Raw genomic sequence first — 136282 nt, forward strand, 5'->3', positions numbered from 1 at the left:
ACATGCTTCAGAACCCCATCAGGACCCCAAACACCCACTACTCCCTCGTGGACAGGGGATGTTCCGAAGCAGATGCTGTGGGCTTGTTTTGTGCCCCAGAGGATGGTGTGACGCAAAGACTGGACAGACGAAACTGGCTGAACGCATGGGCCCACCAACGTGCAGATGCATCCATGCATTCTCTGATTCACTTTCTTCTCTCAGCAAATCTTCCTTTAGCAGAGGCTGAAGTGACACAAACTAACGGAAGTCTGTGCTCCTCTGTACTGCATTCTAGTAAAGGGGGACACAGTAAATGGGTGTGTGTGTGTGTGTGTGTGTGTGTGTGTGTGTGTGTGTGTGTGTGTATAATGTAATGAGATACACACACACACACAGTGGCAGATGGTGGTAATGATTTAGAAGAAAAACAAATCAGATTTAGGGATCAGGAGCATAAAGGATGGCATCTGACTGCTGACCTCACAAATGGACCACACACACCAGCACTGCTGCCCCAGGGAAGTGTGATCTCAGGCAGATTAGCGGGGAAAGTCACTCAAGGGAGAAGGGAGGATGCCAGTAAATCAGTCACAGCCAGGGAGAGCTTCACGACTATGTGATTTGTGTGGTCACATAGACCTACACATAGAAGGTCTTAATGGTCTACCAATATCCTGAATTTTTATTTATTTTTAGATTTTATTTATTTAATCTTAGGTGGGTTCTGGGGATCTGAACTTCTTATACTTGGGTGGCAGGCACTTAACCAACAGCTACCACCTTCACCTGGGCTTCTTCTTGGCCAGACTTCCTTTCTGTTGCTTTTCCTGTAGATTCCTTTACAGAATCACCATTGTAACTTCTATATAACGCTGTTTAATGTCGGAGGGCAGTATTTCCCCAAGTCCCTCGGAAACTCTTTCTGGCTTATGGTACAGCTTTCTAGCTTTGATTTTTAGATACACTTTAGGGTCACTCTGAGACCCCTCCCCACTCTTCCTATAGGGTTCTAATTAGGATGGAATTGCAGTTGTAGAGACACTTCTGCTTTGGAAAACTTGAGATTTACAAAATTAACAAAATAACTTTCACGAATCTCAATAAGGGTCCATGATTTTCATCAAATGGGTTAAGCAACTTCCCATTAACTTAATCCTCAAGTGTTTTCATTTTTTGTGAATAGACTTTGTTTTATTGAACATGGAGACAAGTAAGATTAAGTATTATCTAGATGTTACCATGCTATAGTGGAAACACTCTCAATGTTTATATTCTTAATAATCATCTATTTTACTAAATTCTCTTATTTGTGCTGATTATTTATTTTTAAGATTTATTTATTTATTATGTATACAATGTTCTGCCTGCATGTATGCTTGCAGGCCAGAAGAGGGCACCAGATCTTATTACGGATAGTTGTGAGCCACCATGTGGTTGCTGGGAATTGAACTCAGGACCTCTGGAAGAGCAGCCAGTGCTCTTAACCACTGAGCCATCTCTCCAGCTCCTATCTATCTATCTATCTATCTATCTATCTATCTATCTATCTATCTATCTATCTATCTATCTATCTATCTATCTAGAGGGTCTCACTGTGTAGGCTTACCTGTCCTGGTGTTCTTAACCACTGAGCCATCTCTCCAGCCACTATTTATTCATTCATTCATTCATTCATTCATTCATTCATTCATTCATAGACAGGGTCTCACTGTGTAGGCTTACCTGTCCTGGTGCTCTTAACCACTGAGCCATCTCTCCAGCCCCTATTTATTCACTCATTCATTCATTCATAGACAGGGTCTCACTGTGTAGGCTTACCTGTCCTGGAACTCTCTCTGTAGACCTAGCTGGCTTCAAATTCACTGAGATCCACCTGCCTCTGCCTCCTGAGTGCTGGGATCAAAGGTGTGCGCCAGCCACTAAGCCTGGCTCTGCTTTTGAAAACATTCTCTTGTCTCTTTGAGGGCTGTAATCAACTTACTTACAAATTGTGATTAAGTTTTCACTTTTTCTCCCCTAGGTACATCTGATTTCTGTGGCAAGAGTGAAACTTGCCATGTTGGATGATACAGTTTTCATTTCCACTGTTTTCTGGGACCTCATGACCCATTCTTTCAAGCTCGGGTGTTGTCTGCCTGCTGACTTTGGGGAAGAGGTGACACAGCAGAACGGAGGAAAAGGAAGTCACACTGCCGAGTCTCTGTCAGCTGTGGGACAGCAGATGAAGTAGTGACCATATGCCAGGTTCCTCAGTGTTGACCCAAGTTCCTGAGCTGGGTCTCACAGATATGGAGAACAAGCCCTCATGAGCTTTCCCAGATGGTGTCACAACCAATCAATCAAAAGGCACGATTTCCAGACTGACACTGACGTCACTGAAGTATGGATCAAACAAACACAACAGAAAGTCAGGGCCAAGGAGATGGCTCAGGGAGTAGACGCACTGCCGGCACAAGCCTGATGACCTGAGGGTGCAGGACACGGTGGACACATCTGTCATCTTACAGGTCCTGTGGTAAGATAAGAGGCAGGAACAGGAGAACCACCCAGAACTCGCTTCAGGTCAGCCAGCTTGGACTACACAGCACAGCACAGACACCCTGCCTCAGCAAGGTGGAAGACAAAGACCAACTCCCCACAGCCGTCCTTGGAACTCCCCCCACACACTGTCACATGTGCGTGCTCACACTGGTACACACACCCTCACTCACACACACACACGTGCACACACACAACAATTTTTTTTTTTTAAATTAAAACCTACAAACCAAAAACTAGTGTATACCCTCATAGGTCAGAGGCTTCCCCTCTCTGGAGCTCTTGACCCTAAGTGACGTCCTTGCTCCCAAGTGAGATGGCAAAGCTCCAGGAAGGGGAATACTCCCATAATGACCGAGAGGAAATTTCCATCACCTGAAAGAATGGTGACTCATGATAGAAAGTCAAAATTCAGTGGAATTTTTTACGATTTAATTATTCATATTTGATGAGGTTAGGCACCGCCATCTGTTTGAAGTTGGGTGGGGTTTATTTGTAAACACTAAGTCAGGATAGGTATTCAGTTTTACCTGCTGCAGTTTTGGGTACCTATCAAAATGGTCATATGATTTTTCTCCTCCACCTATGAAGGCAGGTAAATATACAACACAATATCCTTGGCTTTGTCTACTTGTTTTAATCAAAAGCTAGGCTTTATCCCTTCGTAATTTATTTATAATCTTAAAATCAATATTTGGATATTAATTTAGGCAAGATTTTATGAGGGTTATACTAGGTTTGTAAACAGTGCTACATCTAAACCTCCTTCATGGTCTAGACTCTAAAACCACCCACAGTCCTCAAGGCTTACTAGAAATTTTACAGCATCTTATCAACTAGGCCTGAAATTTTAGGGAAAACTTTAAAATGTATATGTGTGTGTGTGTGTGTGTGTTGTGTGTACTTTCTGTTTGTTTTTTGAGACGGGATTTCTCTGTGTCCCGACTGTCCTGGAACTAGCTGTAGACCAGACGGGCCTCTAACTCACCTGCCTGCCTCTGTCTCCTGAGTGCTGGGATTAAAAGCATGTACCACTACCACCCCACTTAATATTTATTTACTTGGGTGTGTGTGTAACGGCATGTGCATGCTGGTGCCCACAGAAGAGTCAGAAGGGGTTGATATTCCCTGGAGCTCAGCTGCCATGTGGGTCCTGAGAACTGAACAAGTGCTCTTAACTACTGAGACTTTTTTTTTCTTTCTTCAGTGCTAGGAATCGGGGCCTTATGCATGCAAGGTTAGCATTCTACCAGAGCCACAGCTGCAGTCTAGACTCTGTGTGTGTGTGTGTGTGTGTGTGTGTGTGTGTGTGTGTGTGTGTGTGTGTGTGTCTGTCCTTGCCTTCCACCTTGAGGAGACAGGTTTCTTGGTTGCTTGCTGTTGCACATGACAGGTCAGCAGGCTCATGAGCTTTCGATGGTCCGCTTCCCCTCTTGCTGTCGGGGCGCTGGAATTAAACTATATGTGCTACCTAGCCTGGCTTTACTGGGACTCCGGAGATTCAAACTCAGGTCCTCATTCTTGAACAGCAAGCTCTTTACATACTGAACCATCTCATCAGCCCTGGAGTAAGGCTTTTAGGTGTTTGTTTGTTTGTTTGTCTGTTTTTGAGACAGGGTTTCTCTATGTAGCCTTGGCTGACCAGTAACTCAATACTTAGACCAGGCTGGCCTTGAACTTAAGAGAATGATTGTTCTGCCTCCCAAGTGCTGGGATTGGGAGGGGTGCACCACCATGTCTGACTTATTTTTTTAAAATACTTTCTTGAACATTTTATTACTTTTATGTGTACGACTGCCTTGCTGGGTTGTATGTCTGTGCACCACGTGCAAGTAGAACTCATGGAGGCCAGAAAAGGCATTGGAATTCCTGACACTGGAGTTACAGATGATTGTGGAGCCACCATGAGGGTGATGGGAATTGAACCTGGATCCTCTGGCAGAGCAGCCAGTGTTCTTAACCGCTGAGCCATTTCTATAGGCCCTGAAATGAGACTTTTGATCATCTTTTCCAGTCCACTAGAATTCATTTCCTTCAATAGCTGGTCCACCCAGACTTCCATTTCTTTGAGTCGACTTTGAACTAATTATGTGTAGGAGTGCTTTGCTTGTGTGTATGTCTGGGTACCAGGTGTGTGCCTGGTGCCCACATTGGTCAGCAGAGGCCATCAGGCTGCAGACGATTCCTTTTTGGATGCCTGATTAAAATGCTGTGTCTATAGTAGGTGCTCAAATTACATACATGGGAAAAGATAGGATTCAAGGTGAATTCATATGTAATTTTAAGTCAAAGTCTCGAGATAAAAGTCAAGGTTAGATTAATGCTGTGACTGATTATAGTTAAAATGTATGTAAAGGATCTAACTGTATGATAGAGTAGACTTCAAAGTTCCTGCTCTGCTTTGTTGGTTAATGTTTAAGTTGAACTGTTTTAACATAGAGATATTTTGCTCCAAAAGTACTCTGTAGCACCTAGTTTCAGTGATCTGGGGCTTGGTAGGCAAACGCAGGTCCATTCTGCCAATACTGGAAATGCCTTTATAGACTCCATACGGGCCTCCTTTGGTTTTCTAGATTGCAAAATCAGTGAGAGGTTAACGTCTTTGATGCCAATCTGGTAAGACTGGGAGAGAGAAGGCTTTCTTGCCCCTCGCTGGAGGAACACCACAGAAGCACCAGAAAGGCGGCATTGTAGGAGGCCTCGTGATCAATGTTCAGAACACACAGGCTTGGCCTTAGACCAGCACCAATCCATGGCTCTTTGGGTAAAATCCCCATTAAATGGGGGAAAATCTTACCATTTTTTTTTTCTGATGAGCAATGAACATATATACTAATATTGGGTTGCTGTACAAAGGATGGAAGCAGATAAAATTTTAAATACCATTCTTTCTCCCTCTCTCTTTCCCAATACCCTGTCTTCCCACTTACTTCCTGGAATATAGGATACTGAATCATATTCATATTATTTAAATTGAAATCCTGGCTTCATTGCCCTTGGTGTGGCCTTAGAAAAGTGGCTTTTCCTTGCCAAGGCTTTGTTTCCATTAGGTGGTTATAACAAGAATGTGTTTCTTGGGTTTTTATATAGAATTTTTTATTTAAAAAAAAGATTTTCTTTCCTTTTACATACCAACCCGTCCCCCCTCCCTCCAGCCTTACCATTTTCTGATGTTCCCCATTCAACATAGGCAAACCAACAATATACCACATTAACAGAATAAGCAAAAGTACTTATCACCTTAAAAGATGTAGAAAAATTTAATAAAACTCAGCATCCTGCTGAGCAGTGGTGGCGCACGCCTTTAATCCCAGCACTCGGGAGGCAGAGGCAGGTGGATCTCTGTGAGTTCGAGGCCAGCCTGGTCTATAGAGTGAGTTCCAGGGCAGCCAAGGTGGTTACACAGAGAAACCTTATCTTAAAAACAAAGACAAAACCTCCCAAACCTCAGCATCCTTTTATGGTAAAAGCTCTCAATAAGGTAGGTACAGAAGGAATATGCCTTCGAATAATAAAGATCATACACACATCAATACCAAAACAACATTTATCTCAAATGGTGTATGAGATCATTTATCCCTTTTAAATGTTTTATTTATTTTTATGGTTGGGTGTTTTGCCTGCATGTCTGTGCATCATTTCTGTTCCTGGTGCCTCGAGTCCAGAAGAGGGTGTCATATTTCTTGAGACTGGAGTTAAACAGTTGTGAGTCACCATGTGGGTGCTAGGAATCAAACTCAGGTTCACAATATGAACAGCTAGTGCTCTTAATAGCTGAGCCATCTCTCCATTCCCAAAGAAATTTATTCTTGAGCCAAAAATGAGTGACCATGGCCCAGGAACACAGATTTAGGTAACCCCAGATTTCACGTTCCAACGTGAAGGCAGATTTAGGGAATTTTTTATAGTAACGCAACAAACATTGGTTAAGGCACTATTTGAGCACATGGGTGGGAACATTAGGAAGATGGGTTAGGGCAAGCCAGGAAACCTCACTATAGGCCTCAGATGCTCGCTGATGACATTCTTAGCTTTTTTGGTTGGTGGACTAGAGTTTTGTTAATGTATTCCAAAGGGTTTATCTGTTAGTCACAGGATGTTAGGTCAGACACAGAAGTGGGCAAGGAATGCCTATTTATATAAATTGTAATTAGGCTTGCAACATTCCAAACTCCCTACAATCCTTGAAGTTCTAATTAGTTAATCAGCCTTGCAGGAGGTTCAGTGGAAGGTCAGCTTCTTTCTGGGAGTCTTCATTCACCCATCACACACCGGTTAAAAGAAATGGAGAGGCATCACATTACAAGGAAGGCAATCAGTCTGTTTGCAGAGGTCGTGACCTTAATTTAGAAACAATACAAACTCCACTCCTCAAAACCACTAGAATCAAACTAAGCCAAGTTTCAGGATACAAAACCAACACTCAGAGCTGGACTAGAGGTAGAGCAACCGCCTAGCAGATGTGAGACCCTGGCTTCTGTCAGCACTGCAGACACCAGAGCAGGTGGCTTGGCTTGCCCTTGGGCTGCTCATGTGGCCACACCCAACACCTGCTTCAAGTGTAAGGAGTGCCAGCCTCAACTGTGCCAGGCCATAAACCCTCCCAGGCTGTCAGTGATTCCACTGCTGCCATTTCCAGCTTTAAGAGACATGGGCGGGCGGGGGTGGGGGGTGGGGGGGGGGTGTTATTCAGCAATCTGCAGATTTCTATGAATTCCAGAGGAAACCTTCTCAAAGGATCACCTCAGACTGGAGTGTTTTCTAGACGGCTTTCTCAAGTTACTGAAGGGACAGAAGAATGGGGCTGTCAGACTTACAGATGAGGAAAGCCACCACCTCCAATAATCAGGACTAACCCCTTACATCATGCTTGCAAATGCCTCTCTTGGGGGAAAAAAAACCACACAGGCTGCTGCTCTCTTCCCATCTTGGGACTGTTTTGGTTTCTCATGCCTCACAAAAGTTCTCTGAGTCTTTCTGCACTGTTTCCCTGACCTGACGTGAAGCAGTGGAACATCCTCGCCCCCTGCCCTTGTTAGTTTTACTTGGAGTGATGGTAGCTCAAGAGGGCTACCCTGAATTTTCTCCTCCCCCTAACCGCTAGTGCTGCTGGAAGAGGTCCAGCCCTAAGTTGAGGAAATGGACTTAGGAGGTGCCAAGTACTCAGGAATAATGAAAATCCCAGGGTCTTGTTAACGCTGCAAGCTGACCAAGCAGGCAGGTCCACACTGCTGCATTCTGACAAGCTCCCAAGGGGTCCTCATACTGCTGGCCCAGAGCAAGTTTCTGTGACGGCCTGATGAGAATGGCCACCATAGGCTCATGTATTTGCGACTGCTCCGCAGTTGGTGGGAACCGTTTGGGTAGGATTCGGAGGTCTATCACTAGGCCATTCCCAGTGAGCTCTTTTCTCTACCCTTACTGGGAGATCAGATGTAAGCACTCAGGTACTGCTTCAGTGCCTGCCTGCCTGCCTGCTGCCATGCTCCCCACCATGATGGTCATGGACTCGCCCTCTGAAACCAAGCAAGCCCCAATAAACTCTTCTGTAAGTGTCTCTTCAAAGCCACAGAAAAGGAAGACTGCTTCTAAGGAGCAAGGGGCAAGACCAAGTAAAGCAGAGGATGGAAACAGAAAGGACGGGCTTCAGCAGAGGTCACAGCTGTCCTACATCTCATCTCCAAGGTCTCCGCAAGGTCCTGTCTTAGGTCTTTAAGAACCCGGGCACACAAAGGCCCAGGCCCAGCCGCATCCAGGCAAAGGATTACTTCACACCCTCCTGTACATTCTATCTAGGAAGGCAGCTCTGCCTTTGGGGCAGCCGTTACAGAATGGGTTCCTCAGAAGGGAAGGATGGCAAACAAGCTCTCTGGCATCCTTGGCCTTACTCCAGGCCCTGCCCCAGTGGACTGACCTTCACTTTTTCCAGCAGCAGCTTCATTTACTGAATGCTGACGGACTTAGGTATGTGCAGAAACTGCTTCACTGAACTCTGCTAACTTCTCCCTAAGGAAAGTTACCCCACTTTATAAAGCAAGTAAGGTGATTTGTCCAACACCTCATAGCTAAGAGTGCCCTTTGCTCCCATGCATTAAACCATAAGCCACACAACTTTGGGACAAGAAGTCTCTGGATAAGATTAAGATGATAGGTCAAAAAGCCAAAGGGCAATGATTGGCAGGCGATACTTCAAAGGCCCGAGGTCACTGTGGCACTGTCCTAGTACCAGGTTCCTTTGTTGTACACCAAGACACTCTTCTGAGCTAGCTAGTCAGTGTAGATTCTGGACCCAGGGGATGAAGGAAAAGGTTCCAGGCAGAGGCCTGACTCATCAACTGTTCAAAGGGTAGCTGGCCTACATGGCAGCAGGTGGAGGACCACAGAGGAAGTCTGAATTAAGCAGAGCCAGATCACCTGTCCATACCGCAAAGGAAAATGTAATGCCTGCATTTCAGCGCTTCATTTGACAGTTGTTGGGAGGAAATTTGTAGTCTGGTAAAGAAATAGCCAAGTAGTGGGGACTACAGTGATTTGGGAAGTCCTGCTCAGTTAAAGCTACCTTTACAATTTTGCTCCAACATGCTCAACAACCTCCTTTTTAAAAGAAATCAAACATCAGCATCACATAACTCTTTTAAACAAAATGCAAGCCAACAAGTGACCATTAGTTTGCAACCTCTGTTCCTCAGTGATCATCCCATCTGTTTTTGCTGTACCTCCAGAAGAATGGAAACAGTCAATTCATGTATGATCTACTGGCCATATGTGGCACTTTCTACTACAATGGCAATGAATGGGTCTGGACTCTCCATCACATGCAAAACACCACAAGTAACTGAGGTAGATTCTGCTGTGGATTTCCTGGAAAGTGTAATAGTTCTCACAATTACTTGTGCCATCTAGTTTAGTCAACAGCCCAAGACAGTAGGCTGCTTTTAGGCAAACACTCGTTGGATAAATGGCCTTGGTCTCTACTGCTCCTACTGTACAAACCCCTGTTCCCATTCCTTTTTCTTGCTCAATCCCCAAAGGCATTAATTTAAGCTTGGGAATTTTTTCCTAACACAGGACTTTTGCAGAGATTAAAATCATACAGAATTAATGAGACTAGGTGCACAAGGTCTCAGCAAAGAGTTTAAGGAATGTTTACTGGCTGGAGAGATGGCTCAGTGGATAAGAGCATGTAGTACTCTTGCAGAGAACCTGAATTGCAGAGAACCATATTAGCACCCATATTAGCAGTTTAATAGCCTGTACTTCCAGCTCCAGGGGATCTGGTCTCTGTGAGTACCCATATATATGTGCCATATACAAATACATAATTTTTTTAATCTTAAAAAAAGTTTATCGTCAATATGGAGATTTAGACCTTTTCTATAAAGCACCAAAGAATACAATTATAGTCAATGCATACAAGTCTGATTTTGGTTTAATAAGAGATATCTGTGTATCTCTTATTAATGAGGCCATCAAGATGAGATTACTAGTGTGATTAGTGTCATTCCTCATGGGACAGTAGAGGGGGGTTATAGCCCCAGACAGAAGTCTAATTATGTACCTATATAGGATAGAAGTGTTGTCTATGACAGTGAGAGGGAAGAGTGCTAGCAACAGTGAGGCCTCCAGGCCGGGCACTGGGGAAAATGTGGCTGGCTTCCTTGGAGATATGTGTGTGTGTGTGTGTGTGTGTGTGTGTGTGTGTGTGTGTATGTGTGTGTGTGTAACAAAACAGAAAAAAGAGATCACAGAACCATACAACTGTGCCTGTTTTCCGTTTCTTTTCTTTTGAGACAGGATCTCACTATGCAGCTTTGGATGTACTAGAACTCACTATGTAGAACAGCTTGGCTTTGAACTCAAGAGATCCATCTGCCTCTGCCTCCAGAGTGCTGGGATTAAAGGTGTGTGCCCCACCACCATGCCCACCAGGGGCATATGTTTCTGTGCTCACAACTGTCTGGAAAGGAACACAGGAGCTTATGTGGGCAACCTGGAGATGACCCCGAACAGATGTTCCCCTTGAGTTCTATGCCCCTCTATCATTTCTTTCTCTTTGTAGCATCAACCCTATAAATACCAAGCTCTTTGGTTTGGCTGAGCCAATCTAGGCTTAGCTTTGTAAGCAGTGCCCAACAGGGAGCTTTAAATATCCTATGCCACTTCATACCTTTACCAGCAAGGTTCTAGAGGTGTTCAGCATCAAATCCTTCGGGCTCCCCTCCAATTTTTAAATACAGCCAAACATGGCAGCTGCTGGGGGTCACTGTCTTACTTCTATGTGTCTAACTCCACTGGTGAACTCCCTAGCCCCAGGGCTCTGAAGATACTATCCAAACACCGACTCTAACGTTTCTGTCTCCAGACGAGACCCAATCCAACTTCCTGACAGACAGCACTGTGACTGTCTCCTGCCTCCGTTGCTCTCCCTGGGTGCTGAGTTGACATCTAGTTTCAACACATCCAAGTTACCTTTCCCCCCAAACGCCCCTATTCACCGCCTTCCAAGTCTCAGCTGATGACACATCCAGACTTCTACTTGCCCAAGTCCATAACCTCAGAGGAAACACTGACTGGAAAGCAGAGTCTGACTCATAAAGCCAGTTACCTAAAAACAAAGGTAGTCCTTGGTACCGGGATTAAATACATCATATCATTAGAATGCTTTTCTAAAACATGCCTAAAGTTAATCGTTTTAAGCCTAGAATTTTAATTATGACACTTTAATATTTTATAAAAAAAAAAAAGTCACTTTTTGCAAGCTAAAAACCAGATTTGACCTAATACATTTGTAGGGATTCTGGCCAAGTCTTGTAATCTTTAGCAGAATGATGTCATAGCGGTAGGTGCCAGCAGTGGGTTACAAACTCCAAGTACACTTATCTACAGTTTTACTAAGAAACAGCCAAAGTCTAGTCCTTAAAGATGATTCACACAACCTCTTTATCTTTATCTATGAAAGACAGATTCATCTAAGTTTTTTGTGGGTAACCTATGGAGAAACCAGAGGAAGTATTTTGTTATTGTTTTTTTATTTGAGATAGGCTTTCTATTTGGTAGCCTTGGTTGTCCTAAAACTCCATATGAAGACCAGGCTGGCCTTGAACTCAGAGATCAACCTGCTTCTGCCTCTGAGGTGTTGGGATCAAGGCGTGTGCCATCATATCCAACAAAGTTTTCTTTTAAAGATTTGTTTATGTATATGAGTGGTCTATCGAAATTTTGCCTGAAGGGCATCAGATCCCACTATAGATGGTTGTGAGCCACCATGTGGGTGCTGGGAATTGAACTCAGGACCTCTGGAAGAGCAGCCAGTCCTCTTAACCACTGAGATATCTCTCTGGCCCCACAAAGTTTACATTTTGAAAACCTACTTTGGGGTTTAAAAATTCTAGGTTGCTGTCAATTTTTTTTAAAAAGCCTATTACAAATGGATCCCAGATACTTGGTTTTATCAGGATATGAAGGTAGAGGAAAGTATATGGGATAAGAGATATTTTAATTTTACCAGGATGTAAAGGTAGAGAAGAGTGTGAGAGATAAGATAGATATTTTAAAAATAAATTACTTAGTAATAAGAAACTAGACATAATACATTTTCCATATACTACAAAAACAAATTGACGATGGAGGCAAAATGCAGGCTCACCCCAAAAGAACACTTTCCACCTCAGAATACAGCCTGCCAGACAGTTAGCCTCACTGTTCTTACATGATGCATACGCATGTGGAAAAACTTGTCAAGCTTTGCCAGGGCCAGCAGATGAAAACATAACAGGTCCTAATTAGCTAATTATAAAGCATGAGCATTTTGGAAAAGGACTCATACAATCCGGCCATTGTTTTGCTAAACATCTGCAAATTGTAGACTTCCTCAGCCCTTAGCCAAAGTTCCCGCTTGATGTCTTAAAGTGGGTGCACTGTGTCTCTTCTCAAGGCTGAGGTGACTGCTAGTCATCAAAGTCTGGAATGTCATCATAGGAGTAACCTCGGTAGCCTTTGGATGCATAGTAGGCGATGCGTAAATGGTAAAATCCTGGCAGGAACACCAAAATGCCAATGATGAGGACAGGAACAGCTCGGTCTGCCCCCTGGTGGCAGAAGGAAAACATTAGTATCATATAAATTACACCTTTATATCTGTTCTTTCTGATCACAAATTGTCACCTCCTCTTTTTCTTCTCTGTGTTGGGGATCAAATTAAGACCTTGGGCATGTTAGGCAAGCACTACACTCCCAATTTCCTTCTGATTACAAATTAAGCCATAAATTCAAAATTATAAAAAAGAAAAACTATTTTAACCAGATATTAGGCTTATTTCCTTCTGCTCTTTCTTTCAAGCTCTCTGTGTGTGTGTGTGTGTGTGTGTGTGTGTGTGTGTGTGTGTGTGTGTGTGTGTGTTTGGTGGGCACATACTATCTGTGTCTACAAGCGTGCATGCAGATGTATACATGTGCACCAGAGGTTGACCTCAAGCAACTTCCTCAAGGCTTTCCACCTTATTTATTTTTTAAAAAGATTTACTTATGCCGGGCGTTGGTGGCGCACGCCTTTAATCCCAGCACTCGGGAGGCAGAGGCAGGCGGATCTCTGTGAGTTCGAGGCCAGCCTGGGCTACCAAGTGAGCTCCAGGAAAGGCGCAAAGCTACACAGAGAAACTCTGTCTCGAAAAACCAGAAAAAAAAAAAAAAAAGATTTACTTATTTTAAATATATATGTATGGGTATGTCTTGGTCACTTTTCTATTGTGAAGAGAAATCGTGACCAAGGCAATTTATAGAATAAAGAATTTACTGGAGGCTTGCTTACAGTTTCCGAGGGTTAGAGTCCATGACCATCACGGTGGGGAGTGTGGGAGGGCACTGGGGCAGTAGCTGAGACCCTTTCTCTAATCCACAAACACAGGGCAGAGAAAACAGAGCTAATCCTTCCTAAACAGTCCACCAGCTGTGGACCAATCTCTCAAATAAATGAGCCTATGAAGGCTGTTTTCACACAAACCACCACATTCCACACCTTGGTCCCCATTGACTTGTTGCCATATCATAATGCAAAATGTATTAGTCCAACTTCAAAGGTCCCCACAGTCTTTTACAGTTTCAACAGTTTAAAAGTCTAAAGACTATTCTGAGACCATAGTCATGGACTCTACCCGTCCCTGGACTGTGAGTCCTGAATTACATGCTTTCTTTATAAGTTACCTTGGCCATGGTGTCTTATCACAGCAATTAAAAAGAACTAAGGCGGGGGCAGGAGAGATAACTCAGAGGAAGAGAGCACTGGCTTCTCTTCCAGAGGTCATGAGTTCAATTCCCAGCAACCACATGGTGGCTCACAACCATCTGTAATGAGATCTGGTGCCCTCTTCGGGTATGCAGGCATACATGCAGTCAGAACACTGTATACATAATAAATAAATCTTAAAAAAAAAATTCAAGCACTAGGAAGGCAGAGAGGTGGATCTCTCTGAGGGCAGCCTGGTCTACAGAGCAAGTTCCATGACAGCTAGTGCTACATAGTGAGACCTTGTCTCAAAATTCCTAATTAAATAAACAAATAAATAAATAAAATTTCAAAAGACATTTTTCAAAATAAATAACACGTAAAATAAAATAACAAAAAATTGGCTGGCAAGATGGCTCAGAAGTTAAGAGTACTGGCTATTCTTCCAGAGGTCCTGAGTTCAATTCTGAGCAACCACATCACGGCTCACAACCAGCTGTAATAGGATCTGGTGCCCTCTTCTGGAGTTCAGGCAAACACTAGACATAATATTTAAAAAAAAAAAACCAAAGCCTAAGGCATGTATTTTGCATGTATGTATGTATGTATGTATGTATGTATGTATGTGCACTACAAGTGTACCTAATCCCCATAGAGGTCAGAGGATGCCCTAGAACTGGAGTTACAGACAGCAGTCATGTGGGTGTTGGGAATTGAACACAATCCCCTGGAAGAGCAGCCAATACTTTTAACCACTGAGCTAACCCTTCAGCCCCAAGAATTATTTTTAATTATGTTCTGCATTTATTTTAATTTACTTTTAATTATGTTCCTAAGGGTAGGTGCTAGAAGTGGTCAAAAGCTTTGGGTTCCCCTGGAGCTGGACTTACAGGCAGTTGTAAGCCACCCAACTTGAGTTTTAGAAATCCAGCTTGGGTCCTCTGCAAGAGCAGTGTAAGTTCTTAATGGTGAAGCCATCTTTCCAGCTCCTCTGCCTTATCTGTGAGACAGTCTCATCTCTTACTGAACCTGGAGCTCACAAATTTGGCTAGAATGGCTTGGCTAGCCAGCTCTGGGCATCTGCCTCCGCCCTGCAGCATACCGACACATCTGGCTTTTATGCCGGTGCTAGGAGTCAGAATTCAGGTCCTTAAGCACTTTCTTGAGGAGCAACCTCCCTATCACTTTTTTCAAGTTCTTTGTTGTAAACACACCACACACTTGTCCTCTAATATCACTAATACTGAGTAATATTTAGTTAATATTACTTAAGGTAGACACACCTTTAATTGCAGCACTCTGGAGGCAGAGGCAGGAGGATTTCTAAGTTCAAAGCCAGCCTGGTCTACACAGTTGAGTTCTAGGACAGCTAGGCCTGCATAGGGAAACCCTGTCTTTTTGGGGGGTTTTTCAAGACAGGGTTTTTCTGTGTAGTTTTGGTGCCTGGCCTGGATCTCGCTCTGTAGACCAAGCTGGCCTTGAACTCACAGAGATCTGCCTGGCTCTGCCTCCCGAGTGCTGAGATTAAAGGTGTGCGCCACCACTGTCTGACATGCATGTCCCTGAATGCCACCCTGTCTCTGAAATGCATGTCCCACAATTTTATTTAACTGTCATCTGAGCAACTAGATGCTTAATTTTTGCTTTTTTAAACTATAAAACACCAGTAGGAACTGCATTTTTTCTAGGGTGTGAAAGAATGGACCTGCATTATGATCAGAATATCTCTTTAGAAGTACTCACAGCACAGAATATATAAACATTACCCAAGGAGAACTACCAAGCACCACTTAGGCTTTGAATACTGAAACTCAACAGGACTCAGAGCAAACCAATGGAAAAAGGAAACCAATTACAAGGTGCAGCGGCCACATACACAAGACTCACTGCTTTTCCCCAGACACTGATCAGTGTGTACACACTGCTACAAAACTACAACGATGGTATGTTACTCTAGCTACAGCCTTGTGCTAGTCTGGAAGCCCGAAACCAGGCACAGCTGCATTATTCTAATCTGTATCAGAAGCCATACCTGGCGAGCACCCACCTTAGAGGAATTATGGAGGCATCTGCGCAAAGGGGAAAGCAGAACAAAAGGACACCATGCCATATTACTTTAGTGGAATCCACTGCACTTCTGGAACACAAAACAGCGCTCTGGCTCTGAAAGACCCATGGCGCATTCCCACACACCCATTAGCTTACCCCTTTGCTGATGTAGCCCGATAGCAGGAGAGAGCCTATGATTATGAGAAAGGTGCCAATCAAAAACAGCACGGTGGCAAGTGCAATGGCCTTATAAGGGATCTTAGGAGGGCTTTTCTTAAACTGGAAGAGAGAGAGAAAAACAACGACAAAGAACATTATGAAAACACCTAATGTACTTAATGTACATTAAGGCCTAATGTACTTAGCAAGGGAGGGTAATTAAAACCAAAGTGGATGCGTCAGGTGTCCACCAGTATGTCCACCAGTCAGTGCAGCAGAGCAGGGACAGGACTAGGTGCAGTCCTGCTATTCCAGACCCCTCACGACAACCAAGGAAAGTCCTTTAAAACTACTGTCACCTGGGTGCTGGACACGTGTTTACTAAGTGCATGTGCATGGAAGCTTGTCCTAACCTGCGGGGATTTCAGAGTGAGCGCCATGCTACGCAAAGTGAAAAGGTGACTTCTGGAAATGAAGGTAACTTAGCATGCAGTCAGTCAAAAGTTTAGAAACAGAATTTCAGCTTTCCTTTCTTTTTAAAGATTCATTTTGTTTTTAATTATGTGTCTGTGTGTGGATACGTACATGTGAGTACAGATGCCTGTGCAAGTCAAAGAACTGGATCCTCCAAGAGCTGGAGTTACAGGCAGTGTAAGTCACTGGACATAGTTGCCAGGAACCAACTTGGGTTCTCTGCCAGAACAGTACTTGTAGGCCGGAGAGATGGCTCCAGGGTCAAAACGTTTGCCTTCCAGATGATCTGAGTTCAATTCCCAACACTGACATGGTAACTCACAGTCTGTAACTCCAGTTCCAGAGGATCTTCTGGAACTCTCCTGGCCTCTTTGGGTACTGTATATTCATGGTACATGGACCCAGGTTTGGTTCCTAGTACCCACATGGTGGCTCATAACCATCTGTAACTCCACTTCCAGGAGATCCAATGCCTGTTTTTGGCTGCCTTGGGCATCAGGCACACACATGGGGCATATGAAAGCAGGACACTCATACACATAAAACATAAATATAAAATATTAAAGACACTAGAACAGTATGTACTCTTAACTGCTGAGCTACCTCTCCAGCCCAAATTTCAGCTTTCTCAAAGCCCTGCATTATGAGTAAATTCAGCTAAGATTCAGGCTAAAATATAGCATGAACACATATGAAAATGTCATAATGGGGTTGGAGAGATGGCTCAGAGGTTAAGAGCACTGACTGCTATTCCAGAGGTCCTGAGTTCAATTCCCAGCAACCACATGGTGGCTCACAACCATCTGTAATGAGATCTGGTACCCTCTTCTGGCCTGTAGGCATACAGAAACACTGTATACATAATAAATAATAAAACTTAAAAAAAAAAAAAGAAAGAAAATGTCATAATGAAGCCCATTATTATGTACAAACAATATATGCTACTAAAAACATTTTTAAAAAGGTTTGGAGGCAACCTTCTAAGGTTTGGCTCATTAATGAATCTGACGTTAAGTGTTTGGAAGCACCCCAGAGCTATTCTTACCTCTTCTTCAAATAAGTCCAAAGAACAATTGATTTATTTACCTTTAAAAGAATGGATCCCTGCTTGCTACTTCACTCTTGGCTCAAGCTCCACCCAGACTACTCTGTCCTAAGGGAGAGGAGGACAAAGGAGACGCTAGCCCACTTACTAGGCAGGGGTCAGGAGAGGGCACAAACTTTATTACTTTCTGTTTGCCATAAAGAGTATCTGTAACTAACTGCATCTCATGACACGAGGAAAGAAGATATTTTCTGGGTAAGTTAAATAAAGTTTGTAGCTACATGGCTTTGGTACTTCAACTGAAACCGCAAGCAGATAACTCTGGAACTATCTAAAACTGCTCCACCAAAATCCCTTCTCCAACTGGGGCTGCAAGGGTCTTGGAAATAAGCTTGCTTTTTGCTGGTCCCGATAACAGATACACAGCAGCTAAATGGCTTTGGCTTTTTTTTTTTTTTTCAATTGTGTTACCTGAAGGTCAATGTAGCCATCGTCTGTGCTGGAAAGCCTTGAATACTTTACTTTACTACTGGGGATTCCAGTGGCCAGGTTGGTACGAGATGGCATCATAACACGGTGACACAGCGAGTCTGAATGGGAAGGACGGTTATTGTCAGTAGGAATAACAGTACGTTACAGGCAAGGACATCAGATACCGTGTCCTGGAGTTCTGGCTGCCATGTTATGTATCACATACATGGCAACGTAGGCTTCACTGCTCTTACGATGACCTGATACTTCTTGGACACACTAAGCATACTTCCTTTTTGTAGCTGGCTTGTCTTCACAGAATGACACCAAAGGCATTCCACAAAGAATCAGACCCAGTGTACTTTGCCACCAATGTTTCCTGCCTAATTTTTCCAAAGTCACATGGAGTTGATGAAGACTTGAACCCGATGTTCACATTTCCAAGCTCCCTCCCCAACAGTACTGCTTGCCCCTTAACGTTCCTCAGGCGCTTCAAGTAATTCTTTTTTTTTTTTGCTACGAAGGGGAAGGATAAGGAATGGTGTACACTCATATCAGCATCTTATCTACTCAAATGTGATATCAGCATCTTGTCTACTCAAATGTGATACCATCCTAAGTGCAAGCGATTTGAAAAATCTTATCAATGTGGGTAACTTACTGGCTATCAATACCACACCAGACACTTCAGAGCCACCTGCCTCTCTGCTCCCATCCCAAGCATGAAACAAGTGATTCTACTTTCCACATCATGTAGCTCCTGAAAAAATGGATTTAAAAGTCTGTTTTACTCCAACTATTCAGACAGCAGTAATAAAGTCACATCTACTGTATTATTTGAGAGTAGTTAAGATTAAAAAACAATGACGATTAAATGTTAAAATTTTGAAATGTGAGCTCAGTATTGCAGTAGACGACTGTAATACCAGCTAACTGGGAGGACAGGCGTGAATATACGAAGTCGAGGGCCAGTCTGGGCTGTATATTGAGACCAGATGCTCTCCCCTACCAAAACTGAAATTTGTTGATTCTTTATAAAGTCATAAAATTATGTGAGCAAAACAGACTATTCCAATTGCAAAAGTATTTGAATTTTAAATGTAAAAGCCTATCTTTAAGAAGAAAACTAGGTATTTCAGTAGCCAGACCTTCACTGGTGTGGTATTTTGCACATCATCTCCATAATGGCATGTGGTATTTATTCCATGTTGGTGAGGTGCCAGACTCTGCTATTACAGTCGACCTAAGGTAACTAGCATGCAAAATCTAGTGCCAAGTGGTCCTGCCTTTTTGTTAACTACATCCAGAAGCTGAATATTAAAATGGAGCAACGCAAATCCACTTGCAGTTCTAAAAAAAAGTTAGATCAAGTAGCCGTAAGTACCAGGTTTTTGGTGTGGCCATCCCATAATATGCTTAATTGCTCAAACCTGGAAGTTCAAGCTAACAATAAACAGTTTTGAGGCAATAAACCACGCCTGGTTTGATTACATGCTACAAAGTTGCGTGTTTTGCCATTAAACTGGCATCAAAACAAAAATGTTGCGGGGCATGGGAGAGAAGATTTGTGCTTTTCTTAGCAAAGGATTCTAGAAGGGAGTTAGTTATCACATCCTAAATGACAAGTCGAAAAAAAATAGCAGCCAAAGTTTCTACTCTGCTTTTTACGGGTCCCACGGCAACCTTCGCCACCCCCCGCCCCCCAAGCACCTGCGCGTGGCGCTGTGGGCAGCCTCCCGCCGCCGGCCTCCGCCGTCTCCACCCGCGGTCAGGACCCACGCGAACTTGGCGCTAACAACACTGGCTCCGGGGAGCGCCTCGGTGGCCGGGCAAGGCCTCGCGGCTGGCTTCCGGGAGCGTGCGCCCGCCCCTACCCGCGCAGCGCGCCCCGTTCTCCGTTAGGCGCGCGGGCAGCGCTCGCCCAACAGCCAACCACGGTCAGAGCGCGGGCCCGCCGGAAGTGGTGTGCGAACGGAGGCGCACCGGAAGTGGCGCCACCAGGAAGCCACGTCATCGCACCCAGTGGCGCAAGGTTGGAGAGGTTCAACTTTTTTTTTTTAAGTTTGTCTATGTAGGGCTGGCCGTCCTGGGACTCACTACGCTGACCAGACTGGCTTCGAATTCAGCCATCCCCCTGCCTCTGCCTCCAGTGGGCCTGCCACCTCCATATGGCGGGCGGTTCCTCCCACCGGGGTCGAACCCTACCTAGCAAGCGTGTTAATGTGGTTCCAGCCCAGACCCTTCATGGACAATTTGGCACAGCCGAGTCCCCGGGCCCCGGAGGGTGGGCAAGGGACTGGCCAGGACTCTTTCCCTGTCCTAGAAGCCCTAAGCGGACACTGGTCTGTACCCACTGGCATTCCCTTAGCCCCGGATTTTTGTGCTAGTTTCCCTGTCTGGTTATCAGATCACACTCAGGTTAGAGTCCTAGCGACTAGACACAATTACATGCAACAGTGACCAGTCTTCATAAAGCCATGTCCATCACCCCAGAGTTCTAAGTGAGGTATACTGGCAGCCAATTTCCTCCTCTACGTGTTGGGACAAAGCTTTGAATGTAGTAGTAGCTACTGGCTGTGAGCTCTAATCAACATCCTAGAATTATCAAAGCTGTACCCTCCACAAACTGCCAAATACAAAATACAATGGGAAAACTAATTTGGGGACTGTGGAGATAGCTTAGTATTTAAAAACCCTCAAGTGTGGTCCACCCGTAAATTCAGCCTGGAAGCAAATAGGACTTGCTCTACTAGCCCTGGGTTTGAGACCCTGCTTCAACAAGGCAGAAACAAAAAATGACTCCCTACATCAACCCAGGCTTTCTACATGCATACCCACATACCTGCAAAATACACTCACACATAAAAACTGAAAAGGGATGGTGGGGTCATTTGGGACGAGCAATGCTTAGTGAGTGAAGGTGCTTGTCTGCAGGCCTTAAGAACTGCATTCAATCCCTGGGAAGCCACATCGTAGTGGGTGTACAAATTCCTATAAGTGTCCTCTGCACGCCACATGAGCGTACACACACACACACACAGTGGAGATAAAGCATTCAAGTATTCTTTAGTATGTAGCATGTCATGACTTTTCTTGAAACCCACAAGGCCTTTTTAACCCTTGCTTGGATCAAGTATCCATAAGGTTTAAATTAGGCCTTTGAGATGGAGGGGGTGGTGTCTATGTAGTCCTGGCTGGCTTAGGAAGAGATCCACCTGCCCCTTGCCTCTGTGCTGGAAGTATTTTAAAAACTATGTCCCAAACAAGACTACTCATGCTAGAAAAATTTTTGTATAACCTAATCACACAGACTAAAGCTAAACATTTTTTGTTATCTCCATGATGTATTAACTCTAGGCTGCTTTAAAATGGAAGAGAACAAAAAACCATTTACATAAAAGGGTAACTTTCACTTGGAGTCCAGTAGACATGGTTCAAAGATACTGCTTGACTTTTGAAATTCAGTTAACTTTATTTAAATTGAAAAACATTTCTTGAAACTGCATTTAGTGCCAAAATCCTTTATAAAAATCACCAGTCTTTCTAAAGCAGAAATATTTATGTTAAAAGAACGTTTTTACTTTGGAGTTTATTCTTTAGACAAATGGTGGAGAATAGAGAGGAGAAAGTAGGTTATTTACAGAAGATATCTACATATGTACTCAGGTACAAAGTCGGTGACAGAAGAGACTCGAAACACGCTGGCATCTCAGAAGATGTTCTCAAAGACTTCGTTTTCTCAGATTCTAGCAATGCCTAAGATCCTTCTTCATCTTCAATCTTGGGAGCCAAATAATACTTTAAGTGTCCCATGTCAGAAATTTTATACTCTACAACTGAAAGACAGGAAAAATTAGTTACCAAGGAGTACTATAAATACCACACTACAAAATAATATTCAAACTTGTTATCTTACCAAGGGGTACATCTGCAGACATACTGAGTGTTACTGTAGGAGACAGTGGAGTGGCTTTTGTGAAAAAGTTCAGGTACCTCAGTGCAAAAGTTAGCTGGACTGGCTCATTCATCTCTATGGTTACCTAGAGGAGAAAACAGGCTCATTATAGACAACATCAAGAAACTAATACTAAATTAGTTCATAATATACAGTACAAAACAAAAACCTTTAGTTATCACTTTGAAGGGTTTTATGAAAACTTTGAAGACTGACTAAGGAAAAGCAATGTATTTAGCTTGTCTCTCCCATAGAACCATACCGCAAACAACCAAGACAAAGGAGTTGGCTGTTATCCAGATTACAAACACTAACCTCTTCCAAAAAATGTATATAGCGAGGAAAAAGAAGGGGAATGGCAGCTAACCAGTAAAGCACTTGACTAGTATGAGTAAAGTCCTGGGTTCAATGTCAAACACTCAATTCCGACCCCCAAAAGTACCCAAGGTTGGAAAGCTGGCTCAGCAGTTAATACTCAATGCTTTCCCAGAAGACCCAAATTTGGTTCCCAGCATCCACAGCCAGCAGCTCATAACCAACTCTAGTAACTTCAGTCCCAAGGTATCTGACACCCTTTTCTGACCTCATGGGCTCACACTGACACACAACCATGTCTAAAAATGAATTAAAAAACCCAACAGGTTGAATGTAAGCTAAGGGACATGTTGACCACTTTTCACTGTATCACCATCAATTTTATTCAACTCCCAATTCAAACTAATGAAATAAGGAGCATGTGAATATGAAATATTCCTTCATTTTCCTTGTTGTAGTAAGGCTTATACTTCACACAAAAATACTTATGAATTAAGTGTCTTGAGATCTGAGGATGACAGGGAAGTAGAGATAATTCAGCAGACAGATTAAAGAACCAATCCTAGGGGTTGTATATGTATCTATGTTCTAATCCTTAGTTATACATTTATTTTAAATTCATGAAGAAGGCAAAGAAATTGTATTAAATACTTTGTGATAAGCACAAGTTTCACTATATTTAACACTAAAAAAATCCTATTTAGTTCAGACTTCTGTCTGCAATTTAGAGAGTTTGATGCTTAGGCTAGATGGCAAAATTTTTTTAAAAAACTTAGTATAATTATAAAAAAAGTTGCATGAAGTCTATTTCCTTTGTTCCTGTGGGTACTCTAGATTAAGCCCTGTTGCCTGTGACTCAGTCTAAGTTGCCATTCAACTTTGCTCAGTCTGCTTTTGTACCATTAAATGGGCTAGCAAGTGAACCTCCCAACACATTAAGTTATGAGAAGATCTACATGATCAACACTTTTACAACCCCCAACCACTTTCTTCTGTTCACTTGCTAATCCTCACTTATTTGTCAGTCATTTTTAGGTTGGATACCTAGCTTTCCAATCTCACCAGTGAAAGCATATGTGGCAGATGGAGGCATCTGAGTTCAAAGACAGCCTGATCTACTCCGACTCCATCTCAAAAGCTAGGGCTGGAGGGCTAGCTCAATAGTTAAGCTTTCAGACATTAGCTGGGCAACAGCTCATACTACTTACAGCTTCCTCCTCTTTATCAACATTACTTGTTTGTGACAACTTAATGTTTCCATTCCCAAGCTCTCCACTTGCAGAAAACTTCACCCCGTCCTTTGCACAGGATATTACAACAGCATCTCCAATATGGCTAAGGTCTCGGCATATGCGTGCAAATTCACCAGAAGGCATCTTTACTACACAGCTGTACTCCTGTTCCTGTAAATCCCAAAGTTAAAGGTCAGTAAAAAGAAGCATGAAGAGTGCTTTACTTTCTCGAGCATCTAACCAGAACTCAGAACACAAAACTTCTGGTTTCTTTACATCTCAATTTTAGACTCTCACAGCTTAGTGAAATCGTGTCATTCATTCAGTACCACAAACCCACTTTGGAACATGCACCAGCTGGTATCACAACTTGGTAAAATGCACCATCAAAAACTAAGATACCCTCTCAGCACTAGGGAGGCAGAGGCAGCCAGATCTCTGTTGAGTTCAAGGCCAGCTTGATCTACAGAGTGAGTTCCAGGACAGCCAGGGCTATACAGAGAAACCCTGGCTTGAAAAACCAAAGCAAGATACTCACAGGGATCCCAAGTTGTTCAACGTCTAAGTCCATTAACTTCATTTCATAGTCTGAAACTTTCTCTTGATCTAACAAAAGAAAGCAAATGTTACTGAAGCACACGTTCATATCTATGGTGTAAAATTCACAACCACAATTCTGTTAATATTCTTAGTTTTGAGAAACAGAACATCATACTTTGCTTTCTGTAACAACTGAGTTTTAAAGGTGTAACTTACTTGGTGCTTCAAATACTAGCGCTAAGGTATCAGCATTATCTTCAGCTCTTAATGTAATGATGTCTTCATTACCAGCACATTTTAGTATTTTGGACATGCTAGAAAACAAGACAGAGGGCTTATCAACACATGTGCTCAACAACTATATTTTTAAAGGCAATTACAAGATGTTACCATTTCACACCCACCCCGATGGAGGAACTGTTAGAGGCTAAGAGTACCCCAAATACTCTCAGGGGGTGAAGTAAATCAGGAATTCTAGCAATGCCTAAGATCCTTCTTCATCTTCAATCTTGGGAGCCAAATAATACTTTAAGTGTCCCATGTCAGAACCTTAAAAAAAAATGGCTCTGTAGCTGGGCGATGGTGGCCAACACCTTTAATCCCACCATGGAGGCAGAGGCAGGCGGATCTCTGAGTTCAAAGCCAGCCTGGCCTACAGAGTTCCAGGAAAGCCAGGACTGTTTTACAGAGAAACCTTCTCTCAAAAAACCCAAACCAAACAAAACCAAAAAACCGGCTTCGTAAAACCCACTAAAAGGCAATATGCAAGGAAACATTTTTGAGCAGGGTGTCCTTGGCTTCCAGTATACTTAAGTGTGTCCACCACCTCTGGTCTTTTCTTAAGTCTTTTAAAGCGTATACAGGTGACACTAATCCACGTAGCTGTAGCAAAGTTAAAAGCTAAGACTGGTAAATTTTCCCACAAGTGCTACGTAGTGAGATTCTAGAATCCAAGTCAGAAAAGGCCCATTGTCCAAGTGGACAGTACCACATTTTCACTAGAACACGTTTAATGGGCGGCTCAGGTTAGCCAGGACCAGGCTGTGACACTAAAAATAAAAAGGCTGCTGGCACTTAATGAGCAGAACTCAGCAGACATTTTCCCGCCGACACCCGTTTTGTGGCTTTGGCGCGGAAACAGCGGGTTCGCGCGGCCGCCAGCGCGGGCTTTTCAGAACCGCGCGCTTCGCGGGGTTCCGCCCCCGGCCTCGCAGACCAATCAGAAGGCGCGGATGACCACGTCAGCCAATGAGAACGCGGGGCCGGAGCCCCGCCAAGACCCGAAGCGGGAGGGCGAGGGCCCAGTTCCCGCCACCCGCTCACCTGGTGAGGTTCACGCCCATGGCCAGGTTGCGGTCGCAGCGGTACGTGTCGAAGCCTTCCGAACGCAGAGTGAGCTGCACCAAGGAGACGTGCGACGAGTCCATGCTCTGCAGGTTCACGCCGCCCGAGCTGATGTCCCAGCAGGCCTCATTGATGAGGTCTTTGAGAGCCTCCAACACCTTCTTCAGGATGGAGCCCTGGACCAGACGAGCCTCGAACATCGTGGCGGAGTCGCGACGACTAGAAGATGCTAGAGACGGTGACGGGAGCGAGGACTAGCCGCTAAGGTCTCTCGGTTCGCGATGCAGAAGTCGCAGCGAGGACCTAGAAGGAAGGACCGGCAGCTCGCTGCGCCCGCAACCGTTTAATGCGGCCGCGTCCTAGGCGCGCGCTCTTCCCGTGCGCGAGGGTCGTGACGTCACCGCGACGCTCCACCCACCTCCCCTTCAGGACCAATCGTATCCGTGTTCCGCGCAAGGCCCGCCCCGCTGCGTACCCAGGGGCGGGGCCGCGGCGTGCGAGCGTGGGAGGCGTAGGGCATCATGGGATCAGCGTAGGCTGTCGTCAAGGCCCCGCTTTGTAGCTGCAGGGTGGCTGCTGTCTCGTTCCTAAGACGTTTCCGCGCCACGGAAATGAGTCACATGCACTCCGTGTGCGGCGGCCCTCCTGAAGCCGAAGCGTCTACCTGCTTCAAGCACTACAGAACGCTTTCCTTTTACTACTGCGTAGGCGAAATTCGCTGCAAAATATCGAGTAATAAAGAGGCCACCATATCTCAACAACCTCAATTTCGCATCACTTCCCTGTGTGCGTCGCTCTGAACTTTCCTCCCTAAAGATTAAAGAATACTTCTTACTGTGAACACTTCTGCAAAGAACCCCAAAGTATTACTGTCTCTCAAGATACATAATCCATAGGTGCCACCTAATAGTTCCTGTTATGCCTGTTTCCCTTATATTCCTGCGTTATTAGTGTTCTCATCTTAATTTTAGGTTGGAGATGAACCCAGCCTGAACCCCATCTAGGCTGGGGGATGAGCCCAGGGCCTAGACAAATCTCTTTGAGCCAGACGCTAAGCACCATCTGTACCTGTACCCATTCGTGAAAGTCAGCTGTAACAGGTGGAGCGACTTTCAGGTGTTTCTGGGCTGCTGCATTTTGCTCTACTGAAATTTCTTTCTCCTGTTGATTACAAGGTTGAGGAAAACTGAATGCAGATAGTGAACAGCTACGAACGAATATAAAGCTAATTGGTTTCTACTTCTAATGTTTTTTCTTTTTGTTTTGTTTTTGGTGATGGATAAAATATATTTGATACTGAAAGTGTAAAATGTTAATGTGAAACTCCACAGCTTCTATTTCGAATGCTTCTTCTGAGTTCACTGAGTATATAGATTTTTGGTGTGTGTTGTTTTTATTTGCAAGGTTTTTTTTTAAAATAAGGCTTATAAAATTTCAAAAACTTAAAAGGAATGTTTTAGCTGATCAGAGTGGTTTACAACTGTAATTCCAGCACCTGGGAAGACTGAGGTGGGAGGGCCTGGAATTTAAAGTCGTCTTGGATCATCTACCAAGACTGACACAAAGGGGGAAAAAGAAATATTTTACATATGATAATGTTAGTTACATATCTTATATATTTATCTTTCCCTTGTTTACAGCATTTCTCTTTAGTTCATCTTCTTTGTTTTTGCTTTTCCTGTCTCAGAGATCTAGCCAGAAAATTTCGTAAGAACTCTTATCATTGAGCTACAACCCCAGTCTGCTAAGAGGCTAGCCTCAAACTCACTCTGTTGTCCATTCCGGCCTTGACCTCACAATCCAATGCCACAGCCTCTGGAGTAGCTGGGACTACGGGGCTGTGCCACCAAGCTTAACTCTTTTTTTTTTTTTCTTAACTCTTTAGTTGCTTTAAATATCTTATCTTCGTTTGTAGAATTTCTCAGCTTCCGTCCCCTCCCCCCCCATATGTCTAGGTATGATGTGATATGGACTTATTTATCCTACTCAAGGAATCAAGTCTGGACTATTCTGACTCCAATTGCCAATGTTCCCTACTCTATTTACTCTCTCTGGCATGTCTGTTAGAAGTATCTGTTTTATTGGATTTAAGGTATGTTCAGTGTGATTTTTACCTTGCCCCTCCCCCCCTTTTTTTTTCCAGAGCTGAGGACCAAACCCAGGGCTTTGCGCTTGCTAGGCAAGCGCTCTACCACTGAGCTAAGTCCCCAACCCCTTTACCCGCTTTTTTGAGATAGGGTCCTGCTATGTCCCCTTGCTGTACTAAGCTTGCTAGGTAGACCAGGCTGACAGTTTGAATTTTTTCTTTTCCGTTTGTTTGTTTGTTTGTTTGTTTGTTTGGAGACAGTGTTTCTTTGTGTAACTTTGGCTGTCCTGGAACTTGCCCTGTAGACCAGGCTGGCCTCAAACTCACAGAGATCCGCCTGGCTCTGCCTCCCGAGTGCTGGGACAAGTTGATTTTTTAAAAATTTATTTCATGTATGGATGTTTGCCTGCATGCATATTTGTGCACTGTGTGCTTGCCTAGTGCCCTTGGAGGCCAGAAGACAGCATTGGATCCCCTGGAACAGGAGTTACAGGAGTTGCCTTGTGGGTTCTGGGAGTCCAACCCGGGTCCGGTAGAAGAGCACACAGTGCTCTTAACCACTACTGAGCCATCAGTGTGGCCCACGATTTATGTCAGTTTATATGATGTACCATCATTTTACACGGAGCAAAAGAGGAAAACTAGCATACACTGCTCTATTACCTAAAATTTCAATTTTGTAATGATTAAAAAGCACTATTATACTTTCAGCCCTCCTTTTAAATCATATATTACTCTTGTGGGAACATCTAAAGAAAACCATGGGAGCTGGGGTTCTACAGTGGGTGGGTGCTTACCTGATGTATATAGGGGCCTAGCATGATCCACAGCATCCCAAGAGAGACAGAGAGGTGGTTGCACTATTTGCTTACATTCTTACATTCCGAGTTTCTCACTCAGTTGCTGCTACTGCTGTTTTTAATGGATTACACTCTGCATTGTTAAGACCATTGGTGCAGCAACTCAAGAGTACCAGGCTAGGGTTGGAGGGGTGGCTCAGTGGTTAAGAGCAGGGCTGGCTGCTCTTTCAAAGAATTTGAGTTCAGTTCCCGGCACCCACCTGGCCGTTTACAAACCTCTGTAACTGCACTTCTAGGGAATCTCACACCCTCCTCTGGACTTCAAGAGCACCAGGCATGCACGAGGTATACAGATATACTTGCAGACAAATACTCATATACGTAAAATAAGAATAGTTTTAATAAAGAATGCTATTCCGTTGTCTGGAATTTCTTTCAATCCCTGCCATCCATTTGTAAGTTTTGATGTGGCCACTTTCTTGCTTTATTAACATTTATTTCTATGTGGTGCATGCAAGCTGGTGTATGGAGGTCAGAGGAAACCTTTTTTTTTTTTTTTTTTTTTTTTTTTTTTTAAGATTTATTTATTACATATACAGTGTTCTACATGCATGTATCCCTGCAGGCCAGATGAGGGCACCAGATCTCATTACAGAAGGTTGTGAGCTACCATGTGGTTGCTGGGAATTGAACTCAGGACCTCTGGAAGAGCAGCCAGTGCTCTTAACCTCTGAGCCATCTCTCCAGCCCCAGAGGAAATCTTTCAAGAGGTGGTTCGTTCCTCCACTATGTGGATCCCACGATCGAACTCAGGTTGCCAGGGTTGGTGGTAAGTGCCTTTACCTGCTAAGCCATCTAGGCAGCCTGAATTATTCCCTCACATATCAAAATATAACGTGGGTGGGGCTTGTAGGTTAGTGTCACTGTGTGTATGGTTAGGACCTTGGGTTAGATCTCCCGCACCACAAACAAAAATAAAACCCCATGTTATAGTTACATACATTTGTGAGGATTTTCTTTTTTTTGGGCTTCTTATAATTTTATTTCTGCCGGGTGGTGGTGGCTTATGCCTTTAATCCTAGCATTCGGGAGGCAGAGCCAGGCAGATCTCTTGTGAGTTTGAGGCCAGCCTGGGATACAGATCGAGATCCAGGACAGGCACCAAAACAACACAGAGTAACCCTGTCTCGAGAAAACAAAATACAAAAAACAAAAAAAACTTTTTTTCTTTGCAAACGTAGAATGTGTTCTTTCCCACCCATGGTACTGCTTTGCAAACAACAAATGTGCGTTTTTTATTGCTCTGTCTCAGTGCGAGGGCGCTTACATAATATATATATATATATATATATATATATATATATATATATATATATATATATATATATATATATATTTTAATGCCTAGCCACAGAGTAATCTTGTTAAAGACTTTTTTTTTTTTTAGATGCTGGGAACTGATGTTAGGACCTCATGCAAGCTAAGCACGAGCTCTGCCACTGAGCCACACCCCAGGCCCCTGAAGATATTTTAAATGGCACATAAACTCCATTGGCAATGTACCTGCAGTGCCCATGAATTAGTTGCAAACAAGCACTTAAAAATAGCTATGCTCTATTTGGAGAAGGCCTGTTTTGGAGGTAGCATTTGCCAGAGACACTAGCTGTTTCACGAGTGGAAGAAAGAGCACAGGAGGTTGAGAATAGACTGGTTAAAATGGCAATAGGGCTGGGGGTGCAGCTCAGTGGGAGAGTGCTTGCCAAACACACACAAGTCTCTAGGTTCCATCCTCAGCAACACACACACACACACACACACACACACACACACACACACACACACACACACGGGGAGGGGTGGAGGAGAGGGAAGAGAGACAGAGGCATGCTGAGAGGTGCAGTTCAGTAGCTTGTGATGGAACCCAAAGGTTGACATGGCTGGAACGTGATAAACCACGGGGGAAGGATGCAGGTGAGACTGCAGAGAGAAGCAGGGTGGATCATGAGGACTGTGTCTGTCCTTTGTAAGTACAAGGAAACATTAAAACAGACCCCTCCGCTTTCAATACAAGCTCTCACTGTGTAGGTTAGGCTACCCTGGAGCTACATAGCATAGACTAGCCTCACACTTAGGACCCTTCTACAACATGTCTTTGAAATGATTCAATTTACATTTTCAAGGGATCTCTTTAACATGTAGAAAAGATATAAATGAATTATGTACATTTTTATCTGATGCCTGGCTAAACTTGTATAATATATCTATGGACTCTTCCCAGTAACCATTCTTCAAATTCCAGGTGAAGAATTCAAATTTAAGCTAGGTGTGGTGACAAAAGTTGGTAATGAAGTAGAAAAGAGCAATTATTGGATACTGGTTTATTGAGTATCTGTTGGTTTTATGAAAGCACTGCTTGGACTGGGTGTTGTCAAACATGACTTCATCTTGCTACCTAGAACAGAATGGCCTGGACAAGGGCCGAGACAATTGAAAACTCCCAGCTCCAGGGCAGTCGTTGCCCTTAGCAACCTGACTACAAAAGCATACACCTGTCAACTGTAATGTATGCATTTGAAAAGCATGCTAATTGCCAGGCATGCTTCTGGAAGAAGTCCTGCTTGCTTGCCTGCTCACCTCTTCCTATGGTTGTAGAGTATAAAAATGAGAATGCAAACTGGACTTGGGACTGAAGTCTTTTTTGTTTGTTCTGTGTAGCCCTGGCTGTCCTGGAATTTGCTCTGAAGACCAAGCTGACCTCAGAGATCTGCCGGCCTCTGCCTCCCGAATGCTGGGATTAAAAGAGTGCACCACTACTGTCCAAAGAGGATTAGGAGTTAGAGGTCATCCCTAGCTACATGAAAAGTTTGCAGCCAGCTTGAGCTACATGAGACCTTGCCTCCCCCATGCCTAAAATGAGAAGGGGGTGGGGGGCTGTCAAATTTTAGTTCAAATGAATGTAAATTCATTAAGAAAAATAATTTGATAAATTCATATGAGATCTTGTGTAATATTATTTTAAGATGTGTTACATTTGTTTATGCTGTGGAACATTTGTTTAATGGTGCAAAGATGTGTTGCATTCTTTTATGTTGCATTTGTTTAACTCTGTGAAGCTGTGTTACTTTACCTGTCTAAAACACTTGATTGGTCAAATAAAGAGCTGAACGGCCAATAGCAAGGCAGGAGAAAGGATAGGCAGGGCTGGCAGGCAGAGAGAATAAATAGGAGGAGAAATCCGGGAGGAGAAGAAGAAGCAAGAGAACAAGGAGAAGAGGATGCCAGGGGACAGCCACCCAGCCAGCCATGGAGTAACAATGAAAGTAAGATTTACAGAAGTAAGAGAAAGGTGAAAGCCCAGAGGCAAAAGGTAGACGGGATAAGCCTGCACCTGTGATTTATTTGGGAACTGGTTGGTGGGCCCCTCGAAAGAGCCAAAAAGAGTAAAAAAGTAAAAACAACCAACAATATTTTGGCATTCCAACATGGGGTCGTACAGAGCTGAACAACATTTTGGCATACCAACATGAGGCTTGAATATTCCTAGGGCCTGAGAAAGCTGAAAAGAAAGAGGATACAGCTCTTTTAAGAAACTCTGCTGGGGGCTGGAGAGATGGCTTAGAGGTTAAGAGCACTGCTTGTTCTTCCTAAAGGTCCTGAGTTCAATTCCCAGCAACCACACGGTGGCTCACAACCATCTGTAATGAGATCTGGTGCCCTCTTCTGGCTTGCAGACATACATGCAGGCAGAACATTGTATACATAATAAATAAATCTTAAAAAAAAAAAAAAGAAAGAAAAAAAAAACCTTCTAAATGGTTTACAGTATGTTTAACCATGTGCGTGGGCTTAAGAAAAGAAAAAGGGTATGTATAGTAACAAAAAAGAATAGTTTAAAAATAAAGTCTTTAAAGAGAAGTAAAATAATAAAAAAGAATAGCCACATAGAGCTGGGGTAAACACAGGGAGTCTGGATCCTGTATGTTATTGTTGACTTTGAATTTTTTGATTTTTGATAAGCAAACAACAGCTGCTGGGAGACATGGGATTGTGAGCAGGACTGCTAAATTGAACCAACCTAGATATTTTAGGGCTACTAATACTTTAAGAGAGTCATAAAATATATTTGTCAAATGAAAATAAAAAATGCTTTGGAGTTTTGTTCCCACAGATGAGAGGTTGTGGATTCCTTTAGGAATAGTATGGAGGGCTGGAGAGATGGCTCAGTGGTTAAGAGCACTGGTTGTTCTTGCAGAGGTCCTGAGTTATTTTCCTACAACCACATGATGGCTCACAACCATCCGTAATGATAGCTGGCGCCCTCTTCTGGTCTGCAGGCATACATGCAGGAAGAACACTGTATACATAATAAATAAATCTTTAAGAAAAAAAGGAGTAATATGGATCAGGTTTGATCAAGGGAGACCTCCTGAACCTTGACAGGTGATATCTATCAACAAAGATTATAGCTGGTCTTCCCAGGATTTGGCCGTTATCTCAAATTTTCTCTCTGGGATCCTAAAGATACTTAGTCCACAGACAGGAGGAAGCAGTGTGGAGAAAACTCTGCCTACATTTCCAAGACTTTGGGAGTATGGCAGTCTTTGGTTTATTTGGTGGGTTATGGAAGGAAGGAAGGAAGGAAGGAAGGAAGGAAGGAAGGAAGGAAGGAAGGAAGGAAGGAAGGAAGGAAGGAAGGAAGGAAGGAAGGAAGGAAGGAAAAGAAAGGAGAAACCAAGCAAACAACAGATGGGAGGTGTTTTATTTTGAAATGATATTATATCCAATAATAGTAACTGCCTCTTAGACTGGGGTTGCAGTCAGTCTGCACATTCTGGGAGACTAGAATCCCAAGCTCTATTAATCAACACAGTATTTAAAAATAAAGGAAATAACAAAAGGTTGTAATGAAGGGAAAACACTATGTATAATAAAATACACCTGAGGGTTGGAGAGATGGCTCAGTGGTTTAGAGCACTCCATTGCTCTTGCAGAGGACCCAGGTTTGATTCACGGCACCCACATGGTGACTCATAACCATCTGTAACTCCAGGTCCAGGGGATCCAATGCCTTCTTCTGATTTTGACCTATGCAGTTACCAGGCACATATACATGAAAGAAAATTAATCTAAAAAGAAATTTTACAAAATGTCTGAGTCCTGGAAAAATGAATTCAGAGTGAGGTAGTTTCAATTAATTGGCCCCCATAAGCTCACAGGAAATGGCACTATTAGGAGGTCTGTCCTTGCTGGAGTAGGTTTGGCCTTACTGGAGAAAGTGTGTCACTGTGGGGGTGGGCTTTGAGGTCCCCTATGCTCAAGCTATGCTTAGTGTAGAGACAGTTCACTTCCTGTTGCCTGTGGATCACGATGTAGAACTCTGTTCTTTCTCCAGTACCATGTCTGCCTGAACATCACCATGTCCCATCATGATGACAATGGACTAAACATTTGAAACTATAAGCCAGCCCCAATTAAATGTTTTCCTTTATGAGAGTTGCTGTGGTCATGGTATCTCTTCACAGCAATAAAAATCTCAGCTAAGACACAGAGGAGAGACTAAATATAATGAGCAGGGAAAAAATAATAGAACCAAGCCCAGGAATTAAGGAGACACAAGAGAATGTGAGGGAACCAGATGCTTTGGCTGGGGATAGAGGAAGATTTTTTTTTCTGTTTTTTTGAGACAGGGTTTCTCTGTGTATCCTTGACTGTCCTGGAACTCATTATGTAGACCAGGCTGGCCTCGAACTCATAGAGATCTGCCTGCCACCAGCTCCCAAGTGCTGATATTGAAGGTGTGCACCACCACTGCCCAGCTGAGGAAGACTTGTTACTGTTAATTTTTTTCTGCAATTGAAGGGGAGCCATTAAAACGGATACCAAGTGCTGTTAGCATGACTTCTAGAAATGTCTGATTAATGAATTCTTGCTCTCCTTGCTTTAGGTGTGAGTTCATTTAACCAGTTCAATTCACTACTTGGTGTGAGTTCAATTAACCCAGTAGGTCTGATGATGATAACTGAGAACTTTGTTAGGTCAAATTCTAAGGCATTATCTAGTTGAGTACATGTTTCATGACTCCATAACTCTGACTTATGTTAATTGGTTTCCAGGTCTTGGTTAATTTTATTGGAAATATATGGGTGTTTTGTCTCCATGCATGTCTGTGCCCTATGTGTACAACTGGTGCCCTCAGAGGCCAGAAGAGGATATTGTATCCCCTAGGACTAGAGTCAAAGACATTGTGGGCTACCATGTGGGTGCTGAGAATTGAACCTGGGTCCTCTGGAAGAACAGCCATTGAGTTATCTCTCTAGTCCTGTTTTATTTACTTGTTTGTTTAGTTTTTTTTGAGGCAGGGTTGAGGTGATATATTGTGTACCCTAATAAAATTTGTGTGAAGGCCAGAGAACAGAAGAAGCCACTATTAAACATAGAGGCCAGGCAGTGGTGGCACACACCTTTAATCTCAATACTTGGGAGTCACATGCCCTTTAATCCCAGCACTAAGAAGGAAGTGATATGACTGGGTGGAGAAAGGTATATAAGGCATGAGGAGACAGGAACTAAAGCTTTTCAGGCTGAGGAGTCCTAAGATGTGGCAGTGGCTTGTTCCTCTGTCTCTCTGATCTTTCAGCATTTTCCCTAATATCTGGCTCTGGATTTTTTTTTTTAATTAAAAACACCAAATTAGATTTTATGTTACACAGGGTTTCTCTGTGTAACATAAAAACACTACCTGGCTCCCCGCCCCCCAGTTTTATTCTTTAAAATATTTATTTTATTTTTGTGTATGTGTGGGCCTGCATGGGTTTATGTGTGCATGTGGACCATGTGCATGCAGGAGCTCCTGGAGGCCTCGGGAGGAAGTTGGAACCAGAATTACAGGCAGGTGTGAGCCACCGTGTGAGTGCCGAGAATCAAACAAATGGCTCGGCAAGACCCACAAGTGCTCCTAACCACTGAGCCATCTCTCTAGCCCTGTATTTCGGTTTTGGAGACAGGGTCTCATGTATTCTAGGCTGGACTTGAACTCACTATATAGACGAAGATGACTTCAAACTTTTGATTCTCCTTTCTCATACTGGTATTCCACATGTGTACCCTCATACCACACCCAGTTTGTGTGGTGCTGGGGGCTGAAGGCAGGCTTTGTGGATGCTAGGCAAGCACTCTACCAATTGAGCTACATCACTAGCCCTCTAGCCTTCTTATATTAGACTGGGCTTGAGATGGAAGAGCTGAGCTTGTACAGGCCAATGCAACATTCTTCAACTACATGATTGGTACCCAAAAGGGTGGCTCTGCATAGTAATACCTTTACTTGTCCCATAGATGTGGTCACTCTGAACTGATGCTCTTCTAAGTCCTTTAGATACTTTGATAAAGCAGTGACAAAAGGTGTAGGTCAAACTGGTGTTCACACAGACTCCAAAGCATTTATAAGAATTTTAAAATTATCATCTGCATGTTTATTTTTAGAGACAAGACAGAACAGCTTTTGTGGTCCGAAGGCCAAAACCAAACCAAACCCAAACCCAACAAAAACGTCAACAACCAGCCAAGCAACAAGAGCACCCAAGTATTTGTGCAAAGCTGTTAAACAGGAAACAAAATGCAGAGTTCAGAGGTTCTGAAGGCTGTCTATTTTACTGTCACTTTGAATGTCTTAACAAGAACTTCAGAATATACTCACGGAGACCAGTGCTATTAATGTCTTTTTTCAGATATTTCCTGAAAACTCACAGCTCAGATCAAAATCGCTAGGAAACTGAATCTTGCCTGTGGCGAAGCCCTCTTACTGTTAGATTACAATATGGTTTAGGACTGGGAGCCCCTGGTTTGCACAGGGCAATGCTGGCACAATACCAGTGTTACTGAGTTCAGGCAGCCCAAGAGAACAGTGGCTACAGGGTGATTTTGGTAACAAACATCTGGGTTCTAATTCTTTTTTTTTTTTTTTTTAAGATTTATTATGTATACAGTGTTCTGCCCTCATGTACACCTGAATGCCAGAAGAGGGCACCAGATCTCATTACAGATGGTTGTGGGCCATCATGTGGTAGCTGGGAATCGAACTCAGGACCTCTGAAAGATCAGACAGTGCTCTTAACCTCTGAGCCACAGGTTCTAATTCTTACTAGTTATTTTTGTAGTTTCCAGCTAAATGCTTTTCCTTTAGAAGTTTAAAATCATCAACTGATTAGGCTGTATCAGGGTTATAGGGGAGCCATAGAAAGCATTCCTGTCAGCCAAAAGATCTTCCAATAATCAATTGTAGGAAAAGCTCACTGGTACAATTTGTTAACATAAGATAGGCCTGGGTTCTATCTTCAGCACAAAATGAGACAAAGACTTAAGACAAGAAATTTGTAATACTTTGGATGATCTTACTTGCAAAAATCATATCTATCCATTTCCAAGTGTGTGTGTGTGTGTGTGTGTGTGTGTTTGTTTTGAGACAAGGTCTCATTGTGTAGCTCTGGAACAGGCTACATAGATCAGATCCGCTTGTCTCTGTCTCTTCATTTGTGCTCAGAAGAAAAAAGGCATGTGATTTGAACGCGACAAACCAAAGCGATTTCTGAGCTTGGTGCCTAGACAGAATCAGTGCTCACTAATTTACTAGCAACCATGGCTTGGCAAGGCAACGTGCTCTGAAGTTTGGGTTTCGTCTCTGCTATGACGTCTTCTGTTCAGAGGTCCACCTGGGCTCTCCACTTGGACTCCACTCTGAGAGCCGCAAGTGCTGGCCAATCCCGACCGCTGAGAGGCGCTGTCGTCCTCCCCCAGTAACGGGTTACCTCCTACGCGGGCACACGCGGTAGGACGCAAGCGCCTATTGGTTCGTTGTGCCCCTCCCTCCCGTCGTTGTCCAATGAACGCCTCGAACTCCGCCTACCCGGTCCCGCTGCTCCGCCCCCTGGCGTCTAGGCTCCCGGGCCGAGATGGCGGCGGTGCGCGTGCGCGCTGGCTTACAGCTTCCCGGGAGGAGGAGGAGCGAGCGGCCGCTAGGGAGGCAGCGGCTCCCCTCTCCCGGCAAGGGCGGCGGCAGCGGTGCTGGGCGGGGCCGGGCTCGGGGCTAGCGGCGCGGCTGCAGGGGCTGTGCGAGGCACTGCGGGGCTGCGAGGCGCTCGGGCCGGCGGAGAGGCCGTGCGCGCTGAGCCGACCTCCGCGGCCACCGCGCTGCTCGCCCTGGGTGACGTCGTCCCGGGGTCCCCAGCATGACCGAGCTACGGCAGAGGGCTGTCCGCGAGGACGCACCGCCGGAGGACAAGGTAGAGGCGTCGTTGAGTGCGGCGGGGTCGGGGGGTGGGGTGCGGGTGCCGGCTGCCTCGCCCTCTGACCTTTGTCGCGGCCTTAGGCACCAGGCCTGGGCTGCGCAGAGGGTCGGCCGGCGTCCTCCGCTCGTGGCGACAGCCGCCTGTGGGCGCGGGGAGTAGCCTGGGGGCTGGGGGGTGTCCACGCCTTCCCTAGGCCTTCCTAATGTGGAGACTGGACACCCCACAGACCTTGCCTGGCGCCCCGTGAATGCGATGTTAAGCTCACCGCTCGTTTAAAAAAATGCTGCTGTTAATTGGGGGGAGTGGGGGAGACTTCAGGCCATAGCATTTGTCCCCTGGGAGGTTAAAACCCATTCTTGAATTTGAAGGATTAAAACATGAAATCTGTTGGGTTCTATCAGGGAGGCATCTAGATTCACGCCGTGGGCCGTCCGGGTTAATGAGCAGGTGTGTGCGTGCTCCCGATGGTGGGTTTGTTTACTGCGCCAAGTGTGGGCATTGATGGGGTAAAGGAAGATGGTAAGGAGGAGGCCATTTTGGCAGGGACACAACCAATGTGGGGACGCTCCTTTAACTGAAAGTGCAAGGTTTGTGTGGAGAAGTTGAGAAAGGTGGAGAGTGGTTGTGTTACTGTGGACGTTGTATGGCAGCGTTTGTGCTTCCCGACTTAGCAGTGGTCAGAATCAGTGATGAAGGGTAGAACATGGTGAGGGATCCTGGACCAGAATGATGGAGACTGGTTAGCTCAGGGTTGTCAGCTGGTGACCTGCGGATGCTTTCTTAAGCCCACACGCTGATAAGGAAATAAGGGTTCTTCTGACGGTTTCTAGCCTGTCTTCAATACTGGAGCATTTGCCGCGTTTCCTCTGATGAATAGTTGATAGAGTTTAGTATCTTTTTGTTTGTTTGAGACAGGCTTTCTCTGTGTAGCCCCGGGTGTCCTGGAACTGGCTCTGTAGATCAGGCTGGCCTTGAACCCAGAGATCTGCCTGCCTCTGCCTCCCGAGTGCTGGGATGAAAGGTGTGGGCCACCATGCCCGGCTTAGTATTACCCCCCCTCCCCCCATTCTGGTTTTTATACATCAAGCCCTACAGCACCCACTTTTGTCCTCTGAACTTTGGTTTGGTTTTAGACAGAATCTCTTTATGAAGCCCTGGCTAGCGTGGACATCATCCATTTCTGCCTACCCTGTGCTGGAGTTAAAGCCACCCAGCCAGCTTGTACCATTTGGCTATGTTTGAATTGGTTAGAGAGAACACCAGGAAGGAAATGAGCGTAAGCTTTGGTGACAGTATGCCAACAGTAATTTTACTAGGAAGAATGTTCCAGATGAAAGATAAAGGGCTTAAATAACTGTTACTACTGTAGACAGTGGATCATCAGAGAACTCTCTATCCCTTTGGAGAAAGTTGGGGCTGAGGTCAAGACTTAGGAGGATCTTGCAAAGACAGTACTTAAAAATCTCTAATCTTCCCCTTGTGGTATGGTAGATTGGCCCTGAAGAATGCTGCTGTATTCACCTTGGATACTCGCTGGTGAGTTTGAAGGCTACCCTGTGACCCTGTCTAGTGAAGGGTGACTGCATGCTTAAAGTTAATGGGGGTTCTCGACCCAGGAGGTATGAGAAGTGGGAGAAGAGGGCCTAGAGGGGCAGAGTCCCGGCAGAGGCGGAGGATCTGAGTCCTCTGGGTGAGGCCACCCTGGTCTACAGAGCAAGTTCCAGGATAGTCAGGGCTGCATAGAGAAACTCTGCTTATTTGTTTTTGAGGGGGAGCCTGATAGCTGGTGGAATACAGTTTCTCTCTCTCTCTCTCTCTCTCTCTCTCTCTCTCTCTCTCTCTCTCTCTCTCAAAGTTAACTGTAATAACTAGATAAGACAAAGCCACTGTGATATTAGTAGGTGAAGCAGTTTTTACACTCCCCTTGATTTTGCCATTCACATCCATATTTTATATAGAGAAGCTCCGAGGAGCTGTCCAGCCTTAGTAATTACAAGTGCGTTTAAACCACGTGTGCAGCGATGGAGGCTTGTGGTTGTGAGGTCTGCTAGGTATATGCTCCCTAAAATATAGCAGTGATGCATTCTGCTTAAAAGATTGTTGTAGGCAATTAGCTGATGCAGGGTAATGGTTACTTATTATATCTAAATTGTTCTGTATGGGGTTTATAAAAATAAAAAAAATACAAATTATTTTAGTAAGATAAAAATGGAATTTAAAAAATAAAAATCAAACAATAAAAATATTTTTAATAAAGTACATTTAGGAAACAGTGTAATACATTATTTTCTTTTGGTGAGTATGTAGTAAAATTTTAAAAATCTCATTTTTTTTAAAAAGGATTTGTTTTTATTTGTGTTTCTGTGCCTTTTTAGGGAGATGAAATTATGGAATTTGAGCTCTGTTACTTCATAGTACAAGAATCCAGGGAACATTTTCCAGGTCAATTCTTTAAAGGACAATTTTGAAAGATTCCTCAAAATGTTACAGTTGCTAAACTGTTTGCAAATCTGTCTCGTTAGTAGACAATCACCACGATCAAAATAAGCTGGAGAATGTGTTTATAAAAGTCAGAAGGTATTTCGTTATATTTAGCATCTGAGAATGGAATTCTCAAAGCCAGTTGCTAATAAAGGAAATGTTCTCTGGGATCTAGAGTCCCAAAGCAGTTGCCAAACTAAGACCCTTGGAAGTTAAGCTTTAGCACAGTTCTACGCTGCCTGGCCATGTTTTCTCAGCAAAAGGATGCAACTTGGACCAAAACACTAGAAATGTTTGGTTTGGCATTTCGGGAGACTTTTGTTTTGGACTTAAATGGAAGGTTCTGGGGTTTCTGCTTTACTTAGATGCTGCAATGGTGTGAAAGTTACAGCTTTAGTTGTTTCGAAGGCTTCCATTCAGGATGGATAAAGTTAGTATAGACAGGTAGCAAGTTATTGATTGATCCACCTATCTATGTATGTATGTATTTTGAAACAGGGTCTTGTCGTGTTCCCTGCTGGCACACAGGCTGGTCTCAGACTTGCTTGCTACGTAACGCAGGCTGGTCTTGAACTGAAGTCCTTATGTCTCTGCCTTCCCAGGACTGGTCTTACAGGTGTATGCCACATCTGGCTAGAAAGGAGAATTCATTTTAACTGCAAATAATCTACCTCGTGCCTGGGCTCTGCCACTGACCACTTCTCTAAGTCAGTTTGTCAAGCCCTAAACTATAGGCGGTGAAACTGCATGTGCTTCCAGTCATCTGACTGGATTCAGGATTCAGTGTGTGCACGGGTATACCCCAAGTGTGGTGCATCGTCAGAACATGTCAGCTACTGTTGCTGCTGGTTCAAGTCGATTTTTTGGGGGGTTTCAATTATTATTATTATGACTTGTTTTGGCATGTGTTTAAACCTTCAAGTGATGTTTAGAATAATGCTTGGCCTTCTGTGACCTGTTTTGAACTCATTTTCTTGATGAATTTTTCAGTGCTCAAATGGCACACTTTAACTGTAGAAGGACACTAGGTGTTAGTATGTGCAGTCTTCGGCTCCTTGGTGCCAGGAAAAGTGGATCCCAGGGCTTCAGGAACATTAGGCGAGTGCTCTGCCGCTGAGCCATATCTCCAGTCCTCTTCTTACTTTTTTCTTTCATCAGAGAGTGAGTGTCATTAAGTTGACTAGGCTGGTCTTGAAGTTGAGCTCCTCCTGCATCAGCATCCTGAGAATAGGTAGGCTACAGGCTTGTGCCACCAGGTCTGGGTTGTAGTTACCTTCTTCCATAGCATTAACTAGGATATACTTCAAGACTCTCCTGAATAATTAAAGTGGTTTTCGGGTAGATTTTGGGAATAAACTACTGAAATCTTATTTTAAGAGCTATAACTAGGTTTTTGGAAGCACAATTTATATCTAATTTTATAATTAAAAAAAGATTATTTTACTGGACGGTGGTGGCACATGCCTTTAATACCAGCGCTTGGGAGGCAGAGGCAGGCAGATTTCTGTGAGTTTGAGGCCAGCCTGGTCTACAGAGTGAGTTCCAGAAAAGCCAGGATGGTTTTACTGAGAAACTGTCTCAAACAAACAAACAAACACCAAAAAAAAAAAAAAAGAAAAAAAGAAAAAAAGAAAAAAAGAAAAAAAGAAAAAGAAAAAAGAAAAAAAAATTATTTTATATGTATCGGTGTTTTGCCTGCATGTGTGCCCACAGAGTCAGAAGAGGGCATCAGATCCCCCGGAACTGGAATTATTTATTGATGGTTGTGAGCTGCCATGTAGGTGCTAGGAACTGAACCCTGGTCCTCTGTGCTGTTGACTGCTGAACCATCCTGTGTGAGGCGTGCATTGACACCTGTGGAGGTCGGAGGATAACTTGAGGAATGGGTTCTTTCCTTCCACCTGTTGGATCCTGGAGATTGCATTTAGGCTGTTGGGTTGGCAGTAAACACCTCTACCCATTGAGCCATCTTGCTGGTATCTATGTTGGTAAAACAATATTATTTTATTTTAAAGACTCAGGTACTTCCCAATTTATGACTACTTGAAAATCATTTTTCCCACAAAGCTAATTTCATTCAAAATACTCTGCATGCATTTGCATATTTCTTTAAGTAACATAGCTAGTTAGATGTAGAGGGGTTGATAGTGTGAAGTTTTTCTCTCATGTTGCAAAATGATGTCTTTAAGAATATAGGATTAATGCTTTAATTTACAGTCTTTAGGAGTTCCTATTTTGATGAGTTTTGATTTGGAAAAAAAAAGCCTAAATTTTATCTGTTTTTCTTTATTCCTTATTTATTTATTTATTTATTTATTTATTTATTTATTTATTTATTTTGGAGACAGAATCTCACTATATATTCCTGGCTGTCCGGGAACTCAGTGTATAGGCCAGGATGACCTTGAACTCAAAAATCCCCCGCCTCCTGAGTGTTGGAATTAAAGGTATGTGCCACTACTTGCCTAATTTTCTTATGTAGTTATAAATAAAAAGTTGCACAATCATCTTTTAAGATATAAAATGTAAAAGCAAGTATGGTTTCAGTGTATGTAGTGAGTGTTGGGGAGAACCCTGGTGGTCTAGTGGTTAGGGTTTGGCACTTAAATCCCCATGGCCTGAGTTTTATTCCTGGTCAGGAAAGCCTCTCCAGGCTGGGCAGTGGTGGCACAGGCCTTTAATCCTAGCAATTGGGAGGCAGAGGCAGGCAGATCTCTGAGTTTGAGGCCAGCTTTAGTGAGTTCAGGACTGCCAGGGCTGTTACACACTGTCTCAAAAAACATGGCCGGGCAGTGGTGGCACACGCCTTTAATCCCAGCACTCGGGAGGCAGAGCCAGGCGGATCTCTGTGAGTTCGAGGCCAGCCTGGGCTACCAAGTGAGCTCCAGGAAAGGTGCAAAGCTACGCAGAGAAACCCTGTCTCGAAAAACCAAAACAAACAAACAAACAAAGCAAAACAAAAACAAACAAACAAAAAAAGAGGGAGAGAGTAGATTAGACAATTCTTGGTCGTTTGTTCTCTGATTTTATATTTTGAAGTCCATCCCTGAGAGTAGCCGCTGGGGCATCCTTGAGTGGAACTCAGTTTGGGCTTGGCCACCACAGAACTCCACTCAGGGCAGTGTGTGAGGCTCTTAGAGGAAGTGCTGGCTGGCATGACTAAGCATCAGAACTATGTGTTCTAGCATCATCAGTCATCAGTGTCAGCAGCTCCCAGAACATTCTCTCTTCCAGTCAGCTTTGTACATTGCCTGTGGCTCTAATATACTTGGTGGCTCTGGTTGATGTTGATGTCAGTATGTCTGGGTCATATCTATAGTTTAGTTCCAGTATGTGTGCTCATGCTCACATGTGGGATGGAACCCAGGGTCTTGTACATGCTAGGTAGGTCATCTACCAACTGATCTATGTCCATAGGCACTATACCAATTTGATTTCCAGTGATCTTTTTTCTTTTCTGATTTAAATGATTGTTTTTGTTTTTGGCAGGGGGTCAAACCCAGGCCATAATGGTTGCACTTCAAGTATTCTATACCCCTAGCCCTTTAAAAAAAATTAAACAATTATTTTGTGTGTATGTATGTAGTATTCTATACCCCTAGCCCTTAAAAAATTACACTGTGTGTGTCTGTGTGTGTGTATGTCTGTGTGTGTGTGTATGTGTATGTATATATGTCTGTGTGTGTGTGACTGTGTGTGTGTGTATACATGTGTGTATGTCTGTGTGTGTGTGTCTGTGTGTGTAGGTAGGGAAACACCCTACAATGAGTGTGTGGAGGTTGGAGGACAGCTTTGTGGAGTCAGTTCTCTCCTTCCACTTCTATGTGTGTTCCTGGGTTTGAACTCAGGTTCAAACCATCTCTCAGGCCAAGCCCTTGGTTTTTTTGAGACATTCAAGCTAGCCCTGAACTCTTGATCATTCTGCTTCTGCTTCCTAAGTGCTGAGATTATAGGCATGCATCACTGTCCCCAGCTGAGAAACTCATTGAAAGTGACTCTTGTCATACATCTCACAGTGCAAAAAACTCATTCTTTAGATCGTTTAAAGCATCTGTGTCCATATTTCTCGTTTTCATAATTGTCTGTCATTGTGACATTGTATAGGCTGAGTGGATTCCTTCATACAGCTTGTTTGCCCGTGCTTGTGCTGTGACAGTTTCTAGTCCTTGATTGGCACAGGAGGCTGTGGGGTTAAAGAACAGCCAGCCACTCCTCCAGTTTGGAAAGGAGACCTGGGCTCTTGACTGTTAAGTTCGCCAGAGTCCTGTTGAGTGAATACTGATTTGTTCCTGGCATTACGCAGAGTTTCTGCTTTCCAAGTCTTGTTCTGTAGTAGCTGTCTGATTGGGGGAGTGGTCAGGTGCCCCCTGCCCCCTTAGCCACCTTCCCCGTGGAGTCACTGATCTTTGACCTCGTGTTTATCCAACAGTAGGGATGGCACTGGGTCCACAGAGCTGCCCGACCTCGAAAAGACAGTTCAGTTTTATCGTGTTATTTCAGTGGCCGAGCTTGCTGGGTCAGGATTGGAAGGGAAGGGTGCTCTGGGAGGCGCCTTTCTCCTGCTTGTGTTTCTCCAGAGACACACCCCCTTCCATGGTAAGTTGTAGAGCTCCCGAGGGCTGCTGGTACCTGTGGAAAGGCCTGGCCTGTCTTGCCAAGATCCGATGTCCTTTTGATTTGGGGCCTGTGGCATCAACCTCTCTGCAGTAGGGTCCCCACAGAGCCATCTTGAGTGTCCTGAAGACTTGGCTGAGAGTTTGAAAAGGCCTTTGGGACCTAGGATCTGCAGGCTCTGCTGTGTTTTTGAGTCTTGGATACTCAGAGATGCCCGTCATACACACCTCCCCACCCCCAACTTAGTGACTCTTGGAGCTGTGTCTTCCCCGCCTCGTTTCCTAGTCTGAATGCGTTCCTCCGGCCTTCTGGCAGTGCAGACTGGGTTTGTCTGGTTTCTGAGTTTGTCGTGTTCTCTATGATGACCCCGTGCCTACAGCTTTTTACTCCTCAGTTACTCAGGCTTGAATCTGCTAGTCTTTGGGCCCAGTGGATAAGCTTGCTGCCAAGTCTGACAACCTGAGGTTGATCCCCGAGTTCCACATGATGGAAGGAGGCAGCCAACTATTGGAAATTGTCCTCTGACTTCTATATGTGTGCCATGATGCGCTCGCGCATGCGCGCGCGCACACACTCACTAAGTTAATCTAAATTATTAAAAAGAAATCTGTTAGTCTTGTGTATCTCCTCTGCTCTTCTGCCCAGTCTGGGACTCCGGTTCTGACCCAGTGTTTCCTGGATTTCTTACCTGCTGCCCTGGCACATTGCCAGGAGTTCAGGACTCAATGCCTTCACCTTTAAACTCTTCCCATTGAGCTTCCTCTGGCTCCTCAGGCCTGGCTCTCAGCACCTGCTGTTCAGGTCCATCTGTGCTTTGCCTCTCCAGCCCTTCTGAAGCCACCCTGTGAATTGTGGAGCCAAGCATAGAGTCCTTTGTGTCTCCCCTGGTGCCTCCTCCTGCTGGATACCTCTGTCATTGATCTTGGTCCTTGGCCCCAACCTCCGAAGTAGCTTTCCCTGTCATCCATCCTCTTCCACTCTGGCTTGTTTACATCTCACTTTCTCAGTGGAAACGATTCAGGCCTGGATTACAGAAACAAACAAATGTGTACATGTCCGAATAAAATCTGTGAAGCCATGAGAGACTCAACCACAGTTCAGCTCCTGTGGAGGCCGCTGTGTGACTGAAATAGTGGCCATGAGTTATCTTTCCTCTTTGTGCTGATGGAAACAGTGCCCTTACAGTTCTTTGTAGACAGTGTTTCAAACTTATTCATGATTATGAAGAAACAGATGAAGATAAAGATACTTACTGTAGAAGCACCAAAAAGAGAGAGAGAAAAGGTCTTAATTCTGCTTTAGGTACCACTCTAATATTTTGATATACAAGTCATTTCATTTTAGATACTTTACACATTGTTGCGTTCTGTGTGTACAGCTACTTTATGACTCATGATTTCCCCATTTTTCTAAAAATGTAATTTGAATATTGAGATTTTTAACTCAGTATTTTTTTTAAGATTTAGTTAATTTTATTTATTTATTTATTTTTGTGTGTGTGCGCGCACGCTTTGTCTGCATGTACATATCTGAGTACCAAATGCATGACTGATGCCTGCAGAGGCCCAAAGTGGGTTTCAGATTCCTTGGAACTGGAGTTACAGAAGGTTGTGAGCTATCACATCAATGCTGGGAATTGGACCTGAGTCCTCTGGAAGAGCAGCCAGGGCTCTCAACTACTGAGGCATCTCTTCAGCTCCTCAGCATCCTTAAAACATATTTTTTTATTATATTTATTTATTTCTGTGTATGTGGCAGAGGACAGTTTGTGGGACTTGGTTTTTTCTTTTCTCTTTGTGGGTTTTGGAGACTTAATTTAGGCCACCAGACTTGGTGGCTGGTGCCATTCCTTTATGAGCTGTCTTGCTGGCCCTTACTATCATTTTTTTAAACTTAAAAAGATTATTATTTTTATGTGTATGTGCCTGCATAAATTTGTGTGCACCCCATATTTGAAGGAACCTGTAGAAACCAGAGGAGAGTGTTGGATCCCCTAGAACTGGAGTTATAGGAGGTTATGAGCTGCCATGTAGGTGCTAGGAACCAAACTCAGGTCTTTTGCAAGAGCAGCAAGTACTCTTACCCCTTAGCCATCTCTCCAGCCCCATCCTTCTTCATTTTAATAGTGATAGGCCATTGTGTTGTGTGCTGAGCCTTAGTTTAATAAACTGGTTTGGCTATTAGAAGTAGTGCTATATGAGAGCTGTGATTAAAAACAACACTAAATTCTTATTCGTGCATTATCTTCTTGGAAGATTCTTTTGTTTAGAATTACTGACCCAGAAAAGGATGTCCATTGTTTAAGCCTTTGATACAATGAGTGCATTTCCTTCTACAGGAAATTGGTAGATTCCACAATGTGTAATCTTTCCTTCACTTGCTTCTTGATTTTCAAGAGAAGTATTATAGCCTGGTGATGACAGTGCAGCCTTGGGGGTGGCTTGCCTGCTTTGTACTGTAGCACTGTACTAATTTGCCATCTAACAGTGGGCTGGGAATGAGGGCATATTATTATTATTATTGTTCTGAGGCATTCTTTTGTTCTCCGAATGAAGCATACTTTTGAACAGGCTACCCCTTTTTCTCCAGAGGAATTTTTACCTGACTCTGGGTATATAGGTAAATAAAGTAGCTATACAAATCAAACATTTAATTAACTTTGTAAGTTTATTTTAGGGATTGGGGCCATCCCTAATAGCTTAGCTATCAAATTGCTTGCTACATGAGCATGAGGAATTGAGTTTGGTACCCAGAACCCCTCCCAAAAAGCTAGACATGGTGGCACATCTTGTAATCTAGCGCTCTGGAGGCAGAGAGAGGCAGATCTGTGAATGTGACGTCAGCCTGGTCTACATGGTGAGTTCTAGGACAGCAGGAACTATGTGGTAGAGGGACCCTATCTCAAAAGTCAAACAAAATATTATGATTTACTGTGTGTGTGTGTGTGTGTGTGTGTGTGTGTGTGTGTGTGTGTGTGTGTGTGAGTGTGAGTGTAAGTGTACCAGCCGTGGTGTATGTGTGGTGTCGGAGAACAGCTTTCAGGAGTTGATTCTCTCTCTCATCATGTGGGTCTGGGAGATCAAATTCACTTGTCAGACTTGGTAACAGGTGGCTTTACCTGCTGTCTTAGTTTCTTGCCTTCCTTTTTTTAAGGTTTTCTCTTCTGGGGGCCCTGGAGTAACGGCTCAGCGGTTAGGAGTGCACACTGCTCTTGCAGAGGACCCAGGTTCGGTTTCCAGCACCCACATGAGGTGGCTCACAGCTGTTTTGTAATTCCAGCTCTGATGGGCCTGAGGTCTCTGGCACATACCCACACATCGATACACACAAAGTTAGAAAACGATAAAAGGAAATCTTAAATTTAAAAACTGCTGGGCATGGTGGCACATGCCTTTAATTCCAGCACTAGGGAATCAGAGGCATGTGGATCTCTGAGTTCAAAGCAAGCCTGGTCTGCAGAGTGAGTTCTAGGACAGCCAGGCCTGTTACACAGAGAAACCCTGTCTCAAAAAAAAAAAAAAAAAAAAAAAATTGTGTATGAGTATTTTCCCTGCATGTCTATGCACCATGTGTATGCAGTGCCTCCGGAGGCCAGAAGGGGGCAATATATAATTGGAAACTAGAGTTACAGACAGCTATTAGCTGCCATGTGAGTGCTGGAAACCAAAACCCTAGGTCCTCAGCAAGAGCAGCAAGTACCCTTTTTTTTTTTTAGATTTATTTATTTATGTTTTTTAGATTTATTTATTTATTTATGTTTTTAGACTTATTTATTTATTTATTTATTTAATTTATTTATTTATGTGTGTGAATGTTCTGTCTTCCTGTACATCTTCATGACAGAAGAGGGCATCAGATCCCATTGTAAATGGTTCTGAGCCACCATGTGGTTGCTGGGAATTGAACTCAGGACCTCTGGAAGAGCAACCAGTGCTCTTAACCACTGAGCCATCTCTCAAACGGCAGAAATTGTTGGAAACTGATCTGAACCCAAAATTCATTTAATAATTTTTTTTATGAAACTTAAGTAAGCAACTCATACAGCTGTTTTTAAAATCAAATATTCTAACACAATACAATCTAAAGATATACAAAATGAATTTAATACAATTAAATTAAATTAAAAACAATTTAATACCTATTGAGTGACAACAGCATATTGAGTCTGTGCTTTTCATAATTAAACTATTCTTCTATCAGCACAGAAAACTGTGTGTAAAGACATTTCAAATCCACAACACAGTTGCCTGGAATTTGAGCCAAGAGTTTCAGGCACTGCTTGTTCATTGGTGCTAGGTGCTTTGATAGTGTACGTGTGCAAAGTACCCTTTCTATGTGCTCAGAACCAGGGCCCCATGCTGTGCAAAGTGTGGGAATGCTCTCACAAACATCTTGGATTCATTATGTGTTTGATTTAGAATTTTTGGTTATTTCTCCCATAGAAAGCTCTTACTGTTGCCAAATATGAGACCACATTCAGTTGGGTGACTATATCAGCGGTTCTCAGCCTGTGAGTTGTGACCCCTTTGGGGGTCGAATATCCCTTTCACAGAGGTCAAATCAGATATCCTGCACATCAGATATTTACATTATACTTTATATGTAGCAGTTATGACAAATAACAAAATTACAGTTATGAAGTAGCAATGAAAATGATTTTGTAGTTGAGGGTCACCCAAACATGTGGGACTGTATTAAAAAGTTGCAGCATTAGGAAGGTTGCCAACCACTGCTCTATATGGAGTTGACATCCATGATTTAAGAATTGGTGTGTGTTGCTGGGTGTGGTGGCGCACGCCTTTAATCCCAGCACTTGGAGGCAGAGGCAGGCACATCTCTCTGAGTTTACAGAGTTGGAGGCCAGCCTGGTCTACAGAGCGAGTTCCAGGACAGCCTGGGCTACAGAGAGACCCATCTGGAAACAGTGAAACAAACAACAGAACAGTGACAACAGGGACCCAAAGCCAGGAGTAGGATTGAGTCTTAGTGAGGGCTCACTGTCGTCTAACACGGTGACCAAAGCAAGGGAGGAAGGGTTGGTTTCCGCCTGCATCCCACCTCACAGTCAGTCCGTCCATCCCGCGGGGAGTCAGAGCAGGGACTCACACAGGCAGGAACCAGGAGGCAGGAGCTGATGCCGAGGCCGTGGAGGAGTCTTTCCTTCTGGCTTGCTCAGCCTGCTTTTGTATCTAGCATCCAGGACTACCAGCCCAGGGGTAGCACTGTTTATCAAGAAAATGTACCACAGGCTGGAGGCATTTTCTTTTTTCTTGTTTTCCTTTGGTTTTTCAAGACAGAATTTCGTTGTGTAGCCCTGGCTGTCCTGGAACTAGTTCTGTAGACCAGGCTGGCCTGGAACTCACAGAGCTCCATCTGCCTGCCTCTGCCTCTTGAGTGTCGGGATTGAATAAAGGCACACGCCACTACCACCTGGCAAGATGACATCTTCTTAACTGAGATTCCCTCTTCCAAAATAACCCTAGCTTGTGTCAAGTTGACATAAAACTAGCCACCACACTGAACTTTAGAGCAACCAAGTAGTTGATTAGGGAAAGTATGTCTCTATAGAAAGTGGCAATGGAGTGATAGAGCATTAGGGCCTGGGGAACTGTAGATGAGTAGTCAGACCCTGGGTTCAGTCTCCATTACTGCCAAAACAATAATGGAGCTGCATCAGCCCACATTGAATTAATGGAATGAGAAGTAATTGTGCTGTCATAGAGGTAGCCAGATATATTCCGTAGCTTCTGACTGGGGAGTGTTCTTAGAAAAATCTCACTTGCAAGTGGTCCGAACTTTAGTTGTAAAGACTAATTGACAGGAAATTGAAGGACAGAAGAATACTCGGAAAAACACACTGGACTAATGGCCTAGGTGCTTCTGTAAATAAATGGCTCAGAGATACTCTATTTCCCCTTGAGACAGGGAGTGTGAGGGGCAGGTAGAGATGGTGGGAAGGTAAAATCACTTGTCACATTGACAGACTTAAAGAATATTAATGATTTCTGAACTTTATTTGAATATTGATTCAATCAAACTTATGCAGAAAAATAATTGAAATTATTGGGTATATTTGAATATTTCATATTTATATTTTTTAATTTTTATTTTTTTGAAGGTGTGTGTTCTTAGCCAGGTGTGGTAAAAGCCAGCATGCCTTTTAATCCCAGTACTTGGAAGTCAGAGGCAAGCAGATCTCTATGAGTTCGAGGCCAGCCTGGTCTACATAGAGAATTCCAGGACAGCCAGGACTACATAGTGAGACCCTGTCTCAAAGAAACAAACAAAACCTGAAACAAAAGAGGTGTGGTCTTGCTGTGTGCAGGCTTGCTCTGAACTCTAGGGCTCTAACAGTCCTCTGCTCGGCTTGCAAGTAGCTTCAACTACAGGCACCATCCATCCTCTGGCTCTTTAATATTAGGTATTTATTTATTTATTTAATATTTATTTATTATGTATACAGTGTTCTGTCTGCATGTGTCCCTGCAGGCCAGAAGAGGGCACCAGATATCATTACAGATGGTTGTGAGCCACCATGTGGTTGCTGGGAATTGAACTCAGGACCTTTGGAAGAACAGTCTGTGCTCTTAACCACTGAGCCATCTCTCCAGCCCAATATTAGGTATTTATTATAACATAATGAACTTAATTTTCTGTAAGATTTTTTTTCTTTTTGAAATAGTCTTACTATGTAGTATTAGCTGTCCTACCTGGAACTCTTAGAAATCTGCCTGTCTCTCCCTCACTAGTGCTGGGATTAAAGGGATTTACCAGGCTAAGTGTTTTTTTTTTTATTTTTTTATTTTTTTTAAAGATTTTATTTTGCTTGTGTGTGCATGTGTTTGTGCCTGCATTAGCCAGAAGAGGTTGTTGGATTCCTTGGAGCTGGAGTTTTAGGCAAGTTATGAGACATTCACCATGGATGCTGGGAAATGAACTCAGGTCCTCTGTAAGAGCAGCAAGCTTTCTTAACTGCTGAGCCATCTCTCTAGCCCTGAATACTTTTTCTTACGGTTTGATCATCTGAAGTGCTGATTTTTCTATCTAATATCAATATCATCAGAACACTGAAAATTTAAATCCATGATAAAACTGTCCTTCTCAATGGCTAAAATTGAAAAGGGGATGAAAGTACTAAGAGTTAACAGATATGCAGAACAAATGCATTGTTTGGGGAGTATAAGGTGGTACGAGTAGTGGAGAAAATTGTTGGGCAGTGTGTGTGGAAGCTATGTATACCCGAACCAGCTAGGTTTGGAGGCATATTCCTGCTCACACTGTAATCCTAGCACTGGAGGCAGATGAGGATCAAGAGATCAAGGTCACCCTCACCTACATAGTGAACTTGAGGCCAGCATGGGTTGTCTGAAAACAATAACACTCCTCCGTTTTTTGTGATCAAGCCTTTCCAGTCATAGGTGATTGATTGCCCAATGGAAATTCTCTACCTATAGCCTCTGAAAGACAAAGTCTAGACTGTCCTTCAAAGATGTAGGAGTCCTGCAGTACAGGGAGTGCTGTGAAAAGTGTTGCTTTCAACATGAGTGTGCAAATACCTGTCTTTGCTCCCCACCCCCACCCTAAGAGCAGCCACTATAATGAATGAAATGTGCTACTCATCAAGCAGCAGAGGACCAGAGCTGCCACTGTCTTTGGGTATGGAAGTGACGGTGTGTGACTGGGTCTTGAGCAGGGTGACACACCCTCTGCTCCCTAGTGTTCTGGTTCGGGTGAAATCACAACGGTGGTATGGGTTCCTTCAGTTTCTGTGTTGCTGTCAGTCTTTAATTGACCTGTGGACTCTGAATAGTCAAGCTCTAGGCTGAAAAAAGGGTAGAGTGATACTTTATTATAAGAAAAGACTTAATTGGAGGCGTTATAAGACGTTTTAGTTAAATGTTGGACCTGTATTTTAAAATTATCTACTTATTTTTATAGGTGTGTGTGTGTGTGTGTGTGTGTGTGTGTGTGTGTGTGTGAATGTCAGATGAGCGAGGGTACCTGAGGCCACAAGAGGATGTGGGATCCTCTGAGATGGAGTTCCAGGGGTTGTAAGCCACACCCACAAATGGGACTAAGCCCGGGTCCTCTGGAAGAGCAGCACATGCTCGTGAGCCACGGAGTCATCTCTCCAGCCCCTCTTTTTAAGGGAAGTATTTCTCCATTGCATTGCCACAAAGAACATATTATTAATGCCAGCTTCAAAATGCCAGTGGCTTTGGGGACTGCACATTTGAAATTTTGTATACTTTGCAGAATGGATGGTTTCTCTGTTATGTGAAGTTTTTTGTGAGGATTTTCCTATGCATTCATTTACAGTGTTGACTGGGTTTTGAGTTACAAGACTTTTACTTTCTGTATAAGCTTAGACTGAGACCACACTAAGGATATCTTCATGAAGTTGGTGTGTTTGTCTCTGTCTGTTGTCCCAGGAAAACCTTAACTGGGGAGGGGCTGCAGAGTATGTGGTCTTGGTCCCCTTTCTCCCCTTTGGTCTTGCAGAACACGTCACTTCCTAAGTCAGTTTTCTTCTCGGGTTTGGTGGAAGAGCCTCCCAAGGAATGGAGGCTTCTGAGTGTCTCAGGAGAACCCCACCTTCCTCTGCACTCAGTTTTGCGGAGCGGAGGTGGTGGCGGTGCTTACAGTTCCTTGAGGCTTGCCGACTGGAAGCGGGAACATCCTGGAGCAGTGTGAAATGATGTACCACAGAGCCTGTCTCCTGAGACCCCATCAGCCCCGCCTCTCCTGAGAAGCTCTCTGGACTCTTCCAGCCCATTTCCGTCTCTATTCTTCCCCTTTCATCTGTGGAAATCACGTCCACACCTCCATTAGTTGGCATCTCCGGCCATCCTCTCAGCAGATGGTCTTAGATTTCTGCAAGTGGTGTGTGTGTGTGTGTGTGTGTGTGTGTGTGTGTGTGTGTGTGTGTGTGTGTTCGACTCCCAGGTTTGGCTCTCCTGCAGACGCAGTCATGAACTCCTCTCAGATGGCTGGACCGAGGTCCTAGCATGTGTGGCTTGGCAGGAGGTTGAGGTGGAGTTGGTGGTGGTCAGCTGCTTGGCAGTGAGAAGCAGGCCTCTGATCTGGGGCCAGTTAGTGACCGAAGTGTTGGGAAGCACAAAGAAAACGGGCCTGCCAGTGTTTTATTTTAGTGCTGCAGTGCCTGTGTTAATGCTTCATTAACACACCCAAGGATTTTATTCCAGAGGACTTAGGATTTAAGAAATGAATAAGGTCAAATAGTTCAAATAGTCAGTCTTTGGACGTACCACAGAATAGTAATTAAAAACCTAAGTTAATAAAAATGTAATTTTGAACATCAGTTATTGTTCCTGGGTAGGTTAGTAGATAAAATTTAAATATTATTTCCAGTTAAAATTTACCAAAATGTCCCACGTTAACTGAGTGTATTAAATACAAAACCCAAACTTAGATTTAAAGTGAAATGCCCTTTTAAGATGTACCTCGGTGGTGACATTGACTTAGGTATTTTTGTCCCTCCAGGAGAGGGAATGGTGGGACCGTTGACTGCCACTTTCCTCTTAGTCCCCCATTGCTGCTGGGTCCCTGTCGTGTGGTAACTTCGAGGACATTGAGACCAGCGGGCTCTGGTCTATGTCTCCAACACAGGACTTCCTGTTTGTCTTGCTGCCCTTCGGTTTCATCTCTTTAGAAAGTCCTTGAACGTGATGAGACGGTCTTCAGACAGAACCTTTGCCTTGTTGGTTGTTTTTCTTCTCCTGAGGGCTATGCAGGGAAGAAGGCTTCTGACACGTGGTGCAGGTGAGCCTGCCAGTGAAGACAGGCTTGTCCTTCAGAGTGCATTGTGTCATGCGGGGCTGGGGTGTGGTGCAGGGCTGGGGTGTGGTGCAGGGCTGGGGTGTGGTGCTGGTGATCACACCCAGGGCCTGGCACATGCTACCCCAGTGCTCTTCTGCTGAACTGTACCCTCAAGCCCAAGATTTTCATTGTAATAAAGGGTGTCCTCTGTCTGCCAACACCCTTGTTGGCCCCCAACACTAGGATTTGCATCTGTGTATGTCTGCTTCCATGTACATGTTATTTGGGAATAAAAGCTTCACAAAACAGTACATCCCTGGCTGTTCTGGAAGATCAGGCTGGCCTCTGTAGATGAGGCTGGCCTCGAACTCACAGAGATCTGCCTGCCTTTGCTTCCCAAGTGTTGGGATTAAAGGCGTGTGCCACCACCTCCCGACTGCAAAACAGTAATCTTACTGTCTGTGAACATGTTAAGTTTGCTGCTCTTTGATTTTATCGTATCTACTCTTTCTGTAAATCTTTGTTGACTGTAACAGACATACACACATGGTAATTTCACAGTGACTTTTCATAAATTAAGCACATACCATCAACAGCATCAGACCAAACAGAGCATTCCCTGTCCCTAAGGAGGCTGGCTGCTGTGGGGAGGCTGCTGTGTGACATCTTCTGTTTGATGACCTCTCTCATGGGAGCAGCCTGCCTTCTGGTGCTTGTGTGTGTGTGTGTGTGTGTGTGTGTGTGTGTGTGTGTGTGTGTGTGTGTGTGTGTTAGTTGTGACCCACTAAACTAATTTCAAGACCTAGTGGGTCTCAACTTGCTACTTGGAAAAAATTAGCCATATTTCACCTAATTATTCTTGAAGTAGGAATTTTCTTTTTCTTTTTTGGTTTTTTTCAAGACAGGGTTTCTCTGAGTAGCTTTGCGCCTTTCCTGGAGCTCACTTGGTAGCCCAGGCTGGCCTCGAACTCACAGAGATCCACCTGGCTCTGCCTCTCGAGTGCTGGGATTAAAGGTGTGCGCCACCACCTCCCGGCTGGAATTTTCTTTTTTGTAGACGAAAAAGATGAAGTCCAAGATGAGTTGGTTTCTCCCAGGATCACATGGCTCGTGCTGTTTGTCTCATTCCCATGTTGTCCTCTTCCTGAGATGGAGTGTCTTGTTTAGAGGTCACTTGTAGCTGGTTTTGTTTTATGCTCAGTGCATCCCTCTTAATGTGCTTTCAGAATGGATGTTCATTAGGAAGACCGTTTTAGTGAACTGCCAATATTAGCACTCTGAGCATGAGTCACTTCCATTTGCTTGTTGCTTTGGTGGTGTTTTGGAAAATTTCTTGACATTTGTCCTCTGGTCTCAGGATAGATGGAAACTGCAGGGCTAGATGGTGTGGGCTGTCATGTAGGAAAAGCTTAGTGCCTCCCTTGCTTCCCCTGTGTAGCTTGTTGGAGATATTTCTGTCTAGCCCATGTCTCAGGGCTTAGCATACCTACTGGAAGCCTCAGTGCAGCAGTCCTGTCCTCCTTGCCTTCTGATTGAGAGACTACTGCTTCAAACTAGCTTCCCTGGGAGTTGGTACACCGAGAGCTGCTGAGGTCAAGTCCCACAGTCTATATCCAGAAACTCCTGCTCGAGGATGCACCTAGGGACTCTATCAGGCTGGAAATGTTCCCTAACTTTGTTAATGCTTAGCTGAGACTTAGTTCCAAGAGCCTTGAATTTTCAGGTTCTTCTTCACCATGGGAGGCAGACATGGGAGATAGTGAATAAACCAAGTCCCTCCCAACATGGAGTTTATGTTCCATTGAGTTGAAGGAGACAGATGAATGCTTACTGTCAAGAGTTAATGAAGTTATACAGAATAAGAGCACATTCCTGGAGTCTTTTGATAATTTTAAAAGGGAGGCTGAAATATCTCTCCAGACCTCCTCAGCCATTTCCATATTATAATGGAATCTACATACTTTTATATTTTAGCTGCAGGCTCTAGATCATCAGATGAAGTATTTCCAGTTATAAACTGTTGTATACTTCTCAGTTAACAATTAAGCTTGTGAAACGTAGGTGGAGTATACAAGCGGAACCATCAGTTTCCCAATTCTTGTTTTCATAATTGAATGAGAACCCAGGCAGTTTCTGGGCTTTTGGGGCTGACCAGGACTTAGTACCTGGGTGGTCCTCCTCTCTCATAAGATTTGTCCCTGAGCAGTACTGATTAGTGCCAGAGATGTAGTGTTGGGTACTGATTTCCTCTTTGCCATCTCTTCCTTCTGTCTGGCCTCAGTCTCCAGAACAGCTGGTGTTACAGGGTGGACCACTGTGCCAGGTTTTGTGCAGTGGTTTTTAACTGTGTTCTCTGTAATTGTGTTGGGGTTCTCCTCATGAACAAAATGTAAATCTAGTCGGGAGGATGGTAGAAGACAAGACTTTCATTTACACTGTATCCTCTGTACAGATGACTGAGACATTTTAACATGTGTGTTGCAGCAGTGGGCCAGTGTGATAAGCATGATAAATTGGCTGCTTTGAAAACCATATAGAAATTTGTGCCACTTAATGTAGAATAAGGGCCAAAGAATAGCTTACCATCCTCCATATATTTATTTAAGGAAGAATTTATGTTAAGACTTTACAGTTCGTTTGGACTGTAGCATTTGGGCGTATACCAAATGACTTCATATCCTACAGCAGAAATCCTTGCATGTGCATGTGCATTGCTGCCCTGTTCACAATAGCTAACAAATGGAATCAACTCAGACAGCCATTAACCGATGAGCGCATAATGAAATGTTAGTGGGATTTTATGCAGCTGTAAAGAGAAGTGGGATTATGAAATTTGCAAGAAAATGGATGGATCTGGGAAATATTATGCTGTGAGGTAACCCAGATCCAGAAAGACAAATATCACTTGATCTCTCTTCTAAATGGATCTTAGTTTTGAATATTTAGATTGGTATGTTTAATTTGGAATGTCTGTAGTGCCAGGAAGATAGAAAGGGCCTATGACAGGAGAGGGGATAGCAGAACATGGGATAGGAAAGTAGGGGCCTGAAGTACTGGGGTTACAGGCTTAAGTGGTGCTGGTGAGGAGGAAGGGATGGGGAGTAGGTTGACCAAAATTAAAGATGCATGAAAAAGCCTTATAGGGATCCAATTTATAAGCTAATCAAACATTCATTCATTCATTCATTCATTCATGCATTCATTCATTCTTTTATTTCAAAGGAGTTTTAACCTTTGGTACCCTGCATGAGTAGACAGTGCTTTCCCCAGAAGACATGGTTATTAAATGAGAATTTTGCTGAGTGTGATTGCATATGCCTTTAATGCTAGGACTTGGGAAACAGGGGGGCAGATCTGAGTTTGAGGCCAGTCAGGGTTACAGAGTGAGATTCTGCTTTTCTTTTCTTTCTTTTTTTTAAAAAAAAAATTAAATGAATATCTCAGTGCTACGCATAGGCTACTTAGGGGATACTTTCTGTGAGTTATTGGTCAGGAAGGCTCCAAAGGCCACCAAAACAGCATAGGCTATGGCCATTGCTTTTGTTTACCCACCATAACTAGATGTAAGACTCAACACACTTGGTTGCAGGACATAGAGAAATGAAGCTGGGCCTGACCTAGAACTTCTTAGCTGCTGGGTAGCTTTTATAATGCTGAAAGGTGCTATGTAGGCCCCTGGGGAAGAAATGCTACAGTTCTAACCTGCCAGGCAAGATGTGTGCCTGGGTGCAGTAGTGGCATGACCAGTATAGATGTAACCAAAGCTTTGTGATTGGATTGGAGGCCTTCTCCATAGGAGAGAAGATTCATACCTGGTGAAGATGACCTGATACTGTTGTCTTGCTAAATGGGCATGTTGTCAAACTGTCTCCTAGATAGTTATGTTTATATCCATTGTCTTAGCTACTTCTTTATTGCTGTCATAAAATACCATGACCAAAGCAACTTGTAAAAGAAAACTTTTAATTTGGGCTTCTGGTTTCAGAGGGTTAGAGTCCCTGGTGGCAGAGCATAGACTTGGCAGCAGAAAGAACTAAGGGCTCACATCTTGGTCTAAAAGCAGGAGGCAAAGTGGCTACATACATGTACTGGGAATGGTGAATCTTTTGAAACCTCAAAACTCCCCCCAGTGACGTACTTCCTCCAACAAGGTCACATCTCCCAATTCTTCCCAAACAGTTCTACCAGCTGGGGACCAAGTATTCAAATGTCTAAGACTTGTGAGGAGCATCTCATTCAAACCACCAAACCCATAGGTCAGTGCTGTTCTCAGTCTTGATTAGACAGTGTTCTTTTTGCAGTAGGCATCAGTCAATGCAGAGACTCATAACTGCTCAGAGTGCTGAGAATAAGTGACTGTGTGTGCTCAGCCTAAAGTGGGACATCAGGGAACATTGCTGAAAAGGAGATGGAAAGTGTAAGAGCCGAAGGATGGGAGGAGCACTGTGAAATGCTGTCTTCTGGACAGGACATGGCTTAGTGTAGCTCATGAACTTAGTGTCATAGGGTTACTTGGACAAGACCTGTACAAGATTAAGCCAGTCAATAATTCCGGGCTGGATAGAGAAGCTCATGAGGCTCCACCACCAGATGAGAAGGTACTGGCAACTGTGTGTATGGCTGCTGTGTATGTGTTTTCTTCATGGGCCAGTTGCTTATGCTCATATGGGCAATATTAATTGTACTCATTAGGTAAAATGAACTCCTGATGACTTACATTATTCTCAGAGGTTAGTGCACTCCTCACCAGAGAAGCTTTTTTTTTTTTTCCTTTTTTCTATTGATGGTGATTAGTACAGAGACCAATACCTTACCAAGTTGCAGTTATAAGAGAATATAGAATGTTCAGCCCCAAACAGGATAATCTGTATCTCTCCGGTTCCATTCAAGGCTCAGGGATCCTGGTAGAAGAGGAAATGGAAAGATTGTAAGAGCCATAGAGGTAGTGGATGACGACAAGGAAACATTCGGGACACAGAAGGGAGTCACATAGGAACATAGGAATCCACAACAGTTGAGACAGCATGCACAAAAGCTGTGCAAGCTCTGCCAGACAAAATTCCAACAGAGAGGGGAGGTGGGTCTGAGCTGCTGCCCCAAGCTGAGAAGCGATTGGTAGTTGATAGCTGTAGGGAGAATCAGTTTCCTTTAAGGGTGTGGCCCCTGGTGGTTAGATCAACTTCCAGTGGAGACTATATACCCAAGAGTATATAGGCTGTATAAACTGTACTTGATGGCTTTAAGAACAGGTGTTAAAAGGAGGACACAAAGTTGGGTGAAGAGGGAAGGGATGAGAAGTGGAGGAAGGGGAGAATATGATCAAAACACATTTATAAAATTCTTAACTAATAAACTAGCAAAGCAGAGGGCGTGAAGGCTGGAGGGGCACATGGTAGGAAGGTCCTGGGAGAGTTAGGAGAGGGATGATGGGAGCGAATATTACCAAGATATAGTGTAAATATGCAGGAACTTATAAAAGAATTAATAAAACCTATATAAAAAATTACCAACAGTAAATAAAGGTTTCTGAACATACCAGGGCCAAAAATTGCTTCAAAATTAAAAGCAGAATGAATCTGAGGTGTTTTTGGCAGTGCTTACCCATGCTACATTGAAGACTTCATTGAAGCCTTGGTTCTGAACACAGACAAATGCACTTTGCAGTGTACGTACTACATACTGTTGCATCATGTATTATGATGTGTGTGACATTCTGCTTGTTTTAGGACTATTATATGTTATACACTGGTTTTTTTTCCCCCTCTCGCTGTACACAGAGTTTTCTGCTCTTATAGAAACATAATGGTTTGGGGATGGAGATATGGCTCAGTGGTTAAGAGGATACTGCTCATTCAGTTGCCAGCACCAATGTTGGGTGGGTTATAGCTGCATAGTAATTCCACCTGCAGAGGAATCTAGCGCCCTCTAGGCCTTGCCAGGCATTGCACCCACATGGTACATGCTGCCTCCCCTCATCTACTCATAGTTAAAAATAAAATCTTAAAAAAAGAGACATAATGATTTAATTGTGGGAAGCAGAATTTTAAGCATCTTTGGTGTTTTAACAAAAGATTTATTAATTTGTGTGTGTGTCTGTGTGTGTGTCTGTGTGTGGGTATGTAATGTGAATGCAGGTGCTCCCAGAAGCTAGAGGCATAGGATCCTCAGGAGCCAGAGTTACAGATGATTGGGACTCACCTGACAAGGTTGCTCCTGGGAACCAAATTCACTGGAAGAGCCATCTTTTCAGATTCAGCTTCTTGTTTTTCTAAAGCCTTGAGGGGCATCATTAAGTGGTTTGAGGACTCACTAGTTTTTAAACACGAGTTCTCATTTAGAATGGCTGCAAGAGACAAAACTGGAAGTTTAGCCAAGAACTGCTCTAGACATCTTGAAAGGCTTTAGACATAGTATTTGGACACTGGACTACTCTGCAAGAAGTGTAGAACGGAGTATGTTAGTACTTTTCTAGTCCTGTGATAAAACACCATATAGTAGAACGGGTTTATTTGGGCTCACAGTTCCAGAGGACTAGAGTCCACGAGGGTGGTGAAGGCGTGGCTGCTGGAGCAGCAGCTGAGAGCTTGCATCTTGAACTGAGAAAAGGAAGCAAGAAGAGTGAACTGGGAATGGAGAGTCTTTTAAACTCTCAAAGCCCGCCCCTAGTGACTTATTTCCTCCAAAAGGGCACTTCCTATTCGTATCCAAACATCACCAACTGGGGACCTAGTAGTCACATGCCCGAGACTATGGGGACGTCTCATCAGACCTCATCGGGAAGGATGAGATTAGATGTTCGTTCTTTGCTGCAGTGTCAAGAGTGGAAGAGTGGGTTCAAGGCTGGAGGAAGGTGGCTGGTTGGGCTGTTGACATTTTCAGAGCAGGGATGATGGTACCAGCTTGAATTAAGGAGTCAGAGAGGTAGAGGATGAAGTATAGCTGGGAGCAGTTTGGGAGGTAGCATTTACAGATGTAGTGATGGGTGTGAGGATTGAGGGAGGAGCCACCAGGACATCCAAGGTGAAAGAAAGGTTACACAGGAGGAGGAGGTTGGTAGAGGAACTGATGGATTTGGTTTTGGACACGTGGAGAATTTTAGGTGCTTGTGGAGACCTCTGAGGGGTATTTGGACATGGATGCCTGCAGTCAAGAAGAGAGACTTGATGGCTGGAACATAGCTTAGCCATATAGAAAGCTTGCCTAGCATGTGCAAAGCCCTGGGTTTGGTCCCCAGCACCTCCCACCCCCCAAGGAGGAGGACAGTTGGAGGCCTGAATTTGAGTGAGATTACTCAGAGCATGTCCAGTAGTAGAACAAGCTCCCACGGAACCCCCACATTAAGGGATTGCCTGAGAACGAGGAGCTGCTAAAGAGAAGGCTAAGACAGCCTGGCCAGAGAGGCAGGTGGCGACCAGGGGGCTGTGCTGCTTAAAGCTGGAGGAGTTTTTCCTTTCCTTTCCTTTCCTTTCCTTCCCTCCCTCCCTCCCTCCCTCCCTCCCTCCCTCCCTCCCTCCCTCCCTCCCTCCCTCCCTTCCTCTCTCTTTCTTTTTTTCTTTCTTTCTCTCTCCCTCTCTCTTCTCTCTCTCTCTCTCTCTCTCTCTCTCTCTCTCTCTCTCTCTCTCTCTCTCTCTCTCTTCCTCTCCCCCTTCTCCCCCTCTCCCCCTCCCTCCTCCCCCCTCTTTCCTGTCTCAGTATCGGAAGCTGCTGAGCTGAGGATGGAGCGTTCAGAGGGGTTTAGTGGTGAGGTTATGTTGATGAGGGAGCTGCCTAGTGGACTGGGCTTAGACGAAGCTGGCTTGCTGTGGTGTGAGGAATGGTGCAGCCAGGGATAGCTCCCCGCTACGGTTTTCTGTGGAGCTGAAGAAAGGGCATTACTGGATGAACTTGAGAGTTGTTTATTGCTGAGCCTGCTTAGATGGCTGCTTAGTGGTGAGGGGAGGGAAGACGGAAGCAGTGGGTGGGTGGATCAAGGGCCAGCCAAGCACATGGCGACCCCCATGTAGCTTTCCAGGAGCCCTGGTGGGTCCATGGCCATCAGTGCAGTGTCCTCTGCAAATGCCCTTACCCCTTTTACATAGTTCTGCCTGCATTGGTGAAATGCTTTACAGCCAATTAGGTTTTCAAAGCTGACTGCACTCCCCACCTTGACTTTCCTCTAAGTGCTGTTGCTGGAAGGGGAGCCTGTAATGACTTTCAGCTCGGGAAGCTGAGTGCACTTTCTGTAGATCTCAGTATTGATTGAGACTTTCCGAGGGTGGGGTATGCTATGGTGGGGTGTCTCTGTTAGGCTCAGAAATGATACCCCAACGTGTGGCACTTTGTTATGCTCAGTATTTTTTACTAAGTCTTTTGGTGCTTCTCTCCCACAGTCACTCTGACCACCTAACTGTCGTGATGCTCAGGGGACTTCTTTAATGTTTTGAAAGGGCCAGCCATATCCTCCAGCAGAGTGGCAGTTGTCACTTCCTTTTTGAAGATTCCTCAGCAGCTAGCTACCGAACCACATCACAGGAAGGACCTGACGCCATGCAGCATAGACTTGGTCCGTTAGCGCCGACTCTCGTTTCCCTCAGAATCTCATGAGGAGTGCCCATAGTAAGCCTGTGGTTCGTGAGTGTTCACTTGCCTGTGATTGCCCCTCCCTCTGGAGGTAAAATCTGTATGCTGCCTTTCCTGTTGATCTATCTGTGTGGGGCAGGGAGGAAGTTCCTTCGCTTCTACAGTCCCAAACTCATAGTAAACTTATCTTTGACCTTTTCTTCAGACACGTGAACTTGTCACATGGGATTAGTATTGAAAAGGGCTAGAAGTATTTTTGTTCTTCCTAACAACACCCCCTGCCCCCATACAGTACACATGCAGGCTTTCATCATTTTGTCCTGTAAGAACTCAGATGGAAACCCACTGGGCTTTCCGATTGAGAAGGACATAGGGATCCTGACATTTCTTGAGCACCCTCTGTCTAGCAGTTTCTCTCCCAGGGACCTGTCTCCGTACGTGGGGGGAGTTGATTACCCAGCAGCTGGCCGAAGGCTTCTTTAAGATGACGGGGTTGGTACTCAACACTAAGGTTATGCTTAGGCTGTCTTTGCTCCAGGAGGAGGCTTGTGATTTTCATATAAAGTGGTGCAAAAGGTGGTTTGTGAGCTGTGGAGTCACTTCAGTAAGTGGAACTTATGGATTGGACTGCTGGTCCCCGGAGAGGGGAGGGCTCGGGGAACATAGTGTGCCAAATGTTACCACTTGACGTTTCCTTGGGAATGAATGAAAGAATGAAGCCTAATGGGTGGCGCTGCTTGTTTCCTTGCCCCGGTTTTTAGCTCTTCTTGACAAACTGGGGAAAAATGTGAAATTTTCAGCAGGATACAAAAGAGTCAATGTCTGGTAAGGAAATGGGGTGTAGAGCTGGCCAACTGAGTCCTACTTACCTGGATCCTAGTCCACAGGGGCTTCTGTCCAGCCCGGGTCCCAGCCACACTCTTAAGAGGTCAGACTCTGTCGCATGGGGAGCTTCAAGCCATTGCTGGTTTTGTGAGTCTGAGGCAGCCCTTCATGAAATACTGGGAAGAAAACAGGGTGTAAGTCAACAACAGGGGTCTCACCGAGAAAGCAGTAGCAGGCATGTGTTAGTGTAGGCTGTTCGCTGCAAGCCGCAAAAAAATATATGAAGTAGGAGTTCAGCTGATTATGACAAGCTAACACCTGGGAGAAGCCAAGGGCCTTCCCGAGGTCAAGCTGAGGCTCAAGGAGTCTTGGTGATATTGCCTTTTGATTATCAGCTGTTTCCTGCTATGAGTTTCTCATGTGCTACCGTAGCTTTTCCATCATTCTTTGGGCACAATTTCCCATCTACGAATGGAATATTTAAATAACTTTCTGTGCAATGATGCAGCCAGGATCCCTTCTTTCAGGCCTTCCTGTAATTATTGTCATTAGCAGCATCTGGCCAGGACCATCCCCCGATGGATGAAACTATCTTACCAGAGATACCTCTATACTCTTTAAGAACAGACTTAAGCATCCCGACTATCTGTTTGAGAAGGCCTGGCAGATGTGCTAATTAAGCTTAACCTTCTCCTTTCCAAAGTCTTATCTCTAGTTTTCTATCCACCCTTAACAATCAACTCAGAACTAAAGTGTTCCAACTTACAGGTACATCTAGCTGTTACAGAAGTTGCCTAGCCAAGTTGCCTAGCGACCGAGCACACTTGCCAGAGACGGCGGGAGCAGAGATAGCTTGGAGAGATACGGGTTAAAGGATATAAGGCCGTTTCATTTTCAGAGAGGAACTAGATGGAGAAGAGAAAAGAGAGTGGAAGAAATAGATGGGGAAGAACTGGAGAGGAATGAACTAGATGGGAAGAACTGGATTGAAGGGCTAGAAGAGAGGGACGAGATGGAAGATGAGGAAGAGCCAGATGGGGAAGAACAAGAGGAGGAAGGAGATGGGAGAGGAGCTAAGATGGGAAAGAACTAGATGGATGAGAACCTAGATGGGGCAGAACTAAGAAGAGAGAATTAAGCTAGAACTTAGAGGGGACAGCAGATCAATGTAGAGAGAAACAGGCAAGAAAGGAGCTAGGCATGAGAACAGAACTGAAGCTGTGTAGACAGAATTTTATCCCAGAGGAATAAAGTAGATGGACTAAGAACTCAGTGTACTTAGATTCTTTTCCCGAAAATAATTCTCGTCGTTCGTAGCTTCTCTTCTGGGCCCCTGGGAAGAAGATTATTAAGACTGGTCCATAATAATATTTGAGAACTGTTGCAGGCTGGGCGAGGTCCCTCCACAGCAGAAGCCAGACCTTGACACAGGAGCTCCCTTGCCTACCCACTGTCTCTGCTTCCTTCCACCATTTCCTTCTGTTGGGGCCAGACTTCTGTGCTGTGCTGAGACGAGTGTGGTCCTGGGCTGGGGGGAAGAGTCTGGAAGGCTGGTTAGGGGCACTTTTTGAGTAACAGTTTCTCCAAAACTGCCAGTGTCCTTTGCTTGGCTCTTGGAGTTGAGGCCTGTACATGTGCCTTCGCTCTAATTGCTATGACCTTTTCCTGAAGGTCTGTGTGGAACCCACAGGAAAAGGCTTCCACAGGGGCGGCTTCCCCATCCTTGCAGAGCGGTGCTGTTTCCTGTTTATCAGCATCCCCACTCCTCGGGGACGGTGGGAGGATGGGTGGAGGCGAGGGGCTGCTCTGCTTATCCTCTGCTCTGGGCTCTGGGGAGTCGAAAGGAAGGAAGGCTCTTGGGAAGGAGGAGGGGCCCTGGGAAGAAATGGGGGCCCTGGGGGAGGAGAGGCCCTATAAAGAAATGGGGGTCCTGAGGAGAAATGGGGGTTCTGGGAAGTAGGAGGGGCCCTGGGAACAACCTATTCCTCATGCACCGACCTTTGCCCATCCAGGAGAGAGGCAAGGGTGGGTTCCAGGAGCACTGAGTAGCAACAGAGGCGGGCTCTGTGCTGTCCGTGTGAGCTTGCTGTACGTTTGGTAGAGTCTATAGGAGGTCTTGAATGTAGGTTCAAGAGGGTCACTGAGATGGATTGTTTTGGGCATGGTGTTTATTTGAAGAGTTATTAATGCACAGTCAGAAAACAGCATTGCGTGGGCTTTGAGGAGAACTCAGGCTCCAGTACCAGAGAAAAACAGCATGGCCGGTCTGAGCTGACCACAGTACCTCCAGCAGTCCTCTCACAGATCCCCACAGCCCTCTGCTGAGACACGATCTGATTTCCTAGTTAACAGACTTCCAGGTGTCAGGATCTTATCTAGGAGGTGATACATCGAAGAGCATTGGCCAAATAGCCTGCTTCCCACATTCCCTGCCTCTTGCATGGGAATCAGACAGCTGTGAAACCACCCCCATTCTCAGAAATGTGTAAGAAATCCAGGGTCTGGAAAAATGGCTCAGTGGTTAAGAGCAGAACTGGGTTCAGTCCCCAGCACCCACATGGTGGCTCACAACCATGTATAACTCCATTTCCAGGGGATCCAACACTCTCTTCTGGTCTTCAGGAGCGTATGTATATGATGGCCTTCAAGCATGTATATGATGCACATAATGCATGCAGACAACGAAACACTTATAAAATAAAAACAAATTTGTAGAAGAGGCGGCCCTCACGTTTGTATTGTGTGCATCCCAGTGGAGAGTGAGCACATACATGCATTGTTGCTTTAACAGGTAGCCTGCATGCGTTAGACATCACCCGTTGGCTTAAGGAATCTTCATTTTTTGTTGGGCTGCCTATATGAAATAAGGAAGCCCTGCAGGCAAATGCTGCATTCAAACAATTGTTAGTTTCCCAGCCTACTGTTTTTCCCTTGACCCTGTCCTCCTTGGGAGTGATGCCCAGGTTGGTTGGGTGTTGAAGGTTCTCTTGCTTCTGAACTGTGTGTTTGGGGCATGTTACTGAGAGGTGGGTGCAGGAGAGGCTGGCAGGATAGCCACAGCAGACTTTCCAAAATGCGTGAGGTAAGGGAGTCTTTTCCCTTATTGTAAGGCCCGAGAAGGAGACTCGTGCTAAGTGTGGTGAACATGAGCCAGCCTAGCTTCCCAGACTGAAGCTGCCACCTCCTGCAGAAGGCTTTCCTGGGCGTCTGTCTGTCTTGCTATCACCTGGAGCTCAGCACTTCTGAATTTTTAGTTTTTCAATTTGTATTTATGTACTTATTGTGGGATGAGGGCATGTGTGGAAGCCAGAGGACAACTTTCATGGAAGTCAGTTCTCTCCTACCCTGTGGTTCCCAGAGATTGAACTCAGGTCATCAATCCTGACAGCCTGTCTCTACCCACTGAGTCATCTTCCTGGCTCCACTTCTGATTTAACAAAACAAACTAAAATGCCAAGCAACCCAAAACCTTCAAATTATCATGTGTGTGCAGCAAGCCCTCCAGCCCCTCAGAGCGACCCTCCCTCCAGCCCCTCAGAGCGACCCTCCCTCCAGCCCCTCAGAGCGGCCCTCCCTCCAGCCCCTCATTTTCACTTGTCGGTTCGGAATGTGCTGCTTTGATTCTGTCTGGAATTTGGGTCCAGGTCCCCGCCTTCCGTCCACCCAGGAAGCTGCTGTGGGCAGGCACTCTGCCTCCTCGTGTCCACATGAGCAGCCGCTTTCCCGATTTGCCTGCGGGTGGAGGAGAGGCCAGAAAAGTAGCAGGCTCTAGGTTCCTGCAGGTGTCTGTTCCTTGGCATGCTTGGTCCTGACCTCCACGCATGGGTGTAAGCATGAATAGCTGGAGAGGTGGGCAGCTTCACCTTTCCCTGCCCTTGGGTAGGAGTGTGGGGTTGTGAACGGGTGTCGGCCTCTTGTCTAGAGGTACTCCTAAGTAGGGCTCTAAGGCCTTTATTCCAGAGAGAGCCTGAGGTTGCTCATTGGAGGCAGGTGAAACCTGGGGAGTTCCCTTCCTTCAGGCTTGATCCTTCCAGACTGACTTCATTTCTTAGTCCCTCATCCCAGTCACCCTGAGGTCTTGGTAGTGACAGCAGTCGAAGGGCTTTGGGAGAGTTCTTTATCTTCTTTTACTGACTTGTGTCTCGGGACACCTCTTTCTCCTCCTCTTTAAAAGGGAAGTAGAATCAGGTTTGGGAAGGTGTAGTGTCAGGCTTGAGGTCCATGAAAGACCCAGGAGACTTATTTTTGAGACAGTTTTACTATGTATCCTTGACTGACTTGAAATTCCCTGTAGGCCCCGGCGGACCTCAGACTCAGAGCAGTCCCCCTGCCTCATCCTCCTGGGCTGAGGTCAGGGTTGCAGGTGTGCGCCACTGTCCCTGGCCAGAGAGGTAGGTTCTGAGCATCCTTCTCTTAGCTTCCCCAGCACTAGCCTCTGTTTTTGTCCTTTCCACCAGGGGACCCAGCAGCCTTTGTGAGTCTCCTTGACAACAGGATAGATAAGCTAAAAATAACCTTGTGCTGAGCCTTCTCTGGTGCTTGGCTCCGTTCCTGGGGCTTCTGGATGCTCCTAGAGTGTGTCAGTGAGTGGCGTGTGTGTGTGTGTGTGTGTGTGTGTGTGTGTGTGTGTGTGTGTGTGTTACACACACGTGCACGCGCTTACATTGTGAAGTCCTGAGGCTTGGCGTCAGAACTGGATAACCACCCCGTGGCATTATTATCTTAAGATAATAATGCCAAGTTGGTTGCCAGTCTCGGCTGAGTGAAAATGTTCCTGAGTGGGAAACTGTTGTTGGTGCCAGGAGTGGACTTCCTCTAGCTGAGAGGATCAATCATGAAAGTGTTAGTGTGTGTTTCTGAGACGTGGAGTAGGACACAGCTCTGGTGGAATTGGCTTCTCTCTCTTCAGGGAGTCCCTCCACTGACTGGAGGACATGGATCCGTGGTAGTTAGGTCGTGTGCCTGCCTGGCATGTGCAAGGCCCCAGCTTTAATCTCCAGGACTGTAAAACAAAGCAAAACAGCACACACAAAAGGAACTCCCAGAGAACGGAATCAGAGGACTCAGAGCCGTCTGGGTCAGTGGCGACAGAAGCTGTGGCTTCCCCTCACCGGGCATGCCGTGTCTGTAGACCCTTTCCCAGAGCCAGCGGCTGTCTCCGCTGTTGCAGGCCATCTAGCCACGGCCCTCTGTGTCGGAGTTATCACCGCTGTGAACTGACCCGGCTGTAGTCATCTTTCTTAGGCATCGTCTGGGTCTCCGTGACACCTGGGGTTATTCCCCCCTCCCCTCTGTCCATTGGTAGGCCTTTTGCTGTGGGCCAGGCATGAGGAAATGAGAACAAGATGTCATGGTCCAATCTTCAGAAGCTGCCTGGGAGCTGTTTTATAAAAGAACCCTCATTGTGAGCAGCATTGAGAGGGAAGGTCCCAGGGCTAAGAGAACATGAGGCTGAGGGAGAGAACATGTCTATGACAGAGTTCTTAAATAGGGGATACATTTTCTACAAACTAATAAGACAGGAAGCTCAGAAGAAAAAAGCTTACTGATAACTTGACAAACACTTCACAAAAGAAGATTACAGTGGTCAAAAAGTGATGGTTCCTATGTCATATTTCATAAGGTTTTGAGGATGTGATAACATGTCTATCATTTTTAGTTTATTTTGTTGCCAATTTCTTAATGAAGAATAAAATGAATTCCAGACGGAGAGAAAATGTAGTGGATGAGCATGTTGAAGTTAGAAGACATGGGTTAGGACGGGTCGCTGGGCTACACCCTTAGCTTCCCAGAGCCCGCTTCTTGTTTGTAGACAGGGCCGACCGTGTCTCCTTTCCTCTCAGTTCTGCTCCACACTCACTGAGAGGGGTCTGAACTTCACACCGTGTGAAGTCCGGGTTGGGGCAGTCCACAGATTGCTAAGTGGTGCTGTTGTTCACTTCTAAGTGATCTGGTTCCCCTCCACCTCTTCTCACAGCACCTGGTCCAGTTCCCCTAAGAAAGAAAAGATCTGGGCAACAGGATGGTTTGTAGGCTCAGAATAGTCTGTCGCTTGGTACTGGGGTAGAGTGTGTGGCTGGTGTCCGTTTGTTCCTCCCTCCCGGGCAGGGATAGGTCAGTTCTGCAGGTGGTTCCTTCAGGATAATCCTGTGCGGCAGCTCTGCAGGTTCCATTGCAGAGGGTTTGCTGACGGCCAAGGTCAAGTGTGGGGCAGGTGAGGTGCCCAGGTCTGGCTAGAGCAGAGACTGGAATGGACCAGAGGTGGCCTCCTGCTCTGCCTGTGGCAGCTTTCACACAGGTATTCTTGTGAAGTCCACAAGTCTTCCGGGATTTGGGCGTGGTGGTATTTACTAATCTCTGGGGGCAAGAAGCCCCAAATCTGGCTTCTTCTGAGAGCCTGGACAATGCCACTGACCACTCTGGAGGTTATGAGAGTCCACAGCCTGCCCTGGCACAGTAGGGGCTGCCCCCTCAGGCTCAAGTGCTGGTGGAGAGGAGTTTCCAGAAGCGGCCTGACAGGGCTGAGCCTGGGACACTTAGACGATGGCAGGCTCACAGCCAGACCTCAGGAAGTAGTCACAGCCGCCTCCTTTTTGCATTCGCTGGATCCAAGTGAGCCATGTCTGTCTTCTCATGCCTCCCCCGCACCCCCCCCCCATGGTGTGCATGGCACAGATGCCTCCACTCCTGTCAGAACCCTGTCAGGATTACTGTGTCCCATCTGCTCTGTCACCTCCCTGTGCCAGGTGCTCTGAGTCCTTTTCCTGTGGATCTGCTGCCTTAGCTACTCACTTCTTAGTAGTTCACCCCGCAGTTTTGACCTTCGCTCTTCTGTTTTTGCCTTGTAGGAATCGGAGTCAGAAGCAAAAATAGATGGAGAGACTGCATCAGACAGCGAGAGCCGGGCCGAGGCAGCTCCCCCACCAACCTCCGTAGACGACACCCCAGAGGTCCTTAACAGGGCCCTTTCCAACTTGTCTTCAAGGTAACCAACCGGCTTAGTGGTGCACTGTGCCCATTGCTGTGTAAGACTGAGGCTTTTAGGGTTTCTGCTTCAAGATGTTTCCTCTCCACATATAGCCGCTGTGAACATTTCTTTCAGTCCTCCAGGAAGAACTAAAAAGTGTCTCAGCTTAAGTGCATCAGGGGTAAAACTCCTGACTCAAGAATCCAGCCCTCCTAACCCCAGCTGTGTGCATGTATGAGAAGCACAGGTCCTAAGACTCCAAAGCGTTTTCTGAAAGTGTTTCTGTGTGCCTTCTGTGGGTAAGGGCATCGTGGATCCAGGGCTCAAAGCCTAGCTTACCATTAGCTTGCAGCAGGATCTGTTTCCATTTCTCAGCATAATATGTACAAATATTTTATGCTGATTTAAAAATGCCCTTTGAAATAAAACCTATTGAGACAGTTGTGTTGAGGGTTGGGTGGGTTAATGCATACAATTCTTATAGATTTGCCTGTTGTATATTTGCAGTAGTCGGTACTTTCTCTGTCTGAGACAGCTGTTATCATTGTGGTTTCAGGGCCATGCCATGTGGAAGCCTGCTGTAGGAAAAAATAATTTTAGCCTTAGAAATGGCCATGGTGGGGCTGGAGAGATGGCTCAGAGGTTAAGAGCACTGACTGCTCTTCCAGAGGTCCTGAGTTCAATTCCCAGCAACCACATGGTGGCTCACAACCATCTGTAATGAGATCTGGTGTCCTCTTCTGACCTGTAGTCATACATGCTATATATAAAATAAATAAATAAATCTTAAAAAAAAAAAAAAAAAGAAATGGCCATGGAAGCCATCCACACAGACACAGAAGCAAAGGGCATAGCTTATCCCCTGGCTCTCCCATACTACCCCCAGACTTTGTTGAAGGTATAGTCTAAAGTGGCTTCTCCGCCAGTGGCTTCTGGCTGTGAGCAGGCACTGGTGCGGAGGTCCTGCCCTCACCAGCTGTGCCTCTGTTGAGGTGAAGGGGGCACTCTGGAGACAATTCCATTCAGAGCCCTCCAGTCTTACTTCCTTTAGGCTTGTGCTTTGGTTCTGTGGGCACCTGACGGGTCTTTCTCTCTCACCTAGATGGAAGAACTGGTGGGTGAGAGGCATCCTGACTTTGGCCATGATTGCATTTTTCTTCATTATCATTTACCTGGGACCAATGGTTTTGATGATGATTGTAAGTACCACTGACAAGCCGTCTGAGTGCTGCACCCAGCTCTCCCCGGGGCATTGATCATCTGCCATGTCTGCTGCCCACAGTGCCTGTGTTGGGTTGGTTCTGGGAATCCTTGGAGCCCCGAGTTCCTCAGAACCTTCTGTCTTAGAGCACCTGTAACCTCCCATTTTTCACGTGCAGCTGCAGGGTCACTGGCGTGCACAGTGACCCTGGCTATTGGTCTGTGTGAGACTCTGGTTTCCTTTCTTGTTTTCCTGGGGCTTTCCTCGCAGACTTGAATGTTCATTAAGAACAGTCCACAGGGTCTGATCTTCCCACCTGTTTTAGTTAGGCTTTCTGTTGCAATGATAAACACCATGACCAAAGGCAACTTGGGGAGGAAAGGGTTTATTAGGTTTACATGTCCTGATCACAGTCTATCATGAAGGGATGTCAGGACAGGAAATTGGAGGCAGGAACTAAAGCAGAGGCGGTAAAGGAACACTGCTTGTTGGCTTGCTTCCCATGACTTGCTCAGTCTGCTTTCTTTCTTTCTTTTTTTTTTTTTTTCCAGACAGGGTTTCTCTATGTAGCTTTGTGCCTTTCCTGGCACTCACTCTGTAGCCCAGGCTGGCCTCGAACTCACAGAGATCCACCTGCCTCTGCCTCCCGAGTGCTGGGATTAAAGGCGTGCGCCACCACCTCCCAGCTCAGTCTGCTTTCTTAGACATCCAGGATCACCTGCCCAGTGATGGCACCACCCACAGTGGGCTGGGCCTTCCACATCAGTCATCACCCAGTCTAGTAGAGGCATTTTCTCAGTTGAGCTTCGCTCTTCTCAGACGTCGCTAGTTTGTGTCAGGTGGACAAAACCTAATCAACACGTACAACCATTACAGACAGTTCTGGATGACAACAGCTGGATGCGAGCAAAGCAGTTGAAGTCCCCATGCGTGTTAGTCAGGGTCAAAAGTGGGAAGAGGATTGGCTGAGTCCTGGAAGGTTCTAGAATAAAAGGTTAATCAGGACACCAGAACTATGCATTTTACTATGAGAAATTGTGCCGTAAAGGGCTGCATTACCTTGGGGTGGTGTGAGAGAAAAGGAAGATACCAGAATCGGTGTAAGATGGAAACATTTCTTAAGTGCCATAGTTGTGTTGAAGGCCTGTGAAGACCCTAAGAAGAGCTCTCCAATTCCTCTGTGTTTTTCAGGTGATGTGTGTTCAGATTAAGTGTTTCCATGAGATAATCACTATTGGCTACAATGTGTACCACTCCTACGACCTGCCCTGGTTCAGGACCCTCAGCTGGTAAGCTCTCTTGGTCCATGGGACACCTTGCCTGATGTGGGTGATGTGATTTGTGGCAGGTACTTACAGTGATGGTGGAGACAGTCATTGCCACAGACTTGCACAGAACCTTTGAGTCTGTGTCTTTCATAGGCTGGATTTGTGGAGTCTTCAGTAGCTGGGGACTTCCCTAGAAGAAACAGATGTGTCTGTGGCTGGGCTTACCTCAGTAGTAGGGTTCCTTAGATTCCTCCAGCCAGGGATGGGAGTTTGCATCCCCACCCGAGATCTGGGTAGTTTTATGCTGCAACCCAGCGCCTCCCTGGAGTCAGCGGGAGCTGGCAGGTTCTCGTGTCGGGGCCGTTGTCTCAGAACTTGATTTCTCATCAGTACAGCAGGTTGTTGTAGGCTTCATCTGTTGGAGCCCTGCTTCCTCTGAGGCACTTGGTGCCAGCTTGGTTAGGATCCGAGAGATCTAGATCCTAGAGAGGCTTGGCTGCCTACCAGCAAAGGCTATAGATAAAGAACTGTAGTGCCTATGATTCCTGAGCCCCTTCCTGACCCTCCTGCTGTTGGCTACACTGTTCTCAGGGGGTGTTATTCTAGCAGAGCTGGGAAGACTCACCGACTGTGCTAATTGCTTTGTGACTTAATGATGGATAGTAACGATTTGTGCGTAAGAAACTTGGGTATGGCCAAAGAAGCTGACCTGCTCAGACTTGGGTACACTCTTCCACATGTATCCCATCACTCAACAGTACAAGCTGCCTCTAGTCTCCACCTGCCCTTGTGATTGCTCTCTGGGCTCAGATGCCGTTCTCTTTGTGGCTGTTCTCTGGTTAGACAGCTGTGTTTTGAATTTTGTTAACGTACTCAGGAGGCCTGACCCTTGCTATGGTCACTTCGCAAAGGAAATTTTTCCACACAATGGAAAATAAACCCAATGTGTGAGTTTTTGTACTTTTTAATTAAAAGATGGGAAAGAGAAGCTCTTCAATTTCTTCTGTTGAGCTTGGGGTGACGTAGCATGATCCCATATCCAGAAGCATAATGGAGGTGTTGGTTGTGGTTTGCCCTCATGTTCCTCCAGTTGAGGAGAGGATGTAGACAAATGCATAGGATCTGGGTCACAGCCAGGCTTCCACAGGGGGATGTGTCCTGAGATGGAGCCTGGTTACCTAATGAAGTCGTCAGCTTCTGCTTGCTATAGAAATAAATATAATGTGGTAGATGGCTGTCAGGTCATGCAGCTTTTTTTTTTTTAATGATGTTGGAGCAACAAGTGAAAACAATGTGTAAATGAAGGGCGTTCCAAGCAGGAAGAGGTAAAGCAGAACAGACCGTGGCAAGTGAACCACTTTTGACAGAAGTGGAGAGTTCCTGTGGGAATAATGGGAGTGAGCCTCGGGAGGTGGGCGAGGTGGCACACTCTGGGGGGTCCCAAGATTAGGGGTGGGGACACCACAAAAGGGGGAAACTGGCTTCCAGGTTTGTAATAAAGGGGAGTGATATAATAAAATGTGCCATACATGTCTAGATCAGCTCTCAAGATGGCGGGCTGCTCTCTCTCTTGGGGGCTGTCTGATGGCCTCATGGAGGAGATCTGCAGCACTCCCCTGGCACTGTCTTATCATTCCAGGTACTTCCTCCTGTGTGTAAACTACTTCTTCTATGGTGAGACAGTGACAGACTACTTCTTCACTCTGGTCCAAAGAGAGGAGCCTTTGCGGATTCTCAGTAAATACCACCGGTTCATTTCCTTTACCCTGTATCTCACAGGTATGTATCATGTGTTTCCCAGTCTCCTCTGGGCATCATGTTCCATCATGTTTCATTTGTATGAGTTGGTTAAAGTTTTCTGATGTTAACTGACCATGCTAGGAAGTGAGCTGACAGCTCTGTCTTACATTGACTGTAAACTAATTTTCCCCATGGGCTTTAAAATCAGTGCACTGATTAATTGTTACAAATAAGTTAGTCAATGGACTACTTAACTCAGCTAAAGAAAAGGAGAAAGAAATGCAGTGTGAGTCATTTTATTCTCTCTCCTGTCTCCAACTAGGGTTCTGCATGTTTGTGCTGAGTCTAGTTAAGAAGCATTATCGACTGCAGTTCTACATGGTAAGGGGAGTGTGTGTGTGTGTGTGTGTGTGTGTGTGTGTGTGTGTGTGTGTGCGCGCGTGCGTGTGTGTGTGTGCGTGTGCGTGTGCCTGCGTGCTGGGGGGAATGTGTATGTTATGGGCATGTGTGAGAGATGGAAATTGATTTCTTGGTTTACTTGAAGATCTGTAGAAACTAACCACCTGAGCTTGTTGGCCAGATGATCTGCAGAAACTAACCACCTGAGCTTGTTGGCCAGATGATCTGCAGAAACTCATCAGGCCTTTCATGTTTTCTGGGACAAATCAAAACTTGGCGGGGTTTGATCTGTATTCATCTAGAACCTAGGGCAGGAAGAACAAGGGTCCTGCTGCAGTCCTTCATCCAACAGATCAGACACTCGACTTACACCCTGGGCGGTCTTTCCTCGGGGCCTGAGGCGGGCTCCAAGGAGAGGGGCGGGCTCCAAGGAGAGGGGCGGGCTCCAAGGAGAGGGGCGGGCTCCAGGAGAGGGGCGGGCTCCAAGGAGAGGGGCGGGCTCCAGGAGAGGGGCGGGCTCCAGGAGAGGGGCGGGCTCCAAGGAGAGGGGCGGGCTCCAAGGAGAGGGGCGGGCTCCAAGGAGAGGGGCGGGCTCCAAGGAGAGGGGCGGGCTCCAAGGAGAGGGGCGGGCTCCAAGGAGAGGGGCGGGCTCCAAGGAGAGGGGCGGGCCCCAGGAGAGGGGCGGGCTCCAGGAGAGGGGCGGGCTCCAAGGAGAGGGGCGGGCCCCAGGAGAGGGGCGGGCTCCAAGGAGAGGGGCGGGCCCCAGGAGAGGGGCGGGCTCCAAGGAGAGGGGCGGGCTCCAGGAGAGGGGCGGGCTCCAGGAGAGGGGCGGGCCCCAGGAGAGGGGCGGGCCCCAGGAGAGGGGCGGGCCCCAGGAGAGGGGCGGGCCCCAGGAGAGGGGCGGGCCCCAAGGAGAGGGGCGGGCCCCAAGGAGAGGGGCGGGCCCCAAGGAGAGGGGCGGGCCCCAGGAGAGGGGCGGGCCCCAGGAGAGGGGCGGGCCCCAGGAGAGGGGCGGGCCCCAGGAGAGGGGCGGGCCCCAGGAGAGGGGCGGGCCCCAGGAGAGGGGCGCGGGCCCCAGGAGGGCCCTGCTGCAGCCCTAGAGACACTGCTGCAGAGCCTCCATCTCTCTCTTTGGTGCTGTCATTCTGTGCCTCAGCCTGAGAGGGAAAACGAAATGTTCCAGACTCGAGGGCATGAAAGAACTTACTACTAGCAGGATGCAGACCCTGCTAGTTTCTGTTGTTGCTTGATTGGGTATTTCTATGTAGCTAAGACTGGTCTCGCATTTACAATCCTCCTGCCTCTGGAGTGCTGAGATTTCAGGCACGCCTCGCCCATGTCTGACTTAGTCCCTGCTTTGATGGGACTGTCACTAGGAAGGACTGCATTACTTTGAGAAGCTTGTTCTGTACTTTTCACTGCCTGTAAACCAGGCAGTAAAGCACGTCTTCCTTATTTCTCAGCAGTTTCCTATTTGGTCCTTACTGTTGTTGGAAGCTATTTTGGCAATAAACTTGGTAGGTAGAGTTCCTTTCTTTCTCTTGCAGTTTGGCTGGACCCATGTGACCTTGCTTATTGTGGTAACCCAGTCACACCTTGTTATCCATAACTTGTTTGAAGGAATGATATGGTGAGTAGTGACACTGCGACATTGCCTTTTTCCCCTTTGTGGTGGGGGTGGTTTCTCATACACAGCTAGGCTAAGGACCTCTGCCTCCATTTCCAAGCTTCCCCCCTTGAGCCTGTCAGAATTTTCTGTGGGCTGGTTTACAGTGTGTAGTTGACTCACTAGGTCTGGGGTGGCAGCTGATGTGAATTTGTAGTCCATTCCCAGGTGATGTAGATGCTGTTGTTGAGAGCCAGACTCTGAGAAGCTCTACTCTAGATTGACAGGTTAATTGAAAGTTAAAGAACCAAAGGTCAAAAGCTGTGGCAACAGACTTGATAATGTAGGTGAAATAATCATGATTTCCTACAACTTGTGAACAAGGAAGATAATGAAGATACACATGTAGGCAGATTTTTCTCTCCCACCAGCCAGCTTCCAAATAACCACACGGAGACTTCTGTTAATTATGAATTCTTTCTGATAGCTTAGGCTTGTTTCTAGCTAGCTCTTATAACTTCAATTAACCCATTTCTATTAGTTTTCTGCCTTGTGGCTTTATTGCTTTACTCTGTACTGCCTGTGCTGCTTTCCTGCTTCTTCCATGCCCGACTGGTGACTCTGCCTCCTTCCTAGCATTCTCTCTGCCCTGAAAACCTTGCCTAGCTATTGGCTGTTCAGCTTTTTATTAAACCAATCAGAATAACACATCTTCACAGTATACAAAAAGATTATTCCACAACATACACACTTGAATAGGTCAGGAGCTTTGAAAGCTGTTAATTCCACACTTGGCAGAAGAAACAGGGCCAGACGGGTCAAGCAAGAGCAGGTAGTTACTGATCCTACTGAAGATCATACAGAGGGAGAAGTCGATGGGAAACTGATCTTCTTTATGATTAAAAGTAAATCAAATGCTGGAGAATTGAATCTGACAGTGGGTCAGCAGAACAGTATCCTGCTTCTGTGTGATTTGGATTAAGTGTGTGGTTTTACCTGGAAACTTGTCTGTTGTTAGTCACAGGATGATTGGAGAAGCTAGATAGATGCCCTCGGTGGGAGGTCAAGTCACAGCTGGTGTAATGAGAGAGATGGTAAATGTTGTGGGTGACAAGCCCATAAGCTTCATCTCAGAATGTGTTCACCTCTAAAGAGTGCCTGTAAATGCTAGCCTTATGTATTATATTTAAAACAAGTGCAGTGGCCCAGGGAGGCACCAACCAGCTCCTTCCCTGTCTGGGTTTTTATTAGGTATTTCTTTTTTTTTCTTTTTCTTTTTCAGATTTATTTATTTAATGTATATGAGTGCTCTATCTACATGTATGACTTTATGCCAGAAGAGGGTATCAGATCCCACTACAGATGGTTGTGAGCCACCATGTGGTTGCTGGGATTTGAACTCAGGACCTCTGGAAGAGCAGCCAGTGCTGCTTAACCTCTGAGCCATTTCTCCAGGCACCTAGGTATTTAAGAGTGCTAAGTTCAGGACCAAGCATACCACGAGGATCATTTGTGACTAAGACTAATGTTTCCAATAAAGGCTTCATCACACACAGCTCTATAGAACAGAGACTGCTGGAAGCCTCCATGAAGGAGATGCTGTGGGAGTTGGAGGTGAAGAGAGTGAGGATGTTCAAACACTTCTAACTCCCTCAGAGTAAAGCCAGGAAGCACCATCTGCAGTTGTTGGCCAGGAACTATGTTTACATGTAGCATGATAAAACTGTAGCAGAGGAACTTAGAACAGTGTCAGAGTGAGGAGAGGGCAGACTGGACCAGTTCTGTTTTGAAGGACACATCGTCAGGAGAGGAGCAAGGAAGAAGCGTATCTCTGAGCACTGGACTTGTTCTCCCTGTGTCTTTCTTTAGTTACTTTTTTATTGTTGTGAGAAATATCATGACCAAAGAAACTTAGAAAAGATTTATTGAAGCTCATAGTTCCAGAGGGTTGATCATCATGGCAGGGAGCGTGCACCAGGCAGGCAGCTGTGGCACCTGGAGCAGTAGCTGAGACCCTGAAATCTTCATCTTGAGATATAACCAGGAAGCAGAGAGAGAGCTAATTTGGAATGGCAAGGTTTTTGAAACCTCGCCCAAAGTCCCCAAGTCTTCCACATTCCTTCAAAGACCAGCATGGCCAGGCCTGTTACAGCAGGAGCTCACTCCCTGGCTTTGTCTTAGTTACTTCTGTTGCCATGACAAAAACCATGACCAAAGTGTTATGCCCAGGTTGTGGGGACTCCCAAAAGACCACCACGGAGACCAAATCCCACATGTAAAAGCGAAGAGCCTTTATTTCAAGCTTGAGCTTGGTCTCTCTGTCTGTCTGACACAGCAGTGAGAGCAGAGAGCCCTGAGCCCAGGTGGGGTAGGGTTTTTATCATAGCAAAGGTTGGGATGAGGGCATTTCCAGGGTTCAGGACCCTGAATGACTGACATTTGTCTACGGGTATCTTGGTAAAAAGGGAAAATAGGTGTGTGCTAGGCTCAGGGACATCTGGCGATTTTATCTAATCTTATCTAAGGGTTAGAATGTTGGGATGTCAGGTACTTCCCCGTAGATGCTGGCCCATACCTGGGTGGGTCCCTGGGTGGTTTCAGTTCATTTCTTTTCCTGGATTCGGGTGATGCCTGCTGATAAGCATGTCATGGCAGCTGTGTTGTCCAGCTGTTTTGCCCCCCCCCCCCAGCATGAAAGAAAACACTGTATTTGTGGCTTATAACTCCAGAGAGAGAGAGAGAGAGAGAGAGAGACAGACAGAGAGAGAGAGACAGAGAGAGAGAGAGGATGGCATGGATACACACACACACACACACACACAGGCAGAGATGGACACATAGATATAGACAGACAGACAGACAGATAACACATACAGAAGGAGGGAGGAAGGGGGCGGGGAGAGGGAGAAAGAGAGAAATGGCTTGGGATTTTGAAGCTTCACAGCCTGCTTCCAGTGACACACCTCTTCTAACAAGGACACACCTAATCCTTCCCAAACAGTTCCACCAACTGATGACCAAGTATTCACATATATGGGCCTGTGGGGGCCATTCTCATTCAAATATCATAGAGATTATAAGTGCTAGTAATAACAGTGGGAAGTTTAACTATGACATAAATGATGTATGTTACTTAAAAACATACATCATTACTAGGCAAAAAAAAAAAAAGATTTTAGATGGCTATTTTGAGGAATAGTAGTAGGGATGGGGAAATAAGCACCACCACCACCACCACCACCACCACCACCTTGAACAGTTTATTCTCTTGCTCCTGTACTACTTTGTAAGAAAAAGGAACAAATGGCATTTATAAAATGCTGTCTTCATTTGTTCGGTCACTCAGTGAACATCTGAATACCAGTCATGCCAGGCACCAGGTGTAGTGTGGTCCCCTGCTGCTTTTTGTTTTAGAGATGGTGTCTGTGTGCAGCCTAAGCCAGCCTTGAACTTAGAGCAGCCCTTTCTTACCCTGCTCTGCTGGTGTTAGAGATGTGTACAACCATGCCTGACTTACTTTTATTTACAGACGTCAACTAAACCTAGTAATGTATTTTACTATGCTTTCCTATGTGTATACAATGTATTTTGATTGTTCACCCCTTATTGCCATCTCTCACTTCTTCCCACTTTCACTGATTCTTTTCCTCTTCCCATGTTTGTTTTCTTTCTTCTCAACTTAAACCTTAATGAGTTACAAATGAGTTCCTTTGGTACTGAATTATTATTGATGCTCTTCGGTAGACTTCTGAGATCATCTTGGTAGTTATTCCTCTCTCGGGTTTTTTCCTAGGTTCATTGTTCCCATTTCATGTGTCATCTGTAATGATATCATGGCCTATATGTTTGGCTTTTTCTTCGGTCGGACCCCACTCATTAAGGTAAGTGGGTCACCTTGATGTGGGTTGTCCCAGGGTGGTAATGTTTTCTCTAGGGCTTGTCAGTGGATAGAGAAGAGATCTTGATGGTGAGTGTCCACTGTCTTCATGTCACTCCAGGGAGATGTAAGAGGAAAAAAGAGCCCAAAAAGACACAGGCAAATACTTATTTCAAACTCTACAGAATAAAATATTTTTATGTAGACATACTTTTTGGGCTCTGGTCTTTATTTGACTATTGTTGTTAATGTATATTTTTATGATAAATAAATGTATAAGTCACTAATGAGATCTGAAGAACATAGGCTAGGAAACAAGAAAAAAACATTTTTTGGGGGAGTTTTGAAAGTGACCATTAATCAATTGAAGAGGGATTTTTATGTAGAAATACTTCTTGTTTGTATGGTTTTGACATGGTCTTACTGTGTAGCCCTGGCTGGTCTGGAACTCACTGTGTAGACCAGGCTGGCTTCAAAGAGATCCTCCTGCCTCTGCCTTCTTCAAGCTGGGATTAAAGGTTTGTGCTATCACATCTGCCTGGAAATAACTTTTCATAAGTAATCGAGCAACAAACTGGAGTTACAGAAGTATCCTTTGCTGACAGTGTGTTTTCTGTCTGCAGCTGTCTCCAAAGAAGACCTGGGAAGGCTTCATTGGGGGCTTCTTTGCCACTGTGGTGTTTGGCCTTCTGGTATGTGGTAGATACTGTTGGGATGGGGAGGGGACAGGGCCTCACACCATCTTCCAAGGCCTGTGCAGGAGTGGAGAATATGTCTTCCCAAAGCAGAGACTTTTTCCTGCTTGCCCAAAAGAACATGTTCTGTAACTGGCATGGCAGCTTCCGGTTTTCAAGTAATCGTGTAGGAGCCCATGCATACTTTATATGTCCTCTGTGCCCAGGCACCAGGTAATACTAAGATTGGGGTGATGACTGGCAGCTTGGAGTAATGGGTGAGGTAAGAAGTGTTGCTTCACTCAAGATCTTCTTCTGCACATGACTTGCCTGGAGGAGTACCATCTTCTAGCCCTTTGAAGACACCATTCCCTGCTGCTGATCCTCAGGCCTTCCCCTTTCTAGTGCCGGCTGGCTGTCACTCTATCCTCCCCGCACCCCTCCATGGCTTCTGTGTACCACTGACTTTAGAGATTCTTAGCACACTGGGGCAGAGCTCCACAGGTTGAAAGAACTGTCTTATAGTTCTTTGCTCAGATCTTTCCTGGGATTTTTCAAGGTTTGTGTTTGGACATATATATGTGAGTACCCAGTGAAACATATGAACCTTTTGCTTAACAATTCAGATAAAATATATGTTGGTGAAACACAAGCCTCTTTTTAGCCCATGGCATACAGTGAACAGGGGTGGGAGGTACTCTGAGAGTCATGGCCCAATCAGGTGCTGGCCCGCCTGGCTGTCTGTCTGTAACTGGTGTTCCTGCTTGCCCCTCTGCTCTCCATCCCTAGCTCTCCTATGTGATGTCTGGGTACAGATGCTTCGTCTGTCCTGTGGAATACAACAATGACACCAACAGCTTCACTGTGGACTGTGAGCCGTCTGATCTATTCCGCCTGCAGGAGTACAACATTCCTGGAGTGATCCAGTCCATTGTTGGCTGGGTATGTACAATGTACATGGGGTGACTGCAGAGAGGCATCCCCTTAGCTTCCCCCATCCCAGAGCTCTGAGCTCTGGGTCAGGATCAGGGTGAGGAGACCTTTCCCCAATTCCATGTCACTTAGAGGAGTGGTTCTCAATTGTGTGGGTTTCTAGAGGATCCTGAGATATCTCTAAAGGGCTCTGTGAAGTCCCAGCTGCTTTCCGAATAATATGTGCCTCTTTGACTGGGATGGCATTTTCCTGATGATACAAAATTAGTGGTGAAAACTTGGGCCACTGGATATGAGTTAGAACCACAGCACTGCCTGAATTAGCAGCCGATTCATGTGTGCCCTCCTGACAAGTAGACAAGCCAGTTGCTCTTGTGAGTGCCCTTGATGGGATTCTAAAATTAGTAACTTCATTAAAATATTCCTGATCTTGACACCATTTTAATAATATCTGTACTAAATGGAAAATACACAGAAAACATTTCTGCCAAATACTGAAGCATAGAGTGTTCCAAGGAAAAAACACCTAGTTCTTCTTTTTTTTTTTTTAATTTTTATTTTATTTTATATGCATTGGTGTTTTGCTGTGGGTGTTGGGTCCTCTAGAACTGGAGTCACAGGCAGCTATGAGCTGCTATGTGGGTGCTGGGAATAGAACCCCGGTCCTCTGGAAGAGCAGTCAGTGCTCTTAACTGATGAGCCATCTCTCCAGCACCCTGCTGCTTAGTTCTTGGTATAGTTTTTATTTGAAAAGACTTGGATGCAATGGACATTTTTCTTGAAGAGTGAAGTAAGTCTGTCTCTTCAAAGAAAATGACTGATAGCAGCTGTTACCAGGTGAAAATGAGAATTGGGAAGACATGCCCCCGTCATTGTGAACATGGTGGCTTTCCGACACTGAGAAGCCATCTGACGTCACATAACCAAGTGTGCCGCTGTGTGGAAGATTTGCACAACAGTGACCTGATATTTCTTAAATGATCAGTGTATGGTCTTCCACAGTCATGTCTGGATAAAAGATCCACCCACAGTACATTGTAGACCAATGGATTTCTGTGAAGAAGCACAAAAAATTCATCAGGAGGATTTCGGGTTCCACACTGTACCTAACCTTTTTTTGGCTTTTGTTTTTGTGAGACAGGATCTCACTATGAACTTGGAAGCCTTCTGCCTCCTGCTGAATGCTGGGATTGTAGGTGTGTGCCACCACCTGGCTTGCAGCTGTTTTTCTTTTCTTCGTGTGTGTGTGTGTGTGTGTGTGTGTGTGTGTGTGTGTGTGTGTGTGTATGAATATATGCATACTTTCAAGTGTGTATATATACATACATGTGTATGGAGGCCTAAGGTTAATGGCAGAAATCTTTTTCAATTAGTCTTCTACCTTATTCTTTTGAGGCAGGGTTTCTTGAGTAAAGCATGAGCTTACCACTATGGCTTCTTGCAGCCAGCTTGCTCTGGGATCCTCTTCAGAGTCTGGAATTACAGGTGGCTGCCATGCACGCCCAACGTTTCCATGGATTCTGGGGATCCGAACTTGGTCCTCTTGCTTGCAGGGCAAGTACTTTAACCGATGTGCATATCCCAGCCTGCTCTTGTATTTTAAGGACAATGCCTGTCAAGTTCTGGTGAAAAGATAAAGAATACCCACAATTCTCTGAGAAGACTGCTGAAATACTTATCTTTTTGAAATTACATTCTCTTTAAAGCTAAGGCTGAATGAACTTCCTCATTTATTGCCTGCAAAACAGTATAAGAAATTGATTGCAGAATTTCTCCTTTTGTTTGTTTGTTGTTTGAGACAAGTTCTCTGTAGTTTAGACTGGCCCTAAACCCTCTCCGTAGCTGATGGTACCCATAAACTCCTTATCCTACTGCTTCTGCCTTCCCCATGCTGGGATTATAGACATATACCACTACTCCAGGCCAGAATCTTAATGTCTACCATTGGGCCAGATGTTAGAGACCTAAAAGCATGGGCCAGTCTTTTATTTTATTTAATTTTTTTAAGGCTAATTTCTTTTATATGTATGAGTGTTTTGCTTACATGGCTGTATGTGTGTACAGTGCCAGTAGAGGCCAGAAGAGGGCGACAGATCTCTTGTGGGAAATTTGATCACATTGTGAACCCTGAGATTGCGTTAATTCAATAAAATCAACCTTGGGTCAAGAGGCAGAGCCAGCAACTAGTTGGCAGGAAGTAGCCAGAGAGAGTTAGAGGGAAGTCAGAAAAACGGATCGAGAAACGTCTAGGAAGTAGTAGGGAAGGACTTTTGAGTTTAGTGGCCTTTTTGGTTTGGGACGGCGGAAGAAAGCTCTCTTTTCTTTCAAGTTGGCTAAAGAGGAAGGTCAGCTGGTTGCTCCTCGGCCTCTCTGAACTAGCAGGTTTTCACCCCAGTATCCGGCTCCGAGTCTTTATTGGTAAAATGGTAAGATTGAGATTTAGTTTAAAAACAACACAGATCTCCTTGAACTGGAGTTATGGGTGGTTGGGAGCCACAGTGTGCACTAGAAACTGAACCCAGGTTCTCTGCAGACACAGCAGGTGCGCCTAACCCCCGGGCCGCCTCTCCTGTCCTCAGTCTTCTGATTGAACAGAGAGAGGACTAGTTTTATTAACTTGTTCCATTAGCTGTAAAAAGCCAAGCTTGCACATTCCTTGACTTGTATTTCACTTACTCTCCTCAGAAAACAGTGAGGATGTACCCTTTCCAGATCCACAGCATCGCCCTCTCCACCTTTGCCTCGCTCATTGGTCCGTTTGGAGGGTTCTTCGCAAGTGGATTCAAACGAGCCTTTAAAATCAAAGTAGGGAAGCGCTCCTCTCTACCCTACACCTCTCACCTCTCACCCCTCACCCCTTGTTGCCTATCCATGTTGTCTTCTCTGCCCTGTTCCATCAGCATCCACCCCTTTACCATACCAGCTTATGCACTCTGGCACTTAATGTCTGCTCTTCTTGACCCATGTGCTGAATTTGGGGGGCAGTAAATGAAAGTAAAAGTCAGTTTGTAGTTTGTTAATGTTTCAACAAAAGAACACTGTGTAAGTTACAGTTGTATTCTGTACCTCTCCCATCTCCTCTACTCAGCAGAGGTTTGGTTATGGGGTAGATCTGTAGTCTGGGATTTGGTTGTCAGTGAGCCCAGGCTCATTCTTCTTTCCTCATTCTCTAACAGGACTTTGCCAATACCATTCCTGGTCACGGAGGCATCATGGATCGCTTTGACTGCCAGTACCTGATGGCCACCTTTGTCAATGTGTACATTGCCAGCTTTATCAGGTATGGTTCCACTCTATCCGAATCAGATGAGTGTGTGTGTGTGTGTGTGTGTGTGTGTGTGTGTGTGTGTGTGTGTGTGTGTTTGAGACAGGGTTTCTCTGTGTAGCCCTGGCTGTCCTGCAGCTTGCTCTATAGACCAGGCTGGCCTCAAACTCAGAGATCCACCTGCCTCTGCCTCCTGAGTGCTGGGATTAAGGCGTGCGCCACCATGCCTGGCTATGGATTATTTAAGTATTGTGAAATCCTCAATTAGTCTCTTAAGTTCAGTACAAACCATCCTAAGCATGAGTATGGTTTTCAGTTGTTACTGTTTGAGTCATCTGAGGTCCCTCCCTCCACTAATAGTGAAGTCATGGATCTGAGTTCCACATAGATAACAGGGTTAGCAAAGTGGTTGCCCCGTGCTCAGGGATGTTTCATGTTCTGTTGTAGGGGCCCAAACCCGAGCAAACTGATTCAGCAGTTTCTGACGTTGCGGCCAGATCAGCAGCTCCACATCTTCAACACACTCAAGTCTCATCTGACTGACAAGGGGATCCTGACCTCTGCCTTGGAAGATGAGTAGTGTCCACCCGGGGCCAGGAGAGCCGGAGCAGGACTGAGTGAGGGGCAGGTCACCAAGGCCAGCCCACATGCTGTGACTTAGATAATGAAAAGCTTCAACTCACTGGTTTTTTTTTGTTTTGTTTTTTTGTTTTGTTTTTAAATTGTGAGTTCTGTTTCATTTTTTAAAAATCTGTATATACAGTCTGTTTATAATGTGGGCTGTGTGTAAGCTATAGCTTTGAGCTGCAAAGAAGTCACAGGGAAGAACCATTTGGGTTTCTTAAGTACAGGTATTGAACAACATGAAAGACAGTGTTGCCCAGCTCAGGGGGTCTGCTTGGTGGTTCTAACCCCACGCATCTAGTTGTTTCCAGGTTGTGAGAGGCCGTACATGGATCTATGTCTGATAGTAGAGAGGCTTTCCCACCTGGCAGGGCTTGATCGCCTTGTGGCTTTTGCTCAACACCTTTCACTGGGGCTTCTGCAGGCCTCCCTGCCTGGGAGCAATGGAGGGCTGCCTTCTGTAGACCTGAGGGAGGGAGGCTTACTGATCAGATGAGCATCTCGTCCAAGCCAGAATCCTGCAGAAGGCACATGCACTTTGTTTATAGTTGGCTTTCACCATGCAGACCGAAAGAGGATTTCAGACTTCATTTTTCTCAGAAGGCATGAAGAACTCTCGGAGTCTGAAAAGAGAAACCCACACTGTAGTATTTCAAGTGTGTGCAGTAGAATGCGCTGTCACTGCTTCCCCTGCCACCCAGGCTCCAGTGGCTCCGGGGGAGGTCTGCAGAGCTGAGGCCTTCACATCTGTGCTGTGGGTTTGCGGCTGCTGAATTCTTCCGGGGACTCCCGAGAGGGGGGGAGCAGGGGCTTGGGTTCACACCCCTTTGCCTGGAAGCTCACTCGTGTTGCTGCTCTGTTGTGTATATAGTACACCTGGGGTGAGTGTGTGTCTGTCTGTGTGTTTTACAGTCCCTTGTTTCCTACACGGTTTCAGTCACACCCAGACTTCCTCCCAGAGTCCCTGAGTCCTGCTTAGAACTGCCGCAAGGCTCAGTGTCCACTTTGTATGAAATGTGACCAGTTTAGATGTAGTTTGTACTTTTCTGGGGGACCTCTTGCTGTTGTTTGTATAAACTGTGATTGTTCTTTTCCTTCTTAATCATAAGTTGAGATTGATAAGTTGAGAGGTTGGTTCTTTGTCAGGCCCAGGAGCAGTCGGCAGGGAAGGAACTTGTTCCTCAAGCGTGTTGACACCATGGCACACCCACTGCTGAGGAGGGTGCAGAGACTTGCTTTCAGCACCGTGGTCTGGGGCAGTTTGTCTTCAGATCAGCCTTCCCGTCCCCTCCAGTGCGCAGACCGCTCTCAGAATGTCTGCCCTGTGCCACCGTGCCTCCCACGTGGGAGGGGATGGAACACAGTTTTGGCTCGGACCTTCAACTTGCATGTCAGCCTTGTGGCTTTTCTTTCTCAGCTCCCAGGGCTGCTGCGTTGGACCTGCTGTTGCCTTGGGTTCGGTTCTTCGTGTGGCCCTGGGTGGGAAGTTTTGCTCTCAGGGTTCTTCTTTTCTGACTTACCTTGAAGTTGACCAGTTCTGTAATTCTACAGAAAAGTTCCTGTTGCTACTGAGTCATGTCATGGGCACCCGAAAAAGGAAATACACCCAGGCGGATTTTACAGTTGCTCCTTGAGTTGAGTCAGTGTTGTCTTCAGATTTTCAGGTCAGGAATGAGACTGTCCTTTTCTGACTGAAGAATGACCTCAGATCACCAAACTAGATAGAGAAGGGCACACCAGTCCCCAGCAGCGAGGCTCACTCCTGAGCAGCAGCGACTGAGGCTTGAGGAAGCACTTGCTGGAGTCTGAAAATCTGAAACCCAAGAGCCAGAGGTTTTGATTCTTTTCTGAGTTCTCGGGAAAGAGAATTTCCCAGTTAAGTAGCCAGGAGAGCAATGTCACTGTGTGTCTGTCCAGCTTGCTGTCTGTCCCATTAAACAGGCAGGATCCTAGAGACTACTTTAACATGCACCATGCAGATCTCAATGGCTCACATAACTTGCTTTACACTCATTTTGTTTTGTCAGAAATAAAATTTTTGTGCCTTTCCTTGTCATGAAGTCAGTGTTTGTCCCTTCATGCATGGCTTTTGTTTCCCATTGGGTGACTGTAAATACTGTGCAGTCTTAACTGGGAGGGCGTGGTTCTCCTGTTGTGTGCCCTCTACTCATAACAGCCTTCTGAGGTACTCAGATGAGAGCCGTGGGGTGGAACCAGAAAGTGCTCCATCTCACAGTGTGCCTGCGTACAGGAGGATCCAGTCCTTGTGTCCCCAACACCGGGAGTGCTGTGGTGTTCCTTCTCTCGGGCCCCGGAGGCCTGAGCCAGGCCAGGCCTGGGCAGTGCTTAGATGGCTGTTAGCTCATAACTGGTGAGGTAGGGATTTGGTGGACAATGGGCCCCCAGAACCTAGGCTGACAGAGAACAAGCCAGGGTGAGTTTGCTCATGAGTGTTGCCAGGAAACGGAGCCTTCCCTCTGGGTGTGCGTTTCCCACCCTCTTAACCACCTCAGTATGAAAACAAAGCTCCTGTTTGCATTACTTCTGAAAGTGAAGTCCTGTAAAGAAGTTGGGAGAGTGTACACACACACACACACACACACACACACACACACACACACACACACACGGCCTATTTCACAGTCTCAGCCTTTTAGTTTCTGTTTTATAACCACATTTAAAATGTATTTATTCTTAATGTACTGTAGTATACATGGATCAGTCTTCAGGGGTATGCAAATCTAATATGTGATCTTACATAGGTGGACTGTGAAACTATTTTACAATATTTCACTCATGCTTGCTTTCATCCTGTAACCTAGTCTGTAATATGCAAGAAAATTTGAGCAATGTATTTCAAAAGAATCAACAAAGACCTTACAGGCTAATTGCTGGGTTGGCAAGGGCCTGATTTGAATGAGTCCCTGAGTTGACTGAGCCCATGGCAAGCTGAGGTCAGTCCCTGTGTTGATGGGACTGGGAGGAGGAGAGACTTAAGGGCTTAGGACTGTGTCTCACCCACAAGACTGTATGTTCCTTATGAAGTCAGCCTGAGGTAGATCTCCAGGGGAGACTTGCCCTCACTACCAATGGGGGTCACAGCCAAGTTCTTGTGTTAGGACCATCCACAGCCATGTTGTCTGTTGTCTTCCAGAGTCTCATATCTGTGTCCACCATTCCTGCGCACTGGGCTCATGTGGGGAGGAGGGTGATTTCGCCTGCACCCAGGCTTGTTCTTTCCAGGACAGGGTGAGGAGGGAGGCCTAAGAGAGGGTGACAAGGTGGCTGCTGCAGACGGAATACGAGAGAGTCAGTGAGTGGACTCTGTCTGGAGCATGGGGTGCAGAGGGCACCCAGAAGGAACCATCAGCTTCCGAAGAGAGGAGGCTGATTCTGGGGCCCAGCGTCAGACTCTTCCTGATCTTGGTAAATGAGACTTCCTTTCCTCTTTATCGCTCTAGGCAGTTGCGCAGCATCCTGGTTTTAAAGAGATTATTGGCTTCCACTTCCTGACTCGGTTTCCCTGGTTGAGTGGGGACCTTAGGGAGGGTGCTAGGGTTTGGATCAGGTGATAGAGGAGGGTCTTTGTTTAAGGGCTTTGCTGGGCCTGTCTGCAGTGTCCTAGCCAGTCCTCATTCAAATTCTTCGAGCGTGGGCCCGTGCTTAGGAGCATTCATAGCTGCTGACGGCTTCTGTTAGAGTGTGGTCCACCTTTCTGCCCCCTCTAGTCTTCCTCTCTTCAGGTTGACTGGCAGCGACCCTACCTGGGTTACCATTGGGCTGCTCCTTCACTGGGCAAGCCACTCTATTGTTTCCAAAGGTCCAAAGGCCCTGGTGTTGGGGCAGTTCAGAGGTGTGCTTTGAATGCTGGACTGTTGGGGTTATAGGACATAGGGTTGATTTTTGAGACTAGAAGGGCAGAATATGCAAAAGCTAGAGTTTTCTGACCAGTGATCTTCAAATCCATTGGCTGTTTGAAGACCCTGTCCCCATCCTTCCTGTTCGTCAGGTGCCTATCTGCCCGGCTCTTTATCTTATTCTCCGGCTGGCGAAATAGCAGCAGTGTGTTATTAACAATTGTAATCATATAGTGCTTAATACGTGCCAGACACAGTGCCAAGGGTTTGCATGTGTTATCTCCTTTAATCCAGAAGATGCTCTGGCTGCGTGTTATCCCACCTTATCCATGGGAAAGCTGAAGCTCTGTGTTAGAGGTTGAGAACAATGTGAAGAGGACAGACTTGAGGCTCAGCTAGCTCTACATCTGGCCAGGTTATAGGCTGCTGGCAGCCTTCACTTCCAACCAGCTGGCTGTGAGGATGTGTGTGAGGATTTAATGAGGTAATGCATGTAAGCATTTAGCAAGGTGCCTGGCACATAGTAAGCACTCAATAAATGGTAGTTGCTTTTTTAGTTTATTTTTTAAACTGAGCCCAGTGAGCAGTTTGGCCCACACTGATGGGCTGCTGGGTATTCAGCCATCACACTCTCACTGCCTGCACGTAGTTTGGTGTTTGTGTCCTATAAAGTGACCACACTGTCTATCCACACTTCAGCAGTCCAATTGGAAAGAGCCCTAGCAGGAACTTGGCATTTTCTGTGGCATTAAGGCCACCCTGACTGAGGGAAGATGTGAGGCTGCTTCCGAGCCTCTTTTCCCTCACAGGAAGGCTGTTTGCTCTGACCTGGGGTGCCTCCACTCTGGATAGCAAGGGCCTGTCTTGCTCTGGACCCCACTTTCCCCAGCCAAGGCCTGTACTCTGTTGTACAGTTCAGGAATCCATGATTCTCTCTGTAAGTGGGTATTTTCAGGAATGGAGCAGGATAGAGAAAACAGTCCTGAGGCTGAGTGCACCAGCCAGAACCCTAAAAGCCCTGTCTATACTCTTGACACCATAACCATTCCACCCTGTGTTTCTCAAAAGAACAAGTTAGAGCACGTGACCGTTAAGGACAGGTGATGTTTCTGTCTGTTCTAGATTAGCAGGATCACATATCACATAGACTGGTAATCATGAATGGAGAAGTGCTTAATCAGTTCTCTGAATGGATGTAGGGAATTGGGAGAAAAAATGAGAGAGAGAGAGAGAGAGAGAGAGAGAGAGAGAGAGAGAGAGAGAGAGAGAGAGAGAGAGAGTGAGTATGTGTGTCTTGGACAAGTCTTCACTTTGAGTGGCATTAGCTAGCATGACCTAGGGGATTCTCAGACCATGTGAATAGGAACTTCTGTTCTGACTGTGGACTCCCCCAGGGTGTTAATGGGACCTGCAGGCCTGTTGCTGGAATTCAGACACTGAGCTCCCCTTGCTCTTCTGGACTTGTGTTGGCCAGCCCAGGCCCTTCTTCCTTCATTGTGCCCTCTGATGGACCAGGCGGTCCTTTATCTGGAGAGAAAAGTCCAGTGTTAGCAGAGGTCCTGGGGCACTGATTTCCTAGACCCTGGCTAGGCCCAGCTCCTTGGCTCTTGAAGGACTTTGGATGAACACAGCATTCAGAAAGACTCGCCACACGGCCATGTGCCCCAAGCGGAAGTGTGCTTTAGATGTCACCTTCTTGGCCATCTCTGCCCTCCTCACGCGGATCTTTTCCTCACCCACTAGGCTCGTGTGTTGGTTTTCCTGGCTTTCCTCAAAGGAACACTGATGTAGCAAAAGGGTCAGAGTGTTTTCGCAGTGAGCTCAATGTGCACATACACATGAGAGTCCTTTGTGTGAGATCTCTTCTCATGTCTTGGTTTCTGTCATGGGTCACACTGAGCGGGTGTCCAAGGCTAAGTACAAAGGGAAAAAGAGCGGAGGCAGGGTTACCAGTCAGACCCTGGGAGGCAGCAGCTTTGTCCAGCTCAGGGGCTCCCGAGAAGCCATGGGGACAACAGGACCGAGAGCAGGGGACAGGGTGGGAGTCACACAACCAAAGGTTAGACTCAAACCCGTTCAGTGCTCCTCAGTGGCTGTAGGGACCAGACGGCACTTCAGAAAAAATGTCCTGGGAGCCTAGGGGCTCATTGGCCCCTTCTAGAGCCTGTGTGGACTCGGATCTCAGCTGAAGTTGAACACCTTCCAGACAGCAGTGGGGATGGATCCCAGTGGCAGGGCAGAGCACCCCCAGTTTCTCAGCCTCATCCAGTGTGTGGAGGGCCCCGCTGAGTCCACTTGTCTTACACTGCCTGCCTGCTTTCCTGCCCTCGGACTCGGGGGACTGGGGCGCAGCACTTGGCCGTGTGGAATCCATGTGATAATCCTTGGGTCTCCCCAGATAGATCTGTGCTTTTGTGTTCCTGTTGACCACTTCTCCAAGCCAGGTTTCCCTAAATCAGTGTTTTCACAATGTCCCACCTTTCTCTCTGCACTTATGATTGGTGTAGGACACATGTAGATTCTTTTTAGTGCAGTATAAGAATGTGATATATTGTATATTGGAAAGTATTTACCTTATTTATATACCTGAATGTTCCTATTAAACAAATAAACATATATTAAATTCTAGATTGTGTGTGGTTTTTGATGGGAGAAGCCCTTTATAAATTACGTGTATGGATGTTTTGCCTGCATATATGTGTGTGTAACATACATGTGTCTGTTGCCCTCAGAAGCCAAAAGAAGGCATCAGATCCCCCTGCAACTGGAATTGTGGATGGTTGTGAACTACCATATGGGTGCTGGGAATCGAACCCGGGTTTTCTAGAAGAGCAGCCAGTGTTCTTAATCTCTGAGCCATTTCTCTGTTCCCAAGAGGTTGCTTTCTGTGTTTGTTTTTAGTTAGTCTTACTATGTAGCTTAGGCTGACAATTGAATGTAATATCCTCTGAATGCTGGGGTCACGTATATCACTGTTTCTTGTTTTTGTTTTTACCGCCTGTATGCGTGTGTGATGTACTTGGATGTGTGGGCACGTGTGTGGAGGCCCCCAGGTTGATATTGGGTGTCTCTCTCTTCATTTGCTCTCCACCTTATATACTGAGGCAAGGTCTCATGATGAACCCATTGCTCAGCTTTGGGATAGTCTGGTGGGTTCCCTGTCTTCTCTCCAACACTATGGGATTGCAGGCAGGCTGTCCTGCCCACCTAATTTTTATGTGAGTCCTGGGGGTCTGAACTGAGGTTTGTACAGCAACTATTTTTACCTGCTGAGCCCTCTCCCCAGCACTGGGCAGTGTTTTTGGTTTTGTTTAACATACTAAAAACTTTAAAATTAGATTCATTCATTTTTTATTTGATGTGTGGGTGTTTCCCCTACATGTATGTATGTGCAGCACTTGCATGCCTGGTGCCCACGGAGGTCAGAAGATGGCATTGGGTCCCCTGGAATTGGACTTACAGATGGTTGTAAAATACCATGCGGGTACTGGGCATCAAACCCAGGTCCTCTGGAAGAGCAAACAAGTGCTTTTAACCGCTGAGCCATCTCCTCAACACCCAGGGAGTTGGGAAAGCCGAAAGTGGGACAGGAGTGTGGTGACCTGGCGTGTGTACTTCCTGCTACTGGGGTGGGTGGGCACTGTGTCCAGCCAGGGTTGCCTTCCAAGGTACTGCCCACCACCCCTGCTCCTGGGGGCATCTCTGCCCTGGTCTTAGTGCCAGCTCTCCCGGCCCTCTTCTCGCCCTTGGGGTTGCTCCTTCTCAGTCTTCCTTCTAAGTGGCTCATCACTTGTCCATCTCATGAATGGGCATTCAGTTCAAGCTTCTCTGCCTGCTCTAGTTTTCTAGGTGTTCCCACTATTCCAAGGGCTTCGGTCACCACATTCCCATGTTGCCGTAGGGCCCAGGGCCTGTGCTTGCGGGTACTTCTTTACATGACCAAACCCAAACTCATGGCCTTTTTGTAGCATGACTTCCAATTGGTCTTAATAATAAAAACCCGGAATCAGATATTGGGGTAAATGCTGAAAGATCAGAGAAGTAAAGGAGCCAGCCACTAGAGAGACTTCTTATCTCTACCTAATCCTCAGACCCAAAAAAGGTGAGATCCCATTTCCACCTGCCTTATATACAGGCTTGTTTTCAGATGGTCCATCCCTGCCTGACTCAGAAGCAGCTGTTAATTTCCACCTGCGGAGGGCAGGATTCTCAAAACGCAGTGTTTTCTCCTTAAGCGAGAAAGAGTAACATGACCTTTGACCTGGGAAGGAGAGAAAAGAAAGCAAAGCAAGAGTCTTCCACGTTTGATGATTCAGCGCAGCCGGGTCAAGGGGATCCTTACAGGAAGGACTCAGCTGTGGCATTCTGAGTCACAGCCCCTGTCTCCCCATAGTTACCAAAAGACATGATCACCAGTTCTGGAATCAACCCAAACCCAGGGAGTTCCCAAATGGTTAAAAAAAACAACTTTCTGAATGGTAGTAGAGTTCAGTCACAGTTGGCAGATGTCACATCATCAGACAGAGGAGTTCAGGGTAAATTCCGTCCGCATATGATCAGGAATAGGAGTTATCTCTGCAGCAGGAGTGGACTCCAGTCTTGACCACACAGTCCATTGTTCTTAGGTTTGCAGTACCCTCACGACTGTGTGTTTGAAGCCAGAGATTCTCAAACCTGGCCGCATATGAAAAATATCAAGGAGTTTCAAAAAGTCCCGATACCCAGGTAGCCGAGGCCGATTAAACCAGAAATGCTGAGGATCAGACCTGTACATCAATATTTTTAAAAAGCTCACTCTGGTTCCAATGTGCAGCAATGGATGATAAGAGCAGTTGACTCTCCCTGAAGGGAATGCAGTCTTCTGACATCCTCCATCCTTCACAGTGGCTGGCACTCTTTGCTGGATCATCCCCAGGATGCTCTGAGGGGACCCTTCTGCTGTAGCCATGCTCTTTGAGCCAATGGTAGCCCATGATATAGAGTGATGATGTGTATCTCTGATACCTCTGCCCAGTCCTTCTGGCACCTCAGAGTTGCAAATGTCAGTAACATTTCCCATCTGTCTCCTTTAGCCTCCTGGTTTCTTTGTCCCGAGTTTCTCATCTTTATTCTAAAGTCAGACTGCTCCTTGAGTCCCCCCACTGCTGTGCCGGCCAGTGTCTGGATATACGTTTATCCTTTTGGGGTTCCCTATCACTTCCTGTAGTTGTGTGTGTATATGTGTGTGTGTGTGTGTGTGTGTATGTGTGTGTGTGTCTGTGTGTGTATGTATGTGTATGTGTGTGTGTGTGTGTGTATGTATGTGTGTGTGTATGTATGTGTGTGTGTGTGTGTGTGTGTGTCTGTGTGTGTGTGTGTGTGTGTGTGTGTGTGTGTGTGTGTGTATCTTCTACCCTGAAGATCCCCAGAGCCACTTGTCAGGAGGCAGCTGTTTCCTCCTGTGCCTTCAAAGGTCCTTTCACTGCCTGCCTACCATGGTGGTCACCGTGCAGAATTGCCAAGCAGGAAGCTCCATAAATGACAGACGCAGTCGCCCATGAATGCCACTGGTCACAAAAGAGCATCGCTGGTCCCTTCCTCGGGTGCAGCTGTTAGCCCTGTATTTTGACTAGTTCAGGCTTCTAGGACAGTCACAAGAATAGCACAAAGAACACCCTACATCCTTCAATTGCCCAGATGTTAACATTTTGCCACATTGTGTTTTCTTATGCAGTCTTTACATTTTTTTTTTCTGAACTCTGAAATTGTGGGCATAGTGTCCCTTTACTGATTTATTCAACTTTCATGTTATCTTAGTGTGTCCTTCACAGTAAAATAACATGAATTTCTTTTTTGAACAGTTAGAAGTTTTCTTGGGTGGGGATGGTTTACACATGTAATCCTAGCAATTGGAAGGCTGTGACTGGGGAGTTACAAGCTTAAGGCTAGCCTGGGCTACATAGTAGAACTGTTTTTGAAGAAAAAAAAATGGTTTTATTGCAAGCGATAAAATGCAGAAACACCAGATTCTTGTTTTAAAGTAGAAGGGTTGCATCTTCTAGAACTTTCCTATTACTGCACGTTCTTGTTGCTATTAAAAAAACAAAACCAATCTCCAGATCCCAAGTAGTAAATGCACAACTTGTAAAAACTTTTGTCATGGTTCTGAGGCCTGCCCTAGTTATTTTTCTAAATTTTCACTTGTAGTAGTTTAAGAATTACATGTTTTTAGTGTGTGTGTGTGTGTGTGTGTGTGTGTGTGTGTGTGTGTGTGTGTCTCTGTCTGTCTGTCTGGGAATGTCTATGTGTATGTCTATCTGTGTGTGTCTGGGTATGTCTATGTGTGTGTGTATCTTTGTGTATCTGTGCTTGTGTGTGTGTGTATGTGTCTGTGTCTGTGTTGGTGTGCGTGCTGGTGTCTCTGTGTATGTCTCTGTGTGTCTTTGTGTGCATCTTTGTGTGACTGTGTGTGTTTACATATGAATGTGTTTATCATGCTTTTTTAAAAAATTCTGATTTATTCTTTTTTTTGTTTTTGTTTTAAGATTTATTTATTATATATACAGTGTTCTGCCTGCTTGTATGCCTGCACACCAGAAGAGGGCACCAGATCTCATTACAGATGGTTGTGAGCCACCATGTGGTTGCTGGGAATTGAACTCAGGACCTCTGGAAGAGCTGCCAGTGCTCTTAACTGCTGAGCCATCTCTCCAGCCCTGTTCGTTTGTTTTATTTGCTTGTTTACTTTCTAAAGAGAGAAAGAAAGGTGTGGAGTTGGAAGAATGGGAAGGTGGGGAAGATCTCGGAGGAGATGAGGGGGGAACAATGATCAGAAATGTACTGTATGGTTTTAGATAGTAAGTAACTTATAAGGGAAGCCACCTTGTAGAGACCCCTGTCTTCCCAGGAAGGCAGTCTCTGAATCAAGACACCTTCATCTTGTAGAATGACGTCTAGAGAGTACTTTTTTTTTTTTTTTTTTTTTTTATATATATATATGCAGGGTTTCGCTGTGTGGCCCTGGTTGTCCTGGAACTCACTCTGTAGACCAGGCTGGCCTTGAACTCAGAGATCTGCCTGCCTCTGCCTCCTGCATGCTGGGATTCAAAGATGGTGGAACAAGGGGAACACTCCTCCATTGCTGGTGGGAGTGCAAACTTACACAGCCACTTTGGAAATCAATATGGCAGTTCCTCAGTGCTATACCACTCGGGTATATACCCAAAAAACACCCTATCCTACCACAAGGACACTTGCTCTACTATGTCCCTAGCAGCTTTATTCATAATAGTCAGAAACTGGAAACAACCTAGATGCCTTTCAACTGAAGAATGTATAAAGAAATGTGGTAATTTACACAATGGAGTGTTACTCAACCGTTAGAAAAAAAATCATGAAATTTGCAGGCAGATGGATGGAACTTGGAAAAAAAAAATCCTGAGTGAGGCAACCCAGACCCAGAAAGACAAACATGATATTAGCTGTTAAGTAAAGGCTAACCATGCTACAATCCACAGACCCAGAGAAGTTAGATAAAGAGGAGAGGCCGAGGGGGTATCATGAATCTCCCTGGGAAGGGGAAATAGAATAAATTTTGTGGGTGGACTGGGGGTGGGTGGTGATGGGAACAGGAGGAATCCAGTGGGGAGGGTGGGACAGAGGTAGAGAGTACAAGGAGAGAGAACCGGAATAGGTGGGCATTGGGGGGCTATCTGGAAACCTAGTGTCATGGAAACTTCCTGGAACTTATGAGGGTGACCCTAGTGAGGACTCCTAGTAATGGAGGATATGGAGCCTGAACTGGCCATCTTCTGTAACCAGGCTAGGCTTCCAGTGGGACTGTGACACCAACCCTGCCACAAAACCTAGGTAGGACCCACAACTTGTCCTGCTTTAAGATCTGCTGGGGCAATAGTGGCTGAGAGCTTGTGGGAGTGGCCAGTGACTGGTCTAATTTGAGGCCCATGCCACAAGAGGGAGCCCATGCCCAACACTGCTTAGATGGCCAGGATCGGGATGCTGGATGGCTCAGGGTAGAACCAAACACAACTACAGCAAAGTCAATGAAATGATTCCTGAAGAAAGTGGAAGACAGAAGTAAAAGCCTGATACTGCAGAGGAAAAACAAAACAAAAGGGCTGTGGATGGGGGCTGTGGATAGAGGATTATGAATGGGGGCTGTGAATGGGGATTGTGAATGGGGGCTGTGGATGGGGGGCTGTGGATAGAGGATTGTGAATGGGGGCTGTGGGTGGGGGCAGTGGATGGGGGCTGTGGAGGGTGATGGTGGATGGGGGCGGTGGATGGGGGCTGTGGAGGGTGGTGATGGATGGGGGCGGTGGATGGGGCTGTGGATAGGGGATTGTGAATGGGGGCTGTGGATGGTGGCTATGGAAGGGGGGCTGTGGATAGGGGATTGTGAATGGGGGCTGTGGATAGGGGACTCTGAATGGGGCCTGTGGATGGGGGACTGTAAATGGGGCCAGGTGTGGGCTGTCTTGTAGCTAGACATTTGGGAGAGAGCGGCAGAGAGTCCTAAGTTTGAGGCCATCACTGGCTGCATAGGAGATCCTGTTTCTAAAAAAAATAAGGACCATTAAACACACACTTTCCTGTAAAAATAATGTTCCTTTTGGATTTGAATGAGCTGAGTCACAATTTTCTCCTATATTACCAGGCTGCATCAAAACCGTGTTTGGGGACTCTCCTTTCAGAGGCCTGCCTAGCAGTTTCTATAGGAGATAATTGTATGTGTGTCTTTTTCTGGAAAGCTGCCATCCCCCTTCATCCCTAACACTGGGACCACCTCTAGTCCCTTATTTATAAGTTTGAGTTGACTTCAAACTTTTTAATCATAGAAATTTCTTTAAAGTCACAAACTTTACAAGTTGGTCCCACTCACTAAGGCAGGATGTCTTCAAATGGCATAATCATTTGCATGTTTCCACAGAAGGTATTTATTTCTATGATTAAAAATTGATTAGCTTGTTAACAACTGATTTCAATGGTTTAAGGTTTGGATAATTTTATTTTTAGTATTAAGGATTTTGTTTACATGTTAAATCATTTCCTGATAATTCAAACAGAAATAGAGAAAGCAGGAACAGCTGTTAAGAACAGGAACCACCCAACTCAAAGATGCACAACTTTCACACTGTACAAAGGGAGGGATTTCAGCATGGGCTTCAAAATGCCCGGATGCACAAGCTGTCTGTCTGTCTAGCCAGCTAGCTACCTGGCTTATCTATCCGTAATAGTTATTTTCCTGCCAGGCGGTGGTGGCACACACCTTTAACCCAGCACTCGGGAGGCAGAGGCCTCTGAGTTCGAGGCGAGCCTGGTCTACAAAGTGAGTTCCAGGACAGCAAGGACTAAACAGAGAAACCCTGTCTTCAAAGCAAAACAAAACAAAACAAAGTTACTTTCCTGTTTGTTGGGTAAAACACCATGACAAAAGTGACTTATAGAAGTGTATTTGGGCTTATAGTTCCAGAGAGATAAGAGTCCAGGATGGCGTGGAGGCAGCAGGCGGCAGGCATGGCAGCTGGAGGGAAAACTAAAGGCTCACAAGCACCAAACAGAGAGGGAATTGGTAATGGCGTGTGGCTTTGAAACGTTACAGCCCACCCTAGTGACTTACTTCCTCCAGCAAGGCCATATCTTCTAAACCTAACCAAACAGCACCAACCGGGGATGAGGATTCAAACATCTGAGCCTATGGTGGGCATTCTTGTTCAGACCACCATACTGTCTATCTATCTGTCTGTCTATCTACCTACCTATCATCTGTCTATCATATCTATCTATCTATCTATCTATCTATCTATCTATCTATCTATCTATCTATCTATCTATCTATCTATCTATCTATCTATCTATCTATCTACCAACCATCTGTTTATCATATCTATCTATCTATCTATCTATCTATCTATCTATCTATCTATCTATCTATCTATTTATCTATCTATCATCTATCTATCTATTATCTTACTATCTTTTATCTATCATCATTTATCTATCTATTATCTATTTATCTATCATCTATCTATAATCTGTCTATCATCTATCTTTTATCTATCTATCTATCTATCTATCTATCTATCTATCTATCTATCTATCTATCATCATCATCATCTGTCTATCTATTATCTATCTATCTACTTATCATCTATATATCTACCTACCTATTTATCATCTATTTACTTATCTACCTACTATCTACATACCTATCTACCTAAAATGTATCTGATTCTTAAAAAGGGAGAAGAAACCCAGAGCAACCCTGCTGTATTTGTTTAGTGACGTAGATGAATGTTTCACAGCAATAAAGGAATTGCCATCTTACTTTGTACGGAGTCTTTTTTACACAGAAGAATTCCTGAGAAATTACCAGCTTTAATCCTGATCATTTGTGAAAGGGAAGGGCTTGCGCATGCTTGGCAGGCTCTGTCTCTGAGCTACATCCTCATTTCTACAATACGTGAACTCTTGTCTAGTGCAAATTTGAGGGGCCCCGCAGTAGGTTGGAGAAGAAGAAATGCCCTCCCCTCTCTTTCTGCCCCATCTCCTCTTTCATGGAAACACTGCTGTTCTTGGTCTTTGCAGTTTGAGAGACCTGAGTAAAACACAGCACCTATTTAGAAATATGTATGTGTATATGTATATGCATATGCGTGTAACAACAATTAATGAAAAAGGAGGCCATTAATTTGTAAGAGAGCAAGGAAGGGTATTTGGGAGCGTTTGGAGTGGGGAAAGTGAAGGGGAAATGTTTTTTTCAAAAACAAAAACACCCAAACCAACCACCCAAACCCAAGACCAGTACCCACTGCAGCCAGGCAGTGCTGTTATGGGCCCAGCAGAGGGCAGCAGTGAGTCAGGAGCTAGACCCGTGCTCCAGCACAGGACGCAATTGAGCAGGATCACTGGCTTTTCTGCCTTGATGAAATCGCTCAACCACTCAGCCTCCTCTGTATGAAGTAGAGGTAACTGAGAAAATATGCAAAGCACTTGTCCAGTTCCTAGCATCTAATAACCATTGGCCAGAAGTTTCTGTTTGTAACGTTATCACTATGGTCTGAGAAGTGAATCTCTTTCTACGTGAAGGAAAGAACGGGCATTCGTATTCCAGGGAAATCGGAGTTGGATGTTGCAGCTGTGTGTGCCAAGAAGTTCAATCGTGGTTACAAAGAGGGGGGCAGGTTATAACTATAGAGTTGACTTAGCTCAGGCGCCCTAGGGCCAGCTGGTACGAAAAGTACATTGTGATGTTGTCGGCTGACTGTTTCGTGGCTTTGTCCAGATTCGCAGCCAGCGCCGGACCTCCCTCCACTGACGTCCTAACACATCTGGAGAGGTGGATGGCTTGTCCTGTTCCAGTTGGCAGACTCCAGATTGGCTGGGTGGCCCTGGGCAGGTACCCTGTCTGCGCTGTGGTTTTCTTACTCCGTAATGAGCAATGCAGTGCCCACCCGTAGCCCGTTACTTTTCCTCACTGTATAACGCAGTGGTTCTCAACCTTCCTAAGGCTGCGATCCTTTAATACAGTGCCTCATGTTGTGGGGATCCCCAACCATAAAATGATTTTGTTGCTGCTTCATAACTGTCATTTTGCTGCTGTTGTAAATATCTGATATGTGACCCCCCCCAAAGGGGGTCATGACCCACAGATTGAGAACCACCGGATAATGAGTAATGCAGTGCCCACCTGTATTAGCTACATTTCAGCAATGTAAGGGAGGGGAGGGCTATTTGGATGCGTAGCTTTGAGGGATACAGCTCCCCCCCCCCCCGTGGTGGGCTAGACATGGCAGCTGCAGTGTGGCCATCTGCTTCCTGAGAGGGACAGGACAGGAGGCAGCAGCCCCTGTGTCTTGTGAGACCAGGAGGCAGAGACTAGGACTGGAGGCGGGTGTGCGACAGGACCCTCACAGGTCCATCCCCCTGGCCTACCTGGAAGCACCATGTTATCCAAAGTTATCCAACCTTTCCAAATGGTACCATCAGCTAGGGACCGGGTACTTGAGCCTGTGGGGGACATTCTCCATTCAAGCCATAGCACCACTCCATGCAAGGGTAAGGACTGAATAAACTTCGGCTCGAACAGGGCTTGTCTAACCTCTGGTACACAGTAAATTTTCATAAGCACAAGCTGTAGTCAACTTCATAAACCTAGCCAGCTGCGGGTGGTGGCTCATACCTGTAATTACAGTGTTTAGGAAGCTGAGACAGGAGGAGTCCTCTGAGTTCCAGGCCAGCCTGGGATACAGAGTGAGACTCTGTTCCAAATATCCCAAAGTGAAAGCCACTGCCTCCAGCAAAGTGCTAGTATTTCCCTTTGGCTCCTGTGGTCTATGTGGGGAACTTGGCCTTTGTTTCATTTCATTTCTTTTCTTTTTTCTTTTTCTTTTTCTTTTTCTTTGGTTTTTTGAGACAGGGTTTCTCTGTGTAGTTTTGGTGCCTGTCCTGGATCTTGCTCTGTAGCCCAGGCTGGCCTTGAACTCACAGAGATCCGCCTGCCTCTGCCTCCCGAGTGCTGGGATTAAAGGCATGTGCCACCACCGCCTGGCTCATTTATTTTCTTTCTAAAATAATTCATTTATTTTTTATTTAAGGGCATTGGTGTTTTGCCTGCATGTATGTCCGTGTGAGGGTGTCAGATCTTGGAGTTACATGACAGTTGTGAGCTGCCATGCAGGTGCTGGGAATTGAACCCAGGTCCTTTGGGAGAGCAGTCAGGGCTTGTGATTGCTGAGCCATCTCTCCAGCCCCCTTTGTTTTATTCCTTGTCTCAGGCTTTCACCTTCCTCTCTCCCATCCACCCAGTCTGTGTAGCCATGTCTGACTTGAATGTGCCATCTTCCTGCTCTGGTCTCCCAAGTATGGGACTGCACCTGTGCACCCCCACACCGACATCAGCCTTCCCTGTCATCTTGGCGACCCCCACACCGACATCAGCCTTCCCTGTCACCTTGGCGACCCCCACACCGACATCAGCCATCCCTGTCATCTTGGCCACCCCCACACCGACATCAGCCTTCTCTGTCATCTTGGCGACCCCCACACCGACATCAGCCTTCTCTGTCATCTTGGCGACCCCCACACCGACATCAGCCTTCTCTGTCATCTTGGCGACCCCCACACCGACATCAGCCTTCCCTGTCATCTTGGTGACCCCCACACCGACATCAGCCTTCCCTGTCATCTTGGCGACCCCCACACCGACATTAGCCTTCCCTGTCATCTTGGCGACCCCCACACCGACATTAGCCTTCCCTGTCATCTTGGCGACCCCCACACCGACATCAGCCTTCCCTGTCATCTTGGCCACCCCCACACTGACATCAGCTTTCCCTGTCACCTTGGTGATGGCCCTGTTGTGGGCAGGGAGTAAGCCCCAGTCTGGACCAGCGTGCCCCTGAGCAGCACTCCCATAGTGGCAGCACACAGAACTCTTCACAGTGGCCACTCTGTGTTGTGGGACCTTTGGGCAAAGACTTTCTATGTGTTGTCGTAAGTACGGGAGTACGAGGAAACTATAAAAACTGTTGAACTCTGAGCCAATAAGAAGGGCCTTTTAAAACGGGATGTTTTGAACATCAATCAGGATAATTCATGGGATTGATTGAAATGTCCCCATTATATTTAAGTGTGTGCACCCAAAACGACACTGAAACACACTTCCGCTACGGGATGATGTTAGTAACTCAAGCCGATTTCTGAAACTGGAGCATGCTAATGGTGGGAAAGTAGCAGCATCTCTCTAGCCTTTTCTAACAAACTGTGTCCTGCCCCTGAAATGCCTGCTGCCTAAACACGAACAAACGAACTAGCAACCTACATAGTAACCTTAAAGCCTGTGAAAAAGGAGACACAAGTGAGGCAGGGAGAGGGAGCCATATGCACGCTTCCCCCCACCCCACCGCCCCGTTTTTAACTGAACATGGGCCTAAGGACTGCACGTGTGAGGTGAGGAGAGGACTCTGCCACTGAGTTACATCCCCGTGAGGTGTGTGCTAGTGTGGCAGTTCGAAAGAAAGTGGCCCCCAAAGGGTGGCACCATTAGGAGCTGTGTCCTTGTTGGAATGGGTTGGAGGAAGTGTGTTACTGTGGAGGCGGGCTTTGAGGGCTCGAATATGCTCAAGCCACGCCCAGTGAGACAGTTCACTTCCTGTTGCCTGTGATATCAAGCTGTAGCTCTTCCTGCACTCACAGCTCCTTCTTGAGCATCATGTCTGCCTGCATGCCACCATGTCCTGCCATGATGATAATGGACTAAACCTCTGAACTGTAAGTCATCCAATTAACTGTTTTCCTTTATTAGAGTTTCCATGGTCCTGGTGTCTCTTCATAGCAATAGAAACCCTAAGACGGCTAGATTAGTTAGTTATCCATGTGTGAAAAGTTACTTCCCATTGGATTAAAAGATCTGTATCAGGTGGATTGTGGATTCAGATGTGAAAGGTAAAACAATCAAACTTTGTGGAGTTTTGTTTTGTTTTGTTTTTCCCAAGGCCTTGAGGGTGGGACAGTTTCATGCAGCTCAGGCTGACCTTGAACTTCTGAGCCCACTGCCATCACTCCCAGATTTATACCGTATTGGGGATGGAATGCAAGCCTTTGTGCATGCTAGGCAAGCACTTTACCATCTGCACCACATCCCCAAACGACAATGAAGCTTCTGGAAAAAAACAAAGGATGCCACTTCATGGCCTTGGAGCATGCGGAGATTTCTCAAGCTTGCTGGAAGTCTATGAAAGAGGACGGTAGCTAAATTGAAAAGCTATTATGTTGGATAGCTCAAGGGATGAAATAGTTAGAAGCGGCTTCTTCCGATGTTATCTCTGTAGATGTTTGGTCTCCTATTGCTTTATTTGGGCAGTTTTTCTCTTATTGCTTGTATATTTTGGTTTCCATTTTTATGTTTTTGTGTATTTGTTTTTTTTTTGTTTGTTTTTTCAAGGGGGAGAGAAAGGATGGGGGGGAGAGTTGTATATGGGTGGGGATGTGGGAGGATCTGAGAAGAGTTGGGGGGTGGGAAACACATGATCAGAATATATTGTGTGGGAAAAAATTGTTTTTCAATTAAAAAAAGAAAAAGAAAAACCTGGTTCTCTCTAGGCTAGGAAGGTGGCTCCCCAGAACCCATCTAAAGCCAAGTGGGTGTGGTGGCCTGTTGGCAATCTCAGCACTTGGGAAGCAGACAGGGAACCCCTGGAATAAACTTTCCGGCCAGGCTGGCCAAGAGGAAGACACCCTGCATCAGCCTCCAGTCTCCACATTCACACACACACACACACACACACACACACACACACACACACACACTCACACACATGTGTTCACAAATATAAGCACACATACCACATGCATAGGTACCCCACCTGTAAAGCCGGTTCTTGTCTTTGAAGTATATTTGAGTAAACCTGATTGTTTTTCTTTTTCACGTTGTTGGCGCTCTACTTGAAGAGCTGGTTCAATGGCTGTCTTGTCTTTTTTTCCTGTTGAGTCATGCAAGCATGGTAACCACTTGACCTGGGTGTGCACAATCTGTCTTCTAAGAATACACTTGGCCACCTAGCTCCTTCACCCGCACATACTGTGCACACAACCTTCACCTTGGAGCCCCACCTGAACTTATCCCCCTTTTGGAACAATGGGACTTGTCTCCTCCCCTCAATGACATCAAACTTGGACAGTTTTTGTTCAGATATATTCTCAATATATCCTGGTACACGGTAGAGGCAGCTGATCCAGCCTGAACTGGTTTTGGGTGCAGGTACAACAAGGCAAAGTTATGTCCTCATTAACTTGTGGAGTGCTGGAGAGATGGTTCAGTGGTTAAGAGCACTGGCTGCTCTTCCAGAGGATCCAGGTTCAACACTCAGCACCCACATGGCAGCTCACAACTGTCTGTAATTCCAGTCCCGTCCACCACTGGGGACGGAGAGGGGTGAGTATATCCTACATCTCAGCTCCCTTCCTCCACTTACACAGTGTGAAGACCCACAGAGGTTTCCTAGTGAGAACTTACTCAGGGTTCAAGAATATGAGCTTGCTTTATGCAGCAGGGCTGCGTAAGGGGATGATTTGACCACTGGCGTGGTTACAAGGTGTTTGGAAGGGTCTACACTTGGCTGTGTGGTGTACTTTGATCTTGCAATGGGGAGATCTTTTGCCCCGCCCCTTGGCATTGTTGTAGAAAGCCCTTTTGAATAAATGGAAGAGATTGTTGGGTAGTGATCCAGGCCCTCCTGAAGCTATCCTGTACTTCTGTCTTTCTTCTCGTCAGCTAGGTCTCTCTTTCTATCTAATATTTTTTTTTTAAGATTTATTTATTATGCACACAGTGTTCTGCCTGCATATATGCCTGCAGGCCAGAAGAGGGCATCAGATTTCATTTTGGATGGTTGAGAGCCACCATGTGGTTGCTGGGAATTGAACTCAGGACCTCTGGAAGAACAGTCGGTGCTCTTAACCGCTGAGCCATCTCTCCAGCCCTCTATCTAATATTTTTTATCCTTCTCTCATAAGAACCTGCCCCGCCTGCAGGGCTTCAACGGGTTCTCGACCACCCTAAGGAGGGAATGTAGGGACAGGAGATACAAAGGAAAAGACACCAAGTCTAGATTCTGATCAAGGTGCAACTTTATTTCTCTTCCACAAAGGTTTATATAGTTCCACGGGGTGGGGGGAGCAAGAAGCTGTCATCTGCATAAGGTGGGGCAAGCTAACATAGGATGTTTACAGGGTGAGAGGGTCAAGGGCTCTGACTCAATGTCCTGTTGCTAGGCAACCTGACTGTAAGATGATCTAGTTCCCAGTCTTATTGGGGGTCTGTATTTTTCCACTAACTAGAGATTCTGTCCTTGTCCCTGACATCTCCCCCTTCTTAGTAATAATCTAAGGGCCAACATAAACCAGGTTCGAATGGTCTAAAAGTGGGGCTCTGAAAGAGGCTTTGCATGGAGGATTACAGAGGCCCTATCCCCCTAAAGGTTGTGAAAAGGTCTGAGAGGGAATGTCTCTCCAGACTCAAGCACCACAGGCGTCCCCATAGTGTGGGAATCAATGGACCGAGCAGTTTTTTGAGGGAGCAGAAATGGATAAGCGCAAGGCTGCTACTGCACAACCGCTATGCAACAGGGCATATAATCCAGGCTCTCGGGATTTTGGGGTACCATGGTCCCCAGCCTGTGCAGTCCTAGCTGCACTCCAATCATGCCTTAAGTGAGCCCTTTTTCCACACACAGGTGCAGCCTCCCCCGAGTGAAGGGGTCTGTGTGGGGCATCTCTCGTCAGGGGAAATTTCAACCCTGGAGTCCTGCATATCAAAGCAGTGGTAATGAACCTGGATCAGCCTGGCTGGCAGGTCAGATGAACCAAGTGAGCCAGGAAAGTGCCCAAAGGCAAAGACCAGGAGCAGGCCTACAAACAGGTCCTAGGAGGGAGGAAAGAAGGGCTGTTAGCCAAGGGGAGTTTGAAAGCTAACTCTAGAACCACCCAAGCTCTTGTTCTCCTTTTCTTTTTCTCTTTTTCTAGTCCTTTTCTAACCTTTACTATACTATCTCTGACTACCCCGGTGTGGTCTGTAAAGAAGCAACATTCCTTTTTGAGCACAGTGCAAAGGCCACCCTGCTGTAAAAAGAGGAGATCCAGGTCTCTCCTGTTCTGTAAAACTATCTTAGCTAGGGAGGAAAGGGATGACTTGAGGGCAGAAATTCCCTGTTCAAATTGGGCAATATCCTCATCTATGGACAGGTGAAGCTCAGAGTAATGTTGGTTGAACAGGACCAGAGAGGCAATTCCTGTGCCTGTTTCTGCTGCTCCAACCCCCAGAAGGACTGCTAAGGTGATGGCATTAACAGGCTCCCGTCAAGGCAGTCGTCTCAGCGCGGCTTCTCTTCCTAAAGATCTAGGAATTGATCTGAGGAATAATAGGTTAGTCTAGGTGGAAGGGACCTAAGTGTCCTGAGTGGCGTCTCTGGTGCTACCCTGTTTGCTGTGCTACCTGCCAGCCACAGGATGTGTCAAGCTGGCCCAACATGGCTATGACCACCTGTGACACCAAGGCCAGCAAGTCCAACAAGCCTTTCTGACACTTTGGATGAAAAATTCAGCACTGCCCTTGGAAACATGACCCCTGCTGTCAGACTGGATTTGACAAGCAGTGTTCCTGCTCAGCCCAGAACGTGATTGATTATGGGACTTGTATACTGTGGACAAGGACAGAATCTCTAGTTAGTGGAAAAATACAGACCCCCAATAAGACTGGGAACTAGATCATCTTACAGTCAGGTTGACTAGCAACAGGACATTGAGTCAGAACCCTTGACCCTCTCACCCTGTAAACATCCTATACAAACATCCTGTTAGCTTGCCCCACCTTATGCAGATGACAGCTTCTTGCTCCCCCCACCCTGTGGAACTATATAAACCTTTCTGGAAGAGAAATAAAGTTGCACCTTGATCAGAATCTAGACTTGGTGTGTTTTCCTTTGTATCTCCTGTCCCTACATTCCCTCCTTAGGGTGGTTGAGAACCCGTTGAAGCCCTGCAGGCGGGGCAACTGGTGCCCAACGTGGGGCAAGCTAACAGGATGTTTGTATAGGATGTTTACAGGGTGAGAGGGTCAAGGGCTCTGACTCAATGTCCTGTTGCTAGGCAACCTGACTGTAAGATGATCTAGTTCCCAGTCTTATTGGGGGTCTGTATTTTTCCACTAACTAGAGATTCTGTTCTTGTCCCTGACAAGAACCCTTCAAAAGGTGGGAGCTGGCCTCCCATAACACAGTCCAAGCTTCCACCCAGGAATAGTCTGTTCCCATGGGCGGGTCTTCCCACTCAGTCAATACAAGAAAATCCCCCAAGGCCCGTTCAGAGGCTGTCTTCCAGGTGACCCTGGGTTCTCTCAGGTTGGTAACAATAGCCAGCGAAGCGATTGAGCAATGAGAACCCGGGTGGGGGGAAGAAACATGGTTCTCCTATGTGTCACCAGCTGAATCCTGTCATCAACATACTGAGGTCGGGGAGTTTCAGTCAGTGATGATTCTGATAAGTCCTGGGGGGAAGGGAGGGTAGAGGTTTCCGGGAACACAACCTGAGGCATTTAGGGAAGTGGAGAAGCTGCTGTATAGAATTCTATCTTGACTATTCACTGGCTTCTGAAGCCCCTCCCCTCCCCTCTCCTCCCCTCCCCTCCCCTCCCCTCCCCTCCCCTCCCCTCCCTCTATACTACAAAAGGACTAGGTATGTATAAAGAGCCTTGGTCCTCAGGCAATGACAGGAGTCAATGGCCTGGAATTGTCCTTTCACTTATGAAAATAATAAGCAGAGACAAAGAAGTCATCCCTTGGCCCCGAGCAACCAGAAAGATAGATGTTCAAATAGACCATCATAGGGCTGGGATGCAGTTTAGTACACGAGGACCTGAACTGATAAAAGAATGATAATCGTAAGCCATTACAATACTATGTGGGGAGATTTATTAGCAGTTTCAGTAATGTTTTGAAAGCTCTCCACAATGAAGCTTATGCTGTGACTAAGATTTTATTAGCACCGTTTTGTATACTCCCTAGAGCACCTCTGACAGTGAAATGCGACGCTGCCTGCCTCATTAAGATATTGAGCCCTAGGATTTAGTTGTTCACGACCCCCAGATGGTCCTCCTGCCTAACCCTTCAATCGAATGTCACTTGTCAGCTAGGGATGGTGGCTCCTGCCTGTGATCCCAGTGCCCGAGGGCTGAGGAAAGAAGGATTGCTGTGCATTTGAAGCCAGCCTGGGCTACAGAGTGAGATCCTGTCATGAAAACAAACAAAAAACTCACAAAGCAATGGTAATAATTCCTTTTTCCCTCAGAGACGACTTACAGAGTCGGTTCCCCTTCCATGTGGCTTGAACTGAGGTTGGCAGGCTTGGCGGCCCGCGCCTGTGCCTGCGGAACTATCTCACCGATCAGGAAAGAGAGCTTCTTACTTGACTGTCAGACTGTTCCTCAGATAGTTTGAAGGCTGAGGTTAGTTAAAATTCTGGTTGCTGTGACTGTAATGGTTATGATATGACTGAGCACTGTTGGAAAGTTGGAGTATGGTTGACTGTTTTTTAGATCTGTGTGACTAAGGAGGATCGTTGGTAGCTGTGCCTCAGGGCAGCACCTCTTCAATTCCATGTCCCTGCTGAGGAAGGTCAGGATGATGGCTCCACATAGAGCAAACCCAATGACTGTCTTCTGTAAAGTCACCTCGAGTTCCTGGATAGGAACCTGCCGAGCTCCTGCCACTTCATGGGTTGTGAAATGAAAACAAGAAATCACAGGGGAGATTAGAAAACACTTCAAGATGAAGGAAAATGAGAAGAAGAAGCCGAGTAAACCTAAATTAAATGGAAAAAAGAGAGCAACAAATGTTAGAGAGGAAAATGGAGGCCAAAAACACTGAGAAGATTACTACGACTGAAAATTTCATTCTCTGAAAAGGTCAACTATATTGATAAGCTTTTTATCTAGAACTGAGCAAGAAAAAAAATCGAAGAAGACTATTAGTCCTCATTCTCTAAAAGAACGGGGAACTGATAGAAGGATTTAGTATATATGGGGCTTATCAGATTGGCTTACAGGATGTGGTCCATGTAGTTCAACAATGGCTGTCTCAGTCCATGAGGCTGGATGTCTCAGCAGCCCCAATCTGGTGCTGAAGGCCTGGAGGATTCCTGGAGAGCTGCTGGTCTTCAGTCTAGGAATGAAGAAGTTGGTTCTAATATTGGTCAAGGATGTCATAGCAACAAGATAGATGAACTTGCCAGTGAGAATGAAGTCAAGCAGACACATGCAAAATCCTCTTATACCATGCTCTTTATTTGGCCTGTCACCAGAGGGTGCCATCGGCATTTAGGGCAGGCCTTCCAGCTTTAATAGTCTGATTAAGAATATTCTCCACAGATCTGGTTGGGTTTTAATTGATGCCAGATTCAATCAGGTTGACAACCAAGTTTAGCCATTAGAAGCACTTAAATAGCCAAAGTCAGGAGTGAGAAGACATCATTACCATTTTTACAGAAATAAAAAGGTTTTTAAGAGACCACTGCACGTTAGCAAGTTCAGTAACAGATGAAGTAGACAAATTCATGGAAAGACACACAAACTACCAGAACTTAACCCCAGAGGAAACAGAGAATCCGAACAGATTTGCAACAAGTAAAGATTTAACTAGTAACTCTCCTTCTCATGTTGGAAAAGCCCTAGATAATTCCTCAGTCTTCCAAAAAATAGAAGACAGAACTCATTCTGTGAGGCCATTATTGTGTTACTCTAAGATCAGAAAAATCAGTATGAGAAAAGAAAACTATAGGCCAATAACTCCTATGAAAATAGATATAATACCTAACCAAAGCTCTAGCAACCAAGTTGAGTAGCATACAAAAAGACTGTACAGCCATGCACTGCTTAACCGTGGAGATACTTCTGGGAAATTCACTGTTAGATGATTTTATCATTGTGTGAACATCATAGAGTGTACTCAAACTATGATGGCACAACATAAGTTGGTAATATAATCTATGGAACCATTATCATATGTACAGTCTATTGTTGACTAAAAATGTTGTTATGACATGAGTGACTGTGTAGTCAAGTGGGATTTATCCACTGAATGTAAGGTTGGTTTAGCAACTGATAGTCAATTAACACAATAAACTACATGATTATCCTAATAAATGTAGAAAGAGCATTTGACCAAATATAAACCCTTTCGTGATTAAAAAAAAATCAGTGAGGAAGAGAAGGGAGACTTCTTCAGACTGATAAAAGCCAACATCAACCCACTTCTCACTGAGATTAGGAACAAGATTGGAATGCCTGCTCTCACCACTCTGTTCCACATTATGCTGAAGATCTTAACCATCCACACAAGAAAGAGAAAGAAAAGGCACCCAGACTGACTATCTCAATTTGTGATGAGTCTGTACATAAAGAAACAGAGGCATTCACTGAAATTCCAGCAAAACTGAAAGTTCTGTAAAATATTAAGATTTTAGATCAGTACATAAAAGTTGCTTAGCATATTCAAGGTCCAGGCTTCAAAAAAATAGCAGAACCCAATTGTGTGTGTGTGTGTGTGTGTGTGTGTGTGTGTGTGTGTTTGTGTAAACTGGGTTTCTCTGTATAGCCGTGGCTATTCTGGACGCAATTATATTTTTGTGTACCAGAAATGAACTGTCAGAAAAGTTTCTTTTTAAAGCCCTATTCACAACAGCATAAAATATTTAGGAACAAACTTCAAGAAGGTAAGAGACTTGTACACTGAAAACTATAAATATTGGTGAAACTACAGAAGATGTAGATAGATAAGAAGACACCCCACATTCATGGATTAGAAGACAATCCTGTTTAGATGCCTGCACTATCTAAAGTTTTTTGCAGAGTCAATGCAATCCCTAGCAAATTCTCAGTAGCATTTTTAACAGAAAGATTTTAAAAACTAAAATAGTGTCTATGGGATATAGATAAGCTGACTAGAAAATGAAATAGGGTTTTTATGGCTCTGTCTGGTGAGGAGACCTCGGAAAGAACTTGACAGTGCCCACCTTGGACTGCTATGTGGGACTCAGCCATCAGGCTCTCCCCCTACTGTTTGGCCAGCCTCAGTGATGAAGGCTCTGCTATAATGTCAGCTAGGAGCTCTGAGCCCAATCCTGGGGGAGGAGATTGTGTAACTTCTAGGCAGGGACATGGGAGAGCAGAATTCACTAGCAGAGATTGACAGGCAGTTGTGAACTCTAACCAAGTTCAGGAAGCATGTTAGAATCAGGGCCAGTGAGAAGACCCTCTGGGAAGCACTTCTGTTCTTGGGTATATTCTTCAGTGATTGTGGAAAAAGAGCACACATTCCCTTCTCTCATCTCTGTCTCTTGCAAGAATTACTAGGCTGGCCTCAAGCATATTCCTCTAAAGCAGTAGTTCTCAACCTGTGGGTCATGAGCCTTTGGTGGGGTGGGGGGTGGGGGGTGGGGAATGGGGTCGAATGATCCTTTCACCTAAGACCATTGGAAAACACAGATATTTACATTTCAATTCATAACAATAGCAAAATTGGTTATGAAGTAGCAATGAAAATAATTTTATGGCTGGGGGTCACCACAACATGAGAAACTGTATTAAAGGGTCACAGCATTAGGAAGGTTCTTAACTGTACCCACAGCCTTTGTAACTTTATTCTTTTTTTTTAAAGATTTATTTATTTATTTATTTATTTATTATGTACACAGAAGAGGGTGCCAGATCTCATTGCAGATGGTTGTGAGCCACCATGTGGGTGCTGGGAATTGAACTCAGGACCTCTGGAAGAGCAGTCGGTGCTCTTAACCTCTGAGCCATCTCTCCAGCCCTGTAACTTTATCCTTAAATTCTTCACTGGTAACAGAAGTCAGCTGTAAGAACAAACTCTTATCTCTGGAGCAAGCTCCAAGGGATTTTTTTTTTTTAAATAGAAAACCAAGTGCTTGCAAAAATCACCGAACAAACCAGAGAACAGACTGTCAGTTGAACTCTGTGTCCACTTTGCAAAGGGACACTGTAAAACTGGCAGCCAAGAGAGTACCTGTTTCCCATAAGCAGGGAAATTTTGTCCAGATAGTTAGCTGTGGGACAAATACCCCTGCTGAGATGAGCAGCTCTTTGCTGCAATGGTGCATTCCACCTGGAGGGTTAGTCCTGCACCTTAATCCAAACCAAGTTAGGGCTCAGCACTGGAACATCACTGATCTAGAGAACCAGTCTCTCCAGAGGTGTGTTGATGAGTAGAAACAGATGGTTCAGAAGCAGGATTTATCACGAACAAAGATCCCATGCAGCAGAGACTAGGAAAAGCAGTCTTCAAATTCCCTTTGCAGAGAAGGGTGGAAGCAGCCATTGCCAGGCAGGAGATATTGTAGCCCTCTAGAGTGGATGCTAATGGTGGCTTGGAGCAGGCTGGTTCAGCTACAGAGAGGCAAAGATTCCCTGGACATATTTTAGATGTAGAGCCCATGGAACTTGCCAAGGAATTGGATGAGGGTGAAGTAAAGAGGAATCAAGGACCAGCGTTAGTAGGGTGTGGTGGCGCATGCCTCCAGTCCTAACACCCAGCAGGCAGAGGCAACAGGACTACCTTGTTGTGGGAATTTTGATCACACTGTGACACTCCAAGACTGTTAAATAGAATCAGGAGACTGAGCTGGTGACTAGCTAAGCAGAACTGGACATAGAGAAGCCAGAAATTTGGATAGAGAAGACGCACAGGGAGGAAAGGGCAGGGACTTCAGTTTGGCGCTTCCTTTTGGTTTGGGGACGAGTGAAGAGACATGTCTCTTTTTTTCTTTTTGCTTTCATTTTTCTTTATTAAGAAATTTTCTACTCACTCCACATACTATCCACAGATCCCCCCTCCTCCCTCCTCCCACCCCCCAGCCCTCTTTCCCAAGTCACCCCGCATCCCCACATCCCCCAAATCGAGGTCTCCCATGCAGAGTCAGCAGAGCCCAGCACACTGAGCCTAGGCAGGTCCAAGCCCCTTCCCACTGCACCAAGGCTGTGCAAGGCGGCACACCTCAGGGTCTCCAGCCAAAAAAGAGGTCAGCCGGTTGCTTCTTGGCTTCTCTGATCCAGCAGGTTCCATCCCCACATCTGATTCTGAGTGTTTGTTGGCAAATAGAACAACAGAGACTTACTTTAAACCTGCATATGGTGACTGAGGCAGAGCTGGTGCTGTGGGGCTGGAAGGGCCTGAGTGGCTGAGGGGGCGTTGACTGCAGGGCTGTGAGGCCATGGGGCTGTGGGGCTGCAGACAATAACTAACATAGCAGCAGATTCACGTGCAGCCGCTAAGCTGACAGAAAAACATGACTGCCTCAAATCCGAGATCAGCCTGGTCTTCGCTGCAAGTTCCAGGCCAGCTGGGCTACAGACATTTCGTGAAAACCAAGCAAATAAACAGAAAACTCAAGTCAGAAAACAGTTAGGTTGTTTCCTGGCCCCAGACAGGTGGACAGGGTACCAGTATTTCCTCACAAGGGTCTTGCACTTCGTTTAGGGCTGTTCTGGAGGTAGGGATGGTCCAGGAGCGTGGGAGCACAGCTGGATGAAGGTGGAGAGGATGTTGCAGGGGGAGGATGCTTGCTTCTCCCTTTTTTCTCTCTCCACTCTGGAGGTCTGAGCTCCTTCCAGCAGAGGCTTGTTCATCTGGGGTTGAGAGTGTTGGCTGGGGTTGATGGCTGTGTTGTGTTTTTCTGTAACCTGTTTTGACATCGTCAAATTTCTGATATTTGGTGAGTGTGAGCATAATGAGGTTGGCAAGAAGTAATAAGTTTTACTCTGCTCACTGAATGGAGTTTGCATATTTTAGATTCCTCCGTGAAAATCACTTCTTGTCTACATTGGAGGCTGAAGAATGAAAGTCAAGATCTAAAGGCAAACAAACAGAATAAACAACAACAATAATAAAAACATCCAAAGGCAGAATCAACCTACTTCACCTCGTTAAGCGCTGACTTACCTGATAAGGCTGAGAGTGGACATGGTTTGTGTGCAGGAATGCCTGGGAGGAGACCACAGAGGGCGTGGGGAGACCAGACAGTGGGGTGTAAGCTGCAGCAGTTTGTGAGGCTGTAGGGAGCCCTCAGAGTTGCCACCACCAAGAGTGAGGCCCCTCCTCCAATCCGCTTCTGTTCTTGGCTGAAGAGAACTTGTGAGGACTTCGCCTCTCCCGGCATACCCTACCCACTGCACTTACCGCTGAAAGCATCCACCAGGCCAGAGGTGGTTTGGGGCACTTAGTCACAAGCGCTCACAGCTGGAAGCCAGTGCAGGTACAGGACTGGTTAGCTCCAAGGGGGTTGGCCATGCCGTTGACTGTTCCTCTGGCAGCTTTCTGGCATGAAGGAGGCTGTCAGATTGGGGCAATGCCCACAGAGCATGCAGACTGGGATACCAGGCTTGGCACAGTGGATGACGTTGTTGCCTGTGGCGTTTTCATGACTTGAGATCCTTATAACTTATAAACAGTAGAAGAATTTCCATAATGGACAAGGAGTGGCAGAGTTGTCGCAGGAATGCATGTCTAAGGTATCTGGATAATTGACTGGCTTTAACTGAAGGGTGCCTGGCTCATGTGGACTCAGACTGGAGTGCTGTGGTGCAGATCCTGGGTTGCAGAGGGTGCCTGGGGCGGTGATGTGGGGGTGAGAATGCAGTCCAATCCATTTGCTAAGCCTTTCTTCCAGCAGGAAGCCAAGTCTGCAGGGTGTGCTGACGGACTTGCACAGGTTGCTACATGTTAAATGGACATGCTGAAAAGGAAGCCTGCATTTAGAAAAAAAATGATTTATAACCACAATATATCCTTTTGTTGGGCATATTAAAGGCACTGCATTAATGTTTGGAGTCACAATTATTTCTAGAAGCTGCCACATGGCTCCCAAATACACATTGGTCTTTTTTGAGGACACTTAGCTATTAACCCCAAAAAGACTACATGGAAAACCACAGCAGTCATTTTTGCTTAAACAAATTTACAGAAAGCATCACTTAAACACATTTACAAAAAGAAAGTGCTAGAAAGCATCACTTCTGTGTCACAAAAAGGGCAGAAGGGCACTGAGAAACAGAGAAAACCACACTATTAACCAGCATCGGAAGGTGAGCAGGAGTGAGGCAATGCTGACTTCAGAGCCCCTGTGAGTCAATGTCCAGCCATCACAGTTTGTTAGGCAGCTTCCAATGGTCTGATGGGAAAGTTGCCATCTGAACCGGGGCTGTGGGCATCTTACCGGGATGGTCAGTTAAAGGCAACAACAGGGAAAGTCCAACACAGGTCCTTGTCACTAGAAAAGGAACCGTGAGAAAATGTCTGAATGATTGGACACCACTCCCTCCCTGCCTGTCTCAGCTCACACACCACCCAGGCAGCCCTGATGCCAGGCTCTTCTCTTGCCATTCAGGTTGTGATAAGAATAGATAGAGTAACACTTATGCTAGGCATGGTGGCACATGCCTTTAATCCAGCACTCAGGAGTCGGAGGCAGGAGGATCTCTGTGAGTTCAAGATCAGCCTGGTCTACAGAGCAAGTTCCAGGACAGCCAGAGCTATACATCCCCCCCCCCCCCCCGCCCCCAAGTTATACAGTTATGCTCTGTTTCAAAAAATAAAACAAAAAAGTCACTCTTGGAACACACACACACATTTTACTTCTACTTGATTGCACAAATCATTCACTTCTTATCTGGTCTCTTCAACCACCTTAATATACCCCTGTCATCATACCTCTAGACCAGGTACCAGCATAACTAACTCACCTCTTCTAACCTTGTCTTCATCTATCACTCAAATCCCATCCTACCTCTAAGAGACAAGTTTAGGGAATAGTTTAGTAAGCTGGGACTCCACTTGGTTTGGGTTATTCTTTCTCCTTGGTGTTTCCTAAAGATAATATAAGGACTTTGGATCTTATTATTCTGGAAATTGGCATATTGGGTTGGTCTATGACTTAAGCCTGATGACCCGAGTTCAATCCCTTGGACCCACTTGGTGGAAGGAGAGAACTTAAGCCTGAAAGTTCTTTTCTGACCTCCACACATGTATTATGTTGTGAGCATGCACAAGTGAGCACACACTGAATAAATAAATGTGATGATAAACATGTAAAAGAAGGCATTTGATAGGATTTTCTTTTTTAAAAATTGGCATATAGCTTCAAGTTGCCAACCAACTCAAGTGAATACTTGAACCTATATTTTTCTTGACTCTTCTTCATATGAATGTATGCCTCTGTGCCCTTGACTAGATAAATAGTGTTGATTACCTGGGAATGTTGAATTGCCTACCAGGGGGCAAGTTGAGTTTGCAAATACATGTGTGCTCTACAAGCCCATGAAGCATCATGTTCTCTGGAGCCTGGAGAGCTGGAATGTGCTGCGTTCTGCCAAGCACCTCTGATTTACTCAGGGACCATTGGCTCCTGTGCGGGGCTGAGCGCAAGTCAGACAGGCTTGCCTCTCTCCCCAGTTGTGGGGTTAGTGGTTTTGGTTTTTGTCAATTTGACACAAGCTAGAGTCATCTAGGAAGAGGGAAAGTCAATTGAGGAATTGCCTCCATCAGATTGGCCTGTAGGTAAGTCTGTGGGATATTTTTTTGATGGCTGATTGATGTGGGAGGGCCCAGCCCACTTTAGACAGTGCTACCATGGGCATGTGGGCCAGGGTTGTATTAGCAAACTGAGCAAGCCAGTAAGCAGAGATTCTCCACGCTTCAGGTCCAGCCTCTGGGTTCCTGCCTTGAGTTCCTGCCTTGACTTCCATCAGTGATGAACTCTGAGGTGGAAGAGGAAGGCAAATAAGCCCTCTGCTCTCCATGCTACTTTAGTTAATGTATCACAGCAGCAGAAAGCACACAAGGACACCAGTTCTCATCTCCACCTGGTTACCTCAGCCTAACTCAAAACGCAATCAGCTGATTGTACTCTAGTCACTTAAAAGTCCACCCCTGGGATGCAGGTAGGTCTTCACGGAGTGGCATCAGATCTTAACCATCATATGCCAAAGAATACTGCTGTCTTAGCTGCTGTACTGTTGCCATGAGGAAACACCACGAGCAGGACAACTTATAAAGGAAACAGTTAGCTTAAGGAAACAAAAGTACAGAATGCACCTGGTATGATGCTTTATCATCATTTGGCATGTGAAAAGAGCCAAAAATATTCCTTCCTGGCCTTTTTTTTTTTTTTTTTGGCCTTTCCACAGAGATAGTGTGGACATGCCAGGGCATTCCCCTCATGTCCTTGCTTTCAAGTGCATTCATTTATCATCATAGTTTCTGCAATTCTTTCTAGAAGGCTACCTTGCGGGGAGAACATTCTACACTCTGTCCCATCCATAGTTCACAGTAAGTTCACAGCTTTCTCACACAGGCTCCCACATGAACCTATGGAGGCCTGTGGTGGTTTGAATGGGAATGAGCCCCATCAGCTCATATATTTGAATGCTTAATCACCAGGAAGTAGAACTGTTTGGGAAGGATTAGGAGGTGTGGCCTTGTTGGAGGAGGTGTGCCACTGGCAGTGTGGGCTTTGAGGTTTCAAAAGTCCATGCCAGTCTCGAAACCACTCTCTCTGCCCACTGCCATCAGATCAGGGTGTAGGTCTCAGCTACTTCTTCAGCTCTGTGCCGGCCTGTCACCGTGCTCTCCACCATGATGATAACGGATTAACTCTTTGAAGCTGTAAGCAAGTCCCCCCTCTCCCCAATCAAATGTTTTCTTCTATATGTTGGCTTGGTCATGGTGTCTCTTCACAACAAAAGAACAGTAACTAAGTCAGGGCCATTCTCATTCAAACCACCACAAAGGTCTTGTGGGAAAAAGGCTCACTAGAGACTGTAAAGCAGAAAGTACCATCATCCCATTTTTTTATTTGAGAGGTTGCTGAGGATGGAACCCAGGGCCTTGATTCTGCTAGGCAAGTGTTCAACCATTGACCTACACATACAGCCTGTCAACAAATTATATAGACAGATGTAAATTATAAATGAAATAGTGAGTAGCTCTTACATTCATGCTCACATTACACATATATGTAACTCATGTAAAATCACATATGTGCACATATGGGGAGAGTAGACACAACTATATTCATAATAGGTTGGGAATGATGTGGAATTTGTGGAGAGACACTATTTGTGTTTTCACACTCTTTTACTTTAGTCATGATGGTTTTTGCTTTGTTTTGTTTAGAGACAAAGTCTCAAAGGTGGTCTAGAATTAGCTTTATATTCCCAGGGCAGCTTTGGACACACTATCCTCCTTATTCCCATTCCTAAACATTGGAATTGAAGGTGTGTGCCACCATGTTCCACCAACTACATCCTTTATGAATAGAGAAGTAGATCAAGAAAATCAACAAGGTCTTTCTTCTGATTTTCATCTATACTGATACAGGTGGCTGGAAGCAAAACTCTTCCCTCTCCCAGCTGCCTTTTCTTCCATCTCAGAAGTGGCTCAGTGGCTTCATGCTGTCTACCATGCCCTTCACTTCAGCTGCGCTGATGGGAAAGGGTAGATCACTGTTGAGTCAGTGGGCCTGAGACTTAGGTCCTTGCCTGATCCTTGACCCTGCTGAAAAGCTTCAGTGTGCCCTTTAGATGCCATTAGCCCCACCCCGATATTTTGGGAGAAGATCTTGTTCCTTGTCCTGCATCTCAGGGAATTATTCTTAGTTCAGGGTCACCCAGTTAACCACGGCATTGGCCCACTCTCCATCTAATGGTCCCACAAGTCCTCACATCTTCTGTACCAAAAAGCAACTCATTGCCAACTGTTTAGGAGAGGATGACAAAACCAAAGCAATTTATCTTCTCTCTGCAATACAGCAGAGATCAGTAGCGATTTGTGGACTCCCCATCATACCCCAACTATCAACCAGTGTCAGGGTAAAATGCTGTTATGAAGCATTTTCCCAGCAAGATGCTCCCATATCTCCCAACACCATTACCGAGTGAACATTTTCTAGAAACAGAAGACAACAAGCATGCCTAGTTTAATAGTTTTCTCCCCCACTGTTATTTAAATCACCTTTAATAAGGGGGCTCTCAGATGTATAATTCATAGCAAAGTAAAGCCTGATTCCAGTTGCATAAGCTGCCCTGAGATAGCCATGGGAAATACACTAATGAGATGTCTGACTGAGTGTTAGAAGTGATGCTAGCAAACGTGCACCAGGGCAAATTGTACTAATAGCCTCTGGGCATTGGGAATAAGAGAGCACTGTGGGCAGAGTTTCCTAGCAAGATTACAAAGAGAGACTTCCAGCCCAATGAAGCATTTTAATTTAAAAAATTACATTAGTCTATTTTGTATATGTCTATGTGTGTGAGCAATCACACATCCCTGTGTGTGTGTGTGTGTGTGTGTGTGTGTGTGTGTGTGTGTAAGTCAGAGGATAACTTGTAGGAGTCAGTTCTCTCCTTCCACCATGTGTATCTCAGGGATTGAACTCAGGTTTTTAGGCTTGGTGGGAAATGCTTCAACCCACTGAGCCCACAGCGTAAGTTCTGGACAACCAGGTGGTACGGGCCACTATATCCTGACCCCAATCCTTTCTCTTCCACACACATTACCAACTGTAGAGGATGATGTTGGTGTTCCGCTTGAAAGGCAGCTGGGAGAAGTTTTGCTTTAGGTCTGCACAAGGACCTGATTTATCAGTCAGTGCGGATATCACTCATCTAAGGTGGGCACTGGCTTCTAACAATTCACTATGAGACCTTTCCTTGCTTAGGAACTTCTACCTTCACACCCCTCACCCCACAGCTACAGCTAAGGACTAACTGATCTGATGCTACAAAGGGCCAGTCCTCAGGGGACTCTCCCCTAACAGCAGCCAGACCAGCATGTCGTTAGGAATGAAGCAGAATCCGATGGCAGAGCCAGATGTCAGAATGGGGTCTTCAGCCAGCCTTGTCCCCATCGGCAGTCATGTGATGTAGCCACGACCCTTTATATGTGTCATTTATTGATTCTGCAGCCCTTCACATTCACTGTCTCAGAGATACACAGAATGTAAGTGCTGCAGGGGCCTCAGTCATTTCCCCAACAGGTCCTGTGTGGGGCTGAACTGATTTCTGCTTGACTTTCTACTGCTGTGACAAAGGCTGTGACCAAAACAGCTTGTAAGGAAAGGGCTTATTTGGTGTTTAGTTACTCTCCTATTGCTGTGACAAAAACAAAAACGAAACAAACAAACAAAAAACATGACCAAAGTAAATTATAAAATAAAGCATTTAATTGGGGGCTTGCTTACAGTTTTAGAGGGTTAGTCTATGACTATCATGGTGGGGAGCATGGCAGGGGGCAGGCAAGTATGGTGCTGGAGCAGTAGCTGAGAGCTCCCATCTGATACACAAGTCGAAGGCAGAAAGAGAGAGACTGAGCCTTTAGAAACTTCAAAGTCCACGCCTAGTGACACATCTCCTTCAACAAGACACCCCTAATCTTCCAACTAGGACCCAAACATTCAACGTGCGATCCTATGAGGGTCATTCTCATCCCAACCAGCACATATGGCTTGTGTCTTGATCACAGTCAATACTGAAGGAAGTCAGGACAGGACCTCAAGCAGGAGCCGAGGCAGGAACCACAGAGGAGAACTGCTTACTGACTTGCTCCATGGCTTTCTCAGCCTGCTTCTTAAACTACACAGGACCACCTGCCCAGTGGTGGCACTGTCCATAGTGGGCTGGGCCCTCCCATATCAATTAGTCAAGAAAAGCCCCATAGACTTGCCAACAGGCCAGCTGATGGAGGCAATTCCTAACTGAGGTTTTCTCTTGCCAGGTGACTCTAGACTGTGTCAAGTTGACAACAACAACAACAACAACAACAACACCTAACTAGCACAAATGGTGTCCCCCTCCCCCAAACTGTGTTGAAGCCCTAATATTGGAACTTAAGAATGTGGCTTTATGGGCCTGTAGAGATGGCTCAGTGGTTAAGAGCACTGGCTGCTCTTCCAGAGGACCTAGGGTTCAATTCCCAGCATCCGCATGGCAGCTCACAACTGTCTGTAATTCCAGTTCCAGGGGACCCGACACCCATGGCAAAACACCAATGCACATTAAAAAGAAGAATGTGGCTTTACCTTTTTGAATTAGTCTAACCTTAAGGTAATGCATGCCTGCATTTCACTTTCACTCAGAGGAGGAAACTCACAGTCTACCCTCAATTCTGTGTGCACAAAATCTGTGTGTCTCCATTTGGACTTTCTGTCTCACGCTTGGTTTAGAACGACAAGCATGAGAGGGCTCTGAATCACGAAGGGCTCTACTGCCAAGGGTTGTATAACCCCTAGCCCAGGTCATGAAGGCCCAGGAGAACTCAATAAGACAGGCTCTTGGAGGAGCTCCAGCCGACCAGGCCTTGCTGTGCAGTGGTGTGGTTGGCCCCTCAACCATTCCTTCCACTCCCCCCCCCCGTTTTGTTTTTATTTTTTTATTGCTTTCTGATTTTCTTCCTGCCTAGGACAGTCCCTGAACGCTAAATTCTTTGATTTATTTAGTGGTTATTTCTATGTTGCTTCAGTCATTTCTGCTACAGAAAAAGACCAGGGGCCCAGGCCTGGCCTCTCCACATTTCACATCCTCCTCACCACAATGGCAGCATCACTACATTTGGGTCCCATGGTTGCATTAGAACCTTCGTCCTTCCTCTGGTTCAGAGCCTTCATCAATGATCTCGCTGAAAGTCATTTCCAGAGGCAAACATAGAGCTGCACAAGACTTCCTCTGTGGACTCAGGTGAGTCGATACAATATTATCACCCCTCTTTTGTTGTTTTGTTTTTCTTGAGATAGACTTTCAGTGTGCAGCCCCAGCTGTCCTGGAACTCACTATGTAGACAAGACTGATCTCAAACTCACAGAGATCTTCCCACTTCTGCTCTGGAGTGCTAGGATTCAAAGTGTGCACCCTGTACATGGCTACAATCATTAATTCTTCAAAGCAGATTAACCCAAGGCAACATTCAAAGCTAATGAGAATGGACATAAATTCATTGTTTGGAGGTTTTCTTTTCTTTTTTGAGATTTCAATATTTTATTCAAGTTTTATTTTAAGTGATGTTAATTACAGCATTTGAAGGGGAGGAGCTAACTCCACACAAAATGGAAGACTCTATAATGTACCCATTAAACTGCTAAAAAAATAGTGGTGAGGCTCTAACAGAGGTCACTTTAGATCCCCAGTGTTGTCATGGTATGACTGAAGTCTTCTGCCCAGCTCAGAGCTGGAGATTCTGGAAGCTGTTTCTACTTGGGTGCAAAGGTATATATAAAAAAAGGAATTAAAAAAAAGAAGAAGAAGAAAGAAAGAAAAGAAAACCACACTACAGCACAAGGAAGAATTAAATACCGAATGACTGGCTCCACCCTCTCCATCCTAAAATGGTACAAAAGAAATAGCTAACCACACCCCGAAGACTACTCTTGGTGTAAAACAGGTAACTGATGGACTAGGATGGGAGCTCTGTCTAAAAAGGTCCCTTTCACACAGGTGTGTGCCTCCTTCACAGCAGTGAGGATCGGGACACCAATGCTCAGGAAGTCACAATTTCATCTGTGGACTCGATACAGATTGACAAAGGGCCCGCACATTCCCAGCTTCCACTTGAGGCCTGGCATCCTCAACCACACATCTACAGCTGAAAGGACCCTTTTGGGAGGACCCTTTCGGGAACAGAGTTTCTACTGTACCTCTGAAATGGTAAACTCCTTAAAGTGGAGTCATCCTTAGCCTGGAGTTCTAACACGGTATTTATCAATTCTTGCATCCCCAACATACATTGAAAGGTACACTAAATTCTGAAGGTAGATATGCTGCAAAATAGTTTAAAAATTAATCATTGGACAATATTCATTTATGTTTGAAATTCCAGTCTTAGACCAAGCTTATGACCACCCACATTAATGTCCTTGCTGTCCAGCAGAGCTGAAAGCACCAGTTTGATACCTGGCTTTAGTGTCTGAATGTATCCTAAGCCAATCATGCTAGTGTTGTACACTTTACATCAGGGTCAACAGATATTTGGCTGCTATTCCAAAGTGAGTGTTACTGTTTCCTGCTGTCTAGGTGAGACTGACAGGACTCTCCAACTTCTTATTCACCTTCTGGTAAATGGAGCCACCAAATTCTGTGCCGTCGTTCACATTAGTATGAAGCTGAAATTCACCCCTCTTGTAGACAACTGTGAAGTTGCTCTGAGTCACTTAGGACTTCAAGGTCTCAAAATTCATCTGGTACCCAGCCAGCCAGCCCTCATAGCCAAGGGGCCCAGACCGAGGGCCCAGGGATGTCAAAGTCCGCATCACAGTCCAAGTTAATATGCTGTAGCTAGAGTTTTTCTGGTCCTGCCTGGCCCACGGTCAGGACAAATCTCTCTCACCTGTCAGTCCCGCAGCCACTCAGACCCAACCAAGTAAACACATAGAGACTTATATTACTTATAAACTGTATGGCTGTGGCAGGCTTCTTGCTATCTAGTTCTTATATTTAAAATTAACCCATTTCTATTAATCTATAAGTTGCCACATGGTTCATGACTTACCAGTATCTTAACATCTGCTTCTCATCATGGCGGCTGGCAGCATCTCTCTGCCTCAGCCTTCCACTTCCCAGAATTCTCTTCTCTCCTTTTCCCACCTATACTTCCTGCCTGGCTATTGGCCAATCAGCACTTTATTTATCAATCAATCATCACAGCAAATATGCTCCCTCTTGTACTCTGTCTTTTTTTTTTTTTTTTTTTTTTTTTTTTTTTTTTTTTTTTTTTTTTTTTGGTTTTTCGAGACAGGGTTTCTCTGTGTAGCTTTGCGCCTTTCCTGGAGCTCACTTGGTAGCCCAGGCTGGCCTCGAACTCACAGAGATCCGCCTGGCTCTGCCTCCCGAGTGCTGGGATTAAAGGCGTGCGCCACCAACGCCCGGCTTTGTACTCTGTCTTGACTTTAGCATTTTCAACCCCCGTGTTAGGGGGAGAAGAATGAATCGATGGCCAGGTTCAGTCCACACACAAGCTGGTGATCTCGGTGCCCAGGGTGTTGTCTGTGTCCACTTTCTGCAAAGGTCAGCCTGTACTCTGTGCTTGGTTTCCAGGCTGCCATTCACTTTGGTGGTCTCTGTGCTGGCTGAGCCTGAGCTGGTAAATTCCAGTCCAATCTTGGACTTTGTTTTCAAACCAAGTTTTATTAAGAAAAAGCCGTAGCCCTTGGTGACAACATCCCTGGCAGACTTGGCAAGATCAGCATATGTGGGAGGCATAGCCATGCTCTCGGAGAAAGGGAACGGCAGGAGCAGAGGCAGCTATGGGGAGGGGCCGTGACTCGGAGCCTCAAAGTGGTTTTTAAATGATTGTGGTTTTAAAAACAGAATTCTTCCAGGTCTTTGTAAGAACACAATAACAAATCTTCCTGATGACCCATTTTTTGCTTCTCCATTCTTCCAACAATGGAGAATCGATTATGAATCTGCATTTCAGTCTTTCAGTGAGAGTCTAGGTAGATTTCTTCCTAAGCAACTAGCACAAAATGTTATTTTCTTCCTGGAAGTCTGGAGGAATTATTTATTCAAAAAGTGCAATATATGGGTCTATGTTCACCAATAAACCATGTAAACGTTGACATCACAAATTATTAGAAATTTCCTAAAATATGAGTTAGCTAGAAATATGGTGTGTAATACTGAAGTTCTGATTTGAATGCACAACTGTAGTAACAAGTAGAAAGAAAGCTGTATATAAAGGCAGAATTGTAGTCCACACCCAGATGCACCAGCTCTGGGTGGCGACCGAGGACATCATTGCTCAAAGGCTGTGTGGTGCGGTTTATAAATGAGTTTCTGCACAGTCAGATAGAAGGCCGTTTTTCATTAGCATACTCCCTTACTGGGGAGCCAGAGACTGTGCAGGTTAAGAACACGATGTAGTGTGGAGCAGACAGGCAAAGGTAGAGGGAAAGAGCTAGCGACTTCTTGCTACTGTGGCTGGGGAGAGGCTGGACTGTCATCCACAGGCCTCCTCGGATTAGCTGCTGGTGGTGGGGTTGGAGAGTGATGGGCATCTCATGGGACGGGCTTTAGAACAGTCATCTTAGAAGAGATGCTCATGCTGACACAGCCCAGACAAGGACAAAATGGAGAGTACCTGATGTTATTTCATTTCTATTTGAAACGTTGCTACTATTGACTGATTCAGCAGACACTGACGTCCTGGCTGGACTGTAGGCAGTAGGGGGTCCTGGCCTATGCATGAGGCCCTAAGGAAAGAGAGTGCGCTTCCAACATGGAGGGACTGTCTGTGGCCTCCTCTCTGTGGTGTCTGTGTGCCTCCAAATAGATTTACTGATTACACACTCCTAGGGAGCAAACGACTTTTGAAAGGTCACAGTGAAGAAGTCCCAGATAGTTATGTGACAAGTCAAGAAGACCAGAAGCAAGCTGAAGAGATGGTTCAATGGTTAAGAGAAATTGCTGCCCTTGCAGAGAATCTGGGTTCAATTATTAGCACCCACATGGAAGCTGACATCCATTTGTGACTCCATTCCCAAGGACACACCTTTTCACCTCCGTGGGACCAGGCACACATGTGGTGCACAGACATAAATTCAAGTAAAAGCACTCATACACATAAAATACTAATAAAATAATTTTAAAAGAGAAGAGTAGAAGAAAATGGAAGGCTAATAGTCTCTGTTTCCAGTAATTATAAATTATAAAGCATAGAATAATGAGAATCCAATCATATTTGTCCAGGAACTAGTTTTAAAGGTCAAAATTAAGCCAAGTATGATGGTAGAGAGATTATAAGTTCAAAGCTAGTCTAGGCTACATAGAAAGGCCCTGTCTCAAAACAAAACAAAAACAAAAAACAAAACAAACAAACAAACAAACAAAACAAACAAAAAACCCCAAAGCTGGAGGAAAGGATCCAGGGGACAAAGATTCATACTTTCTCATGGGTTTCATTTCACAGAATTTCCTTTTTGTACTGCTGAGAATGGAGTGCCTTGTACATGCTAGCAAATGTTCCACAGCAGAGCTGTGCCCCTACCCTCATGGTTCTGTTTTAAAAGTCATTTCAAGCATGATGTAGACTTTTACAAAATTTTACAATCCTTCCATAATCCTTCTCAGGCTTTCTTAAAAGAAAATGGTAGAAACCTGTATATGACCATGTTAATGGTTTTCTCATTCCGATGGAACAAACGTACTTAAAAGTATATCAGGAAACAAAATTAAAAAGCTGTCCTTGGGAATCTTTGGCTTTGATTTGGTGGTGGGGGGAGCAGAGGATTCTGGGTGAGAACACTGAATATTGTACACAAATTCATTTACATGGTATCATAGGCCAGATGTGGGGCAGAGGTCAGGCACAATGAAAAGTGGGCCTTGCTTTGTGTGAACATGGAATAATGATGAGCTGGACATCCTTTGAGTGCAGTGGAGTTCCCTGATTATCCTGCAGCAAAGTTCTCCAAGGTTCTCCTAACTCAAGGGTGAGTGACGTAGTTTGCATTTACAACGAAATAAACCATGCAATCTGGAGACATTTTCTGGGAAGCAACTCCAAGCTCTCAGTGGCTCTGACCTGTGATGAGGGTTCTTATTGGTCTAGGCAAACAAGCAGGGACAAGTCAGCAAGGCTCATTTTCAGTTGCTTTTTTCTCTCCCAGGGCCTTCAGCATGTTAGACAAGTCCTTCTCCTCCTTCTCTTCTTCCTCCTTCTCTTCCTCCTCCTCCCTTCCCTCCTCCTCCTCCTCCTCCTCCTCCTCCTCCTCCTCCTCCTCCTCCTTTTTTAAGACAGGGTTTCTCTGTGTAGCCCTGGCTCTCCTGGCACTCATTCTGTAGACCAGGCTGGCCTCGATCTCATAGAGATCCACTTGCCTCTGGGATTAAAGGCACATGCCATCACCTCCAGGCTGAGTGCCCTGCTTCTGAACTGCACTCCCAGCCCAGCCCCCAGGGTTCATTTTTGTCATGGATAAGGAAGTTGGCACAGTTAGAATTCATCACAGAGACCGAATAGTAACTGGACCACACATTTGTGTGAAATAGTGCCAATCTGTGCAGTGTTGGATAATAACACTTGATTTATAAGTATTCCTTCAGACCTTCTGAAGTTTTACCTTGCCACTCTGAAGTTTATGACATGAGGGCATAAATACAGCTTTCTCTATGCCCTCTGCCTCCCTGGAGTAACACGGTTTGTCCAAAAGCATCCTGAATTCTGTGTTAGCTTGCTTCTGTTAGTGCTTCTGTCTCAGTGTTACTGCTGAGTGTTGTGATTGTATTGGTGAGTCCGGAGATCTGGTTTTCTATCTGACTATCTGTCTTTTGTAGTACTAGGCATGTACTCCACTACTAAGCTAGAACCCAAGGCCAGACTTTTCTGCATGCTTGAAAATGTTTGTAACAAAGTCTTTTATAGTAAATCATAAATTAACAAGAACAATTTGAATTAAGATGAGAACGATATTTCAGCATTAAGGTAGAAAGTAAATGTCTTTTGGAATGAAATATGTGGAATGAAATTGAAATACAAGGGGGTCACCTGCCAACTCTCTTCTTTTTATACTTTGTTTTTAAATTATGTACATGTATGTGTGTCTATGTGTGGTTATATCCAGGTGAGTGCAGTGAGTGCTGGTGTACCCAGAGGCCAGAAGAGGGCATCAGATCTCTTGGAGGTGAAGTTATAGGCTGTTCTGAATTGCTTGACATGGTTGCTGGGACCTGAACTCAGGTCCTCTGGAAGAGTAGTAAGTGCTCTCTCCCACTGAGTCATCTCTCCAGCCCCTTGTTATACATTTGAAAAATTGGGGGGAGGGAACCTAACATGTAAATGAAAATTAAGACCAGATATTGTGGCACACATGTGTAATCCCAGCTCTCAGGGAAGTGGAGGAAGGAGGATTAGTTTTGATTTCCTGCACTCCTCAATAACCCTCACCCACCCCCCCAAAAAAGAGAAAGACAAAAATAGGTGAATGAGTTCACATCAAACTTTTGTGCATTGACGGATATGACAAGATCGATCATGACATACCACATGCCAGGTGACATAGACAGTCACAAAAGAAACCCAACACCGGGCTGAAGAGATGGCTCAGCTGTTAAGAGCACTGGCTGTTCTTCCAGAGGTCCTGGGTTCAATCTCCAGCAACCATATGGTGATTCACAGCTCTCTATAATGAGATCTGGTGCCCTCTTCTGGCATGCAGACATACATGCAGACAAAACACTGTATATGTAATAAATAAATACAAAGAAGAAGAAGAAGAAGAAGAAGAAGAAGAAGAAGAAGAAGAAGAAGAAGAAGAAGAAGAAGAAGAAGAAGAAGAAGAAGAAGAAACACAACACCATGTCGTTGCACTCATGTGGGTGTCTAGTTCAGTCACATTCGTAGAAACAGGTAGTACAATGTGACTAGTGTAAGGTGACTGCCTGTTTGGGGCTGGAGCAAGGAGACAAAGGGCCCTGTTGTTTAATAAATATGGAGTTCCAGATTTATAAGATGCAAACGTCCAGAGGTCTGTCTGACAACATGAATATACGTAGTACCACTGAACCATAATTTTAAAATAATGAAGATGATCAGTGTTTTGTGATGTATTAAAAAAAAAACCCTATGGAAAGAAGACTCCTGGGGACAGAGAATTATTGAGCTGTTTTCAAAGCTTCTACCTGAAGTGCTCAGTAGATTTTGAAATGAAACATTTTGATATGTAAACAGCACTGACTAGTCTGAATCCAGGAACTTGAGCTGCCAAATTTCACCAATAAATTTTGTATAACTGGTAGCGGGAGAGATGAAAAATGGATGTTCCAATCTAGGGCAGCACATTTAGTAAAGTCCTTACTCCACGTACTTTTTAAAATTTAATTTTTAAATTTTAATTACTAAATTTTAGATGTATTTTCTCTTCTTGTGTGTGAGTCTGTGTGTGAGGGAGGGTGTCTGTGTATGAGGGAGGGTGTATGTGTTAGATTTCTGAGGCATCTTAAAGAGACGGGAATCTAATATTTCAGAAGACAGGACGGAGTCTATTGGACACACAGTCTATTGGACTCTTTCTCAGGGGAAGCTGAGTGGTCTGCTAGGAAAAAAGATGGCTGCGACCCTAAAGGGAAGGGAATGTGGGCAGCATGTTTCCTCCTTCAGTTCCGCCTGACCCCCCTTCTGGAGTTGCCTAACCAAGACAAACCCCAAAGGGGTATAGATAATGTGGAGTGGGGGTGTAAGTTCTTTCTTAGCTGTTCCCTGCTGAGAAGCATCATTGTTGGAGGGGAGTAGTGCGGGGTCTACCTCCACCACACACCTTGAAGAGGGGTCCTCTGGTGACAGCAGGAGAGCTTCAACTTGATCCACCCTGATGGACCATGTGATTGCTGTCCGGTATTCCTGGAGAGACATTTGAAAAGTACTGTTCTTTTTTTTTTTGTTGTTGTTGTTGTTTTTTTTCAGGGCTGTAAGCAGATGATTTGGTTTCAGTGTAAAACTGAGAGATTGTCCAGGGCGGTGGAGGGAGGGGAAGGGTAGAGACAGGAGAGACAGAGCAAGCCAGTGAGACCAAGTAGGGATCAAGTTGATTTAGGCCGGCAGTGACTAGTCCCATTGCCAAGAGTGCTGCACCAAAATGAGCCCGCAGAAGCATCAGGGAGCTACAGAGCATTGAAGGGAGGGAACGGAAGAAAACAGGGGACTGATGTCAAGAATTGTAGCTGGCCTGGGATGAAAGGGATGCAGGTCTGTTGTAACCAGAGTTTCTCCACAGCATCCGAAAGTTCCTTTGGCAGATGTGTCAGTAACAACCAGAGCAAATGGAGCTGCTGTAGGATGAGAGCCACTGGGAGAGCCTACGTGCAACATTTTGTTTGGGTATAGGGGGAGTTCAGTAAGTAAACATTTAAAAGACAGGGTGAAACCTAAGTGTGGGGATAACAAGGAGGAAAGTGATCAGGGGAGGAGCCAGAGTGGAGGGCGCCAAAAGCCCATCCACGGGAGGAGGCTGGGGGATGAATTTCTGTCTGGTCTTTGGGCCCATCTCAACCAGTTAGAATTCTAGTACAGAAGCAGCATCATTGGTAGAGGAGGGTGCAAATCCCATCCTCAGAAGTAGCAGCAGCCAAAGAATTGAGTTGCTCTTGAAGGATGTTAAATTGACTTGAGATTTTCCTAATGGTTTTTGAGAGCTCACGAGACAGAGAGGTTGATTGATGCAAAGAAGGCTTCAACCCAGCTGCTTTAGTTCTGAGTCTTGAAAACAATACCTGGAGTGGCAAAACCAGGGGTGAGCTGGATGGCCCATGGCCCATTAGTCCCCCTTCAGAGATCACCCAAACTGCTTTCGGGGTCTGGGGACACTGGTCTCTCTTGAACTGTTTCCAGCTGATAAAATGGGCCACATAGAAGGGGCAGCAGTCAGAGCACTTCAGAGGAGGGTCCACCCAAGGGGCTACAATAAAACTTAACAGAGGGCAAAGATTCAGAACGTAAGTCAGGAGGTAATAACTGGACAACTTTGTGGGGGACATTAAGGAACAAAGTTAATGAGGAAAATTTTAAAATCAAGATTAAGATAAGTTACTATAAGGCTAAATATAAAGTTAGCATAAATGTAATTGTAGAACTGGCTGGATCATGGACCAGAGCTCTGTAGAAGGATGGGGTAATTGTAGCTTGTTTACATCAGACTCCTGCACAAGGAACAAACTCCTGGGAGCTTTATAAAAGAAGTCAGGTAAATTGGCGTCTAACTGACAATTTAAAAGAGAAATAGGATCCTATTGAAGCTTTTTATACAATTTTCTAGTTCTAAAGACACCTCTTGGACAGTCTGTACAACTTTCCAAAGCTGTGAGTTTGATGGCAGTTTCTGGCAGCCTCCTTTAATCAGGGAACATGGGTGGTTAGGGTGTGGACCCTGGAATTAGCTTTTCCTAAGAGGGAGAATTGAAAGCCAGAGTAAAGGGCATGAGCAGTGAACTGGCATGCAGTTCCCAGTGGTGGTTTGAGTGTAACTGGCCCCCATTAACTCAGGGAGTGGTGCTGTTAGGAGGTGTGGCCTCGTTGGAGGAAGTGTGTCACTGTGGAGGTGGGCTTTGGGGTCTCTTTTACTCAAGTTTCACTCAGTGTCATACTCAGTCCACTTCCTGTGGCCTTCTGATCAAGATGTAGCCAGCACCATGTCTGCCTGTATGCTGCGTGTCCCACCATGATGATGATGGACTGAATCTCTGAACTGTAAGCCAGCCCAATTAACTGTTTTTTAAGAGTTGCCGTATTCATGGTGTCTCTTCATAGCAGTACAAACCCTAACTAAGACAGTCTCATACCAGTTGGGTGGTAGGCTCAGATACAAGGTTCCCCTGCTCAGAGCATCCTCATATGTCAGTTTGGGAACCAATCCTTCATTTTTAAGGCCAAAACTGTATAGTATTTTACTCTACAAAATCTTTCCTTACCCCACAGTGTTTACATTTTTACCAAAAACGTATTTCCACACCCATGTCCCTCTTTGTCTCTTTTCACACTTTCTATCTTACTTAATAAATTTTTAAAATTTTCTTTCTTAATAAAATAACTCTGTTTTCTGATGAAAAACTGAGAAGCTGTATTTGAAACTTGCACAGAACATGCTGACTGTTCCAGAGACCTTTCCATTTTCTCTTACCGACAAATTTAAATTAGCTAGTTGTTAAAGAGGCAGGTCTTATTATAATGGGTGTAAAGGCACTGCCTCCCCACTTTTCCGAGACAGGGTTTTTCTGTGTAGCTTTGGAGCCTGTCCTGGATCTCGCTCTGTAGACCAGGCTGGCCTTGAACTCACAGAGATCCGCCTGGCTCTGCCTCCCAAGTGCTGGAATTAAAGGTGTGCACCACCACCGCCCGGCTGGCACTGCCCTTTCTAAAAAGCATCAACCACTGATTGGGCCTGCTGACAAGCCATCAAAGGTCGGAATAAAGTCTGGCACCTCTGTCTTTGTCCTGTGCCTGTCTCGTTTGCTTAGGGCCACGTGCCTGCTTGTTTCTGTGTAGACGTGTTGATTCTTTAAGCAAGTCCACATTTCATCCCATTCAAACATGAAGGCAGGAGGTGAACGATCCCAAACCTGTAGTCACCTCGGATCCCAGGACAGAGCACCCATGCTGATCAGTTTTTGTCAACTTGACACGAATGTAGATATACCCGAGAAGAAGGAATCTCAGTTGAGGGATTGCATCCATCAGACAGGCCTGTGAGGACATTTCTTCAATGTTAATTGATGGAGGGAGGCCCAGCCACTGTGGGTGGTACCACTCCTGGGCAGTGGGGCTGGGCTGTCTAAGAAAGGTAGCTGAGCAAGTCAGGGGGAGTAAGCCAGAAAGCAGCCCTCCTTTGTGGTTTTTGCTTCAAGCTCCTGCCCTGAGTTCCTGTCTTGGCTTTCCTTGATAATGGGTTGAAACTCGTAAGATGAAATAAACCCTCTCCTCCCCAAGTTGCTTTTGGTCATGGTGTTTATCACGGCAATAGAAGGCAACCCGGGGTGCCATGTTCCATATGAGAGAATTATCCATGAGAGCATCATGGCCACATCCTGGGGCAGCAGCAGTCCCCTCAAGAACCAGTCTAACCTCACAAGCAATAAGGACTTCTTTGAATCACCTTGCAGAGCCAAAACTCAGGAAATGACCAACAGACTACACCCTGACCACATTTGCTTAATTAATCACGTGTATGGCTTGTCCCTTGTCTCAGTTCTCTCTTTAAATTTAAAGTTATGTTATACTCGGAAGACAGACACGGGTCTCTGGGGCCCCTTTACCTGGTCTTCCTGAGAGGGCCACATCAGACAAATTTATTTTCTTTGTCTCTTGCCCTTACTTGTCTTTTTGATCTGCATATTGAGACAGATAGACAAACCTAGTCTTCTGGAGGCTGCTGGAGCAGAGGACTTTGCCCTCAAGTTTATTTTACATTCTGAACAAAAAGGAATTGAATTAACTTTACACGAGTTCTTACCTATAAACCAGTTTTAGTAAACCATTCTTGGGTGAGAGACTTTTCTATGTAAAACATACCACAGAACATACGTCTATCTCATGGTAGCACACATGTAGACTGACACATGGGGTAGGAGGCTTTACTATGTAAGCATACCACAGAACATATATCTCACAATAGCATACACAGAATAGAAGGCTTTACTATGTAAGTGTACCACAGGCATATATCTCATGATAGCACATATATTCACTGACACACAAAGATGAAATAACTTTTATATTAATATTTAGTCATAAGACAAGTTGTAGGAATCTAAGTTATGATAATGTAAGGATGACCTGCTAATTGGCCAAACCTACAAACCCGTCATTTGTAGTTAAATAAAAACCTCTATATTATGGCTTCAAGGAAGAATATCAAATCATAGTCATAGGCTAACAGGTAACAGACAGCGCAGCACAAAGACTATGTGGAATTAACAATTCTCATGAACACAAACTAAAGAACACAGAACACGTTTCCATCAATCAGAGTCCAGTCTCAGTAAAACAAGGCCGAAATCAAATATCTCTCTGTCTTAAGTTGAATAGGGGCCCATGAAAGAGCGCAGGACAAAGCTTCTTAGGCAGACTTTGGCTAATACTCGAATGTCTTTTCCTGTCTTGGGAGCTAATCGTCAGAAAGAGTGAGGTCCTCATGAGAGCTGTTTTGTTTTAAGTAGCGCCTGAAATTCTATAGGAAGTCAACCTTTCTGTTGGTGCAGAATTGTTCTGCTGGAGAAGAGAACAGAGGGAGGGAACAATATAGAAGGTCAGAGAAGCAGAGCAGATGTTGAGCTGAGACTCATGAGTCCCAAGAGTTACTTAACTTTAACTCAGATGCACCTATAAAAAATCTTATTAATTTTCTGTTCTTTAACCTCTACCCCTCTCTCCCTCTCTCTGCTCTCCAGTTTTCAAAACTCTTAATTCTTTTTTTAAAGTAAGTTAACAATTTTATCATCTTTTTTCTTAGATTTATAAATTCCAAATAAAGTAGGCTGCCCATTTATGATCTTTAGTTCCATTGCCTGGGATTTCAGTTGAGTGTGTAAAACGTAAAACAAAATAATTTGGCAATATTGCTCATTTAAAAATGTTTGTGATCTAGGGATTGGGGATTTAGCTCAGTGGTAGAGTGCTTGCCTAACAAGCGCAAGGCCCTGGGTTCGGTCCTCAGCTCCGGAAAAAGAAAAAGAAAAAAAAAGAAGAAGAAGAAAGAAAGAAAAAAAAAGAAGAAAAAAAGAAAAAATATTTGTGAGCTAAATTATCATAATAATCAAACATAACATGAGCTGGAGTACCAAATGGTGGGCTGTTTCCCATTTAATGTCTTTCTTTCTTCTGGAAGTTGCAACCTCCTTTTGTCAGCTGGAGGAGTCTGTGCTCAGGTCAGATCCAGGCACTGCACATGGGAGTGGCCCCCTCAGCTCTCACCCCCAGATTGGTTCTTCTCACTGTAGTCCTGGTTCATCTTGCATGTTTGTGGGAATGTGAGGGGTTTAACACATTGGGTGATGACCTCCTATGTGTATCTACTTGGCTGA

At 45.3% G+C, this 136282-nt stretch overlaps 3 protein-coding genes and 1 pseudogene across 5 annotated transcripts; 1 reads left to right on the forward strand and 3 right to left on the reverse strand.

Moving 5' to 3' along the window:
- Positions 1-11207: 11207 nt before the first annotated feature.
- On the reverse strand, positions 11208-19908 carry Tmem230 (transmembrane protein 230). 3 transcript variants are annotated; one of them, XM_016002511.3, is made up of 5 exons: positions 19650-19787; positions 18601-18699; positions 17940-18058; positions 15947-16069; positions 11208-12608 (listed from the first exon to the last, which is right to left on the reverse strand). In XM_016002511.3, the coding sequence occupies exons 3-5, from the start codon at positions 18036-18038 to the stop codon at positions 12468-12470; spliced, it is 363 nt and encodes a 120-aa protein (XP_015857997.1). In that variant the 5' UTR covers positions 18039-18058; positions 18601-18699; positions 19650-19787; the 3' UTR covers positions 11208-12467. The 3 variants fall into 3 exon arrangements, with proteins under 3 accessions (XP_015857997.1, XP_076426802.1, XP_006984049.1); XM_076570687.1 differs by lacking the exon at positions 19650-19787 and adding an exon at positions 19088-19643; XM_006983987.4 differs by lacking the exon at positions 18601-18699 and having other exon boundaries at positions 19650-19908.
- A 1478-nt stretch (positions 19909-21386) lies between these two features.
- On the reverse strand, positions 21387-25737 carry Pcna (proliferating cell nuclear antigen). Its single transcript, XM_006983986.4, has 6 exons — positions 25305-25737; positions 24198-24295; positions 23980-24047; positions 23418-23612; positions 21856-21979; positions 21387-21775 (listed from the first exon to the last, which is right to left on the reverse strand). The coding sequence occupies exons 1-6, from the start codon at positions 25523-25525 to the stop codon at positions 21696-21698; spliced, it is 786 nt and encodes a 261-aa protein (XP_006984048.1). The 5' UTR covers positions 25526-25737; the 3' UTR covers positions 21387-21695.
- Positions 25738-37151: 11414 nt separating this feature from the next.
- On the forward strand, positions 37152-88368 carry Cds2 (CDP-diacylglycerol synthase 2). Its single transcript, XM_006983985.4, has 13 exons — positions 37152-37489; positions 70603-70739; positions 71824-71920; positions 73114-73211; positions 74830-74969; positions 75253-75311; positions 76877-76959; positions 80729-80816; positions 81436-81504; positions 82276-82428; positions 85105-85224; positions 85596-85699; positions 86132-88368. The coding sequence occupies exons 1-13, from the start codon at positions 37436-37438 to the stop codon at positions 86262-86264; spliced, it is 1335 nt and encodes a 444-aa protein (XP_006984047.1). The 5' UTR covers positions 37152-37435; the 3' UTR covers positions 86265-88368.
- A 36209-nt stretch (positions 88369-124577) lies between these two features.
- LOC102927737 (non-selective voltage-gated ion channel VDAC1-like) lies at positions 124578-125980 on the reverse strand (annotated as a pseudogene).
- Between the last annotated feature and the right edge of the window lie 10302 nt (positions 125981-136282).

This window comes from Peromyscus maniculatus, chromosome 4 (assembly GCF_049852395.1).
Source record: "Peromyscus maniculatus bairdii isolate BWxNUB_F1_BW_parent chromosome 4, HU_Pman_BW_mat_3.1, whole genome shotgun sequence".
In the NCBI taxonomy this organism is placed as follows: Eukaryota; Metazoa; Chordata; class Mammalia; order Rodentia; family Cricetidae; genus Peromyscus; species Peromyscus maniculatus.

Coding starts and splice junctions, on each gene's coding strand:
- Cds2 (XM_006983985.4), top strand. CDS start 37,436: ATGACCGAGCTACGGCAGAGGGCTGTCCGCGAGGACGCACCGCCGGAG. Junction 70,740..71,823: donor CTTTCCAACTTGTCTTCAAG/GTAACCAACCGG, acceptor TCTCTCACCTAG/ATGGAAGAACTGGTGGGTGA. Junction 85,225..85,595: donor AACGAGCCTTTAAAATCAAA/GTAGGGAAGCGC, acceptor ATTCTCTAACAG/GACTTTGCCAATACCATTCC.
- Pcna (XM_006983986.4), bottom strand. CDS start 25,525: ATGTTCGAGGCTCGTCTGGTCCAGGGCTCCATCCTGAAGAAGGTGTTG. Junction 24,296..25,304: donor ATGGGCGTGAACCTCACCAG/GTGAGCGGGTGG, acceptor CTTGTTTTCTAG/CATGTCCAAAATACTAAAAT. Junction 23,613..23,979: donor TTGAACAACTTGGGATCCCT/GTGAGTATCTTG, acceptor TGGGATTTACAG/GAACAGGAGTACAGCTGTGT.
- Tmem230 (XM_006983987.4), bottom strand. CDS start 18,038: ATGATGCCATCTCGTACCAACCTGGCCACTGGAATCCCCAGTAGTAAA. Junction 16,070..17,939: donor ATGGCTACATTGACCTTCAG/GTAACACAATTG, acceptor TCTCTCTTCCAG/TTTAAGAAAAGCCCTCCTAA. Junction 12,609..15,946: donor CGGGCTACATCAGCAAAGGG/GTAAGCTAATGG, acceptor TTCTGCCACCAG/GGGGCAGACCGAGCTGTTCC.